This window comes from Rhea americana, unplaced genomic scaffold, assembly GCF_003343005.1.
Source record: "Rhea americana isolate MKP2758 unplaced genomic scaffold, rheAme1 scaffold_34, whole genome shotgun sequence".
NCBI classification, from domain to species: Eukaryota; Metazoa; Chordata; class Aves; order Rheiformes; family Rheidae; genus Rhea; species Rhea americana.
The window spans coordinates 4,923,222-5,067,400 of NW_028186468.1; the positions used below are offsets into that span (position 1 = coordinate 4,923,222).

Consider the following 144,179-nt stretch of genomic DNA (forward strand, 5'->3'; position numbering starts at 1 on the left):
AAGTGTCTAAGTCTCCTTCTACTCATGAAGGCTCCTTTGTTGGCTTCCTTTGATAGCAAGGTGGCAATTCCAGATACCAGAGCTTCAGAGCCCYTACCTATGGCAGGCTTTTGCCAAGGCATAGTGCTTGGAGCAGGTCAGAATTTTTATTTCATCCACCTTCTTAGGATTTCTATCAATTTTAAGCATGACATTTCTTCAACCCCAGCCCAAGGGTGAAACTCCACAACCGTGAGGAGTATAATATATTTATTGGCCTTATTTATATGATTTTCTGCCAAATGTTTTCAGTGACATATGATAAATTGCATGTAACAAATTTTCTAACCATTTTCAGTTTGAGACCAGAAAGTTCTTTTTAAACATAATCATTGGCAAAAAGCACTTGAACCCCATTAGAAAGCAATATTTATAACACTTTCTTCTCAGTCCAGGATTATTACAGCATCAAGTTGTTCAGTTAAAATCCAGCTTCAGATCTGTACTTAAGATTATGCAGATATTATTGCTCATGTACTTATCATATTGCATGCATTTAAGCAATGGGATACCTACTGGGAATAAGACTAAATTAAATACACTAAAAGAAACTTGCATAAACTGTGAAGAATATAAATATCACAGAACACTACTGATTGATAAATCAACATTTTATCATGGAGGCTATAAAAACAACCAGAGCCATCTTTAAATCGTTCATTTGGTCAGTTGTTCAAGACGTTAGTACCTAGATTTCTAATAAAGATTAGCTGGGAGAGGATCTAAAACTTAAAACTCTGATGCGAGTACTTCATAAAGAAAAAAACCCTATGCTTTGTTATCTGATATTACATTCTGTTTTTACATGTGTATGCAATCTTTAAATCTAGAAGGCAATAAAAACAAGAATATTATGAGTGTCCTCTTCAAAAAGTACAGATGGTTAGCTCCTTCATCTGAATTACTCCTGGGAAGATCATCTCTCCATCCATCCTTCTTCTCTAGTTACTCCAAAGCAAAAATTAAGCACRCTATGGATAGAGATTTGTTTTAATTTTTTTTCTGTGTCTGGAGCTCTTGCTACCAGCGCTGCGTCCCTACGGTTACATTTAGTAAAAAGGACTGTATTCCTGACGCGTGCTACAAAGTCACGTCCGGGGAGTTACTGGGTCCTTTGTCTAATCTCCGGCAACCAAAACACCGGGGTCTGAATTCAGTTTTGGGGAAACTTCTCTCTTACCCTTCCCAGCCCCACAGCAGTGAAGAGGAGGGTGCTGCTTCATCCCCCCACCCCGAGGTGGGCTGGGGACGCCAGGGGGCCACAGCTGCTGCCACCGCAGAGCCATGCGGACCCCTACTGCTGCCGCCATCAAAATCTGCAAGGGAAACACAAAACCCGGGACAAGATCCAACACGCCAATCCGACTGATACTGTCCCTAGGCAAGGTCTATTACACTTCCATCATTGCAGACGGATTTTGGCCCAAGCTGTTATTTCCAGCGAGAGTCCCCTATCTTCCTAAGCAATCAAGGTTTATCTGAGAAAGCTTTTCTTAATGTGTAATTTAAAATTTAAAATTTTAATTAAAAAAAAATTTAATAAAGATTAACTGAATGGGGAAAGGGGGCAGTTCAATAATTGTTTGGAATGGCCCTCAAAGGCTCACTCTCTAGAAATGCACAAAAAGATAGTCCTTCAGTTCATTGCAACACAACACAGATTAAGACTTCAACACAAATACGTTATAAATAACATACTTGACTCCCATCTCCAATAGCGACAGTGTTTATTTTTCTTCTTATATACAGTGATATGTTATGTATTCCAAGAGCTGGAACTCAAGTACTCTTAAATACACACTCCTAGAGGCCATATATTTAAAAATCATATATATAATATATATAAAAATTATGAGATTTAAATATGTATGTATAAGTTTCATTCTCAATGCAGAGAATCCATTTTCAGAAACAATTTACAGAATACCCCATCTGTGACTTCTCTGGAGCCACATGCACAGGAAGAATTCTTTCGTGCGACTTACAAGCAAACGTAGGCAGTATCTCCACACAACTACAGCTTCCTCCCCTGAAACTAATCTCTGAATTTCAGTAAGCATAATTCCTATTTTTTATCACCCAAATCATGAATGAGAATAGTGAATAGTACTAGATCAGGGAGCAGAGGTGGGGGAMAAAAAAAAAAAAAAAAGGAAAAAAAAAGGAAAAAAAGTGTAATATCAGACTGGAAGATTACTGTCCGTACCATTACRGGGTTACATTGTGTGTGATCTTCCAAACAGTTTTACAGTTATCTTCCTATCTTCAAGCATTTTCCCCTTAATGGGCCGTTTCCCCACAGCTCATTAATATCGTGGAAGACAGCATCAAGAGTCTTAATTCAATCAAGGTATCCTGATGCCGCCTTACACAYTTTTAGGGATGCTCCTTCGATTAACTCTTCACTTAGTTCTTAAATACCTCTCAAAAGCCAAGCGGCAACGAGATTCTCCACTTGGGAGCAAGACGTGATAAGAGAGAGAGGTTACAACGAAGCAAAGCTCATTTTTCAGCTGGAAGTGGGTCAGGCCTTAAGAAGCCAGATAGTTCGTACAGGATGCTCAGAGGATATATGTGATGAAGTGTATAATCTGAAATAATTTTATTACAGCTTTAAATTGTACAAATTACTTTAATTCTGCATCTTATTTTTTATATGTTAAAAAAATAAAAAAAAAAAAAAAAAAAAAGGAAAAAAGAGAAGCCCATAAAGGAGAATGCCAGTGGTGGCTGCTACCACATACAGAGCTAAACTGGAGCCACCAGTGCTCCGCTATGTTTTCCACTAAGCTCAGGTTCTCAAAGCAGAAAAAAAAAAAAGAGAATAAATACTATTTAGAGGGAGACAGAAGGCTGCAAAAAAAGAAACTTCAGCCCTTTTCTTCTTTCAGGGTTAGAAGAGAAGAAGAAATGAAAGGAGGAAGGAAGTTAACTCCTAGAAATAAAATTAGGATAGAACAACAACAAGATTTAAACGGCCGCAAACTCCTCGCTTTTGCTTCCTGATCACAGGTAAACGAACTTCACCTCAACCTTCCGCTACTACCCGACACGGGAGCAGAGCTGTGCTCCCCGCCGACCGCTGCCGCCGCGCAGCCCGCCCCAGCCGGGGCCCCCGTGAAGGCCGGCGCGCGCCGCGCCGCACGTTTCGCGCGGTGGCTTGCGACGGCGCTCCTGCAATCACCTCTTCTCTCACGGCGCGAGGATCTGCYGTCGCACGAGGACAACCCGCGTTGCAGCTCGGGGGCTTCCCAAGAGGCTCCTCCAGCAAGGGCGCTCTCCTCGCCGGAGAGCCGGCAAGGACCCGTCTCGCGAGGCCGCGAGGCGCTGGGGTCTGCCCGCGCGGCGCAAAGGCCGCGCTCCTCACAGCCCGAAGCAGAGCACGGAGGGGAAACCTCCCTCGGCCTTTTCCGCGCCTAACGTTTTAAAATTTGCAGTAGAGCATTGGCTTTAAYCCAGCGTAAGACAGGACTCGTTCTAAGAAAACTATCGATCAATAATCTCCTAAAATTAAAGCACGGCAGAATCCTGGTTCGTTCAGCGTCTGCGTTCCAGCTAATCGACGCGCAAGAGCGGGAAAATCTCTGCGTAACCTACTTCTCCACACCTAATTTATACTAAATTCTCTCACAGGTACAGAGGCCACAGAGGAGCTAAAGAAACCTCAAACGTCCTTGCCAGATTTAAAAGGTTAGATTTTTTCACTTCACTTCTAAGCAARAAAAGGAATGTGTAAACTCCATACAATTCAGACAAGGTATACTGAAAAATTAAAAGCGTTTGAAACAGCTTCACAAATATGCAATAAATTACAAGTCAAGTCTCAGTTAAAAATTGATTACTCCTATTCTAGAAACTAAACAACTTCCTCAATAATTAAAGTCTAAAAAGGACTTAAAAAACTACAGACAAATTAGAATAAAGAAAAATCCAAAATATATTGCTATGTAGAAAATCTTACCAGTAGGATAAAGACAGAGAGGATTCATGTGGTAACGAAGCTAAACACCATCTTAATGGTGATCACCTACCCAAGCCCCATCTGTAACCAATAAAGAGCAAATTGGGGGCAGAGCAAGTTGTTCCTACACGTTGCATTTTAGTCAATTAYTTTTATTTTGAAGCAAGTGACTCGTAATTCTAGATAATGTTAACAAATTGATTCAAGGATTTATTTCGTAAGTAGCTTATACAAAGAGAATTTAGAATTTTATAATTAAATCCTTAGTTGTTCAGAACACCGTAAGAGTATGGAGTAAACAGAAAAGAGAGAGAAGATTATCTTCCCAGGGAAAACAAAAGAGAAGATGAACTGTTAATTAAGAACAGCTGCCAGCAGACAAACTAAATATTAACTTGCATAACAGGAATATTAGTGTAACACTATATTAGGGGAGAAAGAAAACTTAATGGAGGAATGCCTAGGTGATATTTACCTCTCTCTTTAAGAATTTGCAGATTCTAAAAAAAGTCACAGGGAACACAGCTAAGAGTGTTCCCAGGAGAGCGGTGGAGCGCTCCAGAAAAAGATCCAACAGCAGTTTGATTTAAGCTGGGTTTTTTTCCCTCCTTTTTCTTTCTTTTTTTTTTTCTTTTTTTTTGTTTTTTGTTTAATAAAACTATGTCTGGTCTGGTTAGTGTAATATAAATATTTACATATGTGCTTAGAATGGGATACTTCATGATAAAAAGTATATGCCTGTTTGCACAAACTGTTTTAATGTAGAAAAATCTCAATTTTCTTCCAACATAAGGAAGCCAACTAAATTACAAAAATCCTTAAATTTAAAATTTCTTCAAATRCTTGTTTTCTGTGTATTTTCTGATACATACTTGGAGAAAATATTGTTCTTCCAGTACCTGGAAGAACCTTGCTTTCTGTTTCATTCTGCATGCTTTTAACAGTAAATGGAAACCCAAGCTTCTTTAAGAGCTTGCATTTTTTGGTCCTAAAACAAGAATGCCTGTCTCCAGCTCCTCAATAAATTGCTCTCTGAAACACATCAGAAGTGTTTTTGCTTCAAGAGGGTTTCAGCCCTTTTTGCATTAAGTAAATCATAGTTGCTAAAGAATACATCTCTATGCATCAGTGCATAAAACATTGTTATTTAGTTAGTAACACAGCAAAGAGAACAATCAGCTGTTGGTAGTAATACTTTTTTATAAGATGCAGCAAAAGAAAAACTACAGAATGAGTAGTTGATGAACTACACGGCATTTATTTCCCTAAAAGAAGGTTCTTTTAGTACACAGATTGAGAATTATCACAAGATATAGTTGTCAATTTACTTTTTAATAAGCTTTAAATAGAGGGAGCTGAGGATTTTGCTTCCTTACTCCTTGACCCAAGAAGAGAACAGAGCCTCCTGTCCTGCTCTGTGGCTGGGAAGACGAAAGCAAGCAATTACGGCATCACGTAAGTGCTCATCCATACTCACCTTGCCCTCACGATAAAACCAAGTTCTCTTTTCTAAGAACTTCAGCATAAACTCAGTAATAGTTTCTTCATCTCTTAAGGTTGCTCAAAAGTGCTCACCTCAAACTGATTATAACTCTTTTCTGGGAAAGCTTAGAACAGCATCAAGCATGATGCATGATCTCAAAATTGTGCAACTGTTTGCTGGCAGGAATATACCATTTCTGCTGAAAGAATGTACATTTATCTATGACGTTTTTGACAGTCTTYCTAGATAAAACATCTCTTTCATTGATGGCCTTTAAATTCACTAGAAGAAGGCTACCAAATGATCCAGGAAAAAGCAGCTGAATGCCAAGCCACAAGAAATAAGCTTCAGCAAACATTTTGGAAAGTAACTTACAAAAAAAATCAACTAAGTATTTCTCAATGAAAACAAACCATTCATCCAATTATCTCTAAAAATAATTAAGCTCTGTCTTCCTTCTGTGTGATGGTATTAAATTTTGTGTAACATTTAATTCTTTAAAGCAATACATAGATTTCATATCAAAGCACAGGAAAAAAAAAAGGATGGTACAGTGGCCGATTATGCTGGTCTTTTGGAAAGCAGCACATGTTCAGAGAACTAAAATTCACAAGAGTATGCTGACTGACAACGAAAAATTGTCCAAAAATATTGCTGTGGAAATATTTTTAAATTTTTGTAAACAGCTCTCATTGATATTCCAGCAAAGAAAATATACCTACTTGTAACCCAGGTAAATAGCAATTCAGAAATAACTAAAAAATTAAKTTCCCCTTTTAAAAGCAAATTGGTTTTCTCTAGTCAGTAGCTATCAGGTCAGTTCACTACAAAAGAGAAGACTGCACTCCCCCCCCTGTAGTCAAAAGCAGGGAATGGARTCAAAAATCCCTTTTCAAGGGTAGCAAGCTCATTTATTTTTCACCTTAAATCCAGTAGGAGTGCTGATTGCCTGTTTCGTTTGATTGTGGGGTTTTTGTGTTTTATTGAGTGGCGCTTCAGTATGAACACCACTTTTACTGAAAATAGTATCAGTATACACCAATTTACCTAGCCTCTTATTAGGGTTTATCTGTTGTCACGCTACAGACCAAAAGGCATGCAATCCCTCTTCTAGTTACCTGTTTTATGTCCCAGCTAAGAATTACCTGTTACCTAACACATGCTGTTTAAATTCCAATATTCCTGGCTCTAGCCTCCTCGTTTGCACCCTTGCTACTCAAAACAGTGTTTTCTGCAGAAAATAGTTGTGTGCTAATTTTATGCCAATACTGCAGTGATGCCAGCAAGTGCAACAAGTGGGCTCATTAATACTAGTAGGAAAGCTGCTCCAAGTACAAAGTTCAAGGCAAACAGGCCACAGAAACACATATGCAACCTCTGCTGGATTTTTAAGTTTGCTCTAGGTAGGATCAAAGCTCACTCCAGCCATAAGTCACTGCCAGACAGACATGCTGCAAGTCATTCAGGGTCCCCTACTCTAACAGTGCCTTGAAGGATGTACCAAAAGGCAGCAAGATTGCAATATAACCTTCAGCACATACCCTCAACACAAAATACTGAGACAGTATTCATCTAATAACCATTCCAAAGGAGTAGGTGAACATTTTTTTTTTCTAGCTAAGGAACGCAATTAGTGATCAGCTTCTTTACAAAGCATCGTCACAATTTTCAAGTGTACATTTGAAAGTCAAGTCTTAACAGTGTTAAAATTACCATGTATGATGCACCTTACAAACATATGAGTGCTGAGCATACTCTGAAAAAAAATACTATCTCTAGTTTAGCAAATAAAAAAGATATATAAAGGCCAAGGCACCTTTATTTTTTTTTTCCACTTTAGGGAAAAGGGAGCATGCAGAGAGCAGGGAGAGAGATAATTAGCACACTCTTAAAGATACTTCACAGAAAGTAACATCTGTAGCTAAAGTATTCCATTACCCTTTTCATAATGATGGACTTTACATTCTTCAGAGGAAAACTAAAGATATAGAATAGTAAGTTATGAAGAATAGTCTCCCTAAGGGAAGTTTCTCATTAGGTGCAGCTGTCCCATTGCAGACCACAGTTTATCAGTGAGAAAAAAAGAGAACAGTTACATGCACTGTTTTTAGTTCTACACAGCTGGTCTAAATATGGTACAGAAAACTAAATTTCTGTCTTGAACTGAAACTTCCAATTTCAGTAATCRTATTCTTGTCTAAAATGCAGGACAAATTAAAATCAATGACAAGCTTTCTATCCAGACATAATTTAGTATTCTGTCTTCATCTTTTTCATTTGTGTTCCAATCTTTACCTTTCAATGTTCTGTATCTCTTCTTCTGAAGGTTTGTCACATTGCAATTATCTTCTGTTTCTGTATTATTGTTCATGATTTGTAATATTAAAAAGCTCCTTTTTAGCTTTAATTTCAGATATTTGCTCTTTCTGAAAATCTTCATCTCAGTCAGAACATTCCATGTGTTTGGCAATAAATCAACTTCTAAAAAAGTTTTTATTAGAAGTGGATCTCGGGTCTACCAAAGTTTGCTCAAATTCTATGTCAGAAGATTAATACTGGCAACATGCCTCTCCACTACCCTTTCCCAGTTTGAAACACTAGTTGATAAGTACAAACCACCATTATTACCAAGACTCAATCCTTGCACACTGCATTTTTTCCTCTCCATTCTACTATGACAAGTATTTGTGCCTGTAGCTGAAGGAGGAAGAACACAGTAGGATGTGCGGCCAGAGATAGGCAACATCTTTTTCAGTAGAGGCAGTGACTGAAATTCCTTATGGAACTGCTACACTCCAATCTTTYGTGGTTGGTGCAAATCAAGGACTTGTGGGTAAACCTATGTCCAAATCCMAAGCAGTAAATCAGTCCGGGCTCCTCTTACACTGCTGTCAGAAATCCTGTATTTCTTAAATGTTTTCCTGGATTCTTTCGGAGAACATTTGTCCCATTCCTAGCTATGAAGGGCTATTTCAACACCTAGTTATCCCAGCAAACCCTGGAACAGGTGTGTTCTTTTTTCTTGCCAAGTAGATCCCATTCAAATAAACGAAAAAACGAAAAAACGAAAAAACGAAAAAACNGAAAAAACGAAAAAACGAAAAAACGAAAAAACGAAAAAACGAAAAAACGAAAAAACGAAAAAACGAAAAAACGAAAAAACGAAAAAACGAAAAAAGGTTGCTGTGTAGTCAGTCTGTTAAAAAGCATTTTTAAAGCTGATTTATGTTTAATACACTGAAAAAAAATTATTTTTCTTCTAGCTGTCACATGCATTATCTATGTTATATGCAGCTACTAAAGTGCTTTATAACACAGAACTGCAGACTTGTTACATTAATGCACTCAGATGAGATCTCCAAGCTGACAGACTGATAACAAACCATCAGTTTCCAAAGCAGCTGTTGGCAGTTCTAAAAGGAGCAAGTCTACCCTACTGTAACATGCTACGCATGCATTTAGCAAAAGCATTAATACAGAATAGCTAGTTCCTTCAGGTACATGACTCTGGAGAGGTATTTAATTGAATAGTTATTTGAGTTTTACACACAGTACCTTAAAAAACAACCAGGCTAGTTTCTGGTTTTAAGATGTTTATTTAAAAGGCAGACCTACACCGAAGTGGTCAGCAAAGAGAGTCCTCAGTTTTCCAAAACAAAAGAAAAACCCCAAATTGTAACTCAGCAATTAAACATTGAAGCTGAAACTTAAAGGAAGTTTATTTAAAAAAGTGAACTTTCATTTCCCTTTCCTATGTTGTTAGACCTGAGGAAATTAAGTACCTTATATTGAAGGGTTGCATGGGATGGGAGAAGAAATCGCAATAAAATTTATTCACAATATACAAGTATAAAAATATGTTGCTTAGGATTCAATATTATAATTTAATAACTTTTTGTTGTTTCATAGGTATCTGGGAAAGGAACAGACACATGTCCTGAACCTGTCACAAGAGGTAGAATGCCAGCGTTTGGTACAACGTTCCAGGAGAGAGTCAAAGTGACGTTCCTGTTTCCCCTGCAAAAATCAACAAAGAATTATCAGCACAAATACTCAAAGTAACTAATTTAATTAACAAATACTCAGATTAACTAATTTAGGATACAAATAGTTTTCCTGATCCAGAGAAAAGGGGCTTTTGAATTTCACATAAGGATACAGTAACTTTCTATCTTCAGTTACTTTACAAAATATTGCCCATTCTCAAGGTAAGAATTTTTCTATTATTACCCAACTCTGAAGGGGTTAAGTGTATGCCATGGCTGCCAGCACAGAACCAACTCTGCCAGCACAGAACCAACTCTGCAGATAGACAATGTGTCAGAAGTAGAAGCCCTGCAGCCTACTGCTGTTATTAGCTGTTTTCTAGTCTACAGAAACAGAATGTGACCTTTGGATAAAAGACATCCCATCAGTCAAACTACAAACAGGCAACAGACTGAAACAATGTATCAAAAGAATACAGTTTTCCTACCACAGCAACACCAAGAGGCATGTAAAATGCAAAGTAAGTAAGTCAAGTTACTATGAAGAAAAATGATTTACTTACTTGAGACCATTTCCATCATCAAAGAAAAAGTATTTTGACTTCATATCTTTTAAGAACAGCCTTGGATTATCTCCTCTCAAGATGATCTTGTCCCAAAGGACCACTTGGTTCAGAGCCTAAGAATACAATTATAATTAAATCAGCAAGCTAACTTAAGAGCACATCCAATAACTGAACTTTCAAAGCATTATCCATCTAGGAAACCTGAATCTGAAGTACACACTTGAAATCCATAAAAATAATTTAACAAATAATGCATAGGGGAGTGGAAGTACTGCTGAACTATGAAGTGTGACATAGAATGAACAGAAACAACAAGAAAACAGTTTAATAAAACATGATGAAACTATTTTAAGGATCAGAAGATTTCAAAGACTACAGAGTAAGATGAATGTTCCTTCTGAATTCTAAAGATAAGCTTTTTTCCTAAAAACAGTATTTAGACTTAATTTCAAATGAAAGATTTGAATCGTATCATCATTACACTGCCAAAGTATAATATTTTTGCTTTAATGGAAAAAAAATGTTTGAAATGCAAGCATGGGTACAGTTGTATGAATACGTCAAAAATACATATCCTAAGTTCTTAAATACAGTAATACTATTCTTTTGAGTTAATTACCCAGTCAGGATGACATATTGTTTATACTCCTATTTAGTAACTTATGGTACCATTTATATAAAGTATTTCTCAATGTGCTTATTTATGAGAACTAGCATAAAAATAAATTAAATAGGAAACAAGATAATGAAGTCCCAGTCGCCAATAAGAATCCTACACAAACGGAAATATCCACTGGAATTTATAATATATATATTTTTAAAAAAGGAAGAAGTAAGGAGATAGTTTCTGTGAGTAAAAAGAATCCAACCCTTCACTCCATCCTTGCAACACGACCACACTAGCTTAAACTGGAATTCAAAATACCATATTGCCATGGCAACATTATTAAAATAATTTCAATAAACTGCTCAACACAGCTCCTGTCAGGTAAATGAAAAAAAGCTAGCAGATATCCAAAGTGAAAATGTGTAACAATTGAAGCAACGAAGGTCACAATTTTGAGAAATCGGTGAAGATAACACAGAAGTGTCATAGACTAACATGATTTCTGTGATTGTGTTCTGTGATCTAAGAACAAAAGATCCACTACACCTGACAGGACCAAAGGCCACTACATCCTGTCTCTTAACAGCAGCAAATTACAGAAAGTTAGTGAAAAGTACAACAAAAAAGATAAATAAGTGAGAATAAGTAATTTCCAGCCCACTATTATAAGTGAATGACAAGGCTTGCATTACTCTTTTTCCCCTCTGCTGGGCACACACTAAGTCAAGTTTCATCAGTTTTTGAACCTCTCTACCCCTCCGGTAAAACTGGTTGATGAAATAAATTGTGAAGTCCAGTGAAACCAGTCCAAGCTGGTAGGAAATACTGGTGCCTTAGTTCTTCCCAACAGCACTACAGGATGTTAAAAATAGCTGCAATACAAAATGGGTAATGGCTTTGACTTTTTTTTGATACTTACATTGTTTTTTGTTGAATATTCTGCAGACAAATATAGAAACAATTGTTTAACATTCCAGTCAAATATACTCTGCAGATGTATGCAAGTTAAGAAAAATAACACATTGTACTTACATAATCCGGTTTTTTTTACTAGATAACTAGACTATGATAAATTGCAGTGAGATTACATTTCAGCAATTCTCATCTTACTTATAAATCAGTGCCTTTCGAAGAGTCTTAACAGATACTTTCATCACCTAAATTAACCAAAAAACCCACAACCACAAAATTAGATTTCATTACAGAGAGATGATTTCCTCAAATGTTTTAAGAGATCTGTACTTGGCATTATAAGCTAGTAACCAGAATCTACTGCTAGTCAGTCTTCTATAAAACATTAAAGACAAAATTTACTGAATGTCTTCAGGCTATTTACACTGAAAGAACACTGATGTCTAACTATGGACCCAGATCCAATAGCATTAAACAATACATAAACACGTATGAAATGGGTAGAGTGCAGCATTACAGTCTCAAAGAGCCTGTAATACCCACATTAAAAAAAAGAAATACCATATTGAAAGCATCATTATGAATTATCAAATTCATTTACCTACATGCTACAAGAAAAATCAGCCAAACTATAAGAAAACTCTGCTCAAATTTTTGATCAACAGTAAAGAACTGACAGCTATTTGAGATTGTTAGTGTAATAAAGCTATCTGATACTTTAAATACTTTTCTGCTGTTCATCTAACAATAAAATTCATCCTGTGCAACTGATGAGGAAAACRCCATTTAACTGACAATGAAGATTAGCTGTTAAACTCTTTCATTCCTAACACAAAAAGATAGGCTTTTTTTTTTTATTCCATTCTCCATTACCTYGACAAATAAATGAAACTGATTCCCTGGGCCAGTCTCAAAAATCTCTCCACCTTGTTCTGTTTATCCCAACTCAGAATCACGTTTTTAGCCTTAATTCAAAAAGTAAGTAAAGAGTAAACTAGTTGACTGCTGTTTCCACAAGAACAGCTGGAACTATTTTACTTGAATATTTTTAGTCACCTGACTGGAAAAAAAAAATGACAAACGAAGTAATTCCTCAAGTTCACCATGTTAACAAACATGGTGAATATTATGAATTATCATGTTAGATATGTTAACAACAGTTTGTGAGAACTGTCTCTTCTCCTTCCCTAGTTGCTTTCTGTAACAGTGATTTTATTTAATTCCCACTGGGACTAACCATGTGTCTCCTTTGTAACTAGGAGAACAAATATACCAATAAACTTTTAGGACTTTTATCAAAAAAAGTTGTATTTGTAACTCCAAACACTGTGGAGCAGCAAGATTTATTTACGTTGGGCACACAGATTACATAAAGGTTTTATAAGCAAATTTAATACTACTGCTACTATAAAAAACCCCTCACCTAAATCATGGAATCTTTTAGGTCCACACATTGCAGGCTAATTGTTTTTAAAGAATGTTTTTTCCAGAGGTCCCCTTTCTCCCTCTCACTCCTCCTCCAATAGAATATGATTCAATTTGTCTCGTTTTGATACATATAAGCATTTCAGAGGTAAAACTCAGACTTAGGAGTTTACCTGCTCCATGCTTCCAGATGATAAAGCCTCCGATTACTGTGCATCAAAAACCTGCAAAATCCAATTAACCTATTTATCTAGCTTTCATATCCATTCAAGATTTATGTTTTCTTTCTTTTGCTTTGCACAATGTATTATTCTCCACAACAGAAAAAGTGAAGCACAGAGGAGATCAATGTCGTGCCTAAGACAGTGGCAAGAAATGGGGGATGGAGAAAAGCCCAGCAATCTCAAATCAGTTTCAAAACAAAGCTAAGTGTAGTTACCTAACTGACATAAGACATACTGCCTCATCTTTGATATTAGTTTCTGCAGAAAATACAGAATTTTTATTTCAAGACTCCAGATCTTAATAGTGATTCCCTTCTACTGTCAAATAATCCATCCCGGAACAAAAAACAAACAAATATCCCAACACCACCAAATAAAAAGTAGGCTATCAGGGAAGCCAAGAAGAAGAAAAGTTGTACAAAGATAGCAGCAATGAGAAAGAATGTGACGAATTTTGTAGAACTTCATATGCTTCTTGATGATTTTCACACTATTCTTTGATAATTCAGTATCTCAGCAAGTAAAGGACTATGACTACTTTTTATTTTGAAAGCGAGACAGGTACTTGTATATGACTATGAGGAAGACAGAATTTTGAAAAGCCATGCCCTCACAACAAAATGAGTTTGAAAGTTGCACTGGAGTTCTTTAGACTCAGTGTGACAGTCAAAATAGCATGTTACATAATCCTGTAATCCTTAGAACTAATTCACACCTCAAAACACCAATACAAACCTCACTTAACAGTAACACTGCATTTCACTAGAGCCCTATTTTAAAAGTAGGTACAATTAAAAAAAAAAATGACTTGCCCCATATCGTTCACCAGCCATAGAACCTAATTTATTGCCACAGTTATATAAAATACTACCTTTCACTGCTTCAAATTYAGACTTCAAGACAAATTGCTGTTTCTCCCTGAAGTCCTGAATATCTGAAGGTTATAAGGTAACAAAAATACATGTTAAGATGTTCTTATTTCAAACATTTGCAAACCATTTTTTTAAGGATATCTGCAGTAATGTCAAATGTGACGAATCCCAGATCACTTCTTTCTCTAGGTCCAGTGAAATCTTCTACATTTTTTCTAAGATAAAACAAAACACAAAATTATCTTTTCTCATTATTTCTCTTGTATATTTTACATAAATGACAAGTTCTTGCTACATAATCTTTTTATCCACTTCCTGTACCTTCTTCTAAAGGTGTTTGGCTACAGTGTAATCAGAGTAAAACAGTATCTGCCTCCTGTCAGGCTGCAAAGATGCAGTTTTGAATGAGATGCCTTGATACCACAGTAGTCTACAAAAGTTATGAAAATAGCAGGTGGACTTTTTCCTGATTACAAAAATCCATATCTAAATTGCACTACTTTTCATTACAGTAAAGTATGAGTTAGCCATCTCCAAATATACAAAGCTGACTGACACATCAGCAGCATCTGCTGACAACCATTTTCAAAGTTATTTCTACGCTTTCTATAAAAAAGGCCTCTAGTGCTCATTCTCATAAAGGATACTCCAACCATTCTGATAAACTGAGTTTTATGTTTTTAGTTCACACAACTTACAAAATTTCCCTCTGGTACATACAGTTATTAAGTAGTAGCATAAGGAAAATGCTTATTTTCCTCTCTATTTAAATAGTACAGTTTTGATACCCAGGATTTTATTACAAATTTGCATTTGGAGAAATAATTCGACATACTCAAACTAAACTGCACTGGAAAAAGAAACTGGAAACCAACACTGAAAGATAGCAAATCCTTTCAGATGTATTCACAAAGTTTAACAATTTACCAAACCTACTATCTGCAGTTATGAATACCATAAGCAGGGTTGGCTATGAACTCTGAACCCTAACTCCTAATTCAACAGAAAGATTTTAGGAATTATGAACTTGTCCATTACATTTATTCCAGTTTGAAAATACCATTCCATGAAAACTAAGTTYAGTGAGCTCAAAGAAAAAAAATATTAATCAACTATTAAAAAAACCCACTTTTAAATACAGTATTTAAGAWAACCAATACTAAAAACTCCCCATTTAAGATTAGTCATAAATTTCCTTCCCATTGCAAAAAGAACATCTTTCCAAGTAGTAATTCTTATCAGGAATGTGACTTCATTTCAGAATAAGAGGGCCTCAACCTGAGGTAGGCATATCACTTCTTAGGAGTTCAAGCAGCAGCTAAGGCATGCTACTTTCATTAATACCAGATCTGTGCACCACTAAAGCCCCTGGCAATACAAATTTCCCCAAGGTTGAGCATTAGTACGACATCTCTCATTTTTCAGTTCACCAGAACACCCAAAATGTGCTTTTAAGGCAGCTTTATGCTGTTTGAAGGCGTAGTCCTCAATTCATCCAAAAGACTGCAGTTCCCACTCTTCATTTGTATTCATCTCCCCTTTTCAACCCACCTCCCAGCCATCCACTCCTATCACTTACCTTGGGGTAGCTCCAAAGCTCATCAGATTGCTGCATGAGCTGCTTTAACTCACTAACCTGGCAGAAAACAAACCCAGCTAAAAAAAAAAAAAAGAAAAAAAAAAAAGAAAAAAAAAAAAAAAAAAAAAAAAAAAGAAAAAAAGGGGGAAAAAAAGCGGACACATTTGACACATTTTGATGGGTTAGTGAGTTAAAACAGCTCAAAAAAAGTACCCAGTGAGCCTCACTTCCATGTGCAGCTCTGGTAAAGGACTATACAGCTAGAAGTAGCAGCAAGACCTCCATTTTTTTTTTAAGTGGTGGGAGCAAGCTACTTTGCCTGCTCAGCTACTTGTGAAAATATAGCCCTTCATATCACACTTRCTTATCTAGCTGGACGTTTTCTGTGGCAGAGTTTCCTCTTGAAAAAATTGCAAAAAAAAGTTCTGCTGGCACAAGTCTGCATCAGCACTTTTTGTCATGTGGGTAAAATGCTTTCAATATGGTATTACATAGTCTACCTCTGGTGCAGTTCAGAGCAAGATACAAACATCCAAGTAACCGACTGTCACTGAATCCACAAACAAGCAAAATATTTACCATAAAAAATTCTAAGGGAACTACTAACTGAAAAAAAAAAAAGGAGCACTACAGAGATAAACTGTATGTTCATTTAGAAACTTGCTCCCCCCTCAAATAAAGTGTCAAAAAGGGAGATCCTTTGTTACATATTCTTGAATTTCCCCCCCCCCCATAAGTCACCACCCTGTTACAGAAAACCCAGATGGTATTTTCAAGCGAGCAACTGTGTGCCTTTACGCAAACAGCTCCCGCTAACATACTAAAGAAGTTAGTAGTTTAAGCCCAGCAGTTTATACCGGGAGAAGACGGCAGCCGGCGGGGCCCGCCCGGGGCCGGCGGAGCGCCGTCGTGGGGCTCCCTCATTGGCCGCGCGGCGGCAGCGGGGCAGGAAGCGGAGACCTCCGCGGCCCTCGCCGCAACGCCAGTGCAACTGGCGAGGAAGGGGAGGAGGAGAAGGAGACGAGCAGCAGCGACCGCCGACAGGAAGTGCCGCGCCGGGCTGCCTTGAGGCGGCGGGCCCCAACGGCCCCCCGCGGCCGTAACGGCCCTTCGCGCGCCGCCCCGTCCCCGGGGGGCGGCCACCCGTCCCAGCCGGCCCCCACGAGGGCGCGGAGCCCACAGCGCAGCGCCCCTCCGCCTCCCCCCTTCTCCCCCGCCCGCGGCGGGGGGAGCCGAGCAGCAGCCGCGCCGCCCGCCCCGCACTCACAGCACGACCCGGGAGACGGCGATGCTGACGGGCACGCTGCGCTCCTTGAAGGCGGTGGTGATGAAGCAGCCGAAGGTGAGCGCCGCCATCACGCTCAGCGAGAAGGCGAAGAGGGAGTTGGCCCGGGACAGCACCGTGTTCATCTCCCCGCTCGGCCCGGCCGCCGCGCCACGCAGGCTCCGAGGCTCCCGGCCCGACCCAGCCGCAGCTCCGAGGCGGGAGGTGGAGGGCGGCTCCGCGGGGCCCGGCGGCGCTGGGACGCGGCAGGAGGCGGGCGGCGGCGCCTTTCCTCAGGCCCGCAGAGGAAGAGGCGCGGCGGCGCGCGCGCGCGGCCGCCGGGGGGAGGCGCGAACGCGCCCATCCGTGGGGCGGGGCGGCCGCGGCCGTTGGGCGGGCGCCGGCGGCCCCTCGCCTTCTGCCGAGCCTGGTGGCCGGCGCCTTCCCGCTAGCCTTTAGCTTCGGAGGCCCGGTGCTGCTCTGAGCCCCGCAGCCGCCGCGGCACCTTCCCTCCTTCGGAGTGCGGGGGCAGCTTTGTGCCTCTGGCTTTCTTCTCTGGGGCATAGCAAAGCTGCTCTTCGTTCRCACTGTGCTCTTTCTGTTTCTTACCAGATTTTGTGTCAAGTTACCGATTTTTATAAAGGAGCTTGTACAGTAGTTTTGTGTGTTTATTTGTCCACTGATAGGTCTGGCTCAAAGCAGAAAAAAAGACTTGAAGATAAGTGCCTGCATCATTCAGTACTCTGTAGCTGAATTATTATTACTATTATTATTTGTTGTGGGTATCATAACAGTTTGCCTGTGTCATGTGTGGCTCTGGGAATTGCCTCTGTGCTCAGTTGTAGCTGAGTTGGTGCAGAGTACTGTGTGATGGAGGTGCAGCCATGTCCCCTCAGAGCAGGGCTTAGTGTACGAGCAACTTGTAGCTGCTCTTTGGCATCCTCGTTGCTACTGCTTATTGTATTTATTCCTGCACTATTTCATGAACAATTTTGGAAAAAAAGGAGTTATTAAAAAGTCAGGTGTGTGTTGTGAGTTAACTCTGTCACCTGTTGCATTTCTAATAGATTTATTGTTGGAGGGAAATTGGTATTTCTATCTCTAGTGGATTTTTGATCTGTGGTCATATAATAAAATGGAAATAACTTTGAGGGAAGGGTATTTTTTTCTTTGATGTCTATATTTTGCTTTAGTTGCTATTATACCTTGTCATTCTTTATATGATTTCCTGGTGTTTCAGTTATTCAGTATGTATGTAATAAAGTGGAAATGAATAGATATCTAAGTAAATCATCTAGCATTTTTGTTCATGTCTAGAGACCTCATTTAGTGGATAAGCTTCTCCTTAGAATTTTCTTCTTTACCAAATGGCTCAGTGATCCCACACGGTTTCCAGAACAGGGCAGTCCTTCACCCTGTTGGGTGAAGATTTGTGTGAAGTGAAGAGAGCTCCTAGCAAAACTGAACTTATCTAGCAAGGTTGTTTSCATCTCATCTTTCCAGGCCCCCGAATTGACTCCCATTCCTGCACCCTGAACTTCKGGGTTACAAGCCCAAGAACAGATGATATGATGAGTCTGAGGAAGGGGGAGAGGAAGAGCATGTGACATGATTTTTTCTCCCCTTCCTCTAGAAGTCTGTGCACTAAGTCTGGGTGAGAAACAGTCCCCTCCCTCCCCCGTGTTCCCCCAGTCTGCACAGTGATATTTTTTGTACATTTCACTGTATTCAGTAGATTACTAGGCCTGGTTAACAAGAAAAAATACTTAGGGCTGACAACAGGTGTCAGCAGTAGTTCAGTTATATTTAACTTTCTCTTTGCAATGCTTAGACGGCAATGCTGCAAAGTCAGGGAGTAGGAAAGGGAGCTGAGAAGACACTGGGGTCTGAAAAGGTGGAAGGCCTCAAGGAGATAGGGGGAGGAAGGTGCTAATTCTCAGGCTGTTCTGAAAAATATATGATATGTAATAATGGTCTTGTTTCTATATCCCCTGTAACTGAGATTTCAGCTCAGAGCCTGAGGGAAGAAATCAAACTTTTGTAGATAAGGGTAGGGGAACAGAAGTGGAGGAAAAAAAAGTATGAATGGTCAACATTTCTACACAGCCTGAGTATATGTATCTGTATTTGCTTTTCTCTTGTATCTGCAAACAAAAAAATTGATTGTCTTTGCTCTTGCTTTTAGTTCTTATAGTTGCTAATTAAGAGTTTTTGGTTAGATATTAAACAACTCTGCTGCTGGTGAAAACTTAGGGAGCTGAAGCAGAAATTGTACGAGTAAAGTAGTGAGATTTCCAAGGCAGCAGTTGAGTATCTGGACAAGGTTGAAGTGAAAAAGGTCAGCTCTTTAACCAAATTCAGGTTAGATCTGTATTCTTAAGACAGATGAATAAATGCAGCTGTTGGTTACGTTCTTTTGGATTTATTCCAAAAGTTCCTTTAGATATCCTTTAGGAATAGTAAGGTTGGAAGGGACCTCTGGAGATCATCTAGTCCAACCTCCCTGCAGGGTCACCTAGAGCATGTTGGACAGAGTTGCATCCAGGCAGGCTTTGAATATCTCCAGAGAAGGAGACTCCACAACCTCTCTGAGCAACCTGTTCCAGTGCTCTGTCACTCTCACAGTGAAGAAATTCCCCCTYGCGGTCAGGCGGAACTGCCTGTGCTTCAGTTTCTGCCCATTGCCTCTTGTCCTGTCACACRGGACAACTGAAAAGAGTTTGTCCCCATCCCCTTGACACCCTCCCTTCAGGTACTTGTAGACATTGATAAGATCCCACCCCTCAGTCTTCTCTTYCCCAGGCTAAGATGACACACAAAAGCACAGTATGCAGGGAAAGAGAAATGGTATTGGTTATTCAGGAACTGATTCATTACAATTTCAGAGCAAAGATGCCTTCTGCAGCCTTCACGTGACTGAAGTAAATCTTGCAAAATCGAAAAAGAGAAAAKTTTTGAAAGGAAGACAGTTTTGAAGAGAGAAAGGTAGAGAATTATTCACACTAGTTCTTAGCACGTAAGTTGCTAATTGTTCTGTGAAAATAAAAGATCTGTTCTTTTTGTAAAGAATAGTGGCAATATGTTAATGTTAGAAGCCATTGTCAGCTAAATAATCTGTTTGCTTGAGCAGATAAAATAACCTAATTACAAAACAAAATTTAAAGAATCTTGGGGAGCCAGAAATATTTGGGAGACCATTTCGAAGTTGCAGTGGTGCAAGGTGTTCAGTGTATCTGAGCATGGTACCCAAACCCTGAGCAGCAAAGCGGTGCTCAGACTGTCTCTTGTTTCAAGAAATTTCTCAAACTTTCTTTGCAAAATATTTGGGAAGAATACAGAGATGGTCTGAACCTTAGAGTTCTCCTTTCTGTTCTTGCCCAGGATTATCCCATTTTGGAGCTGTATTGTTATGTAATCCTCTGATCTGTGGATTTTTTTTTAATGGTGTCAGTGCTTCAACAGGATCAATCCCAATCTGCAGCCCATGATTCATCTTCTGAGAGAAAGGTTTTGAGCCTTGTTTAGTTGAGATCTTCTGCTCTGATGTTTCCAGTTTGTGAGTAATTCCTTTAATCATGCATAAATAAAATGGCAAGTGTTGACATTGACCATCAGCGAAGATTGCTATGAGTTCTTTGCTTTTCTGGTGAAGTCAGCATTGTTTCTGGTACAAATGTGTCTAGTGCTCTGGACACTCCTAAGAGGTGGCCATTGAGGTGGCTGATATTTTGGGATACATAGTTTGTGAATTCCAGGTGAGAAGGAGATACTCAGTTCAGKCCACGTGGTGTGGCACCTTTGGCGTCCTCAAGGCTTAAGCTTCTAATTTTACAGGTGAAAATTTAGGTGCCTGTGGCTTCTTTGGCACTTAGGTAGTTAGATGAAGACTTAATGAACAATTTATTTTGATCTGGGGACCCATATATGCTTCCTAAATTTTACCTTAAGTRTCTACATTCTTTATTGAATTTTCCTTTTATTATTTCTTGCAATGTTAACTCCTTAAGAGGCAATAGGAACCTGGAGCCTCTTTGGCAGCTCCGCCTATGTAGATRAGAATTTAAATAAATGTCATAAGGTATCAGAATAAATGTGGTTATGAACAGTTTAGGGAATATTTTCTCTGTTGCATCAGCCTTCATTTGCTTAGCACCTCTTCTGTGTGGGTTGATTTTACAACTGGTTCAGGAAGGCTGTGGGCCAAGAGAAGTAGTCTTTATGGACTGCACTGAAGRGATTTTGTTTCTCACTTCTTTCTTACCTTCATTTTTTTCATTGTAGATCTAAAATGTACAGAGAATAACAGGATAATCTAACAGCTGAAAGGGAATTTGCAGCAGTGGTCCTTTCCCCATCCTGATGAAAAGAGGATACCTATAAGATTGGGTGAAGGGCTATTGGTGTTAGAGTTTTACTAGATTTATGGTGTACAGGAATTTTCACTCAAAATTCTACAGCAAGGAAATGTCAGGGAAATTTAATTTCTGATTTCAGAATTAACTTGTTTTGTAACACTATCTCTTTCACTTGTATTAGAACGCTTGATTGGAGATGGGACTAAGTATTTTTCGCTCCAAAACCGACTCTAATTATGTTTTGGAGCCAAAAGCAGTTCATTTTTGGCTACAAGCAGATTTCATATRGCCTGTTACATGGCATAAAAAACCATGTAAGATAAAGTCCTCTCATACATTGCTGGTTTAGCTGAAGCTTTCACACTTCATTGTGCTTTACAATCTGTGGCAAAARGCTCACGTGCTGCTGAACCACCTCACACTAGTTTTACCTCATTTCCTAAGTCAGTTCTAAGTTCTTCATCACAAAATATTTTTATATCTCGTGTAAAAGCACCAAGTAGAGACTGTTAGGCCTCGGCTTGTGGAGAAGAATGCTTTGCTACCTCTGTCATGATGCTATCACTTAACTGATACCAATTTTAATGGATGGAAAAAATGTTTGGAATATTAACACTAGCCACAGGAGTCAGTGTCTAGTGACTCCTTTACATATGCTTGAAGTATAATCTTTTAACTGTTATCCCTATGAAATCATGTAATTGACTTAGTAATTYGCTTTTATTTGTACCATTCATAGGCACCAAAAATACATGTTTCACAAAAGAAAAGACAAATGAAGCCACTTATACTGTCTAAAAGAAAACATGGCAGAAAATTGAAAAGGTTGATATCAATGTTAAGGGAAAGAAGTGATTTGACTTTTATGGAAACAAATGATAATACAGAAAAATCAGTTGAAGACTATAACACAGAATAAAACCTAAAAGTTATGAAAGAAACTTCAAATTGGTGACAAAAACCATTTACAACTCAGCTGTTACTTCAAGCAAAGTTTTCACTTTAGAATAACTGACAATGAGCTTATCTCAACCATATATTTTAAAGGTCCTTCACATAAAGAAATAAAGGATTATTGTAGGTACAAAATAGTTTAATAAGACCAGGAAGTATTAATTCTAGCAGCTGAAGAAGTCAGGTTTCAAAGTGGCAAAGTGTCATTAGTTACAGGTGCAAATTTGGTCTTTTGGTAGTAACTGTCTCTTTAAACAGAAAATGTTGATCTATCCTGTATACATACGTATAGACATGTTTATAGTTCTATAGATGTATCATTGATGCTAAAAGTATTTGGACTCAAGAAAGGAATTATACAAAGGGAAAAGAGATGCAAAATGAGGAGACCCTTCATTCCATATAAATTATAACAAAGTATCTATTAATATGCAACTTGTATGTGTGTTTTGTGTCTCATGGTTTTCTCTTCTTAGCTGGAGGTTGTCTCTGCAGCAGAATAGGTGATAAGGTGAGAGTTTTTATCAGTTAAAGACCAGTAGCTTAGCTTAAACTTATCAGCAGTTTAAACTAAACTGCCAGATTTTGAAATAAAATATCTGGATACAGGCACACATTCTTTTGTGTTCATATCCAGGAGGGGAGAAAGAGGGGCAAGAGGAGAGGAGTGGAATGGGCAGCTGGAGGTGGTAACTTTTTCAACTCCTGCATGGCAAGATTTGCTAGAGTTTGTCTGTCAACAGGCTGTGAATGCCTGCTGTCTGACGTAGTTCTGGTTTTAGTAATGTCTCCAAGTACACACATGACTTCTGGGAATCTTCTGTTATGTTACTTTTGATATATGTGTTGTGATAACTTTCCAGACAGGACTGAAACAAATATCCTAGGACAATCTTGTAAAGTTTTCTAGCACGACTTAAAATGGATTTTTTTGTAAGCAAGTCAGTTCTAGTACTTTACTTCTCTAGTACAGATACAGGATTTTACTGTCAGTGATTAGATAGAGTTGTCAAGCAGATCAAACATGCTGATCTGATAACGATGCTGATAGCAGGGATTGTTTGATATTAGACTTGTTGAGATAGAATCTATCACCATTGTGAGAAGCAACTATACAGTGAGCATAGAGCAAAGTGACACAGCTTTAAAACTGCTGTGTATTCTTTTAAAGAACTGAGGAAGTTGTAAAACTGGAATTCTGTTATCACCTAAATAACTGAGTTAGGTTTTATAAGTTTAAGTGCATGTGGTATAGAGAACATGTGTAATGTCAGCAGATACTGATTGGTATTTAAATCTTTGAATAGTAATTCCATTCTCTGGGAAGCCAGATATGCAAAACTGTATGTCAGAACTATTTTCCAAAGATAGCAGTAGTATTTTCAAGAGACGGGGAATTACAGAAAGACAAGACAGCTGAATAAAAACAATTTAAATTAATTACAAGTTAGCAGTGGAAAAAAAAAGTAAGGTTTTTATTATGTTACAAATAAAAAGTTGTCATTCATGTGCTTCAATACCAGAAGAATGTGACTTACACAATACTTAATCTGTAACAGACCATTGATGTTAATACTACGGGGCGGAGGGGGGCATTCCCTATATGACTGTATCCACYCAAAGGAATGAAACTCAGACTTTCTATAACAGTTTGGAGATCTGGTGGAAATAACAATCTGCAGCAAAATCCAGAGAGAAACTATCTATGTAATAAAACTTATAGATGAGAATTTTTGTGTTGAAGCTTTTCAAATGACCTGGAGTGTTTCATAATCTTACGAGAGAAGAGAAATGGTGTTGGAATATATAGTCCTCCAACAGAATGTCAGAAGTCAGAGCACGAAGATGGTAACGTTTTATGATGTAAGTTGTATCCTGATCTTCCCCTGTTAYATGACACTTAAAGATATGTCATTGCCTTGTGTTTTGAAAGATTCCTTAATAAAGTCTTTAGTTGGGCAAGCAAGAGACTAGTATGAATTACGATAGCAGTGCAGAAATCTGAAAGAAACATGACTTTGGATATCAGTTGTGACTTCAGGCAGCATTGTTTGTATAGGCTCTGGATAGACTTGGCATTAAGGCACTTCCTTAAGAAAACAAGCTGTAAAAATGAGATTTAGGCATTCTATGTCTTTATTTTTTTAGAATGGTGTTCACTCCTGTGGGCAAACACAACAGTCAGGTTTTTGTGATGAGAATATAACTTGTTATAAGGTAGATTAGGCCTGTAGAATTTTTAAGGATAGCAACAGGATGCAGTGAAAAAGCAATTCAGATCTGAACAAAGTTACACAGTAAGAACAAAACAAAACTAAAACTCCAAAATAAACAAACAAACCCTTTGCGGCATGCAAAACAATAAAGGAAATGCTACATCTGACAATCTTTTGAAGCTAAATGCTTCTTTCCTCAGTAAGAGCCACTTACAGTTCTTAGATTATGATTATCTACTTACATTCTTRATATCTTGAGATACAATTTATTCTTTTGGGTATGAGACTGTAATATCTATGGTAATCCCTTCTATATAAGTTGTGTAGTACTAATAGCATATAATATGCTGCATACAACACAAAGCTAAAACCAGTGAGTGACTAAAGTGGACAAGAGGAAAAAATGCAGGACATTGTATTCATAAAAAGACACATATAAGTTTTTGCATATGAAAATATTAGATATTTTTAAATCTGTTTCTGTTCCATAATCCATCCCCATTTCCACTAAATGTCCAGTTTACGTCTTTGTACAAAACTCATGCATGTGTATACATGTTGTGAGCCAGCTACTTGCTTTTGCTGGTTTCTCTTTGTTCTTGTCAGAGACGTCCTTAAACTATTTTGCTCTTATTCTGGGAAAATGGCCGAGAAGCCTGGACTTCTCTTCACCAGAGTTTGTATTCTGTTTGTCCCCCTTTTCGTCTTTCTATTCCCCCAAATACTAATGCAAAATTGGTACTTCTACCACGTCCTCTCTTCACACTTTACATAGAAAAAGCAGTAACTGGGCTGCTTGGAAAAGAAGCCAGAGGCTCTTTCTTTTTTCCCCCAATCACTCCTGATTCTGAATCTTTTGTAGTTTTCAGATGAATGTGGTTTTTTTTTGTTGTTTTGTTTTCCTAGGCCTAAGCATGAATGCAGAGAACTTACTTTTTCATATTGTCAAGGATATTATTGAAAAGAACATTAAATGTTTTTTACAAGATTGCTTTATTATATGTCTGTCTCTTTTGCTTTACCTTCAACGTGAACTTAAAGTAATGTAGTGCAAGTCATTTTGCATGACAAGATACGTGAACAAATAYATTTTTTAAAAAATGTTCTATATCTAGATTTATTCAGGTCAAATGCTTTGAACACGAAATAATAATAGAAAAAAGCCTAAGGGAGGTATAACAAGGAAGAAATGACATCAACAGCATTTGGTAGCTTCAGATGTGTCAGATATCATAGATTCTACGATTCTATGATATGATGTTTGGTGTTGAGAATTAACATCCCATACAACTATTAAAATACAAGGCRGCAAGTCACTGAATGGATAATTTTTCATACTGAATTAGATATTCTTTTTATAGCTCAGACCTTTCAGTGCTTTGAATCCTTCATGAAGCATTTTATGCAAACATCAGAAAAGCAATACTAGAAGTAGTGGCTTCTCAGCAATTTTATTTTAAACTTTTTTGTTTTGAGGTCATTGTTTTAGAAGTTTCTCCAAGTGGATTCTCTATAATGTGTAAACAAAAGCATTCCCTCAGAACACCTGAGATGTTTCTATTTCTCTGCCTGGCACCCTGCTTCATGAAATTATCTTTTTTTAATCTTTTTTATTAGCAAAAAGCTTCAAAAATTAAGACCAGAATGACTGCCTTAACTTCTTGTGTCGTTTTAGCCATATCTCCTATCTGTGAATTGAAATGTGCAGGTAAAGTGTCATACAAATAATTCCTTATTTTTTTTTTTTTTGCTTATTTTTTGTCTTTAAAGACATTTTGACTTTCACAAGTTTAAATATAGCTCAAAAATACTGAAGTAAGCGATGAAGACTTTTTGTTAGACTGTGCTGTGAGTGCAACTATTCTTTTACAGTCTACATTAACCTAATTTAAAGATTCTATTGTGAAAGATTTAATTATAAGTAAGCACATTTTCCAGAACTGAAGAAAGAATGTTTGGTACTGAGAAATCATATTTCTAAGGATTTTGCAGTCTTTAGTATTCAAAGATACCTTCAAAGACCAAATATTACACCAGCTGTGTTAATTTTCTTTTAATCTTACCATACTGAAAATTAAGCACACCAATGTTCTGAAGTGCTGAGGAAATTCCCAAAATAAAATAAGAGGTCATTAATGTGACTATCTGATTAATCATTATAAGATAGAGTGATCATGCATTTTTCCCTAACAGKTACGTGCTGAGGTTGTAGGTAAATTATACTAAAATTCACAAACACTTCAAGTTAGCATAAACACCACTGCTGGAATTCTTCCTTTCTGCTGTTGGCTSCTTATTAGCAGCTATATATTAATGCATTTAAGGGCAATCTATTCTGATAGTGTGTTTATCTAAGGACTACAGTTTGAAATCAACTACTTTAATTGTCATTATAAATAACAATATTGTTATTTTGAACATACTTTTAGAAATAATATCACAACAAGCTCTATTAGGAGATGACTGTAAAATGCTGTAAAACCTATCATTTGAAGTTTTTAAGCATTTTTGAGATTAAAATAGAATTGCCAGAAATGGAGAAAGCATACAAGAGAAATGACTACTTGATTCTTTTTTTAATTTACTGGGAGTGGGCTAGTAAGCTAAGCTAGAAGGTATCTTGTCTGGCACGGTTTTATGTTTATGTTCTTAAAACAAACAAAGCAAACCGGAAACCCTGGCATTGTTTGTCTTTGGTGTAGCTTGGTCCGGTTTTTCCTATGCATTAAGATAAACTCTAAATGTTACAATATTTTTACATGCTATYCCTTTTGCAGCCATTAAATGAATGATTATTCCATATTTCATTTCATATATTCATATAAATCTCCTATTAAAATAAAATTTACTAAGTACCTAATTAGTTTCAATATTATTTTCACTTTTTTTTTAATGGTGATGAAGTCATTTTCAGAATACTGCTGTTGATGCTTTCCAACTGAAGAAATGAGGTACAGAGAAATTCCTTTTCCACATGTCAAAACTACTGAAATATGAGCATTCAGATTGAATCTCTGGTGCTTTCAAGTGCTTTAATGTTTTTTTTAGATTGGTACATATTGATGATACATCTCTATTTGGAAGCTGTGAGTGTTCAGCACTGCTGCTTATCAGCATCCAATTGCTTCACRTTGCTGGGCAAATAGAAATTTGGTACACTTGTATGTCAGTATTTACATTCTTGTTTAGCACTGCATTGATTTCAGCTGCTATATTTAGTAACTTATGCTTCTATTTCCTGATTTCTGTTACAATATCTGTAGCTTTCTCTTCCCGTTCTCTCTGTCTGCATGGGCCTGCTCTCAACTATTTCGTGCTCAAGTCTCAGTATTCATGTTGCTGATTCTTCCAAAATGCCGTGTAAGCATTAGCATCCAGTCATTCTGTTTTCATGACTGGGTTCCTAGTAGCATGGGTTTGCCAACACGCTATAATGACCACTTCTACTGAGCCTCAGTAGCCTTAGATTAGGATAAATTCGATTATTCTGTGCAGATAGAACACTTCCAGTTAAGCTGGCATAGAAGAGAGATGGAGCTAGAATACAGATATATTATTAGGAGAGTAATTTTGCCAGCCTCTTATGAACATTGGTGAGCTGAAATTCTCAAAACTCATAATTTCTTTCTTTTTTTTTATATAGTTTATAGTTATGGAGGGAAATTTATGAGGTAACAGAAGACAAGCTGTGATACAGGGATAACCCTCCTGCTCAGTTTTCATGTTGTTTCTAACAGTGGAATGATCATTTAAGAAAACATTATGTGCATCTACAGCCTTATTTTAGAAAAGGGTTTTTATTTTGTTGTTACTTTACAGAAAAATTCAACCCGAAGACACATAACAATTGAGAAGTTTGTGCCCAACTGCAGTTATAAGAAGAAGGAAACAGTATTGTAATGAAAAGACTAACTTTGCTGCTATTAGCTCCATCTATTATTTATAGATTATTTGAATTTTGCCTCTACAAAAAGAGACTGTTCTGTTAATTAACAAAATATGGGAGAAGTCCAGGAGATGAAGAACGCTCGTTGGATGATTCCATATGGAGTAAAGTAAAAAAACACTATAAAGAGGTAAAAGTTTTTCTGTCAGGTAATGATGGTTCTTCCTTATTTTGCATGTTAAATTTGTAAAACAGAGATACTTCAGATGGCTGGGCAATTCTGGGGACTGACTAAATTAAGCTTAATAATGCTAGTAAAAATACGGAAGTGTATAAAATTCCAAGTACTGAATGTGTTACTAGGGAAAATATCATTTCTATTCATGACTGAAACGGAAATTGGCAATGCTGGCTCAGAACATAATGCCTATTTATCCTTATGGAAAACATGACACCTCAATTCAGTGTCAGATAACAATGTGCCAAATATAAAAAGGGATTTTCGTTTGGCATTTTAAGTACTCCATCCTACTTCTAACTATGGTATGAGAAGAACAGTTCCTATTCTAGCTGGATGAGAAAATGCCTATAAATTTCTTCTAAATACAAATTTAGGAGAAAACAGATGTATGTTTTTCTCAGACTTATATAGATTACAGTGTAAACTATTTTCTTACTGCCTTTTCCAGCTGCTATTTTGACTTTTGTGTGGATTTAAGAATTTTTTTTTAAAGAAAAAGAGTAAATGGCTGCTTCTCTCAAGATAACTGTAATTAAATTCCTATCTGTTAAAAATTGTGATATTTATTCTCAAGCACACTTCCTTTCCCTTACACCATTGCCCTTTGTTCATTTACTTAGATTTATTTGGACATAGTTTACAGAAAACATATTATTTTACCCTAGTATATCCCTCCTGGAGCCAGATCGTAAGAGGATCTTCATTTTGCCACTCTTCTTTTAAAAATATAAATTTGTATTCTGTTCATTGAAGTCGAGGGGATCTTTGGATGCTGTGACATTTGGATCATACCCTCTGTTCTTGATGGACTATTGCCAGCATTCTAAAATGTTATTTTTCTGATCATCAAACAAAAGAACCCTGAGTAGAATAGAAAGAGTGTTTCAGTTTAACATTCCTATGGGTACAGTATTTTAAACTATGATTAAATATACTAGTTCTTATTTATTTGAAAAGTAATATAAAGGAATTAATACAGAATCCTTAGCTGTACTGCTACAGTCCTTTATTTTAGGGTTACAGCTTGTTTAGGAATCCAATCCTGTCCTGTGGCTCTTCAATTTGTGTCATGTTGAAACCTTGTTATTTACTCGCCAGCAATTACTCACACTACTGGAACTACTTATGAGTAACTGCTGATGACTATGAGTAATAAGCTTATGGCATATAAGCATATTCTTTTTTTTTTTTTTTTTTTTTTTAAAAAAAAAAAAACAACCCCGAGGAATTTAGATTCCATTCTCCAAAACTGGCCAAGAAAAAAAGCCTGCCACGTAATTGGTTTAAAATAATATGACACAGCACAATGAAATGTATATCATAAGCATTAGAGATTTTTCCATGTTTTATATTTACCAGTGCATTTATTTGCTAATTTTAATGTTCTGAGATTTATAAAAGTATCTTGGAGTTTGATTTTTTTCATCATCCATTCTCAGTAGTTTCTTTGTATAATAGTATAAGCTATGTATAGTAACTTCTTTGATTCAGCCTGAATGAAATAATAAGAGACTGTCAAAGCTGCTATATTTTAGATCTATATTTCTTTATTAATCTGTATTTCAGGTACTTACTGATGTGATTTGTCTTTTTTTTATGATAGACTATTTTTTTTACAATAAAGAGCATAAAAGAACAATTATACTTTAAAAGCAGGAGAACTTAACAAAAACTGATTTAACTTTTAGGCTGGTAGCCTAATTACATGAAATTAAAGCTCTTGATACTTTTGACAGTGCCTTTTTAAACAAGTCTAAATATGATAAATGAAAGAGAAATGCAGAATCTGGAATGAGACAGACTTTTTAAATGGAACAAATACAATTCAGAATCTTGGAACCTGTGCCTGTTATGTTCTGTCCCACTTGAATATCACCAGGCTAGCAGGAGTGGTAGTGAACTCAATACTATGTACAGTATAAATAATCCTCATATTTTGAGCAGCAAGCATCATGACCAGCTGATATTTTCTTTCCTCAGGACCAGTTGTTCCCAAGAGTGCGTGGCTGGAGCCATATGATCTTATCAACACATTTGAGAGCCCTACCCAAACACTGAGAGAGATTTTGCTGCAGCAATGACTGTCATAGAGGAAAATCGCCCTTTTGCTCAGCAGCTATCTAATGTCTACTTTACTATACTTTCCCTTTTTTGTTTTAAACTTTTTGTGAAGATCAGCCTTGCTATACTTAGTCATTTCTACATTGTGAAAGGGAACCGTAAGGAAGCAGCAAGGATAGCTGCTGAATTTTATGGAGTTCCTCAAGGACAAGGTATGTTTGTACTTACTATCTTAGTTTATCACTATTGTTTAATTTTTTTCAGKTAATTTTTTTTCTACTAGCTTGATTTCTTTTCAGTTTGAGAAGTGATATGTGTGAGTTTTTAATGTAGTTTTCTACATTAACAAAGTATTTAAAGGAGTTTTTTTAGATATCTTTAGATATAAGTAAATATATATATATATATATATATATTTTTTTTTTGGTTGGTTAATACCAAGTTCAGAATAAAACAGAAGTATTATGGGCAATTTCCAGTTGGAAGAGAGGCCTATACTGAGATTACCATTACTTCCTATTCTATACCAATTTTCCCAATTACCTCTAAGGTTGCCCCACTTTATCCACATGTGGGTGAAATTTTCCATACCTATCACATGGCTAAAATGAGGTTATTCTTAACATGTTAGTGAAAATAGTCCAGATATTTTTGTGAACAAATTAAGAGAAATATTTCCTCCTTAAGTTAAAATGTTCCTATAATAATTTATTCAAGAAGATATAGTCCTTCTTTGCTTTGAATTAGAGACTTGGCATGCACCAAGAAGATTATTGTTTGTCAGAGTGAGCTTTTGGTCATTGTGGTGAAAAAACATCCAACTTCTGTTTGCTGAAACAGAACTTTGTTAGAGCTGGGCACTACTATTCTCTCAAGCTCTCATCTGCAGTGAGTCTGTACCATTTTTGTTCAATTCTTTTCTGTGTCACAGGATACAAAAAACTCTTTTCTTAAATACATCTCCTAGTGCATGATGGAGCCATGCTTTTACTTAAGTGTGGGATCCCTGCTGCCTTGCTTTTCTTTGATTGCAGTTCTTTGTATTTAGAGATCATACCATGTGAATTATACAACAGAATAAAAAGATACTTGCTTTGTCTTTCATTGCCTTCATTGCTCATCCCTAGATATCAGGAACAAGAAGAAATAGTCAAGAGTTAGATGCAAAGGATAAACTGTAGAAATGGGCTAGAAACATTTTCAAACCGAAAGATCTTTTCACTCTTCAGTGTTGGGATAAATGTCAGATATAATGTAATTCTGCATATGTGTTTAAATTTGCAAACCAGAGAAAGGCACCTACTTCCCAAAGTGGAGAATAGCTTGTGTATTGGGAGATTTGCTTAAAGGTTTTATGTCATGTGTACTCTATATGACTTAGAAAGTATTGAAACCCAAGATTTTCACGTCTGAACATGTAGCATCACATCACTGGATCTATTACACATATGTGTGCGTATATGTATATGTAAATTTATGTGGGTGTATGTGTGCACYTGTATTTGCTATGGTAGTGGGGGCAGGATAGGCTTTCTAGCCTACTGGCAAAATTACTTATGCAAGATATGGTAACTCCTGCTCCAAATCAAGAAGAATTTGTCATCAAACACTTCCAGCTAGCTCTAAGGAGGATCATTCTGGGCAGACTGAGACACAACCTGAGTAGTGAAGGAAAAAGAGTAGGGGGAAAAAGTAGCAGGAAAGGAATAAAATGCATTAGGTTAGAGGATGAAACAGTCTGTCTTCTGTTATCTGTCACTGAACCCAGGAGACTTTAGTTTGATCGTTCATCAGATGTCTGAACTACTACAGCCATATAAAAATGTGTTCAGCCTTCTAGCAGTTGGCTGATGTAAAAGATAAAAACTTATCACTGTTGCATGTAACCATTTTGCAGAGGTAGCAGAGGTTTATATTGATCTTAAAGGCTCCAACACATGGTAGAGTTTCTGGTTTTCTGCTTGATTTTTTTTTTTTAAAAAAAAACAATTATTTTTCACAGCGGGCTCTGGGTGTCTTAATCTTTCATTGCACTCAGTGTTTGGGCCTAGATTTGCAAATGAACTAAGCATGTGTTCGGCTAATGTTACATAATAATCCTAGCTCTTCTGCACACAAACAAGGCTCCTCAAAATTACTGTTTTATCTTAATCATTTTTGTACCTTTACTCTGTGTTCATAGTGGGGTAGCGTGTTGCTGTCTCTATTCACATCTTGTTGTGGGGATGGGTTTATTTATGTTTGTAAAGCAGAGTACACAGATACTTTGTAGAGTTTTTGGAATATAATGTAACAGTTTCTTGTTCTAAGCCACTACATGATAAAATTAAGCACTGAATATCTGCCTAATTAATGACCTCCTTCTATGTTTTTTATTAAACAGAGAAGTCTCAGCAGAATAAAACAAAAAATAGTAAAATAACCTAATGGAAGGTATAATTAAGAAGTAGTTCCAATTAAAGGAAATGTTAGTTCTTATTTTCTAATTTTAACCTGATTACATTTTCTTAAAATCCTTTTAATGCTGGTATTTTCAGTTTGCTTGTAACTGTAAAATTACTTTTTGCTGTCCTAATGGGTGGGCCATGATAGAATGCTATAATTCTGTAGAGGAATAGAGCTTCAGAAGTAATGCATGACTAGCAGCAGGCATTATCTTGTGTTTACTGGACTGAGCTCCTGAGCTATAATAATCCTTTCTTTTATGAAACCTGTATAAATGATATTTTAGAGTACAGAGGAGTAGTAGTTGATGAAATTCCATTTATCAAACTGTAGGCATATAGGTCAATGCAGGATTTGGGCCCTAGGGATCAAACATTTCTTGGCTGACATCCTTTGTTTTGTGACTGTCCTCATTGAATACGAGGAGACAGGTTCACCTGTGTCATCTGCCCAGTGCAGTCTTGTTGCTAGATTTAAGTTGGAAAAAGGGTCATATTTTGTCCCTTAAATTTCAGGAACATTTTCTCTCTAGTTTGGATAGTCACCAGCCCACTGTGTTAAATCTATCCTTTGGATCTCATATGAACAGCTGGATTGGAACAGAGTCCATAACTAATTAGAAATGATTATCTTATGTATGTGGCATTGAAATATAAGAACTAGATCAGTGTTCAGCACCAGGTAAGACCAGAAAAGCATATCTATAAACTCTACTAGTTGTAAATCACATTAAATTGTTTACTGGAGATCAAGTCTAAATCAAACTTTCCTTTTTAGAACTGTAGGAGTGTACAGCTGAGAGGCACCTTGGGAGGTTTTTTGGGCCCATTTACGATCCCACAGCAAATGTTTTTTCAACCTGTTTTTAAAATGTTTAGTAATAGGGAATTCTGCAGTCTCTTTCTGTAGCCTATTACAATTTTTACTATTATCATAATTGGAGTGCTTCTAACTCCACCCAAGATCCACCTAAATCTTTATTTCTGCAAACTAAATATATAAATTTTTAGTTTAATAATGTTTATTATAAAGCATAATTAAGGTATTTATCAATTTATCAGTTACACTCCATGTGTGAAAAGCAATCAATTTTAAGATTATTATCATGGATCTCTTCCTGTCTTGTCAGGAATTACTGTAGTTGCTCTCTTTTGGAATTCTGCCAGTTCATATACATCTTTATTAAAGTCTAATGTTCCAAGTTAAACAGAGTGCTCCAACTAAGACTTTATTAATGCAACAAGTGAAACTATTAGTTGAGTGGAACAGTTATATCACGTGCCATGTATATGATATCCTATGTAATACCTCCTGGAATGAGGCCTTTTTTTTTTTTCTTTTTTAACAGTAAAGTATTATTGACTCAGTCTGTAGCCCTTTACAAACCCCATGCTATTTTGAACAGTAGCACTATACTATGCATTTGCTTTTTCCTGTCTAAATATAGTATGTTGTACTTGTTTTTAGCTAACATCATGCTCTTGATTAAAGACAATTTCTCAGTTTTACTCAAATCAATTTGAAGTTTATTTCCCTCAGAGTAGTTGCAGTACCTCCAACTTTGTGTCATTTGCAAGTTTTCTGAAGATAAATGTAATAGTCTGTCATGTAAAACACCAAAACAATAATACAACAACAATAAAACAACAAAACCTAATGCATGACAGAATTCTATAGTCTGTATTTGTTTACAGTGGATCAATTCTTGTCTTAATAAACTATCAAAATTAAAACTTCTTTTGTGAAATCAATAGTATTACTACTATAAAATAAGTAAGTGAAAAAGGGGTCTGTCCTATTATAAAGTACCCATTTACTGGATTATTTTTAACTTTGGCACTGATCTTGTAAATAAACACTTACTAGTGTACACATACTTGCCCTATTGAATTGAGGAGGACTGATTAGTTATTTAGAGCTAAGTGCTTTGCAGTCAGGGCCTATCATTGTGTTTTAAATAAATTGTGGTATCTCCCTTTTCATGTTGAAGTGAACATGTATTCGTTATTCTAGAAAATTCACAAAAATCCACATTTTATTCATTTATTTCTTTTACGGAAATAGTCATTGTGCATTGTACGTATATTCAGTTTTAATATCCTGTACCCTACAAACTGACCTACAAAGATGAACTTACGCTCAAATTAATTTTGGAATTAATTATTTCCTTAATGGGCTATCCATAGTGACAGTGATTTGCAGTGATTTACTTCTCTTGATGTATTTCCTTAGCATAAAGCACAAGTAGTTTCAGAAGCAGAAAACAGAACTCAGGAATCCTTTCTCAATAATCCTTTGTCCTTCCTAAAAAATCAGGACAATAGTTCAGCTGTTGTGCCATCTCGCTGGGAACAAACATTAGAAAAAGGAAAGGAAAAATAATGTTTTTTTAAAAAATCCTTCTCTTGACAAATTCCTAAAATGTATAACTACTGCACAACAGATTGGCAATCAATGACTGGTATCACTACCCTATCAACACTTAATAAAATAAAGCAATTAAACCCACCTAAACATTACCTTTATCTTAGTTCCTCTATCTGCAAGTACTAGTCTATTCGTATTAAGACTGAAAAAACTTAAGTTTTTAAGTCACATAAGTGTGACTTTCTTCATGCCCATATACTACCAGGTGCATTTATGGATAGAATTTTATAAATTTTAAAATTCAGGCTTATTATTCTGTCTTTCTTATTTATAATTCTAAAATTCAGAATGTATATGGATAAGAATATAAATATAAAAAGATACTTTAAAATGAAGTATAATCTCACTATCATATCAAGTATGTAGAATTTAAAGGACACCTAGTTAAATTGGGGCTTGATGTAATTTTGAATGAAATATTTTAATATTGGCTGTTTCTATTTTAAAAAGAAAAGGGAGGAAAAAGAAAAAAAAAACATGAAAGCAATTACTAGAATTCTTAGATAAGTAAATTTCTTGAATCTACAATTGAAAGTTCTTGGAGCACTTTCAAAGGTTGCTTTTTTCTTAACAACTCAAATATGACAGTTTTTTCAAGGTACATGTATTTTTTAATAGTTCTGAATGGAAATGCACTTCAGAATTATGATTGAAAAGTCCCTTACTATGCTGAGAAAGAATAAGCTTGTAGACTGAGAAGAATTTGGCTTTTGGCACCTGCAAAGCAACTGGTGTAGGCATGCTCATTGAAGAATTTTACAAATTTGACTTGCTATGAAGTGGTTGCACTTTGACACAGAAACTTTTTTTGCCTTCTTTGGAAGTACAGCATTTAAGATTAAAAGCTCTTCTTTCCATTTGAGCCCAAGACTCGTTTTTATCCCTATCAACAGTTTCTTGCTATAGTGTTCCTATTTTGTGTGTTTTTGGTTTTTCGCCCCCCCCCTTCAAGACTGCATCTCAGTTTTGTCTTTGTTTTGGATATTTCTTTCTTACTTTGTGCCCAAATTGTGTTAATCTGCCTTGAGAAYGAAAAAGTAATTTTCATTATCTAAACATAGATAATCTATTGAAGTGAATGGAGTTAATTCATATTTTTCAGAGCTTTATATCGATGTGCATTGTAATCAGGTAGTTAGCACTGAATTATTTTAATTTATGTTTTTTCATCCTTATAAGATTAAAAAATTTAGCCGTAATAAAAAAGAAAGTTGTCAACCTTGAAAGCAGTTCTGCTGAACAAATTTGACTGAATGACCAGTTTGTCAATATTATAGGGGAGAAAACTCTGACTACACGCTCTTAGTAATAGCCACATTGCTTCTCCTTTTTCCCTCTTAAATTATGGTAMGAAGATTGTACTGAATCCAGGCCTGTGAAGAGTTAATAACTCAGTCTGTTGTACAGCTGTTGCTTGATACAAACTGGAGGATCAAAAGCAACCTTTATGCTCTTCCTACCATACCAGCTACTGGTCATACCGTGAAAGTGCTCTTATTTACAACTGCTGCTTTGGCACTTCAGCTGATTTTTATAGTTCCTTTGCTTTAGAATGAGGCAGTAGGGCTGCAGTAGTAAACGATTTCAAAGTGTAAGTGCATGTATCAAGTCTTAGGACTTGTCAGATGTTACTGGGTTCATAGGATATAAACTCTATTGGCAAATGCTGCTCAGAGCTTAGCTTAAAAGAAAAAGTCCATACTTTGATAATACAGATAATTTTATTAAAGTTCACATTCATAAACTTGTGTAAGGGAAAAAGATTTTATTTGTATCTAAATTTAAACTAATATTCAGTAACTATCAAAAAGCTTTTAGCTACAAGCAGATGGTGTTACAGATGAACTTTCCTATGAAAGAATCATTTGGCAGAAGTTAAGAAACAAATAACAACAAACAGTTAGTCATGTGCTTACCCTGATACCTGGGGTCTGATGCACAAACCAAGTACTTTGACAACATGAAATGGAATCTTTTGTAAATGTAGTGCTTGAATTATGCATTTTATCTTATTTTTAAAATACTATTGTCAACTACCTGTCCAGGTCTTCAGAGAATATCACTTTATAAGTATTTACACTACTTTAAAATTTTATTTGAAAATTATTTTAAATCATTCTATTTGTAGAGTTTGAGTATAGAGTCTCAAAGTCTGTTATATTGTTTTTGCAGAAATGGAGAGTTGAATATGCCTTGAATTCTTTTAAGTTAAAAAGTCTACTGTTGAATGAAAATTCTAATGTATCCTTCTGTGCTGTATATGCCTTGGCAGTGGTAATTATTATTTTATTAATTTAATTAATTATTTAATTAATTATTAATAGTTATTCTTCATTATCGCATATTAGGCCATCCATGGAATTTTCTGTCCGAGATGGGAGTCCCCATCTCTTCAGGATTATGAGACTAGGTGAATAGTATTAAGCCTCACATTTCCTGCTTCTTCTTGTACACTGAGCACTACTTGTGCAGACGTAAGAAACCAGGGACATTAAATACAACTCATAAATTGGAAAAAAAGGTTGTGTATTGCTTTTAGAGCTGCACTGTTTGGAAAGCTTACTTTTCTTTTTAATTAAAATTGGAACTGTAGTGAATGATTAGAGCAATGTTTTCCTACTATTCTATTCTAACAAGCTGCAATTGATAATGTCACTCAGCAACAGTTGTTAGGTAGGGAAGATAGGCGCAAGGCATTTTCTCCACTTGCATTCCACAGCGATCACAGTTCTATTAATAAAAGCCATATAAGACCTCTGCTAGCTTCCTGGATACAATAGGGATTCATTTAGTAATGACAGGAATACTGTATGGCATACCTATTCACCATACCATCCAGTGTAAGGCACCGCATTTAGCATTTGTTTTTCATACACTGTATGTAAGTTAATGGTGTAAAAATGCTTAAGATAGTATGAGTGCCCTTTTTAAAAGCTGTAAAAGGGAGAATTTTCTGATAAGTGTATTRCCCCTTCTTCATATGCTAAATAACTCTGCCAGAGAAGAGTCATACTCAAAAATAATTCTGAAGATTCTAGACACTTGCTTAAAATGACGCAAATAACACCACATATCAACAAATTACCAGAACCTCCTCTGAAGAATATAATCTATCTTAAAGGGGTTTTGGTGAGGGTTATGTGATGGAAATAGACTGGCATAGCAATTCAAGCAGCCACAGCACTGGCATATCTGTGCCAGCAAAACCCAAGCACACCTCTTGGCGGGCACTGACTCTTCCCTCACCTTAAAGAAAATCTTTGGGGTGACAGAAGGTTCTTGTGAATGTGCCTGCTGGAACCTGTTTGCATCCTTCCTTCCCTGAAAGTAGCCGAGGTATCCCATTACAGGTATTCCTTCATGGAAAGTGTTTTTTTTTTTTTTTTTTTTTTTTTTCCCCACTTCCCTGAGAAGAACATTACCACAAGCTGTTTTCTGAAGGCCTTTACGCATTTTCGTCAGTATCATTCATGCTTACTTCCTTGAAATATCTTTTTTTTTTTAAGGTAGATCTTTTACTTGTCACCAGCATACTTTTGGCATGCTTGATCGGCATGTTTTAAATTAACTCATGTGGAAATTCATCAATTCATCAATTGATTTCTTTATTTTTCTGGATGAAATGAGTAATGAGCTTTTGAACTACAAACAAGTAGACAATGAAACAATGTGAACTTTGATATTACTTAGAACTCTAGTTTTTAAAGGTACTTAGCAATAAGACTGAAAAATGATCCTAGAGTAAAGGATAGAGCAATCTACCTGCAATGGCAAAGACAACTGTTGTTAAAGGAGAGATATTAAGGAATCTCCAGTATTAGATTGGGGCAGGCTCAAATGTACCATCTGCACTGGTCTATTTTGCAGCAGTGGGCATAGAGCAGCCTGGGAAAACCAAAATAGCATAGTTCCCTGAAGGTGGATTCTCCTTCCCACAGCCATAGATCTGTTGTGGCCAGGGTTCTGCTATTCACACTCTTCTCTTGTAGGAGGTGTTCTCAAACATTTGCAATGCAGGCAAGCAGAGAGTGAACTTCTGCCAGGGTTAGATGATGATGGCTTTGGGGGAATGCATGACGTGCCTAAGTATTGAGCTATATTCACGATTGCAGCAAGACTGACTGGTTGATCATAAATTCATTATGGCATGCTCTATCTGTTTCACTAGTCTTCTTGGCAATAGATAAGATTTCGGTCTTTATAGTTGTGTCCTCATGCTAATTAGCTGAAGATTCACTCTGTAGTGCTCTGTACCATTACCATGCCAGCTAATAATGTCATRCTTTGTCTCCTCCATCTCTCCTCCAATATCTGAAGCCTGGGCTTGTTTGACAATTGCTTTGGCCATGTTGACCAGCATCACTGCTTTGAGTTGTTTTTCTTAAGTGCACAGATTAGAAAATGCTGAGTTRCCTCTGTCTGTCTGCATGAAGAGATCTAGAGAGTGCCCATTGCAAACCTACAAGGGAAGAAATGTAGTAAATGTATCATTGTTCCATGTCTGACTGCTGTAATGGCTGAGGCAGAGCCTTTACTGATAACATCAGAAATTTAAGCTCTTTCTAAACCTTCCAGTTTGGTTCCAAGCATACAAGAGTGCAAGGCCTGCGAAGTGTTAAAATGTTAGGGAGAAGAGGTAGGACAACTAGTAGCTATCCATGCTATCACTATCTTAATAATGATTTGTACTTCAAATAAGAAGCAGTGATGAWACAAGGAAGCAGGAGTCTGTAATAGTTTTGTTTTGTTTTTTTGGTGCTATTGGTGGTATAGGGAAATGACATTTCTTGCTTGTTTGTTTGCACTAATAATGCTAGAGGCATATGTTTATAATGAGCAATTACCTTCTTGTATAACTATCTGTTTTTGATTTTGATATACACCAGGTTGGTCCCAGATGAGTGTCAAATGGTGCTTGACTGTAAGCCTCATATGGGGAAACTTCTGAGCTGGTTGACTTACACTGGAAATGGACAGGAAATTTTTGCAAACAAGCCACTACACTATTTCTCATAAACAGAGAATGAGAGACATTGCAAATACAGTCAAATCTTCTTATGACTGATCCACAAGTACTACTTAAAAAAAATAATAGTGGAAGATAGTACACTCTTGGGCATAAATAAATATTCTTGAATGTATGACCATCTAAGTATTACCTGCTTATCTGCTGGCATTTAGCAAGATGTGGAGGACAGAGGGCTGTGGTTGGTGACATATGGGTATTGTCTAAGCTTCCAGTTGTTTGCTAGTGATTGATTATCATCTTAGCCACAGACCATGGCTTGATGCAAGCATTTGATTAAAAAAAAAAAAAAAAGGAAAATTTTTTCCCCTTTATCATGCTACTAGAGCTTTATCACTGTGATGCACTGTGATGCATTTAATTTCCTTGGTGCTGAGCCAGCACTGCAGGATGTAACAGTGGCCCCCATGGCCTTTTGGGATGCTGTGTTTTTATAGGTAATGGTGTTTCTGTAATTATTTCCAAAATTTGCTTGATATTAGCCTCATGTATATTCAAGATCTCTTCTGGTTCATTTGTGACAATGTTAAATGACAGGCAACTCCTATGGTATTGGCAYTGAGATCCAGGAAGCCTGTCCATCATGTCACCTTCTATTTACAGCCTATGTATCATACAAGGAGGAAAAGACATTTACATGTCCTGTTCCAGAATTTAATGTGGCAGGCTCCAAATAACCCCATAATTATACTGGTTGAAAAAGYAGATAGAGTGGTTGAACCTGAAAGCACAGAATAGTTTGGGAAGCCGGATGGTACATCGTTTGGCTAAATTGAGGAGGGTTGCACACAAAAAAAGGACTAATCTTTGGCATTTGGAAATAGGGCAATTTTGCCCAATTCTTCCCAGGATAAACTGTTATTTTTAGAGTGCGGACAGTTTGCATCAGGCTGCATCATGTCGATTCTTGGTGGTGTTATTATTTTAATTAATGTATCATCTTGTGGTATCTAAATGGCATCTCTATGGCATTAAGAGCAGCATTCAGAATAGAATGGGTTCCCCATTGAAATAGAGGAACAAAAATTTCTTTCCATATTCATTCCCACCTGTTAAGAGCACAGTTGTCCCCACAGAGTAAGCTCAGCTATTTGCTGGCACACAAATGTTGAGAGTGTACTGACATTTATTCTTACAACAATCTGGATAGAAAACATTATGAAGAAAATTTCTTGAAAGTTTCCTATAACATTTCTCCCCTTATAAATTAAATAAATATTAGTGAAATGCAATGTAGTGTATTATTTAATGTTTGCCAGTTAAACTAAGTCCAAAGGCCAAGCTCATCAGTAAAAACCTCTGTTTTTTTTTATTCTGAAACTGTATTCTGTAGTGTCGGCCCCTTCATCTTGCTCCTTTTGTGCAGGGAGCTGCATTGCTACCATGAGTAAATATAATCTGAAAGCTTTCCCTGATTGCTTGTATACCAAAGTAGGTAAAAATATGGTCTACTGTAGTTTCTTAGATAAAAGAACCTATACTATACATTTGAATGTGTATTTAGATTTTTTGTTGTAAATTTTGTTAGTGGATTTTGGAACTCCTTAAATGTCTACCTTTGTTTTAAAATAACCTTTTATGTACTTTTTATGTACTATTTTAATGTGACTTTTGTATGGTTTTTGCCCAGAAGATGAATAGTTCTGCCTCGCAGAATTTAGTGGAAAGCTGCTTCTAGAATTCTGAATAAGTTTTGCCTTTTCTAATGCATGAAGGAAGACAGTAGATATTTTATATATTTCATTCTGATGTCTTCCAAAGTATGCAAAGTAGGTGCACAATAGTCATTGGTAAGTGTCTATGGAATAGAGATACATTTCTCAATATCCTTGCCTTGAAGCTGGCAAATTTTTGAGGTAGTCTACTTCCATTGCCAGCTCACTGCTTTGTATACAGTTCTTTGGGTGTCAGCAGCACCTGCTCACCCTCCTCCTAGAGGGTCTGTCTCTTTGAGGCTGTGGCAGCTGTCCGTGCATGTGCTGGTTGCCTTGCTGCTGCAAGTCACACTTCTGCAGATGGTGATGATAATACTGTGCAGGGCTGGAGTATCTGTGGGAACTGAGCAGCATGAACTGCTCACCTCACAGAACAGACCTAGCTTCATTCTCAGCTGACAACCTCACCCACAAAGCTCCTATAAAAAACATGCAAGTCTTGTCTTCTCAGCCCACTGTCAATCCCTGCTGTACAGTGCCGAATGCTTTGCTTGATCCTAATCCTCATCACCTTCTCCTGAAAGTCTTGGGATTCCATTCTAAATGGAAAGAGAATGTAAAACTGAGATGAACCCCAAAGCCATGGAAAATGTAGAAATTGTCATCAGCTGTTTGTCACCTGTAGAATAATGCTGATATCTTCCTGACATGGACTTGTGTATACACACAGTAAGGTTTCTTGTGAATTCATCATATTTTTTCTGTATTTATTTTCTTGGAAAAGATAGTATAATTTAACAAGTAATTCTAATATTAAAGTGACATATTTGTAATGTGCATGCTGTTCTGCTCTGTTTCAGCTTTTGCTTGCAGAGAGTCTGATTGCTGGATGTTGCTGTAGAGGTGTTTATTTCAGTCTGTGAGGCATTCTGGCTGATTCAGCTAGATAGAATCTGAGGAAAACCTCTTCCTGAAAGCTGCAGCATCTCTGAGAGAATGCAATTTCCTTCTCTTTTGCTAGAATAGAAATAGCTCACCTACTTCTGTTCTCCTGTAAAGATATTCCAGTCAGGCACACCAGTTCTCACGCACTGCATATTCAAGGTGAAATTCAAGGTGTTCCTTCTACATCCCCTTGTCCCACCTAACTATGATCCTGGCACATATTTTTTCCTTAAAGAAAGACAAAAGGACAGAGAAAGAATGTGTATTATTTCAACATTTAAGGGATAAATTTTTGTTAAGTACCTGAAAGAAATCACACTAGGAAAAAAACAATAATGTTTATTTTCTTTTAAAAAGTTTGCAAATGGCTAGATTTTATATTAGTAGAAGAGGACAGTGAGGAAACACTAGAAGGAAGGAGGGGGAAGGGAAGGGCAGTATGTTAACTATTAGTGGTACAAGGAAGTCACTCCATGCTTGAATTTTATCATGAATCAGTTACTTCTTTTTGCTTCTCCCTGCAGATTTCTGTTCTGTAGTACCAGCATGGTGCATGGTAACAAGGAAAAAAAATTGCTACTAGTGTGTTGCCCTTGTTTTCCTTATATTTAAAATATAATGACTTGTGCCTCTTTTGATAAAGTTGCAGCCTTGCTTTTGTAATGGGATTAGACTTTCAAAATAACCAGGGAAGTCTTGTTTTGCTAGTAAAATCAAGCTTTTATTTATTCAAGATGTAGTTTTCAGTTAACATCTGTAGGATACCGTGTCTYCTATTTAAAAAACAAAGCAAACAAAAACCAAAAGGTGTTTTGTAATTAGATTCTTCCTAGCTACACAATTTCTCTCTTAACTGCAAATTACATATGAGTAAAGCTTGATTCCATAATAATTTTTGTTTCAAGCTGTCATCAATAAAAGAATTGCCGTCCTGATAAACACAGTTCTATTTTTTTCTGTTTTAGTTTGCTTGTTATGCAAGCAATRAAGCAGTGAATATTTACGCTTTAAGAATCTGTTTCCTTTTCGGTTTAATGATGAAAAATTAACACCTTCTTTCCATTTAAATCATGTAAATAGTTAAGACTCATGCTGTAGCTAAGCTGATTCTTTCTCCGTTTTAAAAATAGAAAATGCTAGAGCAATCCTTCCCTTCCCCCACTGTGTACTCACTAGTCCAAGCTAGTAAATGTAACTGAATGGATTTCAGTGTTGTAGCCATTCTACAGTAAGTACAACAAGATCCCTTGTGAAAAACTGAAAGGAGGAATAAAAGGTGGTAGAAATTCATTTGTGGATGTGCGTCAGACCAGAGTACCTGCATTAATGATAGACAAGCTTTCCTCGAGAAACAAGTAAATAATGACAACAAATACTGCTGTTGAGAGGAGCTGCACTCACCAGAATCTCCCCAAAAGAAGCCTAGAAAGTATAGGGGAGTGTCCTGCAAAACGAAAAGCTAGCTGGGGTATTCTGACCAGCCAAGGTTAGTATAGCAGCCATTTCACAAACTGATGGTGTACTGAAATATGCTAAGCTGACCCAGTTTATGATCTAGCTTTAAATTGTTATTTCTTTCCAGCTGTAATGTAAATTTTTGATTGTTTTTGGCACTCTATTACCTTCCATGGGTTAACACAAGGGTATTGAAACTATTTGCTGTTGTTCTTTCTGCACTGAAATCAGCTGATCTGAACTACTCTTTCTTGTTTATCTGCACTGTTTGTTTTATGCAAGTATTTAAGGCTTGACTTACCCTGACTTTTGCTGTCCTGCCATAAGGTAACTGGATACTGAGGGCTAATTGTTTACAAGAGAACAGAGAATGAAAGGAGGTGGAAGAGTAACTTTATATGCCAAGTTTAGAGGTAACTGAAACAGAAGGCAGTGGAGGAAATACAGGTGACAATTATTGCATCCTATACTAAGATACTAAAGGCAAATTTGTAATTGTAAGGGCTTGCATAGAGAAGTAATTATGAGGCATTTAAGTTACTGGACAGACATTTTGAGCAATGAGGAATAAACAATAATAATAGAAATGTTTAGGACTGCTATATTATATGTTCCATTTTTTCTAATTTTGTCTTAGTATAACAAGTGTGTAAAAGAGCTTTGAGTAATTGTACAGTTGAGTAATTCTCCACTGAAAGGTGAGCTTTTTTWAAAAAATAGTGATCATTAACCCTATTTAATAACAACTAAGACTCAGAGTAAGCCAAATAAATGAAGGAAGTGAAAACTTGTTAGCATTGACAACATGAAATTAGTAAGTATTTAAAAACTGGAAGATAATGAAATAATCAAGGAAAGTAGACAGGGTAAGTGATGTGAGGGAGAGGTTGAATATATTTTACATGGGAATTTCATAATTCTTTCCATGCAAAACATAGCTATATGGTATGTGAACAGGAGGATGAGAAGCATTCCTAAAATAACTTTGCTAATTTCCAGTACTGTCAATTTTAGAATTAAGCAATGTTCAATAATTTCAGCAGCAGTTACTGTAGTTTCCTAAATAACCACTGAACTACAACGATATTGTAAGGTTATATTTATTCATCAGTATTAACCTGCAGTGTACCTTTTACCCTCCAATTGTTCACCATTTGAGCTAAAATTACCTGATCTGTAGTAACTTTTCATTTATGAACGTTTCAGTTTATTAGATCAGCAGTTTCCAAGAACAAGGATAATCTTCATCAGAAAAGAATTTTTAAGGATATTTTGTTTAAAAATGTTAGCACTAGCTGCTCCTTGATCAGATCAGGATCAGAACAGGTTTTTTTTTGTCATTTTTATAAAGAATTGCCTCAGTTAGCCAAGATTTGAAATTTTAAAAAATTCACAGCAAAATATGGAAAGTAATTTTTTCTGAAGGTCCAGCTACTTACACCTTCTTTGTGATGGCCAAACTGCACATCTATGCTTTCTGATAGACATTCTGAAGCTTCTGAGAGACTCCTGTTGCAGCTGATGCTTCCAGTTGTTGCATGTTGCTTGAGCAGCAGGCATATGTAATATCAGATCGGAAGGATCCATACAGGCTTCCAAACCTGACTATCTTTGCGAGGCACCTTGCAGAGCAATGCCAGAGAACATCATACCAGAATGCATAATGTCTGCAGATTGTAAAATGGGCTAAAAGTGGCAAGGGGACAGGAGACATATGTCATAGTAGATTTGGATAGAAGGGAAAAGAGTAGAGCCAGACTAGGAAAAGATCTTCAGCCCAATGGCATGAGGGCCACAGCCAGGCTGTTTTAGCAAAATCTCTTGGATTTGGCAAAAATCAGCACACTAGGCGCATCTTTACTGGCCAACTGGGTATTCTCTGCAGCAGTTACACTCTGACGAAAGATTGAAAAAATGCTGAGAGTTATGAGCCTAATCTGGGCAAAATGACTTGCAGTCTGGTTTAAGGGCTACAGACTATTTGACAAGCCCAGGTCAAAAATTCCTCTAGACAAAAGTCCTCCAAAATCTGAAGTCAACTCAGAATGTCAGTTAGTCCTTTTCTGTAAGCTTCTACTTGGGAAGTCCTCTGAAAAACTCTTCTTTTGTTTTAGTTATTAGTGCAAGCAAATATTAACAGCCTAAGAACGCTACCAACTGCTTCACACACTCAAATCAAAGAATATGATGTGGATCTAACATTCTCTATTGATTACAGAAGTTTAGAGGCTAATATGACTTTTTACATCTTAGTGCTCTTGCTGTGGCATAGTTTGCAAGCTACTTTAGGCTGGACAAAAATCTAGYGAATTGTTGATCCTTCAGGAAGGTGGAAAAACAAACTGTGTGACTAATGGACAGAGGAAGGAGCAGTTGTTGCTATGCTTTCACATGACAGGAGAAGGCACCTGACACACTTCTGTGTATGCAAGGCCCAGAACTGAGGCAGGAACAGCTGCTGCTGCTGCCATTGCCATTACCACTGCTTTCATGTAGCATAATGTTGCTTTTATAGTGGTGGAAGCCAAGCAAGCCATGTTTGGATATTGCTGTTGCTTTTTTAAAGGACTTTTAATACATTTCGGTGCCTCACGTTTCTCTGTTAAAAGTAGGTTGAGTTGCAATTCCAGGCACTCCAAACTTAGGAAGTGTTAAAAGATATGTTGCCTATGCCGTGCTGATTTGACCCTCTGATGTACTGTAATGCAAAATTTGACAACATGGCCACATGCTGTACTTTTCTACAGAACTTCTGCTCCCTTCAGTGCATAAGATAGACTATGTTTTGAGAATGGATTAAGTTTATATATGAAAAAATATGTCCTGTGTGTTCCTATTTACTGGAAAGGTTAGAAGATATGTAGTGAATGAGGTAGGAATTCACAAGAAAAAAGGGTTTATTTTTTTTAGTTCCATTTCTAAAACTGGATTTGGTTCATCTCTCTGCTGTGGCATCTAGATGGTTGAAGATGAGTCATCTAACCTAAAAGTTTTCTGAGTGATCATAGTTATTCTTGATATTATCCAAGGCTGCAATTTCAGAAGATCCAAGCTCTCATAACTGTAATTGAACAATGCTTTCAATGTAAGCTACAATRCCTAAGTACTCTTGAAAAAATAAGTCATTAGATCTGTTTTACAATTTGAGCCTTAAAACTCTGTCTTTTGGTTCCTTAGTTATAAAACAGTATGAGTGGACAATGTTGTGAAGATAGATTCAATAAGGGTTTTGAAGTATTCTTTTGTTATTGTGAGAATACCCAATTGTTATTGTGAGAATACCAATGGAAAAGGCAATATAAATGTTTAGATTGTGGTTTCAATAGTATGTGCTAAAGAGCAAGAGATCCTTTTAGATATGAAGATATAAAATAATTTGAATGATAACTTATTCATTGAATATGACACAGGTAGTCTCACAAAAATAATGTGTGAGTGTGTAACATGGCTGTATCAGAAGTTGAACTGTATAGAAAAAGCTTTTGTTTTGTATGATTTTCAAACACTGGAAGTTATTGGCATTTGAATTTGGAATGAAGTCCACAAATTTTGAAAGTCTGTGTGATGATTGGTTCACTGTGTGATGATTGGTTCAAAACTAAACTTTGCAGGGTTCATCAACATTTCAATTTCATGTGTGTATGTGTACACACACACAGAGTAATTATATGTGTTATAATTTCTATATTATATGTATATAATGTATAATTCAAAGAGGTGAGACTTTCACTGCTGACACATAGTTATTAAAAACTCTTTTTCCTGACCTCAAAACTGTTAAGAACTTCATTGACATAGTAGTGAACTGCTAAAAGAAAAACCTAGAATGAGTAGCAGTTGGTATGCTTGAAATATTCTATGCTTATTTCTTTTCTAATATAATGTGAGAAAGTAGTAAAATACCGTATGAACATTTGGCAGTGCTTCCCTTACAAAGCTATTTACTAATACTGATTTTTTGAGGATAATAAACTATTGATTCCTGTGTTTAATTACATGAGGTTAGAAAAGAAAGCGTTTGTCCTGCAGTTTATATGCAGTTCAAGCTTCTATTGATTTCACTATGAATCTCCCTCATGTTGAAATTCCAGTTAGGCTGTCTTGGAAAGCAAATGCTGGCACTTTCCAAAGCCTTTTTTTTTCTTTTTTTTTTCTTTTAAAAAAGGAAAAAAAAGAAACAGGAAAAATAAAAAAGAACCACTGCCCTTCAACATAAGAAAAGAAACTGGCAACTGTTTGAGTTCATATCTTAGAGCTGTGTTTACTGCAGAGGTTTTACAGGTGAAAGTTCATATTACAGTGAGCTGCTGATCTCCTTCCAAACATAGCTGGAGTGTATTAAGAACAGGCCCAACTAGCAAGAACAGATTTTTATTTTGAATTGAAAGAAATGAGTAGGATTTATAATTGCAGCTGGCTGGAAGTGCCATGGGGAGATGGAGATTTAGGTATTGTATATTTTGTAGTAATATTTTTTTTTAGCCTTGCCTGTTAATACAATGAATAAATATCTTTATTCTTTCTCTTTAGAGTTTGTAGAGCAGTGTGGGCTGCCGTTCCTGGTAAACTATATGCCAGTGAGCTTGGAACTAATGTGGTTTCTAAATTTAGTTAGAATTACTTTGCCTTCAGCATCTGTCAGAGACAACGTCAGTAGGGACTTAATACATTAACAGTTTTTGAATATAATATGTTTGCTAATACTGTTGTTACAGACAATAATGAATTGAAAATTTACTCATTTATGTTCTTGTTAATGCTTTCTAAGTAATAGACATGGCAAACTTAGATTAGCAGAGGCAGGAAGCTAAACAAAAAATTTAATTCTTTTGATGACACCTCTTTATTTATAAGATAGGTATTTATTTTGAACATATTCTTGTCCACTTGATACTTAGTGATGAATTATTATGCTTAATGATAAATCAGTTAGAATGTGACATTTTTTTCCAAACTTGAACAGAATCTTTCTGTAGCTGTTATACTTACAGATTTTATTATAGAGCTGATAACAAAACTAAGCATTTCATATTTAAGAAATTTAGCAGAAACAGTTAACTGTGCAATGTATACTTGAAAGCGGGGATATAAAGTGGGTCTACGTGCAAAAGTGAGCTTGAAATGGGATCCAGCATCATTTGATTCTCTAGTGTCACTGAAACAGATACATCAACAGACATTCTTGCAGATGTAGGAAAGGAGAATGTAAAAAGCATATTTTTCAGATCCCACCTGTGCCTCTGTTCTGTTTAGAACTATACTTAGTCACAAAAATGTCCTATGTATGAATATATTTAATGTGCATAAAGACTTAATGACATTTATAATTTTCTTAGTTGTTTTTTATATAGTAGTTGTCTTTTTTTTTTCTTTCTTAATTTAGGAATAAAATAAATGGTCAAGAAAGAGAAATTCTCTTCAATTAAGACATAGGGACAAAATTTCAAAAACAACTTCTAAATACAGCTTTTAATTATTTTTGAGCAATTATTGGAAATTAATGTATCCAGTGGTTTTGAAAGCTTACTTGAGTGCTGGTTCTAATAATACTAAGGAGGAGAGCATTAGTCAAAATTGTCGTAGTGATTGTACATATCCAGCCTGTTATATGATAACTATACTTGAGCTTATTGGAGTGGGAGCGAGGAAATTCTCACATTTTCTAAAAATCAGGATCATTTAAATTTCTCAGCTCTGTTACTGTAGTATCAAGTCCCCTAAATTGCAAACAATTTTTGTATGTTTATCAGTTATTCTCACTAGAAATAAGAATTGCAAGATATTTAATAAATGCAAAATAAAAGTATAGGGAACAGTGTGTACGCCTGTGTGCACATGTGCACACACACACGTACACACACACATCTTAGAGCAAATAAGAATATTGGAATCTGGATCTTACCTGTGGTCCAGGTAAGTGTAAGGGAATCATACAGATTNAAAAAAAAAAAAAAAAAAAAAAAAAAAAAGTACATGAAATTTCACAGGTACTGGATACTACAATATAATAGAAATCTTCTTGCATTTTTAAAGGCCCAGATTGGGAAATTTTAATCTCTAGTATTTTAGTTCTATAACAAATTTTATCTAGTCCTATGATAACTTAAATGTTCAGTTGTGCTTTAATTTTTCTAAGTTTTTTTTTTTTTTCTTTCTTTTCTCCTGTCTCAGTAGCATCCAGGGACGCTGAGTTCCATGGTGCGGTTGTGAGTTCTATGAGAAGATAGTCTTGTGCATGATTAAGTTTTAGTTTCATAGAATTGCTTGTTTAGTTAGGGGAAAAGGAAACTAGGAGCTCTTATCTTTTCCATCTTGTCTGTTTATATGTTTATATAAAATAAACATATTTTATATGTTTTTAACTATCCCCTCGTTTCTATTCAGGTTGAACAGTCTTAATCTTTCTGGTCATTCTTTATGTGATTCTCTGTGCATTCTCATCACTAGACTGTAAAATCCCACTGATTTACTGAATTCTTTTAGGGTACTGCACGGTGCATTCCAGAAGATGGCAGACAATTTGAGATGGAAGATGGATTCTCAATCTGTCTTTCTCTCCTTGCACTGGTGTAGTAGCAGCAGATGAATCTCATCATGCATAGGGATTTCTCTATTGAATTTCATATACTTTAGCAGCTTTTTTGCACTTTTTCAGGGTGGTTTATGTCAGTGTTAGGTCTAAATATCATTTTATTGACGTTTATAAGTTTCTGTATGACAACTATAAAAATCAATTTTTTACAAAATGATGTAACTTACTATATCACACTAATATAATCAATGTATCAATACTTTGTTCTCCACTGTACAACAGATTCATATAGTATGAATGTTTACAGTTAATGTAACTTAGTTTTTATTGTCTAGAAACTGGTAATTTGAAATACAGACTATAAAGAGGAACAATTAATTTCACAGGACAACTGACTTTGCTATATTCATTCCAAAATCCTTCTAATTTATATGGTTTACTCAATAAATGTTGTTATTATATAGGTTCTTGGGCAGATCGCTCACCTCTGCATGAGGCAGCCAGTCAAGGACGTCTTCTTTCTCTAAAGACTTTATTGTCACAGGTGAAGGCTGTGTTCTTAAAATTGCTTTTCTTTTGTTATTTAATTTCTCAGCATAGATTGTTACTGTGGATTTAGTATGTTTTGCTTTGCTTTTTTTTTCAACTGAATGTTTCAGAAAAATTCACATTTGGGAATTTTTTTTTAGTGTAAGTTAATATTTAAAATATTCTCCCTATTTTAAAACTTTCTAAAAATTAGTCTTTGTATCTGAATGTATATCACTCACCCTCTCTTCTGTAACTGTAGTTCCACTAATTAGAGTCCTCAGGTAAATAGTGTTGGTCAGAAAGATACTTGTTTATGAGGAAGAATCATTCTGTTTTTTGCCTAGTTCTGATTAAAACAAGAAAATTATATTTTTAACAGCAAAGGAAGAGAATGTAAATCACTGAATTTTATACTGCAGTATTGTGTCATCTGTTACAATACTGATCAATTATACTGGAGAATATATTTGATGTAAGCCAATAAAGATGATTAACTTTAAAGAATCAAAAAACACCTAGTACAGAAAATTTCAAGGGCTCCATCACTTTATCAATCTGAGAACAGTTCTCCTTGCTGAAATCTGTTTGACCTTAAGGCAGAGAATTGTGTAAACACAGAACAGTTTAGACTCAGGGGTYTGTAAAGTTTTAAAGCCCTCTACAGGTGGAGATTCCTTAACCTCTCTGGACCTCTGTCCCAGGGTTTGGCCACTCCCATGGTGGAAGAATTTTCCTTTGTAACTAATTGAAATTCCCTATGTTCCATCTTGTGTTCGTTGCCTTTTGTCCTATCACTGTACACCTCAAATCTAATTCCATCTTCTTTAAACCCTCTTTATACCTTTACACCCTATTTCAGACTCTAATATTTCCAATTTTAAAAAAGAAGAGCTGAAAGTATATTTTCATTCTCTTAGCTACATTGATTGATGAAAGATTCATCTTGTGCTTGTTCAAGATTTATTTATTGCATGTAAAGTTTTAAGTGTGTTTAGAGTAATATAAGCTGTTCATCTGAACAGCAGTGTAAGGGAATCACTCTTAATAGCTTTTCTATGATCTTTGTATGTCATTCATATCTTGTGTAGGGCTACAATGTAGACACACTAACAATCGACCAAGTCACACCACTTCATGAAGCCTGCCTGGGAGATCATGTTGGCTGTGCAAGAATCCTTCTTGAAGCAGGAGCAAATGTGAGTTTCCTTTTCTATATGAAGTCCAGTACCCTTGTTTAGCTGAGAAATATATTATTTTTGTAAGCTGTTATTTCACTGTACTGTGCTTACTGATTGCATTGATTTCATTTAATTACASTAAGTTGCCATCTGAAAGCTAGCAAAGGAAAGTAGTGGGTCAAAGAAACATCATCAGAGAGATGATAGGTAAAAACAATTAAGAGAAAAAAAGACTATGTAGGTGTGTGTGTAAGAGTAGCTTTCAAACAGAAGAGGAATAACATAAAAATAAACAGAAGTTGAGAAGACAGTAAGATAGTTTAATGATTTGGAAAAAATCTGTTAGTAGTGTGTCACCAGCCATGTGTTATTTCCCTTCTAAATTATATTACATTATTTCTCTTTTAATATGTAGACTGTTTCTCYCTTCTGTACTGGCTTTCTCTGAGTGACTTGTAAGTGACCATTCTTTTAATCTCCAGAGTATCCTTTGCTGCACTGCACCTGCATGTTCTTTAAGACTCTTTGGACTGAGTATAGAAGAGAACCGGCTCTTTTTCTGAAACAGCCTCTCCATCTGTTATCCCAAAACAAAAATGAGAATTCATAGCTTGCTTTCACTGCAATCCAGGCTGACATTGGACTGCCCAGCAGTTTAAATGCATACTTTTCCAAACTTTGTGGAAATACTGGCCCTGCATGTCAGTTTTCACAAACATGTAAAATAATGTCTACAGAAGAAAGGAAATGTATAGGTGTGCTACATAAGCAATTCCTTTTCACTTCAGCTAGCACAAGGGATTCTAAAGACGTAAAACTATAGATCCTATGGACAAACCTATAAGAACAAATTTTATTTTTTGCTCTCTAGTTTTCTAGTACTTTTGATCACTGGATATGGGGGAAGTGAGAGGACATGAAAGAGAATATGCCAGAAGGATTCCTGGAAGGATTCCTTTCAAAATATTTATGTTCTTTCTTTTAGTATTGTCAGCCCTCCAGAAATTTGCCTGCTTTCCCTCTCTCTCTTCCCCCCCTTCCCCCCCCCCCAGTCTCTCAGACTGGGAATATTCAGTTGTTTTGGTAGATGACAAGGTTGGTGAAAAAACAGTGAGCCTCTATTATTAAGTCTGTCTCCATCCCATGAARTATCCAACACAGAGGCAAAAAATACAGAAGAAAATGGCAAATAGTTCCCACATTTAATAAGGAGCATGCAATCTGGCAGAGGTACAGACAGAAGGTCCCCATAATTGCAACACAATATATATAGATTTGGATTTTCTGTGTAAATGGAAAGAGCTAAGTACAATTACTTTTGAAAATTAAGTCATTTAGTGCTTGAATAGATGTATTTTATTTTAGTTAACATAGTTTAACAAGAATAGTAATAAATTAGTTTTGACTGAGGAGTGTGATGAGAGGAGGATGTTAGCACAGGGACTCAGCAGTTAAGCTGTGTTATTCTAAACAATAAATTTGTTGGTATTTTAATGCAGTTACTACCTATGTCTTGTTTAAAAATTTACTCTTATTTCAATTCTGTTCTTATATAGATCTTATGTATTCTAGGTAAACGCTACAACAATTGACGGAGTGACACCTTTATTTAATGCATGTTCAAGAGGCAGTGCATCATGTGCTGAGCTCTTGTTAGAGTATGGTGCCAAAGCTCAGTGGGAGACCTGTCTTCCTTCACCAACTCATGAAGCAGCCAGTAGAGGTAAGAAATTAGCTGCTGAACAAAACAGAACAGTTGACAGATGTCTCAGCAATAGTGTTATGAAATATGTCCCGTTCTGTCTATGAAACAGCTTACTAAAGTTAAGCAAACTCTGTCATTCTTTGTACTGATAGGTCACAGTGAATGTCTGGAGGTACTGATATCCTGGGGTATAGATGTGGACCAAGATCTTCCTCATTTAGGAACGCCTCTGTATGTAGCATGTGTTTCACAGCAGATCCATTGCATTCGAAAGCTTCTCTATGCAGGTATGTGATTATTTAACTAAAGATATTGCTAGATTTTAAGTAAGTATASAGTACTCAGTTGTGAAGTGAACTGTACTCAATCATCAAAACTAGAACTATTGCTTTCAAAGTTTACTTGCAAGTTTGCTCCATGATACATGTTCTTCACAATAGTTCACTGTAACTCTTTCGACTTTTTTAAGGTGTAGCAAGCATATGAAGGGAAAAGGGAGCAAGATCAGTAATAAAGTATTCAAAATTTTCGGCACCAGCTACAGCTTTATAGATGTTCATTTTCTATAGGAAAAAGTAAGGTAAATTAGAAAGGAATTTTAAACAGTAACCATTATCTTTCAATAGACTTTCTTCAGCAATGTAGTCCTACTCTTTCATAATTTAGCATATTCTGATTCATCTTTTTACAACTATAGAGGCCGAGCTGCAGAGAGAAGAGGTAAGGTAAAAGGCATTTGATTCCTAAATTTCATTTTATATATTTAATGTCAAACAAACAAACGAGAGATGTTTGTGGTTCGCTCTGTTTCAATCCAAATCTAGGGACACAGTCTGCATTGTTACAGGATCATTTGCTATGTTGATAACCACCTTTGTGAATTAAACATATATTTGAATAATTAGAGCCAGAGTGGACCATCACAGCCTTGCTAGCATTACACCAGGAATTTTTCTAGTTAATTGACATGATAGTGGTATGCAGTAAAATTCATGAAGTGGCTAAATTCACTGTGTCATTCCAGGATGGGGGAAGGGGTGGAGGTGGGGGTATGCTCCCCCCCAACTTTATTATAAAAACTAAGATATTAAGCACTTTCTTTACTTAATTACCATTTTAATTAATATGTTCTTCTGTCTCTTTGTTTGTATACCACCAGGTGCCAATGTGCAAAAAGGAAAGCATTTGGAAACTCCACTACATGCTGCTGCCCAGCAATCTAGTACAGAGATCATAAACTTACTCCTTGAATTTGGGGCAGACATAAATGCCAAAAATACAGATTTTGAGAGGCCTGTAGATTTAGCTGCCCCAAGCAGTTTAGTGGAGAGACTGTTGCTCCTCCATGAAGGTAAGCTTTATATTTTTACAATTAAAAGTTCTATTCTTGGAAAAATATGGAAATGTTATAGAAGCTAACACTGTGCTGTATGAAATTAATATGCTTACATTCAGCTAAATGCATTTGTAGCTGTAAAAAATCCTGGTAATATTTATAGTCTCAGACTATGTTGACCAAGCAGCATCAGAATTTATACAAACTGAAAAAGAATCTTCTTAGGTGTTTCCACACTTCAACATTGAAACTACAATTTTTATTGGCTATTAAAAAAACAAAGTATTTTATTTAGTTAGTTTTGGCCAGCTATCCAAATTTTTATATATATATATATATATATATATATATATATATATATATATATATTTTTGTAAAGTAAATATAAAGTACTTCATTTTGATTTTAGGTAAAAAGTATGCAAGTATTTAAAGTATGGGCTTTTTGGTTAAAATATTGTCAGCTTTTACAAGGTATAATATAAATTGTTTCAGTCCATTCCTAGTTATGTATACCAATGCAAAGACAAATATATTTTTAATATAGAATATTAATGAGTTATCATATATGATTATAAAGTGTTTCATATGAGACAAACTCTACAATAAGAACTTTCTTTTTTGGATTGAATTTTCTTTGTTGAATTATAATCATCAGAGATATAAGAGTTGTCACTCAGGACTCTTGAAGAGCATTAAAAATGCTACAAGTACAATTTACATRAAGTATGAATGAACTATTACAGTTACACATAAAGTTCTTATTTGTGGCAGCAAAATAACACTGAATGCCATTTGTATAGGAAGACTGTTGCCAGCAGGTCAAGGCAGGTGATCCTGCCCCTCTACTCAGCCCTGGGGAGGCCTCATCTCCAGTACTGTGTCCAGTTCTGGGCTCCCCAATACAAGAGAGACATGGAGCTACTGGAGAGAGTCCAGTGTAGGGCTAYGAAGATGGTCAGAGGGCTGGAGCACCTGCCCTGTGAGGAACGGCTGCGAGAGCTGGGCCTCTTCAGCCTGGGGAAGAGAAGACTGAGGGGGGATCTTATCAATGTGTACAAGTACCTGAAGGGAGGGTGTCTAGGGGACGGGGACAAACTCTTTCCAGTTGTCCCGTGTGACAGGACAAAAGGCAATGRGCAGAAACTGATCCACAGGCAGTTCCTCCTGACCGTGAGGGGGAATTTCTTCCCTGTGAGAGTGACAGAGCACTGGAGCAGGTTGCCCAGAGAGGTTGTGGAGTCTCCTTCTCTGGAGATCTTCAAGGGCCGCCTGGATGCAACCCTGTCTAACATGCTCTAGGTGACCCTGCTTGAGCAGGGGTGTTGGACTAGATGATCTCCAGAGGTCCCTTCCAATCTTACTGATTCTATGATTCTATGRTATCTTAAAATTTTGCTTTGCCTTTATATATATAGTGTACAAGAGAAAAGACAGCCTAAGAATACTTTTTATTTTTACTTTGAGTAKCTGGTTTGAAGCTGGCATCACTGCCAGCACATAAGGCAGCAGGAGTCCTACTCCTAAGGTCTGTGCCTTAAAGATAATATCCCAAAGGGAGCTGGATTTGTTCAGACAGGTATATGCACTGGGCAGGAAAATAAGCCACCCAAATGGATGAGAAATAAGTAGAGGAATTTTTGTAATAACCGTGGGCATATCTTTAGAGGTAAACTGACAAGTGGCATTGATTTAATGTTTGCCCCCAGATATGATCTGTGTACTATGAATGCTGTTTAGCTGCTTGCTAGTTCAGCAGCCTCTAAAAACAATTGGATGTCTCAATTTAGTGCTAGAGGCCTTTACACTAAATTACCAAGGCTAGTACGACTTTTAGAAACTAAAGATGTCAAAAAAAAACTAAATAGGCATAGAATGTGTGTGGTTCTACTGCTATTAGAAGCACAGCAATATGTTAATTTTGAGGGAGTGGAGGGGCCCAGGGGAACAAAGGTGTTATCATAAGCTAGTAGTACCTGTAGCATGATCTGGCATACTGAGGTATGGAGATTTTGCCTGCTTACTCCTGTTGCAGTAACGGACAACTTGTGTTGCTGTAGCATGTATTTTATCTGTTCTACAAATAAAATAAAAAAAAGCAACTTCAGTCTTTCAAGTTGTTGTCATCTGCTATTTTCTGCGTGCAGCTTTTAAATTAAAAACACAAATTCTGTGCTGGATCTCAGTGACTCTGCTTTTTAGATATTTGTCTGATTATTAATTAGGTTTCAGCAAGCCCCTTCTGTATCTTTGAGGAAAAATACTGCTAGAATAAGAAGAAGGATAAAGAATTTGCAAAATGTGAACTTATTTTAGAGATTTCATTATTGTACAAAACTGTTGTAAAACAAAATACTGGCTTTTATAGTTGTATAATAAAACTCCTTTCTTTTTGCAGCTACGCCATCTTCTCTTTGCCAGCTCTGCCGGCTACGTATCCGAAATTACATAGGGAGAGCTAGACTCCATCTTGTCCCGCAACTCCAATTGCCAACAATATTGAAGAATTTCTTACAGTATAGATAATACAGTAATTAACGTTTAGAAACTTGAACAAGTACTTTTTCTTCTTTCTGTATATTTTATCTAAAAAAAACCTGCTGGGCGGAAAAAAAGCCTTTGCATATTACTTTAAAAAGTCTTTGATACCCAGTGTTGGGATGTAACTATAATTGGGAGCCATTCAGCAACTGGTACCAAGGTGCTAATAAGGCTGAATTGAATGAAGTGTGCTAATGCTCTGGGAAATGATTGTATAGCTTTAGCTTAACACTTACTAATTAGCTTTAGTGCTGTTAATTTTAATTGTGTTTATTCTTCATAATCCGTTTGACACAACTGAACCGCAAAGTTTCTTCATTATTATTTGTTAAGTTGTCCATTTAGAGTCATTATTTTATGTGTTTTTAAATTTCTGTTATTTGTGTACCTAAAAATACTTGGTGATAGGTACATTATATACATTGATAAATAAAATAAAATAAATGTCCATTTTTCTTCTTTATTTTTTTTTTATAGAGGCAATTTATTAATGATAGTGAGAAGCTTCCTTTATCTTTCCTCACTGCTTGTGTTGTGAACCGCTCAGGAGCCCATACTGTGCATACTCATTATAAAACTGAGAATACATAGTGAACAAGTTTGTTGTTGCTGTTTTTCAYTCAGAAACTAATGATTTGCTTTTTTATGTACAATACCATTACTGTATATTACCTCAGCATGATCTAGAATAATGKCACTTGAATACTCTCACCTTTGGGTATACACAGTGCTTTTTGAGTTGACTCRGAAAGATGGTCGTGAAAAATCAAGAATAATCTTTTGTGTTCCACACAGTAAGATTAATTTTCATCAAATATGGATATTCTACAAAGGATCTGTTTGAAATAAAACTAAGAAAGGATATTAAGAGATTTTTTTGAGAGTTGCATGCGAGTCCCTTTTTGCCTCATGGTAGCGTTAGGAACATCTGTAAGTGTTCTCACCAATGCCTGCGGTCATTTAAAGAACACGCAAGATCATCTTAAGAGCTTATTCCTATTCAGTACTTTTTTCCTTAATTCTACAGTATTCTTCCTCTACCAGAAGACTAGTCCACAGCTAGTTTCCAGTAGTATTTTTATGACTTGAATGTCAGGTAATTTGCAGTTGTCAGGAGAAGCTTTTATCTTTCCATAGGAGGTAATTCTATGAAAATAGAGTGACTTTAGCAAACTGAGCCAAGCTGGATAGGTATTGTTCCTGTTACTATGTAACACGAACAAACAAAACCGGAATGTAGCTTGTTGCCCGCTGGGGCTGGGTACTGGAGCAGGTCTCTGGCAGACTAGTAAGATACTCTAATGCTACTTACCAAAAACACATGCTAATAAAATAACTGACATTTTGGCCACCGTTTGGTAAAATTCTTTTCTAAGAATGACCCCTGCTTAGCTGGAAATTAAATAAAACAAGCTTGTTACTGTTTTCAGTATCTGTTTTTACAATGGGGCTCTGGTGAGGTCAATTCCTAGTAAGAAATTACCGTTAAGTAATAAATGTTAAGTAAGGTATTGAAATAATATGAACTGTGGTTTAAACCAAACATTGAACCGTGTCAGAGCACCGTTAAAGAATACTGCAACACACATTTTTAGAGGAAACCTTCTTTTCTAGCTGTAGTATTTGTGTTATTAATTATAATGCTAGCTAGTATAGCAGCAAAACGGTATTAGAAGACATTTTCTGAGGGGAAAAAAAAAAAAAGTTATAGTGCAGTGTCTCAGTTCTGCAGCGAAACCCCCGGCGCAGGTAAAGCACTCAGCGGGGGCACACGGACCATGGAAACATCCAGAAGACGCGACTTGCCGCGCCTTCACCGCGGGCGGGGCGGGGCCGGGCCACCGCCAGACCCGCGCGCCCGCCCGTTGCGTCGTAACGGCCGTTGGCGGCAGGCGGCGGCGCCGCCATGGCCGCCGCGCAGCTGGGGCTGCCCCGTGGGCTGCAGCCCCTCGACCTCTCCGCCTGCCCTAGGCTTCGCCTTGCCTCGGCAGGGACTTGCGCCACGGGTACCTGGTGGCGGAGATCCTGTCGCGCTGTTACCGCGGGGGCGCGCAGCGCCGCGCCTGCGGGAACGGGAGCTCGCGGGCGGCCACGCTCAGCCGCTGCCCCCCGCGCAGGGCGAGGCGCCGGGCCGGCGGGGCAGCTGGGAGGAGCCGCGCCGCGGGGCGCGCGCCGCCGGCCGCGCTGCCCCGCGGTGCGCGCCGGGGCCGCGGGGCTGGGGGCGGTCGGGAGCGCCTCGGCGCTTCTTGCCCTTCGGCAGCGTGTAGCTTAAAGCGAGGTCTGAGTCTGATCAGGCTGGCTTGAAAGGGATCGGAGGGCACAGGGAGCCTCGGTTCACACAGCAGAGCTGTGCTGTTGGTGTTTGTTCACGCCTGAAACTTGCTCGTGTTGCACAAACAGAAGCTCAGCCTTGCCGAGGAGGTCATAGATGGAACAATTCACTGTATACCAGGAGCAGCGGAAATTCTGGTGCAGGACACCTACTCAGTGCTAACAGACGGCAAGGGATGAGGCTTACGTATGGTTTCTTCACTCTTACTACTCACAGGCATATTAATATTACTCGGTGGGTTTCACAACTTGTGCCTCTTTCACCCTGATTTGACAAGAAAGAGCACAGCTGTGAATGCAAACGTGTTCTAAAGTGAAATTTGACTTTAGAAGAAAAGTTTGAGAAGGTTTAACTTGCTGGATTGAGCTCATGGCATGGATAGTGAATGATCCTACTGGCTCTTTCTGTATCACTTTGGTCAAGCTATGTAAGATAATTCTGTTTTTGTTCCCCATTTACAAAATGAAAATAATAATTTGCATACTATAGAACTGTAAAAACTAAGTTTAGCCAATGTCTTTTTTTGCTATTTGTTATTATTTATGGTAATTAATTCCTGAACACTTTTTTTTTTYCCCTARTCTTAAAAGCATTCAAGACAGGGAGATGATTGATTTTACAGACTACTATTATCAGGCACAGTTACCCATGGCTGCCAGATTAACAGCTTCAAAGGCTATCAAAAATAGCATTAAGCTAACTGAAATAATGGTTGAGCCCAGTGTGAGCATAAATAGACAGAAGGTTAATGCAGTCATTAATATGCACATGAGAATGCAAATGCAAGAAAGGGAAGAGAATCCACCTGAGTACTTTTGTGTTTCCTTCAAAAGAAAAAGTAAAGAGCAGGACCAGAGATTGGGACAGTCATATTTTTCGCAAGTTACTGTTCTAGTTTCRGGCTGATCATTGAAGACAGAAAGCAGCATGCTTGTGGTTGCCCAAACATGACTGGGGGATACCATTAGAACTGTATGTGTGAATAACGTGAATAGGGGTTGGATAACGAATACAGTCATCTCCTGAAGGTTTCCTAGTGTTTTGTGATGTTTGAGCTCTGCTGTGTGGCTAAGTTCAGCTTTCCTTTGGTAGTATAGTAATGTTATGTTATTGGRGGTCAATTTAAATTTAATAAATAGCATTTCCACCATTAACACATTACTGATAAATACTCCTGCCTCTCCTTTTTTTTAATCAAATGAAGCTGCTGAGTTCCTGAGATAGGTCTTGGCTGAAGTGTCCTCTCTGTAGCAGAGGTGTTACAGCATGCCGCTGATTTTCTTTGAGCAGTGGCTTTGAGTACAAAGGGAGAGCCATGGATATCATATGGCTTGCCTTTAGCAAAGAAAGACCCGTAGTACACTTGTAGCCAAAGTGTTGGGATATAGAGTGGATAAGTGAATGATAAGMTGGATGGAAAATTGGCTGGACTGTCAGATCCAAAGGTTGTAATCGAAGGGCTGTATACAGAGTCCAGCTGATGGCCAGTCACTGGTGGCCTCCCTCAGGGATCAATTCTTGGGCCGGTACCTTTTAATGTCTATATTAATGAGTGGGACAAAGGGCACTGGGAAGTCACTGATGTGCTGGAGGGCAGCGCTGCTGGTCAGAGGGACCTTGACAAGCTGGAGAAATGGTCTGGCAGGAGCCTCATCAGTTTCAACAAAGACAAATGCAAAGACTTGCACTAGGGATAGAGTAACCCTATGTACCAGTACAGCCTAGGGGCCGACTGATTAGAAAGCAGCTTTGTAGAAAAAGACTTGGGAGACTGGATGGACAAATGCAATGTGAGCCAGCAAGGTGCCCTCAGTAACAGTGGAGGCCAATGACATCCTGGGATGTGTTAGTAAGAGTGTAATACGCAAGCTCTTTTAGAAGTGATTCATTTTCTTTATACGTGCGCTTGTGAGACTGCATCTGGTTTTGGGCTGCCCAGTACAAAACATGTATTGAAATACTAAACAAGTCCAGGAAGGGCCCCAAAATAGTTGGAGGGCTGGTACRCATGATATACAAGGAGAGACTGAACTGGGTTTGTTCAGCGTTAAGGAGAGAAGGTTGAAAGGAAATCTTACTGCTGTCTATACCTACCTCATGGGAGGGCATGGAAAAGTTGGAGCCAGACTGTTCTCCGAGGTGCACAGTGATATGTCAAAAGACAGCAGATAAAAMCTAGAACACAGAAAATTCTAATTATAGCTGTGGACAAAAATCTTCAGTGTGAGGGTGGTCATACCCTGGAGGAAGCATCCAGAGAGGCTGTGGGATCTTCATCTTCAGAACTACCTAAAACCAGACTGGTCAAGGCCTTGAGCAAACCCATCTATTTGAACCTGCTTCAGCTTGGGGATTGGACTAGAGAACCTCCAGAGGTCCTGTCTATGATTCAATAAGATAATTCAGTAGCTAATTATTTCATCCTTCTGCTTATTAATTTGGATTACTTGGATTTAGATTACTTGGATAATGATGGTTGGATCAGTTGCCCCATATCACTGATGTTACCAAATGATCTTCAAGAGAGGAAAAACATATTTTTAAATCAACCAGTTTGAATTTATAATTCTGTTCATTTTAATGTTTTGTATTTTTCCTCCTAAGACTAGATGACAGTCCTCTCCTATAAGACAATCTATAGAACCCCCCCCAACTTTTATATTGCTCCACTCTTGCAAACGTTTGTACGTGTACCTAACTTTCCTGCCAATGGTTCACACATTTTTGAGGTCAGAAGAGCTCACTAGCCTGTCTAGATTGACCWCCTGTGTCTTGCAGGCCATTGCATTTCACTTGACTATTCTTACCTGCAATTCCATAACCAACGCGTCAGTTAAAGCATGTCTTTTTGGAAGACAAGCTGTCTTGATCAAAAGCTATCATGGGTATCTCAGGAGTGTTCCCAAATGACACTGAGTTCCAGCTCCATCCCAGAGAAAAACCCAAGTGACCACCATGCCTCTAATGCCCCGGCTTCTGAGACTGACTCTAGGCTGCAAAGGAGCTGCTGCGTATTTTCTGCAGATCATCRAATCTGTATGACTGAGGAAATAGGACTGCAACTCAAGCTACAAAGCAGATTTGTCCTATAGCAGAGACATAGCCCAAGAGAGGGTGTTGTGCAGTATGTTTTCAAAATGATGTTTTTGTTTGTGTCTTTTTTTGTTCCCCCCCCCCCCCCCCATCAGGGGGCTTTAAGATCTCTTAAAAATTCAATACTTCTTGGTGCAGGTTTACTCATAAGCTCACCTCAAAAAAAACAAAACAAAACAAAACATCATCTTGACTGAATGAATTTTCAAGTATTTAAAAGTCACTAGACATTTTCTCTGTTTTCATTTGGGTGGGGGGCTCTTTCTGCACTACTGTGAGTTTTCATATCTTTCTCAAAATGCTGACACTGAAATTGAACTTACATTCCAATGGYAGTCCTTCCGTGCCATAGGCTAGGGTTAAAAAAATTTCTCCTATTGATTTCTTTCTTTGCTGTATGTTACTGGGAGTAACATGCAAGCATGTTACTTGCATGGGAGTTTACATGCAAGAGCAAATTATGTATACACAAACAATGTAGATATCAAATTTTGGATGAGTGGGTCTTTCAGCTGCATCTTTAAAATTTTTGAAGACTAAAGTACCCTGACTGACAGACATCAGATGAAAAATTTATTCTGGATCTGCAGAAGGATGTGTATGACCAGCATTTGTCAGAGGTTAGATTTCTTTTCAGTAGGAAGTCAAGTATGTTGTAAAATCATTAAGTATTTTTGTCATTTGAGTGTTCTTTTCAAATGTTTAAGTTGTTCAGAGTCAACATGTGTGGTTTCAAGATATAAAACCAAGAGAAATTGTGAAGTATTTCATGCTTATTTATGATCTCACCTGCATTATGTCCCCAAAATCTCTCAACTTGTGCAAAATCTTTATTTAAAAAGAAAATACTGTGCACTTTTACCATATAAACTTTCTCCTMAGAGGATCCATTTGTTTCAGGTTTTTGCTGCAGTATTCATTTAATACTGCTACCATGGTGATCTGTGTGTCTTTAAGACAAATGGGATAGGTATAGTAACTGTTTTTAAACTAAAAAACTGAACAATTGATGAGATTCTTATTATGTTACTGAAATGAAGAAGTTATTTTTGTTTAAAGAGCGCTTTAACGTTAAACCAAGATTAGGACAACATGCAGTTTGCCRTCTTTCTTGTACAACAGCCTCAGAGAATACAGTTAGTATCCCGAAGGAAAAACTGTTTGCTGCATCATGTAAGTCTTCATTTTAATCTTCTCAGATTATAATGTTGGGTGGGTTTGGTTTGCTTTTGATATACAGGCAATGAAGAGAGATTGTGTTACAAATTTTCAAGTCATCAGCTACAATTTCTTAGAAAGTAGGTTGGGGTGGTTTTTCGTTTTTCTTTTAACATAATGTTGGTTTGAGCTAAGGCACCTGGAGATATTATTCTAATATTCAAAACTGCTGCTCTTATCTTCCTCAGAATTGYTATTTATTCTGGATTAAGACTTTCACAATACTAAAGTCAATTCTTCCCAGTTATGCATTGAAGACTTTAATTTTGTTGATGAATGGCTAAATGGGCAGTAATTCCCATCGCACTGATAGAAACCTTGCCTGTGTAGAGAACTGTAGGATCTGGTCCGGGAAAATTAATGTGCATAGCCAGCTTTGTAGCAGGTCACCAAGTCCTACTCAGTCCTGACTCATACGGTGGCCCTATGGACATAAATGCCATCTTGTTCCGGACATAGATAGCAAAATCCACAAAGTGATCTGACTGAACAGTTTTAAGGTTGCTCCTATGCATTTTTCCCCTTCGTCACCAAGGTAGCATACATTGGTTCAAATAATCATACCCTTGGAATGTGGTACTGCTTTGTGTATAAGGCTAAAGTAGTGCYGTACATGTGGCAAGATGAGTCTGTCTTTCACTGTTTAACTAAAAAATGGTTAAAAAAAGATTAAACTTTAAAAAGCTGTCAACATGCATCTTAAAACAGTATTGTCCCTTTAAAATTATGAAGTTTCAATGCTTATAGTCTTCAAATATATATATATTTCTTGCATTCTATAATTTCTGATCTTCCCCCCTTTGCATCTAGATTCCTCAGAAATCAGAGGCAAAAAAAGATGTTCATTTCAAAGAAATCCAGGTGAAACAGGCTGACAGATCCTCTGTTTTGATGGATGATGTTTGACGCCTCCAGCAGACTACTGAAAGGATAAGCTGAACCTCAGAAAGAAATCCCAGAGCGTGGAACTTTMAAACACAAACCCTGTTCTGATCAGGGTGGTGCTGACTGCTTATTCAACAAGAAAGCTGAGGTTTACTGTCTGTTAATTACAGAGTGATTCCATTCTAAATAAAATAAATTGAAAACATTCAAATTTAACATTTTAATTGTCACATTTTAAAACTACTTCTGCTTAATATTTGCAAAATCTGCATTACTGTAATTTCTGTGTTCGTATAACAACACTTCCACTTCATTTCTTACTAGAGTTGCTATATGATCTTAAGTAGCTTAATGAAATTTTCTGATACAGATTTTCCGATAAAAAGATCAGAAGCTGTGAGGTATTATCATTGCATATGAAATTCTTAATTTACCCAACTGTACTTCATTTCCTTGTATCTTGACCTACTGTACAAATGGACACCAAGTCTTCACAAATGCTTTTTAAAATTTGTGGGTTTTTTTCTTTTTATAGTAATCTTACCTACAGYAAAGATGATCCTGGACTTCATTACTACATAATTGGAAAAGCTTCAGATTTTTAAAAATAATTCACGCTTATCCTAAAAGAAAACATATCTAATCTTGGTATTTTTGTTTTCTGTATAAAGAATGAAGGCAGTTTCTTGCATTACTATTATTTTACAACTGTTGTAATTCTGTATTTAATAATTTTATCCAACAAAAGATTTTCTTCAGCAACAGCAGTTTAAAGTGCCAGATAAAATTTTAAAAGCAGAATTCCAAAAGAGAAGAGTTCATAGCATGATATATTTTTTTGTATTGTCTTAGAAGCTAGCTAGGAAAGTGTTCTGCTCTGAGGATGTCATATTTGACTACAGCCTGTGAAGCTTAAAAAAGATGTGTCATTAATTGTGACCAAATTCTTTCAAAGAACAATGAATTTGATTTTTGTAGGGCTAATAATGTTAGGTTCTTACCTCATGAATACGGAGATCTATTGTAATTTGAAAGCATAAGCTAGATTGCTTGATAACTTCCTTCATTAAAACAGAAATACTATCACAGAAAAGTCAAACAATTATTTGAAGAAAAAGTATTCTTTAATGTTAAAGGCAAATATCTATATTTGCCTAGCTATGCCAGACAATAAAGTCACATGTTAGCACACAATCTGAAATGATACTTGAAAAAGGTGCATCTATGTTTTGACAGTTGCAACCACAGTTTTAACAGTAGACAAAATATTTTTTTGCGTGTTCCCCTCACTCACCACGAGTAAGTTTACCTTAAAGAAAACACAACCTCTTTTTGTTCACAATAACTGTTATCTGACAGATTTCTAATGTAAGAAAGTGCCCTTTGACTTAATTTTCATATTTCAACAATGAAAAAAAATCCTTACTCTAAAGAGGGAGTAGATTTGTCTCAGATTCTACATTAAGGCACAACTCCACAAACTGATGTAGTTATACTACATACTGTAGGATGTTCAGACTGTTAAATATCAGTAAAAATTCTTAGGATGCAAAAAAAGATTTGAAGTGTAGCAGAGTGGCAGTTGCATCAATCATTCAGATCCTAATAATCAAAAATGGGGCTGCATGTTCAGTTCTTGCTTTGCTTGCCAATTTTGTATTTACAATTATTACATACAAGGACAGATGATTTATGTGCTGAAAGATAACTGATGTTTCATTTGACAAAAGCAGCCCATCAGATACTGATTGCTAGAAAACTTCTGCAAACTGAACTTTTATTTCTGAAATGCAACTCTCATTCCCTGGGTTCTACATGATTAAACAAAGAAAAACATTTTCCCAACTACCTGCAAAAAAGAAAACATTCTGCTGCAACACTTAAGTGTGTGCAAAAATGTTTCTGTATAATTATGAAACAGCTAAGATTTTTTTTCAACATAGTCTTACACTAGAAATCCTATAATACTATTCTAGAACATTGACAACGAAATTTTAACTTTCTAAAGATAAAGGGAGGGGGAAAAAATCTTGAGTTCTAATTTCTTTCAAGCTTACTGGCTTGGGCAGACTATTTGTTTGTTCCTTTATTTCTGTTGGTTAAATGAGGGCATTGCTTACCCATCTGATGAGGATTACGTTACAGCTACCAAAAGAGTGTTTATTATGTCCAGTTTCACAAGAGCTTCTTTAGAAATAGCTGTCATTTTTTATTTGCAATTTATATAAACTATTAGGATTTTAACATTTATTTTAAAGCAGCAGCAGCAGCAAAGGTAACAACAGGTCATGTGAATTTCTGCTCTTGTGCCATCAATTGTTCTAACAAAGAATATAGCCAAGGGATATTTTTGACAGATAAATTATTCTGACTGTAATATTTGCCTTATGATTAAATGTCATATTATACACAGTTTTTAAATTTAAATATTCTTACAGTCTATTGCCATAATTTTTTCCCCATTTTAGCACAGCATTAATGAAGTGCTGTAAAATTAATAAATGCTGTAAAATTAGTAAAATAAAAATACAAGCCCAAATATTTGTGTCTGGTCCTTCGTACTACATGCATATTTGTAACTAATACAAAATATAAAAAGAAAATGTATTTTAAGTGTACCTAATGTATTTAAACAATTTCAATACGTTTGCTGTTTGTTCTTTACAATCCTTTATTTTTGCTTTTAGAAAAAAAAAAGTGCATTTTAGCTTCCAGTGAAAATAAGGGGAGAGTTGCCAAAGATAAACTTACCAGAAAATAGAATATTATAATCTAGCTATTCAAACATACCTAAACAAGCTATCAGTAAACATCTTTGTACTGCTATGAAAGCATAATATTTAATGGATGAAAAAAATCATCTAGAGTACTTAAAATTTATTTTTGTTACAGAATCCTCTCTAAGAATTCATTTAAAAATAAGGGAACACAAAGCACGAAACTCATCTGCAGGATTCTGGTGATTCTAAAAATACATTGTAGTGGCTACCCATAAGTCATCCTATTATGTATTTGAAAGTGTATTTATGAATTTCACAGTTTCAGTTACACCAGTGTTTTAATAATGTGCAGATATTTGCCCGCTTGCTTTACAAGACATCAGTTTACACAAAATTAACTGAAATATGTCTGCATTGGCTGGCAACAGTATTTGTATTAAGAAAAAAAAAAAAAGACATGGCTGTCAATTAAGTTAGGACTTTTTTCTTTGGATTCTCAAATAACTTCTTTGGATTATCAACAAATATATATATGTGTGTATATATATATATATATATATATAAAAAATTCTTTTTCTTGTTGTCTTATACAATTTGCAAAGTCCAAGTAATTGTCCTTCAGGAGGAATCAACTGCCATCTTTATGTCCTTTGACAATCAAGGTGAAATCAGTATTAACCCACCAAGTATTACTTTAAGCACTACAAAGTAGAGAGGAAAACATCTCATCAGAATGGGTTAAGTCGTATTCCTGTTCCTAATGGTGAAAAAGGATTCACTTTGGCCCACATCAAAGCATCATTCAGTGAAATAGCAGATTTTCCATCTTCAAGGAAGAACACTGGACCCTGTTCAGTGCAAATGTTTAGAGAGGAAAGAAAAAAGTAAGTACACATATATTGTGTAAAGACTACTATAAAGGAAGAGTTTTATCTGGGAAGGACATGAAACGTTACTTATTATCTGYATTCATGCAAAAATAGTACCCAGTCAAATTAAAGCACTAATACTTAGTTTAGAAAAGTGTAATAGGCAATTTGATTATGTTCTAAAATGTGTAAGCCCCAAACTTCATAATACTTTATTTTTTAGTTTTTTAAAAAATAATTGTTATATTTTATATATGTTTATTAAAAAAATAATTGTTATATTTTATATATGTTTATCAACTATTTTATAGTTAAATCTAGTCTCTGTTCGAGTCTGAAATAACATGTTTTGTCCTTCAAAATATCTGGTTATGTCATTGTGCCTATCACCTGTGGAGTTCTCCATGTTTCTCCATCTACAAAAGAAGGACATAATGCCTTCATGAACTGTTTGAAAACATGTAGTTCACATGCATTCTACAGAATAATTTCAGAATAAAAGCATGAAAAGCAAACTACTAAATCTATCTGATGGAAGAAGAACTATTTGCTAATTTCTTGATTTGGCAAAACACTAGCTCAAAGYTGCAATTTAGTTCATAAGTGCCTTCTTACAGAGGTATACTCTCTGAATTTGTCACAGAAACCTCGTAAAAGCAAGTAACTGGGATACTACATCTTTATTATTAACTAATCTGTTGTGAGCTGACCTGGACGTCTAAAGCAGCGAACCCCTAACATTCTCTCAGTCAAGAATTTTGTAAATAAGCTGGTAATACCATATTTGCTGTTCTTGTCAAATGGATTCTAACAGTGGCAACTTCCAGTGTCTCCAGCAATGCTGAAGCATTTTCCTTTAAGCCACAGCAGGGACCACTGGTTTAATGTGGAAATATTGGCAACCAGCTTTTTGGACTTCATGGGGCTTTGTTTTCGTCAAAGTTCTTGCTAGTATTTTGCATCTCCAGATTCTGATGCAAGACTACCCTACTTAATCCCAGATCAGCCTTGTTGTTATTTACTCTTTGGGCTGGCATCTTGCATTGGATAGAGGAAACAGATTCAGCTACATACAAGATGGTGCCCTATGGAGGCATTACGTGGAGAAAGGAACTCTAGAGTAGGCCCTGATGATTTTTTTCTTTATATGTTATATATAACATATAACAAAAGTGTTACAAGGATTAGCACACATGGARTATGTTCAAGTGATGAATTTCTGAATATATCTGAATATTTAGTCTTCTAATATCTGGCATTAATTAATCAAGTGTAAGTTTTATAGTATGCATTTGCATAGCAGTAAGTACTAAAAACAGAATGGCACTATGTGACTGAAAATAAAAAAATTCTTGTTTTCATTTAAGCTACRGTGAGGCTGCTTAATAGGCAATTAGTTGTACACACTTTAAACAGATGGAACATTCGGTAGAAGAAATCTGTCCTTCCCATGGAAGTTAAAAAGTTTTGGATTAGGCAACCAGACAATTATTTGATTGGACAATTCTTTATGTGGCCTTCTTACATAGCAGATCTCTGCACTTGTCTTCTTCTGTTACCATGACAACAAGGAAGACACRCTTCCTTGCTAACCTGAAACACCGCTGGACAAATCTTAGATTTAACGTAACCTTACATCTGGCCGTACCTGTATCCTTAATCCTGTCAAGCAAGAGATGTGAACATCTGAATGACTAGGAAGATTTGATCCTGTGACATAGTCTGGCCCAACCATTCCTTTCAAAGGCTCTTCTTGTATTCGTGATGCCAATATTGAGTACACTGTTCTCTGTGATTCAGATGGTGGCGTGCCTGGCAATTCATCTGTAGGCCTGTCAACAAGAGAGACTTCATTTTGARCTATACATTTTAAATTTACATTAGAAATTAGGCCCACAGAGACCTAATTCTTTACATTCATATTCAGATTTTATACAGGAAATAAATATTGTACTGACAACTAGAACATTTAAATGCTGTAATCTCACTCAATTTTATATTTTGCACTTACTTGGCTAATTGAGTACAAGCTCTCCATGCATCTAACTCCTCAGAGAGCTGTTCAATTTTCAAAGGTACAGATACTTCCCGTCTTTTTAAAAGCTGGCTGAAAAGGAATGAAAATAATTAAAGTCCAAACTAATTCGAACCATAAATATTTTCTTAAAAGAAAAACAGACAATAGTAATATAAAACTAGTTCATATTGAATATGAATATAAGTTTAACATCTGAGCCTTCTTGCTAAATACTAAACAGGAAACACTAAATTTTGAGATATAAAAGTACAGCTTTTTATTTAAGCTTGTCTTTGTTTTTTTTCTTTGAGGCCTATCTATATCTTAATGTTGTATATGTTTTTATTTCTTAATAATGACAATTTTAGTAAAATTAAGAACCTGATCTTTCTATATATAACTGACGTGGAAAAATAAGGCAGTTAGAGTGATATGGTTCAGTACATGCTCTGGGACAGTCTTATTTCATCTGATTTACTTGTGGAAAACAGAATTTCAAAAAGATTCCAATATATATRGTTTTTATTTATCCAATATAATAAAAAGGACTGTTTTTTACTTGACCTAATTCAGCAAACTTCTGTTTCAGTCAGGATACCTTTAAGAAAGTGTCCAAGTTAAGCATGTACATGTCTAGTTTAAGCTGGCTGCAATCTAAAAAAACCAAAAAAACCCAAACCCTATGAATCCTGAAAATAGTGTGATCTAAGAAAAGTTAGAGCAGTATTGTTCTACAGTTATGTAAATTCCAATAAAACTTGAAGCTTGACAGCCAAATTATCACAAACTGAGTCTGAAAGATTGCTTGTTACCAGTTTCCAAATCAGAATAGTCCTTCTGTAAAAGCATGTATTTTATCTCATTTTTTTTCCATATGTAAGCCTGCTGGTTCAGAAAAGAAAGAAAAACAGTCCCCTTTCCCCTTCCCTATCTCTTCCCCAAGCTTCAAGGAAGAGAGTGGCTAAGAGAAAGGTGTGCTGTGTTCACATGGAGAAGTTCAATAAGCGAGGCAAACATAGACCTAAAGCAAATTAAGTTTACTTAGTTGTTTTGCTATTTTTGGAAGGCCATTACCGTAAAATACCAGGAGCTGTAGGAAAGCTTACAATTCTAGAAAGGTGCTAAATGACTGGGTATAACATATATGTAGCATTTATTCTAATAAATTAGCAGACTTCTAATTTAGCTTCTTCTAAATTAGCAGCAGCTGTTAGCAAAGCTGCAAGTTCAGTTAGAACAGCTAGTGGAGCTATACCAGCTGGGGCAATGGCAAAGTAGCCTGCATCATGAAATCAGTGACATGCAGGACCTGGCCTTGTCACCCTGTGGGATAGGTGACAAAACCATAAAATTTGACAGTCCCAGCTTGCGAGGAAGAGGTTACTGCAACAGATGGGAATCAGTCAGCTGGACAGCAGTAGCCTTAACAAATCAGAGAGGAAAACTAAATAATTGTGGTTATACTTTGAGAAGGAATAGTAAGCTATTGTATATTTATATTCTATTGTCTGTTGCCTRTTTATATTTTATTGTCTTAATCTTTCTCCTTTGAAGAAGATGCTGTTTAATAAACTGACTAATGCCAACTGATTCTTGCCTACAAATAGGGAATATTAGCTCACTAAGCACCAGAAGATCAAGCCAAGTTTCTTGGTGTGATTTAAGTGAGCGTTCAGTCATGATTCCTTGAATTTGAGCCAAGTTCTTGCCATTACTGAGCAAGTCTTGGCAAATAGGTTACACATAGATACAAAATAAAAACTACAATTCTGAACACACAATCATGCATGCAGGAAATGGTGAAGACTCCTCTACTTTAAAAACATGTGCTTTTCTACAAGACTAAGAGTTTGCTGCAGTACACCAGTCTTCTACTTGTACAATGTACAAAGAAAATAAAAGAAAGCTGTACATACAGGCATGGGTACACCCTTGTACACCCTTACAACTGTAAGGGAACTAGAACCTCAGATTTACAAATATTGGGAGTGGGGATTATGTATGGCATACACCATACAGGCCACGCACCAACAGGGACTGAGRTTTCTAAGTGTTCCTGAAAACAATAATTTCATTACCTTGTATATTCATAAAGTGCAGGCACAATGCTATCGTACTGTCTTCTGATAGCAAGCAAAGCACCAACGTAACCACACAAAATCAGCAATTCATTACGAAACCTATAAATGGTAAAGCAACAATCATGAACAATAAGGATTTCAAGCATTTACAAAAGCCTTAGAACTAATATTCTAATATATGATTTTAAATAGTAGTTTATCTGCACAACTTTTGTGGGGAATATATGTTGATTGATTATACTTACTTTCTTTGTGATATAATTGTTTAAAACATTTCACTAAAGTTTTATTTTAATAGGAGGCACAAAGCATGATTTTTGTGTGCATATATAATCATGTAAAAATACAAAAGGAAGGAGAGAAGAGAAGGGAGGGAGGGAAGGGGAGAAGAGAAGAGAAGGGAGGGAGGGAAGGGGAGAAGAGAAGGAAAGAGAACAGGCATTCAGACCTTTTAATGTGATAAAACCTCAAATGTAAATGTAATTGTCCCACCCATTCAGTTTCTTCAATTTCCCCAAAGGCTGTATGAGCTAAGCTTTTTGCTCTTTTAAATTCTTCACATGCACACCTGTACAGCCACAAGTGTAGGCTGACTGCCCAACCTACAGGTAAAACACTATTTTAGARTTAATTCTGAGAGCAGCAGCTCTAATTTTCTTAATACTTTGACATAAAAATCTGTATTTTGTGTGGCACCACTGCTCTTTTTCTTCAAGCAACTGAAACCAGAGGTGATCAAAGTGAGTTTCTTCAAATAGGAAGAGAATTTCTTTACTCATTGTAAATACCACAGAGAAAGAGGCAATTAAGTATTTTTTTCCTTACTAAACTTTGAACATGTAGGAGAATTCCACAATCTATTCTGCAAACTGGGAGTTAGCCCGCTTGCTGGAATTTGTTTGTATCCGTCTTTCGGTCAAAAGAGATGCTACTAACAACAAGCACCTGCATTTTTTGATTCCAGAAGTTTCTTTTTAATGAAACTCCCTCTTTTATAAGTATGGAAAAAATACTCACTCGCTACATTTATGCAACACTAATCGTTCAGTGCGTATGTAACTTAGAAGATCAAGATACGGACAGACTGAATCTAAAGTCCAATCTGAGCCACGAAGTTGTTCTGTTGAAAAATATAAACAAAAAGAAATCTCTGAAGAGGCAAGCAATACAAATGACTTACGCTTCAGTATGTTTCTTCCTCTAGGTACTTACCCTTGACGTACTGTATGCCAATAGGGAGAGCCTTTTCTGGTTCTGTACTTAACAGATAGTACTTTATAGTTTCAAATACATCTCCATCTGCTTGAATTGTCTCTGCCAGCTGCATACATTCTTCTACATCAGGAAGATTACACTAGAAAACAAAGATTTTTTTTCTAAAGAAATATTTAATTGTTTGAATATTATAATAAGGTGCACAGAACTACTAAATTTTGCATGTAGCATAGTAAGATCAAACTCTCTCTGAAAGTAGACTCATTGTTTGAAGGAAATATGTGCATATAATCTGCATTAAGATAGTCATCTAGACCAGTGAACAACACCAGAGGAAGAGTTTCAGTAACTGCAGCAATATGACTAACACCTACTTCCATTGCTGGGGCTTTTGTGAACTTGTTACTCTGTTTAACATATGTGTAGTCCAGGTCAAACCTTAAGGAAATCTCCTTAAGTAGTAGATCAGACTCTTCCACTGCTGAAGAGGGGATTTAAGCAGATCATAGACTTAAGACATACAATAACTCAGGATGATACAGAAAGCTGAGTGTAATTAGACTGCACTCAGTGACATGGAGGTCTTAGATCTCACTGACAGGGAATTCTGAAGATCATAAGCTACTTCTGAAGCAGCCTTTGCCATGGAAATACTGTACACATAGTAGAATTAAAGTTCCTAATGTGCAATGCTCAGAATAAAGCCTATGAAGCCTGAACAAAAAAGAGCAGAAAAAGATACTAAATGTACAAGATTATTAGTGACAAATTTATCCTATAAGTGTATTTGTCCTTAAGTACTCTGAAACTCAGAAACAAACCAATATATTACCTCTTGCTAGCATTGAGATAAACTCTTTCATTGTACCTTTTTATGTAGGTCATTTATTTCTGATGTGCATCCAGGATAAAAAGCACACAGTTTTACTAACTGAAGTTTATTATCAGGAATCATCATAAGAAGATCAGCTGCTAAATCCCTGTGTGAACAGAAGACGACATTTGATAGTTACTCTTGATGGTTTGTAATAGAAGGAAACTCATTTTTTTTTGTTCAGATTCCTTTTCTAGAGAGTATATTGAACAAACACTATTTTCAAAGAAGAGTGGAAGCAGAGACTCTGAGACATTATTTTTGGTGCAAAAAAGCGAGGCTTAAGATTTCAATCAAAAGCTCACTGAAGCCCAGTGAGGGATGTTCTACTTCTTCCTTACTTCCTGTTCTACTTTCATTCCTACATCTCTTTTCCTGATTTCAAAGGCACGATCCTCTCTTATATCTCCCTCTGATGCTCATATGATCATAAGGTAAAAAGATTCAGCTGCAAAAAAAAAAAAAAAAATCTGCAAAAAACTATTTTGTGTGGGGGAGAGAGAAGGCATATGTAATTCAACTCACTAGAGCAACAGAAAATTAAAACAGCTGTAAATATGTCAAGTTTCCAAACCACCTCAAAGTGAGTTAGCTGTTCACCTCAGTGTGAACAGGGATGGGAAGGGAGAGTAGTAGAATCTTTCTGATTTGAAAACCCTGTCATGAACCCAAAAGCTAGGAAGCTAAAAGGCTTCTATCTAGAGCACTTTGACACCAACATAAAGCATCTCTCAGTCATTCAGAATGAATAGTGCTTCAGTAACATTATAAAACAGAGATTACAAAAGAAAGTGATACCTATTTTTATTCACTTGAAAGGGAATTTGTGTTTTAGCAAACTGCCGTTCCAGAAATATTCTCTGCCTTTTACTATTTTTTACCTCTACTTTACATAAGCAGCTGCAAAGAGCATATGTAAATATTTTCTTTTGAAACAATAATTCTACTGAACTTTTAATAACTCATTATCCTAGTTGTTTTGCGACTGTCCTACTSTCATGCAGACTTTTCCTGTGACCCACAAGATCAACTATGACTTGCCTCTGTGTAAGGCAAAGACTCCTACTAAGTGTCCTTGGATTTCCAGAATGCAGTTCTTGGCTTAAAAAAAACCAACCAACCTGAAGTCACTGTCCAATATTTGCAGCTGCTTKCTATCCCACTTTGAAGCACTAATCAAGATTAAAAAATGAAGATATTTGGCTTAAGTTTTATCAGCAAAGTTGYATACTTTTCAAATCTCTGTCTCTAGAAATAAGCAAAATACCTGTATCCAACTGATGGAAAGCTAAAAGGAAGACATTGAAACAGTAATGAACAAAACTTTGTTCTGTATTTTTACTTTACAAATTAAAAAAAAAAAAATCTAATAGACAGTAATTAAACTACAACAGCAAATCTATGAGTCAAGTTACCCGGCTTTGTGTAGTAACACCAAAAAAATCATTCCATTGCTATTTGAAAACCTAAACAAACAAATCCCAAGAAGTCTTCAGAAAATCTGCTATGTCATTAATATGCAATATGCACTTTTCTAAGGTACTGAAAGGCCTTATACAATAGAGTTTATTTCACAAGATTTTAAACTATTTTCAAGATGAGTTACATGCATGCTGACCTGAAGAGGTGATTAATTTTTTTTTTTTTTTTTAAGTGATTAGAAATTGCTCAGCTGGAAACTGAAATTAGATGTTTACTAAAGAAAAAGAAAAAAAGAAAAAAGAACCAGAGAAACCTTCATATAAAACATACAAGAGCCCTGGAATGTTTTTTAAAAATTAAAACTGAAAAAATAGCCATTAAAAAAAAAAAAAGCGGTGGTATTTAGGTGTTAAGTACAAATAAAATGGTGTTCTTAAATGGTGTTCTTAAAGACTCATAGGTTTTCCTATGGCGGTAGATTTGAAAGGCTGGGGAAGGGCACATGTATTTGGTTTTGACTCTCTTTGTTTGTATTTCGTTTTTTTTTAGAACGCTTCTAACAAAACATTCTACCAGTAATTGATTTCATCAATCAATCAAAGACCTTTCATTATTCTGTGAGGTCTCCACAATAAAATGTTTTCAGTTGTTGGATATTGCTAAGCATAAAAATCAGTACATAAAAAAGGAGTTCAAATATCAGAGCTTCTTGAACTCTGACTTCCCCATAATTTTATGTATGCTGAGGACCAAAGTATACTATACCATGCTGCCAGTATATCTTTATTGAAAAGATATGAACAGATAAAGGAAACTGAGATCTTTTCCATTTAATTGAAAAATATGCTGTAACGACTGCAATTCCGAATTTAGGATTGCACGGTGTAGCTGTAAAGGTGGTCTGTATCAAATACGAAACCTGATGACAAAGCCAGATGTATATTTGGGCAATATGCAGCATACTAGCTTAAAATTTTATCATGTGTACCCAGGTAAACTTCAGTGTGAACATATCCTTAAGCTTGCAGAAGTTTTATGTACATATTTACATATAAATGCTGCACTATTAATAAGCAGTTTTTACAGTGCCGAGATCAGAAGAACTTTTACTTACAGAAATGCAAAAAATACCCATTCTTTTTCTTAACTCCACCTTCAGTGCTTCCTATCAGGGGCTCCTAACAATGATGGCAGGGAAACTAGAGAAAGAGCTTCGAGAGACTGTAACTTTAAGAGCTGAATGTGGAGGTGCCAGAACAACCCTGTTACAAACCACTGTAAAGTCAACCATTTCTTGTTACACCTTTTCCTGCAATGCTTCATTGTCTAACTTAGGCTAAAGGCTCTGTAGACAAGAGTTCTACTGTGTTTCTCACAGGCTACTTCCAGATGCTTAAGCAAATACTAACRGTAGTGGCAAAACTGAGGCTTGATTGTAGCATCTATTTAAGCACCGCTGTCTACTGAACGTTAATTCTGAAAGCACCCGAATAGCTGACAAACACTCGTAGTATGATTTTCTGCTTTTCACTGCTAGACAAAAATAGACCAGAATTGTACTCTTCAAAATAAAATCATCACAAGGAAGAAGAGAAAGTTTAGCACAGATGTGAAGTTTCCCCTATATAGAATAGGGAAATGGCCTACTCCTGCAAAGTTAAACAGTAAACCTGCATTATCCTTAAATTTTTCAGCTCTGCTGTATTCCTAATACTACTATGAAATAATTCCTTGGCTGCTTACATGTTTACATTTTAAAGTACCTAAAATCACTCTATAAATCCTATTTAAGCCTCTGTTCCTTCTGACTTTAATTCAGTTCTAGCCTTGCTTTGTCTGAAAACGTCTGTTTTCACTCAGTACAGACTAGTAGCTACTATGCTTRTTATTGCCCAAGCATACCATCGGGTTCTTCCAGCAGGCTTTACATGATAGGACTCTGTAAGACAATGAGTCTTCACTCATTTACAATACATATGTCATGCATTTTGAGATTAAAGTACAATATCTGTGATTTCTGTGCATCATTGGTCTAATCCTGCAAATCTTATTCAATCTACATGGCCATAGTGATTTGGTCTATGTAAGAGTTTTCAGAACGAGGAACAACTTTGTTTTGTCAGGAAAAAAAAAAAAAAAAAAAACACTTCTCTGGAGTGAGAAATTCTTACCATGTTGTTATTGTCATACATTTTCTTGCTAGTAATTCTAGAGCATAATGTGTTGCTTGCGCGGCACTTTCTCCTAAGACAGTACCCACACTGATTGCCAACTCCAGTTCATTTCCACGAATCAGGTTTGCCATGGCAAGCTTGCTCAATAAAAAAATTATATCATTAAGGGACACAAGCATTTTGAGGAGTCACTGTGTTGACTATATTACATTCATTTATGAGACTGCTTTTTACAGAAGGGCAAAATATGCATTAAAGAAACTCCTACATAGAATTTGGGCCTCTTGAATGAATAATTGTGTACCATACATGAATCAGTTTTTAAATAACCACATGGATTTCCTTTAGCTTAATCTTCCTTTAKTCAACCAAAGAGATTAAACATCATACATAACAAGCATGATGCAAAGCCCTTTTAGTCTAGGGTAAAAATGCTAGCTTTCAGAGGACATACTTCCCATTTCTCTGGATAAAAGGAAACTCAAAAGACAGGGATAATTTCCTTTTCTTATCTTCTCTGGGAAACTGGAATTGCTAATTGGGATTGCAGAACATGAAATGTTAGAGACAATACAAAATTTTGAAACATCTCYATTTTGAAATAAAAGCATTAATTAATTACTACTTTCATTCTGAACAGCCTATTAAGATAGAATCTTATTCATCTGGGATGAGAGTGGGGGAAGGATAGAAGAGRAAGAACACAGGGGAGGTCAACAACAACAAAATCCACAGAGAATGAGGAAAAGAAAGAGAGATCGGAAAAGTTACAAATAAAAGGAAATTTAATGAAATATGTTTCTGTATTATCAGCTGTATTTTGCTGGTGTTTATCCCCTGTTTACTTAAATATTTGGATTGCAAATCACTCAAGGTGGAGATTGCATATTTTTGGGTTTTTTTTTTTTTTTATCATGCATGTAGCACAATGAAGTTCTAATTCTGAATGGATTTGTTGAACTACCATAACAATACAAACAGCAAAATAAATAATACTTCTGTTTATATGTATGCAAGGTATTTTCTGATATAACAAGTTTCTGCACTTATTAAGATCCAATTAAATAACAACATATTTCTTTTTGTGAATAAAGGTGAAATCTTAATGAAATCAGGGGGGTTTTGCCACTAATTTCAAWTTTTTTAAATGTCAAACTCTCTATATAAATATACACAAATTGAATACCCAGGGTAAGTAATACATTTTAGAATGAGGTAGTTATATACCCCAATATTAACTGGTTTCTAAAATATAAAAAGCAAGTCGCTGTTAGCCTTTCCATATATACTTTTTTTTTTTTTTTTTTTTTTTTTAAAAAAAAGTTACCTCTATATTTTCAACAGCCAAATGGCAACATGCTGCGAGTACTGCATGGCCATCCTGGAAATACCATTCTGCCAGTTCTTGACTGACCTTATGTAGGAGTCTGTAACAACAAAACAACGAATCCTGCAAGATCACCTAAAGGTTGGACTTGTTTGGTTCTTAATTTACATATAAGTCATCACATGTGTTTCTATACACTAAAATGTTTTAAAGATATTTTACTTATAGATAACAATATTACTAATGACATCAATGTAATCATTTTGAACTGCATCTACTACTTACATCAGTGTACATTCYAGTCAGTCTTACACAATCCACACCAGTATAGAGATGTTTCTTCAGATTGACAGAAAAAAAGTCAAATGTTTGAATACCCATTCTGTACCTGTGAACCCTGCGTGAATATTCCTCTACTTGCTCAAAAACTGCACATGTAAATGAAGAATCTATACACCCTCCAAGCTACTTTTGCTACTACATATCAAGCTTGATAATGCATTCTAGGGTTTTGAGTGCTGTTTTAACACGGAGAAGGGCATAATTTCTTTTGTGGGCACATACAATGAAAATTTGGACACTAGTGTACATTTTTTGAATCTTCACTGATGAAAAATAGTGAAAGGCTTCTGGAGGAGAAGACGCAAAAAACCAGACTCAAAGATACTTGCTAAATCTAAATCTTATTCTATTACAAGAAAAAATCTACTTTAATAAGCTACATATTTAGGCATATTTAAATGGATAGAAATGCATATCAAAGATCAAGCAAATAAAAAATAAGTAAAAATATTTATAACTGTAATACATACATATGAAGAATTTATAGAAGGAGGCTCTATGCAGTTGATTATTAATGTAGCATCAGGTATTAACTAACTGGCTCTTCCAACTAAGTCTGAGAAAAAATGTAATATTCCCTTTTCAAATTCTACATTATTACTACCAAATTAAACTAGTAAGATTTTCTTCCCTTGATGACTTTATATACTGCACAAAAATGAATCTTTAAATATAAAATAAAGCAACTTACTCATTATAATCATCTGTATTGTTTGCATCAGAATTTGTAGATCCAGTTGTTGTGGAGAGTGGTGACATTTGTATATTGCCCTCATAAGCTGCCTAGAAGTGAATAAAAAGATGGATTAATTAATATGCCAATCAAAATAAGTAAGAAATGTTGTTTTCCAGAGCATAGAATAACACCACTCTAAAGCACGAATATAATAAAGGAAATTTTTAAACTAACAAATCTATTCACAGAAAAATTTTTGCCTAGTTTTACTCAGCTGTACAAGAAATTTGACAGAGGCAGAAGATCTCTATCTTCCTATCTGCCTAACAGAGGATTTTCCCAGCTTTTGAATAAGCTTAAAATGGACAGTGAAGGCTAAAACCTTGATTTTCACTCCCCTAGGAACATGTGGCTGTGATTGAAGGGTGAAATTCAAGACCCCTCCTTAGTAGGTATATCAGATCTGAAAAGGTTTATATAGYAACATAAGCTGAACTTTTTTCATGTTTGGTAATAAATTATTTCTAACATTAAATGAGAAGAAATTGAACTGAAATTCTTTCTCATGTTTTTGCTGCGTTTGTGCATTCAGGTACAGCGGCGGTAATGACATTAAAACTCGAGGCTCAGACAAAAGGGAAAGAAAGTCTTTGTATTTTATTGCTTGGTATTATCTGATTAAACCTTTGCAACAAAAGACTATTGTATGAATGGTAACAAAAGCAATCCATGCAATGCCTCTCTTGCAAGAAACCTAAACATCTTTTTAAACTTTAAGGTTCTTTGAAGTTCAAACATAGTAACTTGTTAAATTTAAGCATACTTCAAAGTTTTATCTTGTAAACTATACAGTCACTCTTCAGAAGAAAAACAACACACGTATGRACAATTTCTAATGAACAAATTCACATTCATTATTCAAGTTCCACTCTTTGAGGCAACTGAACATTCTAAGATAGACAGGCATCAGAAAATGTACCAGCAATGAATCCGGACAGCTTTATTTAACACAAACTGCATTAAATACCTAGAAATTATTCACAAAGAATAGAGTGAGACAAATCAATAATCTTGATTGTTTTATGTGCTCTTTAACTCGTGTTTACATTTAGGGAGCAGAAGAGACATACAAGCATGCCAAAATATGTTTGAATACTAAATATTTTCAGAATTCACAGTAAGTTCACTGCTAAAATACGCTTATAAAGATCAGAGTATTTCAGAAAATAAAAAGCGTTTAAAATATGATTTGCCTAATTTGTTGTAGTCTTTTTTTGCATTCATTTATAAGCTTGATTTTGTATATTGATTACTACTGCAATTGCATGGTTTCCCACAAAGACTCTATAGAGTGTAGAATAACCMAGAGCTTGGTAGAAATGTAACAGAAATCCTACATGCCTTAAAAGTTGAGGGCAGTTCTGACTGCTGAAAAAAGGTCAATCTTTTACCTCAAGTGTCAACCAGACACTAATAGATCAGTTTTCATTATAGGTAGTTGACTCCAGTTTAGAAGAATTGGGCTTAAAATATCTAGGCACAAGATACCTTTTTGTGGTTTCTGAGTAAAAATTGGCCAACAGAACATGCAAGTAAACAGAAGATTTAATTATTCAGCCGTTTTACAAAGGTGAACAGAGCTAGCCTTTTAAATATGCTTGTCCTCTTTAGACTTAGAAATTAATAACTAAATACATCTCCCAAACTCATCTATGTTATAATACCTGCGCAATAAGTAGAGCCTCTTTAAGCTGGCCTCTTGAAGTAAAGAATGAAACTAGTTTCTTCACATCTCCAACAGCTATACAGTACGGGATGACATCATCATTTTCTTCCTGAATTAACTGATCAGCTCGCCTAAATAAACAAAAATAAACAAACAAGAAAGATCTACACATATAATTTATCATTAAACTTACCTCTCTGATATAGGTTTTAGATGAAGCTATAAATATTTCACTGAAACCCATCTGCCTTTCTAGACCTCAGAAAATATACAAGCTACTAGATTATTGCACTAAAGAATATGCAGTTTAAAACTTGCAATTTACATTCAACCCTTTAACTTGCTTTCTGTACATAATCTTTGTTGAATTCCACAGCTGTTCCATCACAGTTTTTTGAACAAAAAAAGTAACATCACTAAAATGTTGTAATAGAAGACAAAGGCAGWTGCTGTTATTAATATTAATCCTTTCTATTTGCCTGTTTTTGTTTTTTTATGGACAAAAAGTACAATTCAATATAATTTTTATCAYCTTACCTTTGCATTAACTTCTTCCAATATTTCATCGATACACCAGGTGCAACTGAGAGTGCTTTGTCCCACTAGAAGAAAGGGGCAGTATATTTTGCCTGATTATTTTGAGAAACAGTTCTATTTTTCACATTTTCAAGTTTTTCTATCAAAATATGTATTTGTCACAAGGCTAAATGAGTGATGAGCTATGCATTAAACTGCATATGTTAAAAATAATGTAATTGAAGAAAGCTCACTCTTCATTTATGATCAATTTTGTTGCTATCCAAGCCAAGCCATTTTTATAAACTTTTGTATTTTATTGTTTTTTGATATTTTACCTCTCCGAGCTCTACCATCAGTTCACAATATCTCTGAATTTGTCCTAATCTTAAATGTATTTCTGCAGCTTCTTTAAGTCTCTCCTCTTTGCTTGGTGCACCAATACCACCTCCAAACTTGGACATTTTTACTGTTGTCAGTTCTTGTGCTTTGGACTGATAAAAAGAAAAAATACTTCTGTTAGTTTTCTGTGATAAAAACTTCTCTGTGATAGAAACATTTTTTGTTAAGACAAATGAATTAAAATCACACATTACARAATCACACAGAATTACAGAATGGGTAAGGTTGGAAGGGACCTCTGGAGATCATCTAGTCCAACACCCCTGTTCAAGCAGGGTCACCTAGAGCATGTTAGACAGGGTTGCATCCAGGCRGGCCTTGAGGATCTCCAGAGAAGGAGACTCCACAACCTCTCTGGGCAACCTGGTCCAGTGCTCTGTCACCCTCACAGCGAAGAAATTCCCCCTCACGGTCAGGCGGAACTGCCTGTGCTTCAGTTTCTGCCCATTGCCTCTTGTCCTGTCACACGGGAAAACTGAAAAGAGCTTGTCTGACACCCTCCCTTCAGATACTTAATTACAAAAGAATACAGAAAGTATCTWTTAAGAAAGAAACTTCATTTGATAAAAAACTACAAATAATGAAGAGATTACAGTGAATGATTCATAATGTTAATACAACTGTATTAGTGTTTGGAATCCCATATGCATTCTTTTCACAATTATCTTCCTTTAATCTTTGTTATATATTTTAATTTCACTCAAACTTTTTCTCATATGTAATCCATCTTCACCCAGATGCCCACATAAAAATCTCTTGGTATTTTTAAAATTTCAATAAATATTTATGAACACAAAATATACAGAATTGRAAATGGTAATTATTACCATTATAATGAAGTCTAAGTAAAGAAAGAATAAAGATAGTAAGTTTAACCTGTCTCCTTGCATCCTTGAGATCTATCACAGCCCATTGTGTGTGACTACTTATATTCCTAACCATTATAATTTTTATAACAACCAAAGAGATAAGAGTAGATTTATCCATTCATCAGAGTCTGACAAAGAACTGACTGAATTCAGATACAACAGGATCATGTTTAATACAAGTAAAGCAAAAATGAGCTCCACTTTACATTTCAAGAATTCCTACTTTTTAGTTTAACTATTTCTATCTTAAATGGACGTGTGACAGTGTTTGACTATTAAAGCTTCATCATACCATACGTGGAGGATAGAGAATGAACTTTGGACATTTGTTATCAAAATAAACTGCAATGTAGACCAATGTCAACTGCTAAGATCTGGTTTTCTTAATCAAACTGTATTACTGTCCATCTGGTGATCTGTCCTTTGTATCATYTGCATGTTAATACCCCCAGTGAATTCTCTCTGGTTGCTAGAAACCAGAAAGAACACATGTGCTCTAGGTTTCTACTTGATCCTGAAATGTCTGGYTGTTGCAGTGCCATTGTCCAGTTTCTTATGGAAGGAAAAATACAAAAAGTCATATACAGCAAGTCTCCATTACCTTACCACTACTTTCTCCCAAAGCTCTCAAACAGGATTTTGAGCCAGCAAAAAGGGCATAAAAAGGCTTTTAATGAACGTGAACACTTAATACACATCCAGAGAATGAAGAGCAATTACCTGAGTTACTCTACATTGCCTGAATTATGAAAGCATGAAATCACATTATATGGATAACAGACTGCTTGCACTGCAGGAGTCAAGAAAGAATTTCCAGGGCTAACTGGCTGAAACAATTTTTTTTTTGTTTTATCTTTTGTTTTGCTTAATTCACAGTATTAACAGAACAGCTGCTATTAATACAGTTAACAACACCAACAAAAGTTTCCAATAGTTAAGAGTAGTCAGTTATGYAGGTCACACTTAATGGGGATCTGTGACTTGCACAAAAGGGATGGCCTAACTAGTAACAGGTGCCAAGTGTTTAGCTCAGGCAAAAAAAGGTTAAACATTTTCTGATTCACACCAATAAATATCTTTCCTCTTTCCCAATCCACTTGTTAGACTAAATAATCCCRTAACCTCTGACCAGTCTCCAACAGGAATKTCTAGCGATACTGTACAACTGTATATCTGGTTACATATTTATATAAGCAGCTACAAATAATTTTGTAGCCTGGTACTTGAATTTGACCTTGGCATCTGAGTCACTTTTCAGATGCATATCTCTGCTAGTGAAGGTTTCTGGTTTTGTACTCTTCCTTCCAGACAGCCACGCAGCACGCTTCTGCTGCCTCGCCTCCGTTTTCATGCCTGAATTCCTCTGCCACTTTATCAGAACATAACTACAAACTTTGTGTTTGCAAAAGCCAATAATTTGACCTTATTGAACATAAGTACAGTACAGTATATATTATCGGGCAGGCAAACTGGCTTCACAGCATAAAATGTAGTTATGTTTTCAATTTCTTGTTTTCAAAGTTACCAACAATAATGTATCATTTTAACACTGAGTACGCATGAAGTCATACATACTTAGCTAGAAGATATTGTTCTTACCGACTAGTATTGCACAGAGAACTTTTTATTTTTATTTTTAAAGTGATTCTGAGTTTGGTACAGTATTTGGAGAACTGCCTGACAGAAGCATTAACAGAAATACAAAGTAGAGTCTGACTCCGAATAAAATGGAATATAGGGCAAAGAAAAAATAGTGTTTATTTTTTCAAGGTATTTTATGTATTATTCATTCATAAGAGAATTATATGCCTGGTTACACACGTACAAACAGAATATTAAATAACACAACTAATGACAAGATGCCTCCCCCAAAAAAAAAAAAGAACCTCCCCCAAAAAAAAAAAAGAAATAAAACAATCAATTCCACCTCTCTAAACAACACTATTTAAGGWCTTTATGTCACCTAATGTTACCTATTATCTGTGTCTTTCAGACATCACACTGAAAGTGATCTTAGGAAGGATTTTACAGGAAAAAAAAGCTGTAGATTTATAGATGTGATTTCAAAAGCAAAGGAAGAATTCCAAAGAACAGTGAGAAAGTAGGATTGTCATTTGWGGGAAAAAGTTTGCTTTGTTTCTGGAAGCCTGAGTATGGCAAGATAAAAGAAGTGAAAAAGCCAATATTCTGTAAGGCCTTAAAGGTTAAACAGAGCAGTGCAATATGTGATCCAGTACAACTCACAAGAGCAGGGCCAGTACCAGCTYGAAATCTTTAGACATGAAATCATGACCCTTTCATAAAATATTATATTATTTTTTAAGATTGAAATTATTAATTATTTAATTAATAATAATTAATTATTATAATAATTAATTATTAATCATTCTCACATAATGTGTATGCTTCACTTACCATTCTAAATCTAAGGAGATGTTTCATATGCATAATTCCTTTGCAGTAGTTTTGTGGAAGCAAACTATCATCCTGTCCTTTTATTACAGCAACTAAATCCCATAAATTTTTGCTGCCTCCTGGAGGCTGTAATTGTTGGAGGGAGGGGAAGGGAAAAAAGAGAATAGTTGCATTACAGTTACCTTTGAGAGAAAAACCTGTGAAGATCTAGAAAAATATTTGTCAGTCAATTCCAAGAAATACAATTTCAGACCACCTCAACATTAGAAGCTTTACTATGAAGACACGACGCTCCTTCGGTCGTCTTAAAATCTGTGTAGATACAGCAACAATTCATGAGTGTAAGTATTTGATTATACACAGATGTAATTGAGGGCTTGCCATTAGACCTTTTCCTTTTGCTTCTAGGTGTATACAGCCTCTGTGGTGGTTACTACAGGCATGAAACAACATTCAGCTGCTAGGCTGCAAGAGTTGCCCAAATAGTTGTTTATTGTCCTCTGTAACACAAAAAAGGTGGGCCAGACAGAAAACAAYTCTAAAGTTCAACTGCCAGAGTAGCAAAGTTTTTTGAAAATTTTAAGCATTTTAACTGGTCTAATTCTTGAATCCTCCTTTCTCTAACTCTAGGACCCTAGGTTACTATTCAACCAATTATAGAGAGAATGACTAATTAAAAAGTAAGAAAAAATATAAAATATTTGATCTAATGGAACTTTTYAAAGAATAACAGGGTTACAAATATAGAAGACACTTGGGCATTTCATCCTAACCCAGAATGTAGCTTTCCTTTTAATGGACTAAAACTAAATATTCCAATGTATTTGGATAAAACAAATCTTTTCATTTTCTCCAGYAGAAAATTCTTTTCTGTAGGAAAAGCTTTGCTCAGATAAGTAAAATATCCCACCTATTTCCCTTTGTGAAAATTTGGTGTTCACAACTGACCAACAATTCAATTATAGACATTTTGACATATGAAATTGTTAAGGGATTGAATAGATTTTTGCATATTTTCTGAGTCACCTTTAAGAGAGATAGTAAAGCAAGACAGAGTAATAGTCAAAAAGAATGCAAAAAATTTTTGTTTTGGTGACTGTCTTAAGAGAACAAAAAAAGGCACACTGATAACATCCTTTAAGATCAYAGAATACTTACTGAAAAACATTCCGAAAACCACCGTAGTTTTTTTCCTCGAGGATTTCCTGTCAATTTTTCCACCTCTTGTTTAATATCCCTAGAAACTTTACCGCATAGCAAAGGAGGAGCACCAGATTCCACAGCACGATCTAGTAAACAAAAAGTTTTATATACAAAAATAACTCAAAAATGGTACAGTAACGGATAGAAGGTTAAAACAACAGTATGTACAATTTAACTTACCTATATTACCAATAATCTCATCCCAACATCTGTCTGCTAAAATATTTACTTGTAGAGGGTTTATAAGAGGTGTCAATGACCAGAGTCTCACAGTAGAGTCACGAGAGCAAGATGCCATAGTAAATGGACGACTAGGATGACACGTTAACCCTAGTAGAGAGAGACAGTATTTAAAAATGCATTCAWGTTTAGCTAGTCACCTAATGATTATTTTAAAAACATTTAAAATATTTTAAAATGCAATTTAATAACACAAAAATAAWGTATTAATATTTAAAATACTATTACCATATACATCTGCACCATGATCATAAACTGTGTCCAAACATGTTCCATCTCTTGTGTCCCAGACTCGAATAGTATAGTCCCAACTGCCCGATATTAACAGGTAAGGAATTTCAGGATTCCACATCAGTCCCCGTACTGGAGCTGTATGTCCACTAAGAATATTTATACAGGCATCCTGTGTATAATCCCATATTCGAACAGTACTGAAACAGGACACAAAAACCCCATATCCATCAAATAATCTACTGAAATACRATTATTACTTCAGCAATATTCTAAACTTCAAATTTATCAGAATATTTGTTTGTAATCTGTTTATAAAAGTTTTAATAAAAAAAAGGACAAAGTCAGCTTTTAAGAGTAAAAAACTAGCCCATCACCCATACAGTCTTTCAGAATTTCACATGCACCATTATCTGACATGTGAGGGAAAACAAGCTTGCCTATACACTGCTTAATAAATGATATTTAATAAATTTGGATSTTAGGACTCTTAAAGAAATAAAATAAAATAAAAAYAAAGGAAAACTGTGACATTTGTCTTTCCTATAGCTTTAATAGCACTCTCCTTTGAATACAGTGTTTGTCACATAGCACAAGTAGATGCTACACTGTCTTCTTAAAACTATGAAACTCCTACCACAACCATACAAGGAATGAGGAAGAATTCATGTAATCTTTTTCACTTTTTTTTTTGTTCTGTATTAATCAAGTAAGTTTCTGACATTTCATTTTATTTTCAGTAGCTGGTATTACTGGGTACAGATAACTGAGCAGACTACAGAATTGGGAGGTTAAAAGAATAAAATACAAAAATAAGTAAAAAGATGTTTAGTTCCTTGAAAAGACTGTAATTCAAATTAAATACATTACCAAAGCTCACCCATGGCAGCAAGAGACACGTATGGTCAACTTACTACTCTTTCACTAACCCTGCAAAGGGGTCATCTGTGATGCAAGGTCCATCAAAGTGGAATCCACGAGTTAGAAGGCCGGTCTGTATATTTACATGCATATTGTTTTATGTGTGACCCTTACATACTACTTTTTTACACTGTATAAGGCTAGGTGTTGAACAAGTCATTTGAAATAGTTCTGTGAGTTGGACTATGAACTGAGTGTTACGAAGTAAATTAAACCCAAAAGATTGCTTGCTTTCTGYGCAACCCAGGACTAAGTTATTCAATGCTTCCTTCCTGCCAAGTAAAAGCAAATGTCTTCTGCAAATGATTCTGTAATCAGAACTTATTACATATCCATTACTGATATAAAATCAAAAAATATCATAATCACCCTATATCACAGAATTTTGGATTCATTAGTTCTTGTTYATGTGAAACAGGATTTACAAGTAAAAATACTGTTAAATTGGGCTCTCAAAGTAGGGTTGRTTCCTTTAATAAGTCATCACACTATGAACTTGAAAAGCCTTGACTGAAAATCTGCAAACATAATCCTCTAATGAATGGTATTGAGGAAAGCAACAGGAGCCAATTCTCCAAACAGAGAAATGTTCTGTATACTGAGCAGGGAAGTGGCTTGTAATCACAGAAAAATCTCTTTTCTCCTGCTTACCACAGACTAAGCCTCTGTCCCTCAAAAACTGTCATAAAAATGACAGTAGAGGGATACSTGGATCCTGTTAAAAATCTCCACAGATTCTACTTGATCATACTTATGAAAGACATCCAACAAGACTTCAATTCTTGCAACACATCTTTAGATGTAAAGTCAAAATGTAGCATYATCCTTGTATCGTTCTCAGGAATAATAAACAGCAGTCACTTACTACACTTTTGGGAAAGCATTTGAAAAGTTGCATTGATACAGCAGTTGTGACAAATTTAGATAATTATTCTGCTGCCTAAACACAGTGTTAAGCTAACAGTAAAGCTCCAGTCTGACTCTGTACAAGGCATAAATTTCAACTATTATATTACTCATGGACATAATGACAGCAGAGCTTTTGACAGTGCAAGCACTAGTACAATTAAAGATTTTAAGTTTCTCTAATACTCCTGTTTGAGGCCTAAAGTTTTACCTAACACATCAGGAATACACACCCATCATCAGAGCCACTGCAGAGGATTCCTTCTCTCAGAGGAGACCACCGTACATGAAACACCTTTGCAGTATGCCCTGTGAAAACTTTCAGCGGCTGATCAGAGCTYGTTGCTAAGTAATAAACACGAACATTTTTATCCTCACAACCAGTAGCTATCATATCCCTGCAAAATAAAAATAGTAAAATGATTAGTCACTGGGATTATCAAGAACACCTGGGTTTCAACTCTAGAAACATGATGCATATTTTACAGTTTATTACAAAATTAGCTTATTTTTGCTTCCTCTTTGTTCCTCTTTTTTCCTCAGAAAAAAACTGACAAAGGTCCATTATGCGCAATGGGGAATAATATTTGCACTGCAATCTGATCAAGCATGTCTGTATATAATGCACTCAGCACACACTTACTACTAGAATGATTAATGTGTAATTATTTTAAACAGAAGGTACTCACGTTGTCATTAGCAATTATCTACAAAATTAACATCTATTACAGTGTACTTAGTTCCCTGCTATCTTCAGTTTAGTAAGCATTAAAAGCAAGCTGATCTAAATCCCCCATCCCTGGTGGTAAAAGTCTGCTTTCTTCTATGACTCTAAGGTCCAGTCAGCCGGTCCTTTAAGTTAAGTCAGCCTTCAGATACCAAATTCCCCTGCTATTCTTCCTCCTTAGCACAAACTTGGGTTAAAATCTTAGTATAAAAATTGATATTAAAAAATCCATAAAAATTTACTCAAGTTTATATTTTTAATAAACTCAGAAGGTCAGATGGATATTTTATCTCCTGTTAGAATTATATTACCATTGTTGCATAGTATTAGAAAGAATACCTTACTATTATTAAAAGATGAAATTTCAGTCTGTTCCTTTACCTTTTAGAATAAAGTAACAGTTTATATTATTATTTTCCCACAGACTATATTGTCAATTAATTGTATATATTATACTAAACAAAGCAAAGTGTAAATATTTAAAGGAAAAAGAGTGTTCTTGTGGTCATACTTGAACATATTCTGAATTAATTGTTCTTTATGTTTTTTTAATCCTTCACATCGTAGTAAATCTGTGATGATATTTGTATTTGTTCTTATATACAATTTATTTTATTGTGTATCACACATTTTATAATTTATGAAAATACAGATACAAAAAAAAAAATACAATGGAGAAAGAAATTAATGCCACAGACCAGGAAATACTCAACACACAGGTTTCCACAATTCACTTCTGCATGTAAATTAAGACAGAGTGAAACAGAAGTGCATAATGAGGAGAATCAGCCCCTTAAAGATTTAAAATAGCCAGTTTCTCTCACTTCTCCGTTGAACCTTCTTAGACACTACTGAAAAAAAGATATAAGGAACCTCATGAAGTTAGTTAATAATTCTGAAAATTCAGGGGAAAGATAAGAATGGTTCAGCCTTACTACTTTCTTGTCAGAAATATTTGAAAAATCAGCTACTCAACCCCAAGTATTAGAATTGAGCCAATAAYTATTTAAATAATTTTTCAAAATCTTATCTTGATACATTCTATTTCTCATATAACATTTTAAACCATATTACTCAAGAAGAATGCTGCAATGTATTGTGCTTTTACTTTTCTTATAATTAATTTATAACATTATGCAATTTGCAACCACTTAATTTTTTTTTTGTAATTGTTCCTTCAAGTCCCTTCAAGAGTGGATGTATGTTGGGCTCTTCCTGATGACATCAAACATAGAATGTACTTAACCCTTTTATTTCACAGAATTGCAATGCTAGCAGCTAGACATAAGTTTGCTTACTCCAACTTCCGCRTATTTATTACTATCAAAGTAACATACCAATAAAAATGTTACATTTTCTCAGACTTGGACAGTAAGCAAGAAYTAAACATGCATAATAAAATGTTAGGAACGTATTAAAGTTTTTACATTAACCTTTCYTCCTTTAGTTCTCAGAAGGACCCAACGGTATATTTCTACTATGAAATGCTGTGTAATATAGTACAGAGGTTGCCAGAAGTAGAAGCAGTACTTACACTGTATTCTTTTGTTTTGCTAGAAATAATTACCTTCTGAGAGAGTGACGCCTACTGGCTAAGGCACAGCACTATGCTGACAAAGCAATATTGATTTCAGTACCCAAGCTGGTATCTCGTCACAATATACAGTGCACTGTTGGATGACAGGCTGTTCAAAGACAGCTTAGGGGATTGGGGATCCCAGAGCTGTACGTCACTGCACCGGGTATATGTCTCCCAAGTCTTAGAATTAGATTACATCARACTTTTTTATCCAGATTTTCTGATTAGATTATATAAATAGAACCAGAGAATTATTTTTTCCTCTTTCATGGTTTGAAGATATCCTCTTCTGGAAGTTAAGTAGCCCTTGTCCTACTCACTGCTTTGCCACACTGAGCACACTTTTAGAAATACGGAGTTGCTACAGACATACCCTTCTGTGAAGCAAACAATTTCAGTGCTCTGGTATCACAGTAAATAGCACATTCTAAAATAATTGTGTTACCATACTGGAAATTCAATTAAACATTGTTATTTAAAATAATTAATTTTTACTCACTTGTTGTTTTGACTCCAATCACAGCCAAAAACTGCAGCTGGATGTTTGTACTTGTGAAGAACTTTGCCGTCAACAGTTCGAATAATACTGAAACCAATTACAGTATATATAATGAGGAAAAAAATTAGCATTCGGAGTAAGCTATCCAAAAGTCAAGTTTGACTCTATACAAACAAGCCAGATAACTCTGTAACTGACGGGCTACAGGTATGTAAACAACTGTCAAATTCTCTCTCTCTCTCTCTTTTTTTTTTTAACTAACTACATATTTCTCAATACAACACTTAATCGAACTTCAGACTACACGAAATATTCCTTCAGGGGGGTTGTAAGGATACACACTGTGGTAATTCCCTTCCTGAGGGATCCTTCACAGGCCACAGTTTAAATCATGGTTATATCTTTAACATACAAACATATTTTTAGGGATTWAAAAAATGGATTTTGATTTATTATTTTCTAGAATATAAAATTCACACTCTTTTTGTTAGGCTTGGGCTGAAATAACATGGGTAGYAAAAGCAAGGAATGAACAAAGAGATTTTAAAATGTACTGGAAGACAATACATACAAAATCATTCTTGGTGGTCATTTGCAGGTTTTGCAAAAACTACTACACGCCTAGAGTAATATAGTGGCAAACATTACATTGTTGTACCAAAACAGTCATTTCTATTCATTGAAATAACATTTTTTTTTTAATTACAAGCAAAGTTGGATAGCTTTTGACAAGTTTCATCTGTGTTCACACATAAGAAACCTAGAAGAACATTCTTGGCTAAAAAAAACAACCCCCCCACTAACATTCAGTTTCTGTACCAGAGTCTTAAACACAATTCCTGTTTTACCCTTTACTTTTTCTTAAAATCATGAATTTAATTATTGATGGTGTTGTCAAAAGTGACCGAGTTCTCACTCTCTCTCTCTATTTATTTATTTATTTTTGAGACTCACCAAAATCCATCACTGCTGCAGGTTGCTATTCTTTTGGAATCTTTATGACTCCAGGCAATGCAGAAGATTCCATTTTTTCCGTGCTTCAAAAAATGCAAAATACCTATCAATAAGAAATAATTCACCCCTTTTTCTCTTATGTACTGACTTATCTGTTTTATTATGTTTTCTAATGGGCTTTAGCCCTATTTCTCCTAGTAAAGTATACTATATAAAAATACATTAAAATGAGCCCCCAAATAGCTGGGGATATAGCAGATAAGAAGTCCAGAAAACTGAGACTAAAGAGAGGGACAATAAAACTGCTATACTCTCCAGGATTCAAGAGAGAAGATCGAGTTAAAAGGAAGAACGAGCTAAAAGGAAGAATGAGCAATCTATATTGTAAGTGAAAATTAAGTGGGATATGAATCAGTACCAAAGTTGAAAAACAGATTTTTAGTAGTACAAGTATCAAGTGCAAATTGTTAATTGACGTGTTAGAACTCAGGAAGTCCCGAGGTTTTTTGTTCTTGTTTTTTTGTTTTTTTCACCATCCCTGTCTTCTTAAAGCGCATCCTTTTTCCTCTGACACAGAAATCGCCTCAGCTAACTATGTCTGTCTAAACTGTAGAGCCCCCATTAGGGCTACRTACTAAGAATACACAGAACAGTACAGAATACTGCAATACAGTGTTACATAACYCCTTCTGCCAACACTAAATTATGCTACTGCTTCAAAACTTAAATGCTTGTATAGATTCCAGGTAATACAAGGCAAGGTTCTAAATGAGCCAAACTGTTCAGTGCACTGCTAAATGCAACTTTATGGTCTAGACTTCAAGGACTGAAAATTTTGTCTGGGTCTTATGTTTGTACGTAACATAAGTACATAAGTACAGAACATAATTTCATTATTTTACATTTTGATACACAGCTTTGAAGTCTGTATGTATATATCCCTTTACACATTTAAGAAAGGATCAGCTTGACTTTTGCTGTGTATTAGTAAAGGACTGATTTTAAGATAGAAACCATCCTGTGCTTCATCATTCTTACGTCACAAACCCAGTCTGAGGGAGTGAAAAATACTTCATTTACRACCACAGCGTTCTTACTGTACTTTTACTTTATGGCACCTACTTAAAATGTACGAATATTGATATATCTTTATTTACTGGCACTAGTGGAAACCTGTAACTTGTATTTAGTAGACCAAAAAAAAGTAAACTCATCTTACCTCACTGAACCGAGTTATCATTTTGCCCCTGGGGACATCCCAGATGAAGCCACCATTTCTAGATGTTGCACCTGCTATGCAGTTCAGRTCTCCTTTAGAGAAAGGCACTTATAAGATCTCACAATGAATATAAGAAACAGTATAGTTTGACAAATATATTTTTACTTAAATATATTTAATACAAACAAAAGTCAGCAATGGCACATAAGCAGTAAACTGCAGCATTTGATACTAAGTCACACATATCAATTTCATCAAAACCTGATCTGCTTTGACATTCCTATTTTGAGTATCAACAGCAATGTAAATGTTGACTCATTGCAAGAAGTGTTCTTAATGTCTACTGCAATCTTTGCAGTTAAGGTAACAAGAACAATAATGTTCATTTTGCATATGACTCTCTTAGAAACCCAAAAGGCATACTATATCAATGTTTCAAGCTTGAAGCAGCAGCAATTACAGCTTTTTCTTTTAGCGCTCCTTACATACTAAGACAGATGAAGAAGAATGCTACAGAATAYATGAGCGTATTTTTTTTCTTAAATCTTACRTTACTGCAGCCCTGAGTCCTGATCTTATGTCACGGAGCACACCAAGAATGTACTTGAATGTAAYGACAAGAATGTAATTACAATGCTTCTAAAAGATGGGAAGTAAGAATGTATAACTCCGTAGTGGGAACCTGAAACTGAATTCAAAACCCAAATCCARACCCACCAGATCCTCTTCACAGGAGGGATCTTCCATCTCAAAACAGCTATATATTTTGCTAAACAACCATGTAATACAGAAATGTAAGTTTCCACTGTAGTCTTCTACTGCACTTTAGAGGCAGAAAAGAGCAGCTATACAGGTAGGAGGAATTTGTCAAGAAAGTCTACTCATCAAATATTGACATCAGTAACATTATGAGACATACTCTCAAACTCAGCTAGCTAACTATCCCAGGTTGAGGTACAGTTTTAACAGCAAATTTCCTATTGATTTCAGAGACTGTTTTGCTGCAGATGGGAAGACCCTTTGCAAAAAGAGCACTGTCTATTTTAATGAAGAAGAGCTCTTCTATGACTGGAATCCTACACAAAGAAGGAATAGATAGAACCATATATCTGCTCCAGTTTTTCAATATAATATGGAATCTGAATTCCTTGAATCAGCTGTCTCCCATACAGAGATGRCCTCATCTGAGAAATGTAATGCTAAAAAGACTCTAGAGAACTTCTTCACCCTGTTCTGATTCACTACGGAATACGCAGATTATCCCTCACAAGAGTAAGCCTCAACCACTTCTGAAGGAGTAAATTCTACAGCTTTTACATATATTTCTTCAGTTATGTTTAAGTCTTATAGGATATCCTAGGATCTAAAACTAATCATTTTATACCACAAATTGCTGTTAACTAGTGCTAATACAAATATTTAGACCTAAAATAAAATATTCTTACCTGGAGCCCAAGAAAGGGAATAAATAACTCCCTCATTACCAGGAGATGTGTAAACTGCTGTTAAAGTATTTATATCCCAAACTTTTATTGTGCCATCAAATGATGCTGTAGCAAGAAGATCAGGGTTATCAGGTTTGAACTTACAATCAAAGATGGTCTCAACATGTCCCTTAAATAAAAAAAAAATAAAGGAAAATAGTATCATCACCTTTGTTTTAGCTGATATGAAAAGCATTCTAACATCGTTACCAAAGTGCTCAAAACCTTTTAGTAATACTTAGTAAATGAAAAAACTCAAACTAGAAATAACACCTACATTTCTCCTGAGCCACTGAGGACTAATATCATAAATTAACATTGCTAAATTCCACTAGCTGAGGTTAGTCTTTTAAACTTGTAGGATCTTGAAATAAATAAATAAATAAAACAGAAGTCTAACTCTAGATCAAGCTCTAAAATACACCATATTATAACCAGACTAGTTRTGAGTTCCAATCAACCCTTATGTTATGGCTAATCAGTCAAAATTAAAAGGCATAAGATAACTGGGATTATAACACTCCTCCCTCTCTCAAGATCATTAACAACAGTTCTGTAATACACCAGAAAAAAAAATGTGTCCTGAAACAACAGGATGATGCAACAGCAGGGACTCATTGAGTTGCTACAAAGCATAACTTAAAAATATTAAGCCAAAGAATACAAGAAAAAAAATTTTAAATAGAATTAATTTTGCCCTTTAGATAATGTGTATCTGACTGAAAAAAATCAAGCTTTGCACGTTGACTGTTATGACTCATGTTTTATAACAAAGTTTTTGATGTTCCGCTCAGTTTTTCATGTTCTAAATAGTGTCAGTCTACACTCTACTGGAATAAATTAAACATAACTGTACCATTCCAAAGTTTAAAGACAGAAATGACACATACCAAATCTCTAAGGAAATTCCATTTTTTGGCTCCCATGTCATAAAGCCCCACTCCACCATCCATGAAACAACAGACAGCATGACCAGGAGGAAGAGAAAACGCTTGGTTTTGGGTTAAAGTTGGAGGAGGAACTGCCTCACTTGTCGAGGATGTATGATGATTTTTAGTAGGAGATTGTGATGAAAATGCTTAATAAAATAAAGCAAAACATATTAACACATTAAGATTATTTTTATGTTTTCATTTAACAAAAAATAAGTTACAATGAGGAAATCCCTTTGTACTCCAGTGAGGTTAAAACTAAAGAAGTGAAGACTTCCTGTGTTAAGCCTGGCCTACAACAGAAGGCCCTTAGAATGAGCTTGATCCTCTCCACATTCACCTGTATAAATATCCACTGGCACCAGAGGGCAGTTTGTTTAATTAAGGACTAGAGAACTGACAGAATACCAKAGAGATTTTGACTTGGATATAGCAAGATTTGCAAACATTATTTTCTTAACTTGCATCCATTGCTATGAATGATAATCAAAATTACACTTACACTTCTTTTTAGGAGGAGAACTTAGCACATGCAAACCATGGAAACCAGTTTTCTTCAATTTAAAATTATCAATAGGTGTTGTACGTGAAACATTCCAAATACGCAACACACCAACCTGAGAATCTGAGATTTAAAAAATATAAAACCTTATTAACTTTTTGTATTTATTACACTTTTTTTTCCATGTATGTGGGCATGTAGTTTAAGGACTGATTTAAGCAAAAATATAGTAATAAATTAAATTTATAATCTTAAATATAATTTTATAGGCAGGCATTATCATCATCATGATAATATTAATAACAAATAATTACTAACATTAACCATTTAGAATTCAGTAGATAAACTGCACGGAATCTCACTCATTATAAAATACTCTCACATTCCCACTTTCCTAATTCATTAGTTCTCCAGTCTGGGTGCTAATCTCCTCTATGGTGCGTAAAAAGGCAGAAAACAAAGTAGGGGAGCAAGAAGTAACAGTCACTAGTGCAATGCATGCATGAAACATKTATAGTATAAAACAACAAAAAGTATTCGTTTGCTTGTACAGCCAGCAAACATAAAACATGTCAATTGCTCAGAGTAATTTTTATTTTCCCTAGTTTTATGTATTTTTTCTAGAATAAATTAGAGCATATAACATTTCCACAAACAAAAGCATAAGATACAGAAAGATAAATTGGAAGACTTGGTGCTATATCTTTCCATAAACGAGGAAGCAAAAGGCTTACCTCCAGTTATAAACATTCCGGGTGCACTAGACACCCAGGCTAAACACTGAACTGATGCCGCTGCACTGGGAAAATTAAAAGTTGTGATACAGGTCAGAGATTCAGAATCAACTAGTCGAATACCATTATGTAAATTAGCAACAAGAAGGTAGTCAGTTGACAGAGGATCCCATTCCAGCGCTGTAACTGGATCCTCCTCATCTGTCCCTTCAAGAGACTCAGGTCTTAAGACATGTTTCTGACTTTTAGAACCTTTAAAAAACAACAGAAAAAAACAGACTGTATCAAAATAAAATCAAATATATTTTTTCAGTAGTTACATGGTTTGCAAGCATCATTTTTGTCTCTGACATGCAGACTATTCACATCTCTCCTCGAAATGCTTAGCAGCCTGTTCAGCTGACATTCCCAGAGAAATTATGAAGCTTTGACATATTTGACTCAAAAAGCAGTTCTGACTCCAGCAGAGATTACTTTCTTTTTAATACAGCAGAAAATAGAAATGGCTTTGGGTTTACTAATGCAAATTTGTATTTATGAAAAATACATTAAATATGCTGTCCCATGAGTATAGGTCTGCAGCATGTAGCCCAAGGCACAAATTATTTGAGTATAAATAGTCTACACAACAAAGCAAATATAGGCAAAATAAAAGCAATATGAACTAGAAAAGAGAAAAAAAATCATAACAATCAAAGCAAGTATAATTTGTTTTACAAACATTTATGAACAATGATTTTAGACTTTTTTTCAAAATTAGGCATGTAATTATGACAGCTTTTAAGGCAGAATAAGCCACCAAATATCTAGCCTGATATCTACATAATGGAAGACATTTCGCTCCATGACTCATATTACCATGACCCACAAATTTTATCATGTATATTTTCTGCTTTTGTGTTTTTATGGAGCTGGCACTTAGTTTTATAAGACAGTGTGCCGTTCAAATGAATAAATAACTGCAGACACCTGTGTATTTGAAGTTGTGATTTTCTTTCAAAAAATTAATTTTGCATTGAATTTGTGAAATAATGAATTTATATCTACCATGATTCATTTTTTTTCTACTTTTCCATTTTGACAATGAAGAATACAACTGATTTGTCACATTCTGCCAAATGCCAAGACCTACCTGTTTCACTTAATGACTGATGCAGAACAAAACCTATTCCTRTAAGTACTAAAAATACTACGAAAAATTGTTGTTCACTGGGGAACATTCCTTCTTAATATTAAAATAACTCTCTCTCACTATAATTTTCTGAAGAATATGCTTATTGATGGACATTGTATCTAAGGTAACTTTATAAAACAATTACCAGAAAGACAGGGAATAACTAATTAGCACTCTGCTACAATTAACAGCTGCATAAATTAGCATATCAGTTTTTACCTGGCTGAAAAACAGACAGACTTCCATCAGTATGTCCAAAGACTACTTTTCCTTTTTTCTTTGGATGCCACCTAAACAGACAGATATCTGACAAGAAACTATGTGCTTCCTTATGTACAGTTACCCCACTGTCAGGTCCTGAGATAGTCCAAATGTACAAGGGGCCTCTGTGGGACACAAATGCAACTGAGTCACCTGCATTCCAGCACCAGCTAAGTGAAGCCGGAATTCCTGAAACATACAAATAATCTTATAAGAACCAGAATATGAAATACAATGTAATATTGCTTAGCCCAGCATTTGTCTTACACAGCTACAGAAATCATTTTTCTACATTAAAAATGATGAAACAAACTTAGGACAACTGTGTGAATAYCTTACAGCATAAAAATCAACTACACATATGCATACGCAGGAGACAGAACTATTTCTCAAATCATTTTAATAATACTTTGATGAGCTGTATTTTATGATACGTATACTTGACTGCATTAGTGCCAAGGATAAGCATGCATATGACAGAAGATAAGCCTAGTTCTGTAAACAATACCTCATTCATTCACAATTTTACTCATTATTATGATTTTTACTGTAAGGTATTTGCTACCAGGCTGGTAAAATATTGCTGACTTTAGAATATCTATTTTTGCAAAACAATGAAATCTAATTTAGAAATATATATAACAGAGAAAGATAATCTATGACAAAAAACTAAACCTCTGTAATTAAAGAGAACTCTGGACAGCTTCCCTCTGGACATCTGACAGCATTAAYTCGGTTGCTTAAGGCCTAACTTTAGGCATTGAAATTTAAAGATTTTGAGATTTTTGACCTTAACATCTCCAACGCTCATTATCCCCATAATTTCGTAATGTGAGACTGAAGGAGTAAGTGACCATAAGATAAATTTCTCAAGCTGAAAATTCACAGRTGTTTTTATTTAGAAATTTTAATATGGTAGTATCAGAGAGAGTAAAAGTACTACTAATAGGAGGCTTAAACAGATTATCCTAAAAGTATTTTTTTTWAATAATGAAAAATATATTTCATACATACTTATAGGCTCAACTAGTTTTTTTTTTTTTAAAGACATTAAGTAGCCACTGAAAAATAAATACCAATCTTTATCTTGGTGTATAATTTGTGTCAAAATTGAGTTTGTAAAACAGTCAAAGTGTTTTCCCCTACTTATTCCTTTTGCAGGATTCGTAAATGTACAAGATTTTCAGAGTTGTTTCATAATCTGGAAAGAACAGAATAAGGAGTGCCAAAATGTCTCTAAAGCACCCAAAAGACCAACTAGCCTGGGGTTGCATCTAARCTTCCAAGTTTGCAAATGTAGGAATCATGGATACCTACTAAAGAGATTGTAAAACAGAAATACAGGTACTAGTTTTAACTGAAAGTAATGAATCGAAACTGGGCAGGGAAAGGTGACAGGCACAGATTTTAATCGCCTAATTGTATCCTGTGATCTCCCAATCAGCAGTTTCAAGATCTGACATGAGATGCAGGTAGGCATCAAATGCTAGAATATTTAAACAAAAACCTTTCTTCAAAATCATTGGTAGTTTATACCTGACTTTCTTGAAGGCTATATTTTATTTGTGTTCACTTTGGTAAAGTTAGTATGAAAACATACAATGTTTAATCTTAATTATTTAACCTTTGTATGATGATGGTTTTTCCGCTCAAAAAGATATCGATGTCAAAAAAAAAAAAAAAAAAAAAAAAAAAAAAAAAAAAAAAGGCAAATTCTTGAATTGGTTAAGTACTTTAAGGAAAAGAATAAACTTTTTCTTCACCAATTTCTGGTGAAGCAGATGAATGAGCTGTATCAAACAGATGTCCACCTCTGAAATACCTTTTGTATTGTCCAGTCTGGCGACAACTTTCTGTTCAGCCACATTCCAAATAATTACTAAACTATCTGCACTRGCACTTGCAAACATGTCTGGGTTGTGGGGACACCAAGATATGGCTGTGATTGTCTTCTTATGCTCAGACATAATCGCCCGGAGCTTGAATTCATTGTATCGGTGATCCAGCTAAACAAAAAGTACAAATTTATTTTAGAAGTATTTCATAAAATCAGTTTAAATATTGTCAGTTTAGAGACCAGTTCAAAAACCAGTATTGTACTTAGGCTTACAGATGAAATTATACTGCATTTAACAATTCTCAGTACTTGTCATTTCAATAAAKGAAATTCTTATGTATTTGACTTGCACAGGAAAGTTGTCAAAATTCAATTAGCATAACCAGTATTATCATATTCTCTCCTCTTTTCACTTATAAACTATCATACTCCATTAATAATTGCATTTAAACACAATTTTCCTATCAGGATTCTAAAATGCTTCATTTATGGTAATGGTATATGGCATAATGATTTATTGTAACAATCATTGCGAAACCACAAAGCATTAAATAGTATAGAATATGAAAATGAATTTGAAATTCCTTCTCGTTTCTTAAATCACTTAAACTGGTTTTATAAAAGGAGTTAAAAAACTCACAAATCTGACACAGTAAATTTTGATTCTGTTACTCTCACTAGCAGCATTAACTGATGCAGTTAAGACAAGCCTACTCACTACTTCCTGACATCTTCCCTCATTTCTTTTCTTTTTTTCTTCCTGGCATTTCTTTCTTATATGTTAATATATAATAATTGGGCACTTCAAAAGACAACACTGCTGTGCAGTAAGAGGAGTAACTTGTTCCAGACAGTGATGGGCTGCTGAATCCACAGCTCTGAAGATCCACATCCCAAGCTCCCCACAGTGGATTAAAAATATTTCAAAAGACTACTWCTGCACTATAACTTTAACTGAAATCACAGACTTGCTTCATTACTCTCACAATCTGCTCTTCTTTGACAACATTCTTCCCGAGTGCTTGCTGTACAGATAATCTGTCTTCTACGCACAAGCCTGAAAACAGTCAATTTCAAATAAAATGTTCACACTGGTTTTGTGTACTAATTGTAATAAGCAGGAAAAATAATTTGGAAGAGCTGCCTTGAACGGAAGATTGAGTTTTACGTAGACAACTTCTCAGTAGCAAATATACTCCCAGAAGTATTACAGAAACATTTATAAAAAGGATTGAAAGTGAGACAGACAACAACGTAAAATAAACTGTAAACAGACAGTTTACAACAGTTTACAACTGTAAAATAAAATAACATTACCTGATAAATATAAATTGCAAGAGTAGCGCAGTAGGCAAATCTGTCCCCACTAGCAGCACACACATCTTTGTTCCATGGCTGACATCCAGCAGCTAAAAGGCCCACTTGTTTAACCTGCGACATTTTTGCCTATAAAACAGAGATTCATTAAACTACAACATGAAGAAAGACTGTTAAAAAAAATCTATTTTGTTCACATACCTTTTACATATGTACCTTAAAAATATAAAATACAGGCTTTATGTTTGAACAAAGTCTTGTTTTATGAGGTACAAATGAACCTATCAGCAATAAAGCCAAGCAGATGTTCACAGGCTTCAGTGCTATACAAGAAAGGGATTTTAACATCATTCACAAGAATGAATTAATAATAATAATAATAAWAAAATGATTTTAAAAAAGTGGGAGAGGGCACATGAAAATCCTGACTAGTTCTTGATTTGTACTAGTTGAAACTGTTTATCATTTTCATTTTCTTCTGCAATCAGGGTCAATACTTCCTTAATTTAACCGTAATGGCCTCTCTGCTCCCTCCGTCTTTCATTCCCCACAAAGACAGACAGACAAAATACACCACGTGCTAATGTACTTTACACAGAAGCATATTAAGCAACTTGTCAATAAAAGGTCTTCAAAACACTAGCTTAGAACAAGTATGGATTACTTAGAATTATCTCTTTTGGAGAAGTTTTCTGAATTTCTGCAATACTTAATACTGTCTAGTAAAAAAGTTGAAGTGAACTACGGAATATAAAAAGCAAAGCTCTTACATTAATGTATAGCAAACTATGTCCTTGTTGTTTGAAACAAGAGTCTTCTCCACACCAGCTTTGCTAAACAGCATTAAAAATCAGCACCAAACTGCTGAAACACTATTTGACCATTATTCTAARTCCAAATTGTTAAATCTTTCCTGGATATGAGGGAAATGATCATTTATAAGGAATTTAAAAGCTTCAACAGAAAAGGTCCTTGAAGGAATAAAATGGTTTAAGATGAAAAAATAAAAAATTAGATCCATTTTATACTGTAACGCAGAATCACAGAATGGTTGAAGTTGGAAGAGACCTCTGGAGATCATCTAGTCCAACCACCTGCTCAAGAAGAGTCACCTAGAAAGTGCTGGAAACTAAACACAATGAAACAGGTTTCCCAGAGAGGTTGCAGAGCCTCCTGCTCTGGAGATATTCAAATTGTGCCTGGACGCAGGATATGCTCCATCTCTAATATACTGAAACAGTAGGTACAGCTACACAGGCAGCACACAGATGAAGGAACACTGAAAAAAACATGGTTAAATATATGAGATTGGGTTACAAAATATTAGATTATTATAGGTTTAATTTGTGGGTTTACTGCACCTAAGATTGGTAGAAATGAAATCTAGACCGTCAGAAAATATTACGCTAAGTGCCTGAGAATAAGGATTCCAAGCCTAAATGCTGCAATCTAGAACAAAAAGGAAGAGATCCTCTACATTGGGTTTACAGTTACCAAGATCCCTTAAAACAAAACAGCACTTTGGGCTTGGACATGGTTCCACTATCAGTGCTGCTATTTCCACGTTTTCCAAGCAGCTGATTAACAATGAAGAGACTTGTATGTATTCTTCTCATGTTAACAGGACACCTGTATATTTGAATAGTTTCCAAATGCATATGTCACTGACTGGAATTCAGGCCAGATTAAAGACGACCAAATATCATTGTCATTCAAAATGCTACAAAGTTATTTTAGCCTTGTTCTAAATGTACCTGTGTATGCRTTACTGGATATATTGTATTAACTACTGCATTTCAAATAGAAAATCACATTTGGCTGTGCCTTCTCTTCATTCTACATTTATATAAAAGGCAAAGGGTAACTTTAATATATATTTTTTTGAAGAAATTCACCAACAGAAGCCTCATCCACACGATTAATTTTAAATAACCATTTTTTGATAATTGAGCAATTTTCTTAAAGTCTGATACCCAAATAAAAACGCTCTCTAAATAAGACTAACATATAGATGAAAAATGCTGTTTTGTGATTATTTCATGTTTCATCGAGTTAATAATTCAAGCTTAAGAAGTATTATTTTAAACTTTAGTTCCCAGTATAGATTTTTTTTCTTATATTTAAGTATATGTAAAAGTTTTAATTATATATGTAACATATTTTCTTTGAGCTGTATTATGGAAAGTACTTTAAACTTCATTTACTAATTTTTGTGCTGATTTAAACTTGGTAATATTTCCCGCTCCTTACACTGCAATTAATAAGAGTACTTTCTTTGAAGCAGTGTACTATCTAGGGGAAGAAATTACAATTGTGTGGCATACAGACTGTTTTATCTCTTGCGAGCATCATGCATTAAAGCAGTTTCCTGCAGATTTCTTCAGACATTACAGGTTTCAGTTGAACCTGTTCACAGTACAAGTGAGAAAGCAGCATTCATTCGAACATCCTGAGTAAAATGGCAGGAAACCAGAAAACAGTATTTTATATATACACACACAATACATGACCTGTCACATGTTGCATTTTTAACAATGGCAATTTTTCAGTCCTCTTTTGTTTAAAATAAGAAAGCATTTTATTTCAAACCTAAGAGATTTATGAGTAATTACACTGGACTTTTTTTGTGCATATCAGAATGTAAAAAGCATACCACAGTGGGAAATCTATCAAAGGATCCCCACAGCTTCCAAGGAGATGAGGGGAAGAAAAAAGACAAATAAAACCTTTCTCTTTTCAATTGGTATGAGCAGCAATATTCTAAGTCCTTTCTTGCTGATAAATATTGGGGGGGGAAAGAAATTCTGCATACCACAGAGCTAATGTTATTTAAAAATAACAACTGAAWGGACTGGATACATAGATATGGCTATATATCAATAACTTAAAGACAAATGCCTAATAATCCCTACCTTAGCATAGGTATCATTTTTTGTGAACCACTTAAGAACGTCCATGTTCATTCCAAAACCTTGCTGCTCCCCAAAATGCAAAATCTTGTTCTGATTGTAGAATGAAATCACTTTACTTGACAGATGAAGGAACTAAACCTTGATGTTCACAGAATAATGCAGAGTTACTAAAGGATGCAGGAGAAAAGCCTGAGCATTGTGTCGCACCACGCAYCAAACAGCACTGCCAGTAGCCTGGCAACTGCAGCTCTTTAACAGACACCATTTTAATTTTAATCTAAGTCCTTTTTCTCTGCTTCAGCTACTCAACATATTTCACTGTTTGTTCTGTTCTTGATTGTATTACAACAACATTCACAGAATAAAAGCTCTTTAAGTTCATCACTCAGTATCCTTTGATTATCAGGAAATGTGTTTGCATAGTATATAAATATACACAAATTTGTAACTAGCAAGCATAACCAATAATGCACGCCCATACAGTTAGTGACTGTGGTCTGTCTTGTGTATGTTCTGTCYATATGAATGCATCTGCAATACAGTGTGCATACAAAAGTGACTATACAGTATCCTTATGTTAATATCCTGTGTATACTCAAAAACCATAATTTCTAAACAGCTCTATGCAGTAAAATTGTTTGTGTCCCCTGCTTCTATTGATTCTCTTGTGACTATCTTCCAATTAAGTTTGTATGTGTGTCCTCTCACTCCTGTATATTTGACATATAAAGACTATTGCCCCACAGACTATTATTTTTGTCARTGATAAATGTAGTATTTAAATACTCAGTTTAGCAATATAAAGAATGTCTTCATAAAGACACTGGGCAAATTCACTCATCCTCACAGAAAAATCCACTGGAGATGAAAATGTGACCTGTGAACCATACATATACACTCATTGCCCCATTCTAGCAGACCAACGTGCAATGTCAGAGAATGGACAAAGAATCTACCTTGTTAGAAACACTGATGTCTTCAAACCTACCAAGAAATCCTTGGGTCTCTGCAAGATTCAGCAGCCACCACCCTCAGTGGYCTAGGTTACTTGTAAAAGTAGCAGTGTACTTAGCATCAGCCCTCTTCCAAAGAGGTTGGAAAACACCAAAGACATTACAGTTATGTTAAGAAATTAAATTTTGACGATTATTCTGTCTGGACCCATCACATAAAGGATAATAAAAAATATGCTGGTATACATGCAACTTAAAAAGCAATAGTCAAATTTTCTAAGACTAAAGAGAGCTATGAAACTTGAAAAAAATTAGTGTTTCTGGATGGATCATTCTGGAAGTTATTTAATAAATAAGAAGTTTGCACATTTTCTAAATTCTGCTCTATACTTGTAAAGTATACAGGTGAATACTTACAATTTCACATCTTGTATTTCTTGCATTAAAATGAATTTGCATCTATGATACATTTATGAATTTCGGGAATCTTGAGATATGCTAAATCTCTGATATGCTAAAACTAAGCATATCRGAAGCTGAGAAGAAATGTTACACTATGAAAGATCTGACAATATGAATATTGTCAAAAATCAGATGTCATGGATTTTATTAAATCCACAGGAAAAGAAAAGTTAGAAAAAAATAGAGGCAATATCCAATACATCAATTATAATTTCTTAAGAATCTAATTATTTTGAACTGCTACGAATTTCAGCAAGATTCTTCATAAACATCAGAAGCCTCGGCTAGTACTCTTACAGTCAGCACTTGCAAATTCAATTTCCTAACTTCTGATTACCTAGTAAGTTCAAAATAAGTGCATTTAGTTCTTTATAAGTTGACTAGAAAAAGAACACTATTATTTAAAGGACCATTTTAAAAGAAAAACAACATTTGACCAGTTTTCATGGCCAGTTTATCTCCACAATAAATCCTGAGCCAAAGTACTACTAGGACTAACTACAACTTCTCTGATATCATGAGGGAAGGAATYCTAAACACATCACAGAGCTTCGATTGAAGTTTGGAAAAACTTCACATTTGAAACCAAAACCTAAGACTACAGCTTGCCCCATAACACTGGATTTTCTGGTACTCCCACCATTTTCACAAAGTGAGCCAAAAAACTCCAAGACTTGTTTGAAAACCAGCCAATAAAGCCTCTCCTCAAAGGTCACTTCCATTTCTTGGAAAACACTGGCAAAGCAGGTGGGCTGGAAAGAAGACAAGAGAGACAGAAAACATCAAATGACCTATTGCACCAGCTCAGCATACAAATAAAGGATTCTTCCATTCACCTGCTTGCCTAATCCCTCATTTTGTAATTGTTGTCAAATTTGTACTTGTAGTCAAAACTATCCTCCTGCAGGCTGGTATTTTTGCCCTTCTCTGCTTATACGGGTCCTAGRATATCTAGTAAATAAAGAAAATCTTGAAACAGTTTTATTGAATGTTTCTCTCTAGAGAAGCATTCTAGAAGTATATAATCACATCCACTAGATAATCTACAGTAACAGAATGTTAATTTCAAGACCAAGGATTCAAAAAACTAGGAAGTGCTAAAAACAAGTTGATCTATGCAATTTTAATTCAGCCACTTTGAGTAACTATGAAATCATCTTTAAGGATATGATCTTTTTTTTTTTTTTTTTTAATCATTTCTTCACGATATCACAGTCCTCATCCACAATTACAGTGAAGCTTCTCAAGGACATGACCAAAGAATTTTAGAGAAGAAATAATCACTTTTCTCTGAAATTAAAAACACATTAATTCAAAATAGATACCCAGCTTGAAAAAATTAAGGCAAATAATTTAACACTACAAAATTATGAATGTGGAAGTCTTGCAAAGGAGAGTGCTGGAAGGTCCTGACTACACTACTTGCACAGTCTAACTAATATATATTTTAACGTGCAACTTTAACAAGATAATCAAAAGAGCAATACTCAGGTCTGAATATTCCCATTAACATATTGCCCGGAATGTTAAACTACATACATAATCAACCAGATTTGCACACATCAATGGTAATAAAACTCTAATCTGTGGACTACTGGTTAGTCATACAGAGCCAGAACTCCTGTTTTCAGATACTGTATGTAATACGGAGAAACATGTAAAATCCTGTCTGATCCAAATATAAAGCATCTAAGATGTTCCCTAGGAATTCACTTCTAATCTTCTAATCCATGGATATTACAATCACCAGAAGATTGCTTTGCAGGCAGATTGCTAAGAAAACATTTTTGATTTCAGATAAAGTTMTCTCTTGACACATCTCACAATAGAGTCCCCGATGAGCAGCTATTTAAAAATTATTCAACATCTGAAGCATCCAGATGGAAAGGGAAATGTATTAAAATCTGCTAGTTTTTAATATATATGAGCAAATAACTGGCATGATCAAGTAACATACACTAATGCAATTAAAAAAGAAAAAAAAAAGTTGGTCCCTATTTTTCAGTAGCATCTCCTGCATTCTGACTTAATATCTGAGAACATAGTATCAAAACTACAGATAGAAAAAAATCCCCCCACACACAGTTACACAAGGGAATTTGATACAGTGAAAGAAATGTGACTTACATTCACTTCCCACCACAAAGCTATGAAAACAGTTGTAGCTCAAGCTTGCCTAAGGCATACAGTTATTAAAAATAAAAGAAATCCAAGACATTGTGTAAAGGTTGCCATAGTGACCACTCTTCTTCTTTGGAAAAATATGCTAATAGTCCCATAAAAGATGTACAAATGTCAAATATACAACTTGGAAATGCCCCTAGGTTAATTAAATATTTTTTGGTTTTAATAAATTACTGCTTACAATTAGTTTAATCCATAAGCAGTATATTAATTCCTCTAAATACTATAAAATTAAATGCTTGATTTCTATTTTGTTTAATATTAAACAATTCCTACTCATTAAACTAGACAATCTAAAAATGCAGCTAGGTAGGCACTGAAGTTTCAATATCTTTTATTCAGTTATCCACATTAGTCTTCAAAAACACATTTTAGATGTGCTTTTTTATTATTTAAAATCTCATTAGATGTACTAAATATCCCTTTAAACACCACACCATGGATATTTATTTTTAGCATTAGTAACAAAATAAACAGCAGTATAAAGAAGAAATATATAAAGGAGGTAAAATAAAAAATATTAAACAATTCTTACTCTTTGTTGTCCTTCATACCAATCATCTTCATCAAACCAGTGGGAAATATAAGTCATCCAAGCCATGGTAGAGGGCACAGTTGAAATTAAAAAATACTAAATCCGAACACATGTAAGGACAATGAATTCTGTACCAAAATTTATTCAAAACTAAGTCAAGCTACCCAGAGATCAGATCAAAGCTCTGTGATAAGATTCTACATTAACAAACTATAAATTCATAAATATTTAATCTGAAATACTTTTAACAATTGAAATGATATCTATATATTGGATTCTGAATAAAAAAACAGAAATAAACACTGAAATATGCACAAAACAGTTACTAGATATAGTCTAGTATTTTAAAATTAAAAGAGGTTAGTGCTTCAAGCTAAATTTTATGGTGCTTTTGAGCTCTGAAAATGAGGTGCTGTTTGAGTCATTCTCATCTATCTGCTAAAAATGATGTTCCTTTTGTTAATGCACTGTCTGCAAGAAATGTGGTTCAATGCATAAAAGCAAACATTGAAATGTAAAATACCTTCAGAATCACGGGGTTTGCTATGCTTTGGTTACACTGGGTGTGGTTTCAAGTGGCACAAATAACGTTACAGGAAGGAGGGGCCACAATTATTGCATATGCCCCATATTGTACATTTAACGACAGAAAACACAAATATTCTGATCACGTTTTGGTATTTCAAGAGATCTGCATCTCCACTGCTCGCAGCCAGCGGAGCCCGAAAGGCTCACCTACAGCCACCAGACTTTCTAAAGCTCCCGACCAAAGCTGATCTCACTCGTTCATCAGAATGTTTCTGCTTCTTCGCTCTCCCTCAGGATAGTTYCGCTGCCTCACTGTATTTATTCCTTCCGCAGTTGATTAGCAGGTTTTGGTATGCTCTCAAGTTTCATGTCAGCCGAATTCACAGTGCATTTTACTAACGAGAACGAGGTAAAAGAGGGAAAAACAACTGTATTGCTCATACCCCAATTCAGTACTGCAACAGCACACCTCATCGGCTGTGCCTGCTTCAGAACCATCACACAAATCTTTCAAACTCTGGGGTCACAGGAACTTCCAAATCCTCAAGAGATGGTGCTGGTGAGCTAACCACCCTCTCCCCTCGACTTCTTAAGAGATCTGGAACTCAAACAGCTTATGTCTTTTGGGATTGGATTAAGGAGACGTTTCCCAAAATTAATAATATAATAAATGCAAAAGCCATACTATGGAGTAAATTGCTCAATCAACAAACAAACAAAGCAAAAGAAGAAAAGAACAGCCAGAAGGACCAAATACTAACTTAAAGTTAGTGGCCAACACTACCTAGCGCTTCAAAAAGACAGGAAGCAGTAATTCCTCCTTCTACCACTGGTACGTGATTCAGTGTCATTCAGTGCCCTGTTCTAGCAAACTTACTTTCCATTAAGGCTGCTGCATATGCAAGTTGAGCTCTCAGGTACACAGTAGGGAAGTAAGGAGGAGAAGCAATATTTTTGCCTTCCAACCTTTTACTCAGAAATTATGCCACCCAATGAAGAAAAGAAAAAAAAACAGAACAAACAAAAACAAAAATCATAACATCTACTATATGTACAGGAAGCAGCAGCATCAGTATTAACAGTGTGTAATCCTCCAGACAAATGGATTCCAAGAACATACAGAGGAACTTCCCATATTACTGAAATCTTTCAAATTACTTCAAGTTTAATACTCAATAATTGAGCATTGAGTAACTTGAGTTCAATTACTTCAATTACCTTTGAAACTTCTCCAACTTAAACAATGCCAAGTGCACAGAGCTGCATGATCTCATATGCTATATGGGAGACACATGATTAATTCAGACACCATCTATTCATGCAGCTGAAGAAATGCCCAGCTATGCCCTTGGTCTATGACTAAATGATAGCGTTACCACACTCCTAGGAACAACAATTTTACAATATGCTGAACAAATCATATCAAGATGTTCACATTATTAATGCCTGTCACATCCTAAAAATCATGGATTCAAAGAAATCAATACTGGCATATTTAAGAAAGCCTTTGCTTTCAGGCTGTTCTGTCTCATTATAAGGGAACAACCATCATCATTCTGAATGCTGTTAAGTATTATATATAAATCTGTGGATTAGTTCTGAATTTGTTCAATAGTAAACAAAATTTGTTTCTATTCTATTTTTATTCCACAGCATAGGTAAACTGAATTTTCTAATGTCAATACCAACTTATTAAAAGGCTGCAATTCTCTCAAGAGGAACTAACAGAGAGGTTCGCACTCAGTTTCAGGACCACCAGGGAAGCGTAAATGAATATGCATTCTGTATTACCCTTTGAACAAACTGGTGATATCATCAGCTCAACGATACAGACACAACTAAAATCTCACAGGACAGTGGATAGGAGCTTAAATTGCTGAAAACTATGTCTTCCAACTATCTGTAAATAAAGTAAAAAGCTTTAGACTAAATTATATACAAAAAATAAAGACAAAACTAGTAGCTGCAAATGTATCAAGGGTCCATTAAATACAGTATTTGTTTGCCTATTCATTCATGCATCTCCAATTGCTGACAAAATTATTTCTATATCAATAGTAATAGGGCAGTGTAGGATGCATGAAACTTCAGACATTTCATAATTTTATTGTAACATTTAAAATCTCAGAATATTCCAATCATTAAATTGTTATAATTAAGATTAATCTTATCAAGCATTACATAAATAGTTTAGCATACACTTAACTTAAAATCCATTTAGTACATCCATTACCTGTTCATTGTTCTCTCTTTTAAGAGCGACAAAAGGTTCTATGATATAGTAAACAGAAAAATTGAGTTTTGATATAGTATTGAATGTTAATAATTTATTTTAATAAATTCAATCAGAAGAGATGTCTTAAAAGATTGCTTGATAAATATTTTGGTAATATTCCAAAAGGAGTAAAACAATAAAACATCATATTAATTTAATGGTGAAATTAACTCCTGAGCTAATGCAGTGATAAAGCCTATGTTTGCAGACATTTCATAGCTTTCCCTTGGGAGCAAAGTACATTTTACGCTTCTCAGGGCCAAAACTCAACTCCTAGAAGGAAAAATTCTGATGGAGTACTACATTTTAAAACTAAAGTTGTTAAGCTTATGGAATAACTAATATCATGTAAAGATAAGAAATAAAGAGTAATAGTATCAGTGTATGATACAAGTCAAAAAAGTCTGTTATTACTTAGCATTTCACAAATATTTACTACTTATCATTTGGGAGTAAATTTAAATAACCATGAATACTGTAATATAAAGCTGCCAAGGGAATATGAACATATAAAAATTTCATAGCAAAATCCAAGATCATATTTTTTGATATCTTGTGGAAAACAGTACATTATTTTTTTTTAAATTGCCATGTGCATTTCATAAGCCAGGTGAGACACGTAAAACAAGTAAACCAGAAGTATACAAAAAAAATGCTTAGATCTAATACCGTTCTGAGTGATTTCACACCTTGGGACCTCTGCCACCTGAAGTCATACCTGAATGTGTTCTAGTGCACTGTCTGGACTGATTGCTACCTTTTTCATCAAACCTCACTGTCATGCTTATTAGGTTGCACCTCAGGGCTGTGAATGAGCCAGTGTGCTTGGAGGCAAGCCAGCTTCCACCATTCCATTRATATAGCTGGCAAACCCATGACTGTGGGCTGCTTCCCCCCTCCCACACACATAATGACACAGTATTTATTTATGATCCCTCAGTCAGAACTTGGAGAAAAGGTTCCATTAGAAGTTGGGCCTTGCAGCCTGAGCTTCAATGCAGTTCTGGAGCCAATGGGCAGAGGGTGCATGGATGAAAGCCCCAGACAAAGCTTCTCACAGCTCTTTCTCCTAGCCTATGTATTTTTATTGAGTCTGATCCAAGGTTACACGGCTGCAGAACTGGCCTTGAACAAAGACAGCTAAACCCATAGCACAAGGAGAAAAAAGGTTACACAGGAAGACCTCAGAAAAGACAGTTACAGGCTGGCCAGACTAATTAGAGCCTGTGCATTGGTGGAGTGGAAGACACAGACCAGCACTACACTTGAAGCCGCATCATCAGGTCAGACAGAATCACATAGCCAATCTTATGTTCTCACAGTATAACGCTCAGAAGTGGGTATTACCCTCAAGAATGTAACAACATTCAACATTACAACCAGCTGTGGGCTCTGACAATTTCTTCCTTTGCTTATTGAGGCTGCACCCCAACAACACAGTGAAAACCTGTATTTTGTCATGACAGAAGACAGAAAGTAGTCTTCTAGAAGACTATTATTTCTGTTTTCAAACCATAATTTGCTCTGATAAACTTCACAACTCCAAGGAAGTTAGAGTGAGGAAGGAAGACAAAAACAGAACAGAAGAGAGTTTCTGAAGTGAAAGCTAAACTGTGGAGATAGGGTTTACATCAGCAAAGATGTCTGGACACTAAATGCGCCTAAACTGAAGCACTGTACAATCCATATGGATTGTAGAAACACTGTATCTCAAAGCTTTAAGACTAGAGTTACAAGGACCCAGGGAGGCTGGCTGTTTCAAGAGGAAGAGCCCAAACCAGGCAAAGGAAAAGGATGGAGTACACAGTTTCTCAGCTCAGTGGGTCATACAGGAAGTAACGTTGTTTATAGAATATATTTCCACTTATCCACACAGGCAACACATGGGGGGGGGGGGGATGTGCATGCATGGAGTGCAGCGCAGTTCTAGGATATGCTGGACCTGGTCTCAGCAGCTACATACCACTGTACAGCAGCTGAACAAATAAGTTTGGGAACTTTTCATCTAAAAGTTTTCTACACTCTGCTACATTAATTATTATTTACTTTTACCAGTTGATAATATTTATAGTCCCAGAGATTTTAAAATTACAGATATAATTTATTCTTAAGATTCTAAGCATCACCTGCCAAGGMTAATAAAAACTTCATAGTCACACAACTACCGCATTTGAAGTGACATCTGGCCAACTATACAAGATTCTTAAGTCTTTATTTGGATTCCTAAATCAAATTAATTATTCTCAAAAATGTTGAATACCAAACWGTTCAAGTGATTTCAGAATCAGAAGCTTCAAGAAGATGAAGTCATCTTCTTGAAGCTAAGTGAAAGCGTACTTTATTGATGATAACAACCTCAGATTATCCTTGATATAGATCTTAGGCAGGACAGAAACTCACAAAATTTCCATGAAATTTCCTCCTACTGGATTGCTCCAGTAGGATGAAGACAGGATCCAGTAGCAGTAAAACAGTAATTGTTTCTTCAAGTGCTTTTAATGATTCTGCCTTGTATAATAACAATGGAAGGATGTGCTAGGAATCTTTCTTATGATGACAGTTACTGAGCTGGTCACAATCCCCAATAATGCAGATAAAATAGTTGAGTACTTAGCCTAGATTTCGATTAGCTAGGCAATACAAACAAACACACACAGTCAGAAGGGTGAAGTGGAAATGTTGATGAGTTGTGATGTTTTAGCACCAAAATATGACAGCGTGTGGTTACAGTTCAGAGTTTCAAAGTTCAATACTTGAGGGGAAAAAAGTGTTTTTCTCCTTTTTGTATTTGATTGTATTTGATCTGAAAGTAGATCTTACTTCTGGGTATTTTTTTTTTTTAAAAAAAGTATTAATCTATTATTTTGCTTTCTACATAGGCATATACACCTTAAAAGAGCCTGAAAGGACAAGCTACTGAAGGATGCTGTGGCTTCAATCTAGATCTAAGCTGTATTCTTAAACATACCCCTAAATATAATACATCCAATGTCTTCTAGATACATACATACATATATATATATATACATACACACACATATATATATATATGTGTATATATATATATACATATATAAAATAATACTTCTGAGCAGTAAGAATCTCAACAGCACTAGAATGAATAAGCTAACACTGTTCCATGTTATCCTGCAACAGCTGAAGTCAGCAAGGCATTTCAGTTATGAAGAAAGACACTGAAAAAAGGAAGAGAGGTAAGAAATCTCTCTATCTGTCACTTCTGCCTCCTATTTTTTCTTATTAAATAAGTAGCAGTTGATATGCTATGTCAAATCAACTACGCAGTTCTCTCCCCCCAAAGAGAACTCTAAACACTGTTTGCTTCTGCTTAAATCATATACAGATATTTGTCTATTTCTTATAAGAAGTCAGGGTTTATGTATTCTTGCCATAATTCAGTAGCATTAAATATGAGCCAGAATTAAGAATGAATTCCAAATAACTGACACTATTTACACYCCACAGAAACTGGAATTTTAGTAAGCCTACCTCCAGATTCACTGTATCTAGCCAAATCGACAACAAAACCCATTCTATGTCAATCTACATACACAGAGTTTTATAATTTTTAGTGCTGTGATGAGGCATATTATGTGATTAATGACTAAATACGCTACAGGTTTGTATTACGTCTTTTGATATATTTTGAAGCTACTAGATACATAATAGGAACTCAAGGTCTTTGTGACAAAAAAAAGTGTAAAATAAAGAAAAAGAACAAAACAATCAAAAAAATTTTAATCTTTATTTTAGAGTATAGCATTTTTAAAAATGACATTATATACATTCATTATACTAATATCTACAGTAAGGAGCTAAAAGCAGCTCACGTTTTATTTAATTAGTGCTTTGAAAATCTCTTCAATGAAGGTATGACATGTAACGATAACAAAATAAATTACAGTATGTGAAAACTTTGGAATTTACTACTAACTAGAATAATGCAAAATAATACAACACTTTTGTTGAACAGACACACAACTCTAAATGTTTACAGTAAAACTCTGCAATAAACAAACACATGATAATGACATAGTGGACCTATGTCTCAGTGATGCTATGCCATATGAGCTCAGTCTACAACTAACATCCACCCACCCTCCAGTTATTGATAGTGTAAACATCAGCAGAGCGTTAGTGGTTGTCCACTCTTCCTCATTTGCTCTTTCCCAACAAGCTGTACAGAATTATCAGGACATTCAGGATAGCCAAGCCATTTACTATGATCAGAATAAACTGTTAGTAACACATGCATACCATCACGAGATTTATAGAACAACCTTCCATTAAGAGTACAAGGACAAAAACTGAGCTACTTTTAAGATTCAGCTTGATCAGTTTATGAAGATTAGGCTCTAGCTGCTAACAATAGCAGTGGATTGAGCTCGATTATATATCTTCCTGAGGATGTTCCATAACTGGATCTTGAAAAAGAAATTCAATTAACTATTTTTTTATAGTTATACTTCTTTCCTTTTTAAGGAGATAGCTTTAAAACATCTGTGAAGAAAATAAACATTTTATCTTCCCTTTTTCTTAATACTATATGTGTATTTTACAGAATAAAATTGAAGCATCTGTTAAGCAGAAGTAACAGTGATACTATGCATATAAACACACTCATTTATAGTTTGAGATTTTTAAACTCCTTGGAGGAAAAAAAATAAAAAAAGACAAAAAACCATGGGCGCATGGAATATTCATGGAGGAAAATTATAGCCCTTATTCATAAAGTTATTTCTATATCAAATTATTTGCCCTGGTTTTTATAATTGCTACACATATATCAAATATGCACTGAAAGCTGAAGTATCCCAGTTTCATTTTTAAAAAAAGTTTATTTAGTCTATTAGCAAACAGTTAACATGGCAAGACAGACATGTATCATGCTACAGGATTTATCTGTGTCTATCTATACTGCAACTCATTTTGCCTGAGCCAAGCTTATAGTCAGTAAAAGCATCAAGAAAAAAAATATCATTAAGGAAGGGAAAGGAAGTATTAACTTCACCAAACATAAGGCCAATGATATACAACACCGGAACGAAAGACATCAGTGTAACTTTTCCAGTCCAACAACTGGCTGTGAGAGCTCAGGATCCACCAACGTTAAACAGAAAATCAGACACTGGGCAATGAATAGAAAGCTCCATCATTGATGCAGATTTTAGAAGTTACAATTTTGTAATTTGTCCATTTACACACAAGTTCCCACATAAAACTGAACAAAATATCCCAGGTGGTCTAAGGAAAAGCCTGAGCAGAGAGGATGGAGCAGTCAAGGCCATTGCCACAAACTGAAACAACAACAAATGAGACAAAGACCCAGAAGAGCCAAGTCCCCACGCGACATGACAACAGTGCCTTGGGAGCTAATATACAATATTGTAAAATAGTCAACAAACTTGCACAAGTTTTCACTGTTAATCCAACAAATGCAACACAGTAACAAACCCAGGTTTTCTAGACTGTGCTAGGACAGGATAAGGAATAAGATGGCCTTAATGGATTCGGCCAAGGTGTACTTACTATAAGACTTATATGGTGAAAAGACAGCTGTATAAAACTTTTATCCTTTTCTAGGACCCAAAGGATAGCTCTGCTGCTACCAGAAATAATAGCTTGCCTGAATCACATAGTATGTTACTGAAATACACTATATCTTACTGGTGGATTCTCAGCTCTTAACTTTTGGATTCTAACACTTTGTTTCATCTTGATGCTTTCTTCTCTGTTCTACATATAATTTTGCCTCATATTAGTAAAACACACAAGTTACACAGTATCATCACCAGGACTTGCTGAAGTAACTCTCATTGTCCACTTGAACTCTGACACACCAAATGTGAGAAGAGAAAGTATCAGAAAATACACAATGTAATGACAAGATTTTAAAGTGAGGCATAAGTGGAAAAAAAATCTACACTTCTAACACAGAAGAAATTTAAGCTTCTCCACCACAAGATATTTTTGAAGGATGTGCTTCAGAAAGTCATTCTTGATACAGTTTGATGGCCTGAAACAGAAATTTTCAGGCAAGTATTTATGATTTATCTCATGAAGTTATTACAACAAATATTAAGGTCATTATGGTCCTTAYTCGTTTTAAAATCCCAGATTACACTCTTTACTACAGCATTCCAAGTAATTAAAGATCCTACTCAGACTCTGATTTCACACCTGCTATTTTCAAGCCTTCTATAGTATTGCCTCAAACCTCTGCAGGACCGTTCCCATTCCTCCAAAACATCAGAGGAATTTAGTTAACGTAAGTCACTCTCGGTGTTTATTTCTTCATATGTGCAGCCATCTGCCTTCAACTTGTTTTCCTATCTTCGGTTTGCTTAACCAGTAGTTTAGGTTTGTTTTTTTTTTTTTAAGTCTCTTAACTCTCTAAGCTTGTTTTTGTTTTCCCCTCTCACCTCTGTCCCAGCTGTGAAAAGCATTTAAAGTACAAACAAGCCAACAGCTCTCCCTCCCTGCAGACAGTAAGTGTTTTCCAAGCAAAATGCTTCTTCTAAAGATTGCTTCCACCAGGCTTACAGGATTTTAAGTTGTTCACACAAACACACACACACGTATATATATAAAATACGTATTTCTTTTTACGCCAGCATGCTTGCACAGAGATATGCATACAGTGCRGAAGTGCCACACACAAAGCAGAAACCAACAGCGCCTCGAGCCCTGGAATGCTCTGGAGCACTGCCCAAAGCCCTGAAAGCTCCCCGGGGCCGCCGCTGCCCCCTCCCCCGGGGCGCAGGGCGGCGCCGAGCGTACAGGAGCGCGACAACCAGGCCCGCACCGGGCTCAGCCGCCAGCCCGAGGCCCAGCACGCGCTACAGGTACTTACCCACCCGCACGGCCACGGCCACGGCCACGGCCACGGCCCTCACCTGCGGGGCCAGCAACACCTCCGCCGTCCTCACCGCGCAGGGGCAAACGAACCCCGTCGCCCGGGCAACCCGTCGGGCCCGCCCCCGCCGCGCGCTGATTGGAGGGAGAGGCGCGGCCGTTGGGAGTCGGGAGCGGCGACCGGTGGGGCGCGGAGCGGGTGGGGCGAGTTACCTAGCAACGGAGCGGGGAGGGGGCGGCGCGGCGCCGGCCGCACCTGCCGCGGGAGGGCGGCGGAGGGCGGCGCGGTTGGCGCGCTGTCGCGGACGCTCGTCCCGGTTTCCCTGAGGGGAACTCGTTATTGCTGGAGGAGAGTATGCTTGCCACTAGCAATCTRTATTCTGTTAAAGAGGAGCCGTTTTATCCTCGCTGAAAAGCAAACTAGTTCGTCTTTGCTRGCATTTATTCCTTTATTCGTGGCTATCGGTTTGCTGTCAGTATCCCTCACTCTGCCAATGAGACTTTAAGGGATTCCTCCTCGGCAGTATCCTGTGGTTTAAGTGTTGTGCTCCTCAGGTCAAAGAAAACAGTATTTGAGTGTGCTTGGAGACTCTCTCTCTATTGTATTCATATCATCCCATAAAGTCTTGGGAAAGTACATTGCGGTACAGTGGACTGCCGTAACACTTTGTTTGACAATAAACTGGTGAGCTTTTTCAAAAAAAAATCTATCTTTTATTTAAAAATATGTATATACCAATTTCTAGTTAAAGTATATTTTCTCAGCTGCAGTCTGTTCACAGGAAAAGCTAAGCTAAGGATTTAAAGATAATACAAATTTTGAGCCTTTTACCTCTATGTGAGCCCCATCTGTGAACACCACCGCTCGGCACTCAGGGCCTGAAAAGAAMTGCTGGCGGTCATGTTACGTACAGAGGAATTCCCCCAGTCCCGAGTCGTCAGGTTCAGCATGCTGGCTTTTAATCCGTGTACGTTTATCGGACAGCAGCACTCATTTCTGTACTTGCTGTTCCCATCTGCTTGTCTTTCTCTTCTCCTTTGAGAGAGGTGCACAGAGAATAAGAAAGAAAGCCGTATAGGCTTTCCTCTCTTCACATTATCCCATTTCACAATCATAAATTAGGGTCTTGGTCATACAAGAGGTCCCATGAGCACTAYGTTCCATCTCCAACAAAAGCTTCTAGAAGGAGTAGATGCAAAGAACATAAGGAAACAGGCCACCTATCTTTTCCTTCCTGATATTATCCCTTTTGACAGTCATAAATTCATACTTCTTGTATGAAAATTATATATAGATCATGTCCTCCTCGAGTTTGTGTAYCCTTTTAAATGTTAGCCTCTAAAACATCCCATTGCAGTGAATTCTAAAATTAATCTTGTCTGACAAAGGATTTCTATTTGTTCATTTTAAAACATTCTGGTAATTTATGTTCTCCATTTTTAATGACAGATAGCAAATAATCTTTTCCTGTTCTATTTCTATGCATCACTCATGATTTCATCGCTCTTTTCAGCTATGAAAATCTTTTCTGCTCTTTTTTCCCTTTCATAGGTTGAAGAGCTCTAGCCTATTTTGTCTCTTCTCAGATAAGAACGGATCTATACATCCAGATTATCATCCTTGTTCCCTGTCTCTATCTTTTCTGGTTCTACTATATCCCCTTTAAATAGAGTGAATGGAACTGCCTAAAATCTGCAAGGTGTGGGATTATCATATATTTCTGACAGTATAATGATATTATTGGCAACCAGGATGCTCAGAAGAGTGATTGCATAAAAGGAGAGAGGCTGAGTGAGCTCAGATGATTCATCCTGTAAAAGAGATGGCTTTTGGGGATCATAGCATAGATTCACGGGATGATAAGATAGTATGATAGGATAATTCAGGTTGGAAGGGAGTTCAGGAGGCCATCTAGTCAAAACTCTTCTTCARAGTGGGGTCAACTGTGATGTCAGACCAGGTTGCTCATGGCTTTCTCTTGGTGGCCCTCTGCTGAACTCGCTCCAGTTTGTTGATGTCTTGTGTGTACTGGGGGTCCAAAACTGGAAGCCATATTCTGGACAAGGTCTAATGAGTTCTGAATAAAGAGGGATAATCGCTTCCCTCAATCTAAAAATCATGCGTAGAGAATAAAATGTTAAAGAAATGTGTTACAGAGAAAAGATTTAATATTCTTTCACATGTTAARATCAAGAACATTTTATTTAAATAGGACTACTCACATCTGAGTGCATGAAGTTTTAATAATCTCTCATTCCTGAGGTCATATTGAACACTCCTATGTCTGTGTTTTGCTTTAGTCAGTAGAATAATGCAATTCTTACTAAATGCTAAGAGTTTTGGTTAATCTAGGCCTGTGTAATGACCCATTTATGTAAGGTATCTTACTCTACCACACTCCTAAGATCGATTCCTAGTTCTTCTGACTTCTCTTGTGGCTTTCAGCTCCAGAAATGTGACTGTCATGGTGAGATATGCTAGCTTGTTGCTGTCCACCTCTATCATGCGCAGTCTTATCCATTAGTTACAGTTTACCAGCACCTTAGGTTTTTACAGAATTGTTTCTTGCTCCTTCATAAGAAAATATATATTCATATTTTATCTCTGAAAGCTAATCTTAAACTTACTCAGCTAGTTTATTCTTTTTGTTACCAGAGCTCTATATTTTCTCCTGCAGTTGTGCTGTTAAGCCAGGATAGAAAATATCTATCCCCACAATAAAAGAATTAGAATTAGTATTTTAAATTCGACTAAAATGGAGTTTAAATYTATACCAAATGTAGACTCAATGAGTACTTAGAATTTTGGTGACTTATATTTGATTCCTATGATGTGACTGACCTCTGGTGGGAGTGAGGAAATATTATTTTATTTTAATTTTTCACTAAGGTTTATTTCCAGCAGTGATCCTATAATACTGTTAGACTGCTGCCTGGCAGTGGTTGTATGCTTTTCCACCTAGTGTTAACTGTCAAATTACTTCCAAGTATCTAAAAGAATTTCATGTAGGATGCAGGCTGATGTTTCTTTTTCTTCATTCTTGCTGAGAAGTGCTTATTGAGGGGGGTTGAGGAAAAAAAAATACTTGAAAGAAGTCCCATTCATTATACCTAATTGATGCATTTGTTTATTAAATGCTGATGGTCTGTACTGTGACTAAAATCATTAGCTTTTAGGATGTCTGGTAGTTAAAGCACTATGACTGCCTAGAATTAATTTCTGGAAATGGGTATCCATCAAAGAGGCCAGTGTATGCAAATGAGGTCAAAATCAGAAAATCCCACTTGCTTTTAAGGACTTGTACTGTCTAGATTTTGGACACAGAGGTTCTGCAKGAACTAAGGAACTGATGAGATAAGGACAGATTCTTCCTGCCTGATGACTGCCAGTAATTTTCAAAGAGCAGCTTTTCTAACAACTTATGATGCTCTCTACTCTGGGTGGCAATTAGGTTCTGTTAAAAAATCTGCCATTGGGGTGAGATTCAATTTGAGAGTAGAGCATTTACATTGAAGCACTTAACTGTAAGTATTTAAAGTGTCTTTATGGTGAATCTCTCACAGAAGTCTCACACAATCTTTCAGAATCTCTCACAGAGAGTACTCAGTTCACCAGCCACTGGGTGTTTCTTTAGGGTAAAATGAATTGTTTGCTGGGCTCTATTGACTGTATTGATTAACTCCTTATTTATTAACTGTTACAAGAATTTTRGATACCTAAACTTAAGCCACCTGAATCCCTTCCAAAATACTTACTGGCAAAGTAGGTAAGGCTGCCCAGGCCTAGATAATGCTACCCAGATGTTCTAGAGACCTCTGGATTAGGATTTATTTTTGAAGTATATCTCCAAGAAGCACATACACAAAGAACTGGCATTGCTTACCACAGATGTGTCCTCCAAACACATGCTTCTAAAGCATCTTTACATTAGCTATGGACAAAATTTTGGAAGGCTCCTCTGCCTATCTTGGATTCATTCCAAAAACGGAATCTTGTGTACTCTGTTCATGCCTGCTGGCTTTTTCTCTTGAAACGCTACTGCATATTTCAATTCAAAGGTGTGGCTGAAGATGATCTGAAATATTCATTAGCTTTCAAGTGGTCTGGTCCAAAATACAGAGGAATTGGGTAGTCTGTCAAAAATTGCAGTTTTGGAAAAATCACTTTTATCCTCAGTCTAATAATAATACCAATAAATTGGCTCATGCCAAGTGTTAGGTAATATTTTTTGCTTTCATGAGCCATTGCAGAGCAAACATACAAGCCAACTATAGGTAAACTGGAGTTTTGAAGGACTGGTTAAAAGATAGGACCTTACTGTAGATTAATGTTTCTGCATTATTTGTGAAGTGAAAATAACTAATAGATGAGATTTCAGTGATGGTACATGTATCTGAAAATGACACATAATGTACTGAATTGCCATTTCAGCAAAGGTGTCATCCTGGTACTCTGCTGGAATAATGATAGAATCATTAGAAATAAAGACACCGTGATAATCAAAAGTGAAAAATAGAGAATTAATGGGGATGGAAATGGCGAGTGAGAGGCCTCACCAGATGCWCAGCTGAACCACAGAATCAGATTTAGGATTAAGTATTTTATTAACAAGTAAAATTTTTATTTAGAGTCCTTTAACATTTCTAAAAATAAAAATCTATATTGTTGATTATACACAGACTTGTGTTCTATATTGATTGATTAATTCTATGTTTTGGAAAATACCCTAAGTGAYACTCAAGAACTATTTAATACCTGAGATTTTTGAAACACTAATAAATCAATAGATTATAAATAAAAATGAGTTTGAAAAATAAGCATTTTATTGCATAGATCTGGTATTTTGCACAAGTTTTCAGTCACTTCATTTGACATTTAAATGACAATGAGATCACAGACAGTTACTTCATTATCTTCCTTTCTTCCCTTAAGTTTAAGGTACTTAGAAAATGTTCTAAGGCCTGAAAAATCTGTGAGATCTTTAGCTTCAGGTGGCATGATAAATCCTTTTCTCTAATCAAAAGAAACTRTAGCTAGGACTAGAATCAGTAAGATAAACTATCAAGCTGTTTATTGATTTCAAAAACATTTTTATAATACAGAGGTAGCCTTGGTCCAGGCTCCTAAGATGCAGTTAAGAGTTGGTCTGCATTGAAAGAAAGATTTTTTTTTTTTTAACAGCATGCCCATAAATATTTCTTTTTTTTTTTTTAACTAAGAATGAATTGTAAAAATGTTGAACTAATGATATTGCTATTGTACACATTCTAAGAAGCTTGAATGATGTAAAATACTTTGGGTAAATACTCTGCTTTAAAAAGACAAGTGTGTCCTGGAAGATCTAAATTATCATTGGTATAGCATGGTAGACTGAGTACCAAAAATAAACTATTTAAGTTCCATGAACTACAGAAAAATGCTGGACTAGTCAAAATTCTATGCTCTATTTGTGATGAAAAAGATATGGTTAGTTATTGKTTTTTTTGCAAATTATGTACAATTTATCATTCCACATGAAGGAAACAGAATTCTGCCTCCTACTAATAATTTACTACAGCAGAAACAGAGTGAGTTATTGCTGAGTTCAGTCCCTACACAATGTTTTGCACCAACAAGTGCTGATTCTTTTGGATCCCAACAGGAAAGGCRTTAACACTTTCAGTTATCACTTAGAACACTTACTTTACCAACACTATGGCATCAGATGGACCTCTGGTCGAGGCACAGTGTGCTGCACAGATCCCATCCACAGTGAGGTTCACCAGCTCTACCTTTACTTGCAGTCTTACAGARTCTTGTTTACAGTACAGATTCATCAGTCACTGGTAGCAGTTAGACCTGGAGTGTGGGCTTAGCCTCAAAGGGCCCACCAGGCAATATGCCCCAATATTCTTAATGTAGTGCAAATGAATGTAAAATCCTAAAATAATAAGCCTGAGAACTAACATTCATAACTCTCTTGGATATTATGAATCTTCTACTCAACTATTGGTGTCATGGTGCATTATAATCTCTGTCTGCCCTCCCTTCTTCTTTCCCACCATAACAGWCATGGCTATTAACTGTCCTATCACTCAGTTCCACTAACAACACCTCACACCTTTCACAAGTAGCAATCATCTTTTCTCTCAAATGATTTACTTCACACATTTCTAATTAAACTAGGAGCAACTGTTCTCAACTTGCATTTAGCTTTAAAGTTTGCTTCATATGTTTCAAGCTCGAAGAGGGCCTTTTTTGCCTACAAGTTTTTTCCTGTGGTAGTTCATCCATAAAGGATACTGCTCTCACCAAAAACCCTTGTTCTAGAAAGTACTGCATTAGTACGTATGATTAAATAAAAATAAAGAAACCCATGAATTAAATTTCTTTCTTTTTTCCTAAGTACATTGGCACTAATTTGAACTAGCAGATCAAGAAATCATAGGAACATCTGTGTTGAGTCAAAAGCTACTTTTCAGAGATGCTTATGGTTTATAACAACTATATGCGCAATGTATTTAGCACCAGATAATTACAGAAAACAGGAGCAATTTCAGGTCTTTAATGATTCTCATCTTGTTATTTTCAATAACTACTTAAAAGGAATAAGATATGCTGCCATCTCTGCTACAACTGTTATGTATTGGTTTAAGTTTATCCTTATATATGCTGCAAACTCTATCACTTAAAGTGAATTTTGGTAACCCTTGCCTGGCATCACAAGAAGAAAAGAATGATGTACCTGTGTATACAGGCTGTCTATCAGTCTCTGTCACCAGCAGTCAGATGTCACAGCACTGCCAATGCCCAGATATGGCAATTTTGAGACACAAAGTCTGAAATTGCACCTTCAGCTAGAAAAATACTTGCTATCCTGCTGTAATAGCCCCAGCTGGATYTGGACGTGGCTTCTTTGGGCTAGTTTAGGTTCAGCGCTGTGGTCTAATGCCATTGCATGTGCGAAGCTCCTCGGGGTGTGTGGTGGGACCAGGACATGCGGTGGGACCACATAATGCCACTGTGGAGAGTTTGTAGTATGTGTGATGCAGACTGCACTGCTTGCAGGAGTGTGGAGTGCTGTCCTGTTGGCAAGAGCTAGAGCAGAGAGTTTAGTCTTGTTCTCTGGAATCGGGGTTTTCTGTCTATACTGGAACTTTGTTTTTGAGATAGCCCTGTGAGTTTGCTGTTCATATATTAGAATATGAGCAAGAGAGCTAGAGTCTGATCTCTTCATTTGTGGATCTATGAAATCATTTTCTCTGCAGTTGTTACTGTATCCTTTCTTGCACTTTTGTTCTCCCCTCCTATTTTGTCTGCTTGTTACTTCTTTCAAGTCCTCTTCTGCTTCCTTCATCTTTGAGTAGCCTTTTGGGTCCMGGTTTACAACTAATCATTTGCTTTTAGCCTTGTCTCCTTGCCATGCTTCTTCCAGTGTTTAAACCTACCTTGTTGCCTCTCCTTGGTAAGAGTTCTCTTACTTTTGTTTTTCTTTCCCCTTTCTTCTCCTCTCCTTTTCTCTCGATTACAGGTTAACAGTTGGCAGCTTTTAAGTATAGGCGGATAACTTGGGCAATAGTTAGTAACATGATGTCAATCTGTGACAGATACAACTGAAGAGTAAAAAGAAGAATGAGTTCACACATTCGTCTTCGGTGTAGCAGGATGTTGTGAGTATTAATCTTTCATATACAGAGATTGGAGGATTCATGTATGGAGATTGGAGGATTAAAGAAGAGTTCCACTTAATTCACATCTCTTTCCATTTTCTCTTTTTTTCCCCTAAGTACCACTCAAAACCTTCAGTTTTCATTTAATGGAATACGATATCATATTTCTTGTCAGGTGCTTTCATGCAGGTGTAATTTCTTCATGCTCCCTTACTCATCTCTGCAGGTTAAATCACTGTTTTTCAGCCAAGCAATGTGGTTGATGTAACTGGAACTGGACCAGATTGTGGAACTGATATCTTGTTGTTTTCAAACTGGGCAATTTATGGCATCTACATTAATTAAAGAGTACTGTAGCTATTGTACAAAAGYAATGCAACTGAAAACCTTGCCTTTCTGAGAACTTTACAGTATTAAGGTCCAGGGATTAAACCCTGTCTTTCATTATATAAAACAAAAGTTTTACCATTGATTTCAGTCAGGAAAAGATTTTACTTGGAGATAATCGAAACTAAGAGGTGAATATCAAATTGGGATTTTAAGCTATTACGAATAGTCAGAACTTGCTGAAACACCAAGCATCTCCTAACAAGGAGAGTGCAGCAGAACTAATGTCATACAAAAATGCATTGTAGACTGACTTTAAAAATTGTTGGAAACAACTGGACATTTTAAGCTCTAATTAATGAACTCTACTTTTGAGCACTGCTGCAGTTACTCAAATTTATAATAATACRGACGTGTCTGGTTTTATCACTGTTTGGATCTATCATGTAATTCTTTACATCTTAACCAAAGTGGAGTAATAAGGAGGCAAAATTTGTTCAGGAATTGGTTGACATAAGCAAGTTTGTTAAGGATCATTCTGTAACCTTAGGGTTAAGGTTATGTTTGTGAGAGAGAGAAAAGTCCTAGAGCTGCAGTGTCGGTGTAGCCAGGAAGGGGCTGTCAAAGGAATTATTGGGCTGCGAAAGATTTCTTCCTAAGAACTTCCTCCTGGCCATGATGTTTAGGAGTAAAACCCTCTAGAGGGATTAGGGTTAGTACCGTAGGAGAGAGAATAYGTAGAGCTGTACAAGAGAGGGGCAAGGAATGGATCTTCAAAAGGAAAGGACAGATTTTACAAGTTCTACGCCTTAAAATTCTTCCTCTGGGTCATCGATTTTCATTTTGTGTAAAGGCTAAGCCTTACAACTCTCAGTTCTGTCRGGCAGGATCTTTGAGTTTATTCATCTCGGCAGTTCTTTGAGCCAAAGATCATTTATACATTAAATGATTCAATTTGTTATGTATACTGTTTATTTGATTTCCTTTGCATAGTCATCAGAAGTTCCTGTATTTTTAAGATGTAGTGCTAAACTACCAAAAAGTGTGATTCTACRTTGCTTAAATAAAAAGCAAGAGAAAAATAAATGATGACAGTTCAGACTGACACATTAATCAGATACTGCATCAACATTAAAGATTGTCTCTTAACTTCCCATGAGCACTTATAAAAGACMTGAAACCATTAAAAGCACAGGAAGCATAGCTTCCTTCTCTTATATAAAACCTTTGCAAGAGAAGAAAGAATCACAGAATCATAGAATCAGTAAGGTTGGAAGGGGTCTCTGGAGATCATCTAGTCCAACACCCCTGCTCAAGCAGGGTCACCTAGAGCATGTTAGACAGGGTTGCATCCAGGTGGGCCTTGAAGATCTCCAGAGAAGGAGACTCCACAACCTCTCTGGGCAACCTGTTCCAGCGCTCTGTCACTCTCACAATGAAGAAATTCCCCTTCACGGTCAGGTAGAACTTCCTGTGATTCAGATTTTACCCATTGCCTTTTGTCCTGTCACACGGGACAACTGGAAAGAGTTTTTCCCTGTCCCCTTGACACCCTCCCTTCAAGTACTTGTACACATTGATAAGATCCCCCCTCAGTCTTCTCTTCTCCAGGCTGAAGAGGCCCAGCTCTCGTAGACATTCCTCATAGGGCAGATGCTCCAGCCCTCTGATCATCTTTGTAGCCCTACGCTGGACTCTCCGCAGTAGCTCCATGTCTCTCTTGTACTGGGGAGCCCAGAACTGGACACAGTACTCGAGATGAGGCCTCCCCAGGGCTGAGTAGAGGGGCAGGATCACCTCCCCTGAGTAGAGGGGCAGGATCACCTCCCTTGACCTACCGGCAACAGTCTTCCTAATGCACCCCAGGAGACCATTGGCCTTCTTGGTCACAAGGACCCATTGCTGGCTCATGGTCAACTTGTCATCCACCAGCACTCCCAGGTCCTTCTCTGCAGAGCTGCTCTCCAGCAGGTCAGCCCCCAGCTTGTACTGGTGCCTGGTGTTATTTTTCCCTAGGTGCAGGACTCTGCACTTGCCCTTSTTGAACCTCAKGAGGTTCCTCTCCACCCAGCTATCCAGCCTGTCCAGGTCTCTCTGAATGGCAGCACAGCCCTCTCGTGTATCAGCCGCTCCTCCCAGCTTGGAATCATCAGCAAACTTGCTGAGGAGGCACTCCGTCCCCTCATCCAGGTCATAGAACATATCTGCTTCTAGACTTCTGTGTTTTTTTCAATGAAATGTTGCTTTTATCTTAAAAAAGCGTGGAAACAAAAATCAGTTGACCATAGATCTTATATATATTGTCTCTCCTCAAGCTCATCTGCACACTGAGTCTGATTTAGTCATTGGTGTAAGTAAAAAAGATAGTTCATGTATCACTGCAGGTAGACTGGGATTTTAAAAATATTTCATTTGAGATACTAATTACAATTAACTGGTACTACATCTTGATTAGTTCATGAGCTTGATGCTGTGCTAAGAATGTGAATTTCTTTAAGTCTGCATGGGATTCKTCAGATCCCATTAAGCATGCAATTTCATTTTACTCCTTTGAGCTGCTTTTCTATTGCACTTTGTCGCTTCAGTATCTGTATGTATTTCAGTTTTGATTAACAGCTAGCTTTTACATGAATAATTTCAAATATTTACAGTATCAAGTAAAATTAGGTCAGATTCCTTTGCCAGGAAGAATGRCCAATTTATTAGGAAATAAAGCATAAAGTTTATCTTAGTGCCTTGGAAAATCATACTTCAGATGGATGTGAATGTTTCAAAATACACTGCTGGTTTTGGTTTGCCCAACACAAAATGAAGGGCTGAGAGGAAGAGCCTGGTATACTATTGACTTGCTCTCTTAAGTGGGATATATAGAGAGAAATCATCTTTGTTCCTCTTGCTCCTGCGAAGACTGCAGATGTGTTTGTCCTAAGTAGAGACATATAGATATTTATTTGTACTGCTCTAGTTCCTTTYGGAAATAAATCAAAGCAAGACAGTTGAATACTTTGAGAATATGTGCACAGATATTGACACTTTTGAACAGCAGTTTACAGTTAATACATATTATCTTTGCAGAATACACACTTTTGTAACTTACTAAAATGATCAATTTGTTAATTTCTAATACTAGCTACCCTAGAAATAACATCTGTTGTATATCAGTGTTTCAGAGCCAGCAATTGATAGTGTGCAGCTTTTGGAGTTAAGAACTCTTTGCTAGCAATAAGAATTTGTGTGGGGGCCAGAAAAATGTTCAATTTGTTCTGTTATAGGGCTTTCATGTTGTCTTCTGTCAATGTGGTTAATAGAAGAAGGGATCATGGGCAGAGAACTCGCATCTGATGCCTTCCAAGTAGATGCCTCATTGAATAAAAGGTAAGTTTTTAATCATCTTCTGCACTGAAAAATGCAAGCTTCTGTTTCTGTTGAAGTAAAAAAAAAAATGGAACATCTCTGGTCAGAAAATAAGCCCTTAAAATCAATCTCCTGTTGTAAACATGATCTCATTTGTCCAGTAGTAGAATTTGTATTGTAAAATCTTGAGAGCTTACATGGGATGTTTAGGGAACAACACCTTCCTATTGCTGCCATTTAAATAAAAAAAAAAACTTTAATTTTTATTTCTGTCATAGGTTAGTGTTGTACGTTTTCGGGAAGATGATCAGTTTTTAGGCTAGGTGTCCTAGCYAAGTATTTTAATTAGCTGGTAAGTGCTAGGCCTTTGCATTATTCTAACTATCTTAAATATATTAATATAAAAACAGAAATTTACTKTTATGAGCAATTGGAAAACGTGTATTTCAAACAAAAGATGACAATAGACTTTTGCATAGGCCATAGTGTATGGATTTGAGTTTGCCTGATATGCTATAAACAGCTGCTAAACTTTGCAGCTGACATTCTAATAGCTCAAGAAATGAATTTTATGTTCTGTGGCTAGGTCTTGCTTGGATTATTGAACTGTTYTAAAAAGCATGGTGGTCTGTCTACATTCCAAATTTATAGACAGGAAAATATATCTATATAAATGTGTGTAAAGGCACCTTACAATATAGTACACAGTCTAAAAGACATTAGTAGAGTTTTTATCGGTTGATGATGATTTATAAAAAACTGTAACACTGAAATACAATCAAAAACTCTTTTGGGGTCTGCTGCACTTGTTAAATAATGACACATATGTGCTTGACTTACCTAAACAGAGTAATCTATTCTTCAACAAAATAACTAATTTTACCATTCATAATATTGAAAAATTCATAATCTAGTATCGATGAGCATCTCATTATTTTCAACAGTGGCCAAATCTAGTCATTRTTCTGTACCAGGTGGTTTATGAACTCTTGAGGTCGTTATAAAGTACCCTTGGCTGCCTAACTGTTGCTCCAGAAGATGGTGAYGAAATCAAATTAGAACAATAGTCTAATTTTCCTATTTCTTGAGAAGTAGTCATGGATATTTTTTAGATTCTTTGCTCTTCTTTTTTGTATGCCTCTCTTTTCCTCCTTTTTTTTGTACTTTCCTTTCTTACTCTAGTTTTACTTGTAGCTCTGGAAGAGATAAGCCAAGTGAGTTTTTCCCTCTGGCTACAAATCTTGCTGCTTTCAGAACACGCTAATCTCTAGTAATAGGTTCAAAGCTTTTGCCTTGTTGCTGAGATACCCTGTCTCCTGACCCTCCTAGCTCAGCTTGTTGAGGCTGACTGCTTTCTTCAGCACTTCTGAGAAATGTATTTAATGGCAGAGTTAGTTTTGTGGATGGAGAAATGCTTTTTCAGGAGTGTTCCACTGGGGTAACCTGAAGATTAATGTAAGAGATACTGACTTTGACTAGAAGTTCTCAGCGGAATCAGTGCACCAGTGAGATTTATGGGCTGAGATTTTCTGCTTTTTGTTKTCTGAGGTTTTTGGTCAGCTCCTTGTGTTACGAGCATGGCAGAATGCTATATTTTTGTGACCAAGAGTAGTTGGTTTTGTAAAAACACAGGAGAGTGATAATATTGCTGGTTGTGTGGTCACCTCCTGCTTCATTCAAGCTTGCTTATTTATTACACAGCATACAATCAGTTTGCATTTGAATTGCAACATATGCTAGTGGCWTATACCGTTTTGCATTGCTGAATAAGGTGAGCTGACTGTTGTCCAATGAGGAGTGCTTCTTTATGGCTTTCTTTACAATCTTCTAATATTCTGTAGCATAAATATTGGTAGGAACAAATTTAAATGAGCAGGTATTTCAAAGCCATACAAAAAAAAGCAGGAGTAAAAGCTGCTGAAATATTTATTCTTTAGGAAAGTTACGGGAAGGGAGCCCTTCTGTGCTGTGACTGCTATACAAAGCTGAGGTCAAAAGCTGTGAACATGGGAACATGACAGATGCTTATGTCTGGTATCTATCCCTCTAAGTTTTTAAGACTATTTTTTCAGTGAACTTGGAGTACTGATTGGGGCTCTCTAGTCTTATGCCATTTATTCTGGTATCCTGCAGAGCAGCAGGGAACTTGGCTCATGATAAACTCCCCTTCTACAGCAAGACCTGGCAATAAATAAATAAATAAATAAATAAATAAATAAATGAATATTTAGAGCGCTGCCAGTCCTAGTATTCAAACTGACTGTTTCTAAGAAATGTGTCTCTATATCATACACAAAGAATCAGCCAAGAAAACTAAACTGTCCATAATACTAATATTCCTAATAAACATTCCTTCAGGTGCATCCCTTTGGGATGCTGTCCTCTAAATCTGTCAAGGAGTGAGGCTGCTGCCTAGTGCCCAAGCTGCCAGTGCTGGTACATGCACTGGTGCACCCAGCAGAGGGCAATGTGCTTTTACAAACGAGTTGGAGCCTTTTGGACTAAAATCAGAAGGATTTTCTTGGTTTAGATGTGTAAACAGTTTGATAAGCTGTTTTCTATTACTTTATATGTAAGTTGTAACTTTTCTTCACTGAGAATTCATGAGAAGCAGAACTCTCTAGCATTCTAGAATCTAGTTGCTTTTTAATTTTYGATCATAAAAAACAATGGTACAAAATGACAGTTGGAACATAATCTAGAGTAATTTTGTCTCTTACCATCCCACTTTTTCTTTCCTACATTTATTTCTGTCCTTCCCTTTCCAGTAGCCTATGGTAATTACTTCTGTCCTATAAAAAGCAATGACTGCATCATGTTTTTTWAAAAAATGAATGGAAATCCCTTTTCTTTGAGGGGAAGAGTGAAGGCAGACTGATCATTTTTTTTCCCCAACAGTATGTGCTGAATGTGGGTGCCTCTGCCTGCCTACAGATGGAGAACTGAAGGATAAGATAAGGTGTGAYAGAGGGCAGGAAGTGGGGGAAGATAGAAAACAACACAGTTCCAATTCTTAGATAGAAATTTCTTGAAGTCAAGATTGTTGGTCTTGATTCAAGTGCCTATCCCAGCATAACATGCCACTTTCTTTCTGTGTGGTTAGAGTTGATTTGATTCATGGAGGAATGCAGTTTGTATTGAAGCCAATGCATATCAAGCCAGTGGTAGATAAGTAAGGGGAATGTAAAAATAGAACCAGGGAAGCTTGTATGAGGTAGGAGTATTGTATTAGCTGACAGTCTCTCTCCCAGCATCTTTGAGGAGAAAAGAGATTGTGACCAGGCCTTTTAAATAGCCTTCCTGATAGGTCTTCGTTAAATGCAACAAGTTGAGTTAAAATTCGAAGGACTAATAGAATTGACTCATATCCTTTCTAAAAAACCTGGGAAACTAAATCCAGTCATCTGGGCACAATATACATGATTGAGCTCTGCTTAGAGGTAGAGAATCAAAGAATACTTTGAAGTGGGAAGTAAAGGGGGAGTAGAAGAGGGAAGGTTGGAGAGAAAAGGAAAACAAAAATAAAGTGTAATCTTTATCAGTGCATATGTTTATCACTTGCACCCTTCTTCCAGTTTGGCTCTAATATGGGTTTYTAAGGCTCTACCACTTATCCTGGTTTAGGCTCCTCAGAAGGATTTGAGTTATCCTGAAGGATGTGTTCTGTCCATCAGTTATTTTTGCTAGTAGTTCAGTGTTAACTTAGGCTTTTCAGAAGGCAAAGGCCTGGAGGGATTGTTATAGAATCCATGCCATGRAAGGGAGACTCCCTACATAGTTTTATCTCCTTTTCAAAAGTTTTTGCTGATCTTTATCCAGAATTTCTTTTCCCAAGTCTACAAACTAAAGCGTCGTGTTATGCTGACTGCTCACCTTCAGTACAGCTTCRTTACCCAAATACTCCGAATATGGTGAAACAGGTAATTATCTCATGATAGACCAACCTATTACATCCTTCTGTTCAGCTTACTTATTTTCAGGCTGTGATTCTCAATCTCTGTCCTTCTGAAATCAACAAGGAGAGATTGCTCTTTTCCCTTGGTCTTCAGGTCAGCAGGCTTATATGCAAATAACCTTAGGAAACCTTTATGTTACCATGTTTGGCATAAAAGAGTAGTGAAATACATGCCACATCTTTTTTATTCCAAGAAATTTTAACTGTGATGCAGAATGAGACTGTGATGCAGATTGTGATCGGCTGATCATGTTGCACAAAATGCTAAGTTTTGATAAATGATTGAGGATTGCTCAAAATGTTACAGGAGGATTTTCCAGTCAAGGTATTGCTGATTTCCATTTGTTTTGGAATGCTGTGTTACAAACTGGAGCTTGTAAACTACAGCCCAGGAGCTGATGGTTGTGCAGCTCATATACCTGTACAAGGAAGGAGTCAGACAGAGTAAGAAATTTCTATCTCAGTCGGTCAGAGCCCACACACTCTACTCTTCTAAAGAAAATAATGTACGTTATAGGACATTGTAGGACATCATAAGGACTAGTTGGGACATCTCCATCATCAGACCTGGAAAAATCACAATTTTACAGACTAGTAGCTTAGCAGTCGACTTTATATTATTTATTACTGAACATGAATATTGTAGATAAAGAGAAGAAAACTTTAGTTTTCTTTTCAGTGGGATTATCTTCATCTCTGTAGTAATAATGAAATATTGAAATCTAACTTCCCTAGCCACTTCTAAGGTAATGTCTCTTCCTTACAACTGTAGTCTGAGAGATGAGTTGTTTCCTTAGTATCTTTAAGGATAAATGGATTAGAGATTACCCAGATCTATTGATTGTATTCTGCAAACAAAATAAATTAATTTTTGCCAACTTTCAAGAAAATATTAACGTCTAATTATAATGTTGTTCTTTCTATCAATGTTTCTTTCTCAAACATGGAATCAAGTGTAACTGGGGGAAAAAGACAAATTAGCCTCCTTAATTTAAGAACAGATTTTCAAGGGCTTTTTTTTTTTTTTTTTTTTTTTTTTTTTTTTTTTTTTTTTTTTTTTTTTTTTTTTTGTTTTTTTTTTTTCTGGAATATGAAGTATATATAAAATCTCAAGTACTCCACTGTTGCTTGTGATTCAGCATTTACCAAATCATATCTATATTTGGTTCTGATATTAATATAGGTGTGTATATATATATATACACATACACATATATATATGTAAAATATACCTGCCTGGTCAAATATGGTTGTTAAAAATACAAACTCTTTTTGATTGTACTGGTGGTTCAAGGTACTGCATCTGTTATTTCCAAGAACAGAAACCTAAAAAGAACAGTGTTCTTTTAACTGTTACTGTTCTCATTCTGCATTCTTTCTCTTCTGAAACCTTTCCTTGTAATGGAAGAAAAGCAAACATGATATTGGTGTCATATCTGGGATTTTTCTAGTTTCATTTTTTTCTAGCAGAATCTCACTGCTTCTCAAATTAAAATCTCATGGACCAATTTCTTTAAAGTAGATCTCTTTGTTTCATCAACAGCCAGTATGCACTGAATCTTGCAAAATGCTGATGTCCTACTCTACATGCAGTATATATGTTGGCTGTGAATGGAGCTAAAAATAGAAATGACTTGTGCAGCATTTTATCAGCGCATATATGAGTTCTATTATCAGTTATGGTGCTCTGTATATAGGATGATATTCCCATGTAGGAGCACTTGTTTTAAGCCACCACCTGTATGATATTGCTTTTCCTGTATTTAGTAATTTACTTGCTCATAGAACTGCAAAAAAGAACGGMGTCATTGTGAGGGTGCCCAAACCTTATGGTGAAGCTTGCTGTTGTGGCCCAGGACTTGGAGACTGGCTACAGCTAAATAGTAATGACTGATAAGTAGTGCCAGTGGCATCACACCAACTCACTAGGATTCTTGCCAAGAGAATTATTTAACTTAATGCCAGAAAGCGATTGTTTCTTTTTYTTCTGCCTTTCTAAGCACACAAAGCAGTCCAGCAGTTACTTCAGATGTTGCTGAGGTGGGTGGGCAGTGGCTCAACAACGTTACAGTGATCAATTTTCTCTTAAAGAAAATAAAATATACTGTTAGCAGTGAGTGGGAGGGATTGTGTTGGAGAATGTTCCCAAAATGTTGCTTCTGGAATATACAACATTTCAGTGATCTTTGAAAAGAGAAATGCTCTTGAGTGTGCCAGAAAAACTTTTTTGTGGTATGTTCTTGAGTCATTTTCACTTTTGTTGAGGATCCTGTTGTTAATAGTGGAACTGGTTAGGGTATTGTCAGATATGCTTTGCTACTGTATGAGAAAGCTAATGCAATTGTTGAAGTTATTAGTCTGGGGATTGAGAGGGTGATGATAGCATAAAGTATAAATAAATGAAGARATAGATATCAGCCCAGGAAAAAAATAGTGAATATTTTGCTAGTGACTTGTTTAGACCTTGTCACTTGTAATAACAAAAGTAGTCAGTGTAAAATTTTACAGGTAACCTTGCTGGGCATTATTTCTTTATCCTTAGTCCTAATTCATTTTACCAAAGCTTTATTATTTTCTTTTCTCCGCAAAAACAGTTAGAATTCATTGGCAAKCTTCATGAATTCATGAATTAAACTCCAAGAGCTAACATTTTTCAACTGAATTCTAAAACAAAATCATACCACCAGCATAATAAAGACAATAATTGAAGTTTTTTCCTCATCTTTCTTTGCAAAGTTATATAGACTTTGAGAAGTGAGCATTACTAATCAGCATGTTTTTWTAGATTTGGACTTTTATGTTCTACTTTCTTTCTATTTTAAAAATACAACAGCAAACCAAAAMCTGAAATCAGTTTTATATGTTTTTGCCCAGTCTTTCCAAAWTTGGAAAGAAATTATTGTCTCYGCTCATCGAAGTGTGACATCAGATATAGAAAAAATATTAAATGTAGTCACTAGACAAATCACAAATTTTGAATTTAAAGATGGATAGGATGACCGGTTTCCTTACTCAAATTATCTTGGAATGATGGATGTTGATGAGATTCTGCTGAAATTGCTAGTGGTACTAGACTTTTTTCATTTAACACAGAGGTACAGAGCTCTTAGCACCTATGAAGTAGGGGAGATACAAGAGTTGGAAAGTGTCTGAAGCAAAAACTACAGGCAGGAGCAGAAAAAAAGAGAAGAGAAAGCTTTGTCTTTGTCATGTTCRTTGTATTGTCAGGGTCTTTATTTATTTTTAATATTTTGATTTTTTTTCTCTCTAGCAGTTGTAAATAAAAATGAATGACTACATGAAGTTATTGCTAAAGTGAAAAAAATAGAAAAAAGTCTGAAGAGAATATGTGAGAGCTGATTTCATTTGCTTTTCTTTGTTTAGATATTGTCTCTTCACAGTTCTGTTGAATGATGATCCTCTAATATAAATTGTATTAAGTGATAAGATTGTTTACTATTATTAATTAATGTTATATCACAGATGGAGGAATATTTTTATTTCGCTTAAAATAATGTGTGCGTACGTGTGTGTGTGCACGCACACATATGTAACACTTCTAGGATAAGGGAGTGAGTGTTCCTTTCTTGAAAAAATTAGTATGGCACAGAGGAAATTTTACACTGTTGATGCCACAGATATCATTTTATGAAGAAGTAAATACGTACAATCTATTTAATACAGAATGGGACATCAAAAATTATGCACTTTTAACAACTAAGAGTGGATAGGCTGAGAATTTCTGATATAAAAACTGTTACTACTATTAAGTAGTTTGGAAAGAGCACTGTTGTTTCTAACCATAAAAAAGATAGGCAAAATAAAGTAATATCTACTCTTAGTATTCCAGTTTGCATTATGACAAAAAATTTAAATAAACAGATTAAAAGAGCTTTATGATTGGTTTATTCAGTATTCTCCCTTTACACTTATTCTAGCCTGCTTTGGTTTCCATAGCTACTAGTTTAATCATGATGCACAGAGCTATTTCTAATTACAGTATATGCCAGCATAAAATTAATTCTTTGAGTATCTTAAGTAACAAACAGCTTGCAGATTGTTCTTTGGCATTTTATTAGCACACATCCTGAAGCACCATATTAACACATCATATTTATCTGTTAAATTTTGTTAAAAGTAAAATTAATCTTTAAATATATCTTTGCTTAGATCTGTGTCAAGGGAGTATCTTTAAAGGAGAAATTTATTGTATTCAGGGTTGATGTATTCATTGCAAATTATAAAGCACTTTTACAGTGGCTACTGTAGAAAGCATACTGAGCATCCATTACAATCCAGTTGTGTTTTTAAATAGTTTTTATCAACATGAAGTCTGTGATGTGTTTAAATTCTTCTTGRGCAAATACAAATTTTTGTCTTCACAGAATAGAATTAGATATACCTTCCTTCCTGAAGAACTTGCAGCATGCAGAACTCAGGTTCTACAAATTAATAGAGATGAAGCAGATCTGTGTATTTCACTAGAAGTTATTCAAGTACAGTGATTGCAGGATAGGTGAGAAATGAAAAAGGTTACCTTTTCTAAGAAGTGGTATACATTTGCAAATTGTGAGGAAGTCATTGGCCTTCAAAATTATTCTAAAACTTGTTGATATTTGATTTCTAAATGAAACATATTTCTTATCAGTGTACAATCTTCTGTATGTCAAATAATACCTGTATTTTATTTTCTTATTCAACTCTCCCATCTCCTATTTACGTTTTTGCAACATGCTCTTTTGTTAGGAACCTTGTTTCTGGCCACATGATTAAATTCTCTTACTTTGGAACAAATCAGAACATKAGAAAGTAGTTTAATTTTTCATGTGTAAAGTAGTCTTTAAGAGGTGAAATATTAATGTGGTTAAAAATGTAGTTCTGTCAACAGTGCATAAAACATTTTTCTATTTCACCAATACTGGTAGAGTTTTCAATCTAAACTGACCTAATCAATATATAAGCCAAAGTCAAAAATCAAAAAAACCCCTTCAAAATAATAGTCAAAACCCCCAAACCCTAATTTTAATGTGGAACACTTGCAATGGCCCTCTGCTAGCAGCACACACAGGTATGTTCTCACCCAGGCAGTAGGAATAGAGTTGCTCAGACAGACTGCAGTGGTCAGGCACAAGGCTTGGCCAGACAAGTTTCCTGACCAKCAGCTTACTTTTGGGTGTCAGGCCCCTTTTTATTCTCCTCTCCTCTCCATTTTGCTGCTCTTGTTCTTCCCTGATCCACCTTGATCCCTCCTTTTGTCCATTCTTGTCTCCTTCCAGATAAACAACCTGCACCTAGTTACTTCTACCTCATGCATCTTCATTTCGTTGACTTGTTACGAAAATTTGGTATTTCTGATACAGTAACCTAAGTACTWCTGGTTTTGCAAGATTCTGCTCCCCCAAAAAGTCCCCACCCTCCCTCTCTCCCTTTAACTTTCTGTGTGGTGCTACAGTGTGATCTGTAGCTCCTTTCAGATTCTCACTCTGTTATTCAGTATGTCCAGCAATTTCTTGTGTCATGTTCAATGATTTCTTATGCTCTGTTCAGATAGCTAAACTCCAGGCCACGGCCTGCATACCTTAGCAACTCGTAGATCAAATAAACACAGAAGCCCGTCACCTGCAGGTTAAGTACCACAACATATTTTTCAAGGGGAAATTGATGGTGTGTCCTATGTAGTGCATGCAATGTCCAGTCTTTTTCTCTCTGCAGGTGGTGAGGTTTTTCTGTTTGTTTGTTTGTTTGTTTGTTTTTTAATTTCCCAGAACTTGTGTACATATGTCATAGAATTCAGATTCTCAAAGATCATTTTTGGGTTCACTTGTGCTTTTGTCCTTTACATAGGTGTATTTTATACCTACAAAAACCCTGCATGCACCAGGAAACAGCTATTAGAAAATTGTGCCTGCATGAAGAGAGATTCTGTTTAGAAAAATTGAGTTTAGGTGACCACGTGCTTCTTAGATTCATAGGGAATTATAAGCAATAAGCAGTAATGGCTTGTTGTCTAGCCTTCATGCAGGATATTCAAGACTACTTTAGAAGGAAAAAAAAATAAATTCTTCAGATAAGTGTGCCTTGTGAGATGATGTAAATATTACAACTTTGCTCTTTGTCTCTGAAAATGTGATTCTGCTGGGGCAAAATAAGATCTTCTTGGACAGAAGAAGGATCAATATGGTTGACTTTCCTTGTTATGTGACCCACCATTGAATAGATACTGCTTTCAAATAAACTCTAATGCTTTGAGTTTTAAATCTATATTTTTTTACATTTAGATATTCATCCTCAAATTCCTGTGGTTTAGATTACAATTATCATCAAGCATGGCAATTAAAAGCAAACACATTGAGCTGCAATAGTAGAATAATTTGTGAGACAGTGCTTGCATTTCRAGTAAGTTACATCAAAACCATTATTGAAAATATGTCAAAACTGTTATTAAGACTTCATGACTATCAATAGCTTTGAAAAGTAAGGTATAAAGTTCACTTCCACAATGAGCGTTTTTTAGGCTTGTAGTTATGTTTATATTTCTGTAAAAGAGGTAATATACTATTAATCATATCTACGGTAATTTCTTCTGYCACAAGAGTAACTTCTATCTTAACTGCAGTGAAGAAGTCAAAGATAATTTTCAAAATTAATCAGAATTGCATTTTGTACTAAGAGAGTGAAGCATAATTTTGTAGGGTGCTAAGTGAAAGTTTACATTTCCATAGGATGCAGGTGACTTCAGCATTAGGACATGCAAGTTAATAATATGCAAAGACASGGTAATCACTATTGAAAATATATAAACATGGATTTGGTTTGGAAATGATACCCTTCTACATTATGGTCTGTATTATAATAACACCAAACTCATCTGTCTTCCTTAAACTAAGGCCATTTTGTTCATCTAACCTAGTCAGTTATTCATATTGCTTTATCTAAAATGGTTTTTATATTTTGTTACTGTTATTATTTGGAGGAGATAGGCATTTGCATCAATAACAAAAAAAAAAAAATGATGACAACAGGACCTTTCATAACGTTTTAGTTCATGTAGTATTGGAGCCTTAATATGAAACACTGTTTTACGATCTTACCTCATTTTAAAAGGCTTGGAAGAAAATTCTCTTTTGGGGTTTGTGGTTTTGTTCTTGATGTTAACTAGAGTAGTGTGTTTTCTTTAGTATCTACTGGCTCTTGAAATATAATATATATTTTATAAGCATACAATTGTGTAATGTTCAAGAAGTATGAAATACTAAATTTAGCATTATATAAAATACTAATTTTGACTGAATGAGTGTCCTGATGGGCCATGAAGTAGAGACATTTAGATTTAATAAACATTTGCTACTCAGAGCAGCTAGTAAGAGAACTGAAATGGAAGAAGTAACTCCTGTTTTGGCCTTGAGCAGTACCCAAGACCTAATCCAGATGCAGTTATCAAAAGAGTAATTCTRTAARWGTTTTATATACATGATAATGATAAKATAGTTACATTCAAAATCTTCATAGGAACAATCCCCCCCCCAGTCAATTTAGAAGTAGAGGCTATGTACAAATTCCTATCTTTAAGAGGGAGTCTAACATGTTCTAGGTGACCCTGCTTGAGCAGGGAGGTTGGACTAGATGATCTCCAGAGGTCCCTTCCAAGCTTACTGATTCTATGATTCTATGAAATTAAAAGGGGCAGCTAAAGGTTAAAAGGCTCACAGGTAGCAGGGAATTGTTTTCAAGAGAGCATAAGAAAAAAAAAAAAGTCAGCATTCCTAAACATGTTCCTGTTAGAAATAAAAAGATACTATTTTTAGAAGTGGAGACTGTATCTAAATGTAGAAAAGAGCATAACTCAGGTATATTATCAATACGTTTAAGGSA

At 35.9% G+C, this 144,179-nt stretch overlaps 4 protein-coding genes across 5 annotated transcripts; 2 read left to right on the forward strand and 2 right to left on the reverse strand.

Annotated features, from left to right (window-relative positions):
* Positions 1 to 9,059: 9,059 nt before the first annotated feature.
* SPCS3 (signal peptidase complex subunit 3) lies at positions 9,060 to 17,242 on the reverse strand. The gene is made up of 5 exons (XM_085311397.1): positions 16,922 to 17,242; positions 14,215 to 14,290; positions 11,562 to 11,636; positions 10,033 to 10,148; positions 9,060 to 9,500 (listed from the first exon to the last, which is right to left on the reverse strand). Exons 1-5 carry the CDS (start codon positions 17,062 to 17,064, stop codon positions 9,368 to 9,370), a joined length of 543 nt encoding a protein of 180 aa, XP_085167523.1. The 5' UTR covers positions 17,065 to 17,242; the 3' UTR covers positions 9,060 to 9,367.
* On the forward strand, positions 16,914 to 59,004 carry ASB5 (ankyrin repeat and SOCS box containing 5). 2 transcript variants are annotated; one of them, XM_085311395.1, is made up of 9 exons: positions 16,914 to 16,996; positions 28,263 to 28,538; positions 30,551 to 30,843; positions 51,581 to 51,660; positions 52,736 to 52,843; positions 54,398 to 54,548; positions 54,683 to 54,817; positions 55,690 to 55,881; positions 58,264 to 59,004. In XM_085311395.1, the coding sequence occupies exons 3-9, from the start codon at positions 30,648 to 30,650 to the stop codon at positions 58,389 to 58,391; spliced, it is 990 nt and encodes a 329-aa protein (XP_085167521.1). In that variant the 5' UTR covers positions 16,914 to 16,996; positions 28,263 to 28,538; positions 30,551 to 30,647; the 3' UTR covers positions 58,392 to 59,004. The 2 variants fall into 2 exon arrangements, with proteins under 2 accessions (XP_085167521.1, XP_085167522.1); XM_085311396.1 differs by having other exon boundaries at positions 28,263 to 28,519.
* A 1,308-nt stretch (positions 59,005 to 60,312) lies between these two features.
* SPATA4 (spermatogenesis associated 4) lies at positions 60,313 to 66,153 on the forward strand. Its single transcript, XM_085311316.1, is given in 6 exon segments — positions 60,313 to 60,378; positions 60,381 to 60,524; positions 60,783 to 60,906; positions 61,316 to 61,639; positions 64,891 to 65,004; positions 65,860 to 66,153. Coding segments are annotated over 6 exon segments (837 nt in total). The 3' UTR covers positions 65,925 to 66,153.
* Positions 66,154 to 69,232: 3,079 nt separating this feature from the next.
* WDR17 (WD repeat domain 17) lies at positions 69,233 to 121,039 on the reverse strand. The gene is made up of 30 exons (XM_085311398.1): positions 121,020 to 121,039; positions 104,300 to 104,428; positions 102,968 to 103,151; positions 101,104 to 101,334; positions 99,711 to 99,962; positions 98,977 to 99,099; positions 98,433 to 98,620; positions 97,504 to 97,672; positions 96,059 to 96,150; positions 94,840 to 94,922; positions 93,886 to 93,972; positions 91,314 to 91,478; positions 89,251 to 89,453; positions 88,963 to 89,112; positions 88,738 to 88,868; positions 87,580 to 87,705; positions 84,232 to 84,387; positions 83,915 to 83,979; positions 83,376 to 83,508; positions 81,667 to 81,758; positions 80,634 to 80,733; positions 79,304 to 79,443; positions 76,978 to 76,998; positions 75,705 to 75,816; positions 74,834 to 74,975; positions 74,639 to 74,741; positions 73,619 to 73,720; positions 71,535 to 71,630; positions 71,172 to 71,355; positions 69,233 to 69,502 (listed from the first exon to the last, which is right to left on the reverse strand). The coding sequence occupies exons 2-30, from the start codon at positions 104,420 to 104,422 to the stop codon at positions 69,383 to 69,385; spliced, it is 3,873 nt and encodes a 1,290-aa protein (XP_085167524.1). The 5' UTR covers positions 104,423 to 104,428; positions 121,020 to 121,039; the 3' UTR covers positions 69,233 to 69,382.
* Positions 121,040 to 144,179: the final 23,140 nt, after the last annotated feature.

Coding starts and splice junctions, on each gene's coding strand:
- SPCS3 (XM_085311397.1), bottom strand. CDS start 17,064: ATGAACACGGTGCTGTCCCGGGCCAACTCCCTCTTCGCCTTCTCGCTG. Junction 14,291..16,921: donor GCCGTCTCCCGGGTCGTGCT/GTGAGTGCGGGG, acceptor GTTTTATCTTAG/AAAAAATGTAGAAGATTTCA. Junction 11,637..14,214: donor CATTTGACATTACTGCAGAT/ATCCTTAAAAAA, acceptor ACTTGCATACAT/CTGCAGAGTATATTTGACTG.
- ASB5 (XM_085311395.1), top strand. CDS start 30,648: ATGACTGTCATAGAGGAAAATCGCCCTTTTGCTCAGCAGCTATCTAAT. Junction 54,549..54,682: donor TCATGAAGCAGCCAGTAGAG/GTAAGAAATTAG, acceptor TTGTACTGATAG/GTCACAGTGAATGTCTGGAG. Junction 55,882..58,263: donor ACTGTTGCTCCTCCATGAAG/GTAAGCTTTATA, acceptor TTCTTTTTGCAG/CTACGCCATCTTCTCTTTGC.